Source organism: Pinus tabuliformis, chromosome 9 (assembly GCF_031772625.1).
Source record: "Pinus tabuliformis cultivar Carrire ecotype Pingquan chromosome 9, CPIR1, whole genome shotgun sequence".
NCBI classification, from domain to species: domain Eukaryota; kingdom Viridiplantae; phylum Streptophyta; class Pinopsida; order Pinales; family Pinaceae; genus Pinus; species Pinus tabuliformis.
The window spans coordinates 1,970,341,692-1,970,485,870 of record NC_142307.1 but is presented as its reverse complement, the minus strand read 5'-3'; positions in this window follow the sequence as shown (position 1 = coordinate 1,970,485,870).

Genomic DNA, 144,179 nt, shown 5'->3' with positions numbered 1-144,179 from the left:
TTTCTGCATAACTAAATGAATCAAGATTAAAGGGTGGAAATCATTGGTGTTTCAGTGTTCTGCCTTGGGGTTTATTTAGTTTTAAATGTTTTTTGTTGTTTGAAGAGGACTCATGAAACTTGCATGCCATCTCCAACTCCTCACCAGTCTTTAGATTCACCATCACATTCATTTCGAAGTGCTAAAACACTTGCCTACCTCACCCCACAGAAACCTCTGCAAATCTGAGTTGATTTCTCAGACCCAAAGCTGCGTCCCTCATCTGATCCAACAATCAACCATTTAAATCAATCAAATTCCTCTGAGCATATACCTAGCCTAAAATTAATATTCATACCAGTCATCTCAAGCTTTACTTTCCATATTTTCTTTGAGATTGACAAGGAGAGAGCCCTCTCCCGACCTGATAGGGCTAGCTACCAGGTTAAGCGTGGTTTAATGTTACCCTAGACCTGCCTTTCTCAGCCTGAGGTAGATTTAGGCTATAACACCTTCCACCAGCTGGTTCATCTAGGTAGCTCACACTTCCAACAACTTTTCAAGGCACCACCTGGGGCCTCACTTGTAGAAATTATCCGCATTACTGGGCTCTTCCCTCGGTTTGTTGACCCTGATGCTATTGAAGACCTTACCAAGCCTGTATCTATAAGGGAACTAGAAAGTACACTTAAATGGTTCAAGAAGGATAAAAGTCTGGGACCTAATGGATGCTCAGTTGAATTCTATCTTTCCTTTTTTGAGACTTTAGGCATGTACCTACTTAAGGTTTTGGAGGAATGTCGACTTTCGGGTCGCATGTATGAGGCAGTAAATTCCACTTTCATTGCACTTGTTCCTAAGGTTGTTTCACCTCAATCTTTCAATGATTTCTGACCCATATCCCTCTGCAATTGTTTATACAAAATCGTTTCCAAAATCATTGCCAATTGTATCAAGCCTATCCTCTCAGCCAACATCTCATATGAAAAATTTGCTTTCCTCCACAACCGAAAGATTCATGAGGCCATTGGTACTACACAGGAAGCACTCCACTCCATCAAATTGAAACATCTCAAAGGAGCCATACTCAAAATCGACCTTTCCAAGGCTTTTGATCGGGTTAGCTAGCTCTATCTAAGAATGCTTCTCACTTATGTAGGTTTCCCTATCACATTCACACAATGGATCATGTGTTGTATCTCCTCTGTCTCTTTCAGTGTTCCTATCAATGGGTCAGCCTCCAATTCCTTCCATGCAGAGAGGGGCCTCAGACAAGGATGCCCACTATATCCTGTACTCTTTCTGCTTGTTATGGAAGGCCTAAGTAGGATCATCCTGCATGAAATAAGAGAAGGGCATCTATAGGATCTTAATATCATTGATTAGTGTACAATATATCATCTTCTCTTTATAGATGATGTGCTTATCTTCCTCAGTGGTGGCATCTAAGATTTCTGTACTTTCTATGATATAATGCTACTTTTTAGTACTGCTACTGGGATGTAAATAAAAACATCTAAGCCTACGATAACTTTCTCAAACTTCTCTCCACAAGAAATCCAACTTTTTTTATCATAAGTTTCCATTTCAAAGACACCAATTCAAAGATTGTCTTATACCTAGGGTTCCGCACAAAATCCCATGGGTACAAAATAGCAGATTGGATTTGGCTGGTGTCTAAGGTGGAAAAAAGACTATTGAATTAGAATAATTGTTTCTTATCCAGAGCAGGGAGGTTGGTGCTTATCAAATCTGTATTGGAAGCCACTCTGGTACCTGGATGTCCTTAGCATGGATTCCTCAAGGTATCCTTTCGAGAATCCAAAAATTATGCTGCAAATTTCTATGGAATGGGCAGAAGGAGGGGAATCCGTTCGCCTGGTTGCGATGGAATCGTATTGCATTTCCAACGAAATGGGGGGGATGGGGCCTCAAAGATAATCCTGCCTTTCCACATGCACTGGCTACCAAATTAGGATGGCTTCTACTAAAATCCAGAAGCCTATGGAGGAGGTAATAATAAATAAATACATTTGGCCACTCCAACTGATGGAATGGATTCGACTCCCTAATTGGCACAATCATGGTATATCAGTATTCTAGAGGGTTGTTCTACAAGCTCTACCTACCATCAGAAATGGCCTCACTTGGCACATCAAAGTTGGTACATCTGTTCACATCGGATTAGATCCATGGACTGGCTGTGCCAATATGTATTGCCTCCCACTAGACCTCATTGAACACCTAAATGACAGGGGTATGTTGATGGTGATGGACCCACCAACATGTCAGGGGATCTCCCCAATAAGAAGTCCTAACTAGACCTCAGACCGTTTGGCGTAGGAGCCCCAACAGCAGGTCGTATGGTATTGCCTTGACCACAGTTGCGAGCAAAGGCAAGTAAGATATCCCTGTTGGTAGCAAGGGTGTGACATATGAAGCAAGTCAAGGAAGGTGCATGAATGGTTCTAACACATGGAGGGTGAGGTGAGTGTGCCCCTTGGAAACCTGTGAAAGAACGTGGCTAAGAAGGGAACACGTGATCAAAGATGCATCAAAAACTCGAAAGAAAGTAAACTAGCAATCCAAAGTGATGGTTAAATCAACAACATATTTCAGTAATATTCATACATACTTATACAGAAAAGTCCATACATGCATGCGTAAGCAAACAGATACATATATCATTAGAGTAAACAAGTTAGCTGAAATACAATAACAACATATGCATGAAACATGTTGGCTCTATTATATTAAGAAGTGAAATTTCCAATCATATAGTACAACCATGACCAACCGCTAGTCTCGACAGTGGAACGTTATAGTCACTGTCGCCTGCTCCTCCAAAGAGATATACTAGCTTTGCACTGTGAAGAAGCCAAGGCTCATTACAATTCTCTCCAAGCTTTCTCTAAGATACTCCTATTGGAAGTTTGGCTGACCAAAGGCCTCTACAATGAGTTATGAGGGACTATTTATAGGAAAGGGTGGGGTGACCCTTGACATTCCCCTTTGTGACCATTCATCTACCCTCATGACTCTTCAACTACTCTATGAATGTTACATTCAAATATCAACACTTGAACTTCCACTTGACAAGACGTTACATACAATCTGCACATGTGCCCTTGTGAGACAAAATGGCTTGAGAAAGCCATGCAAGACATAACTAACACTTAGACCGTTGTGGTAAGACCAGCTCTTCGACATCCTTGAGATGATCGTCAGTGATGAACTAATGCCAATATTACTCGTCCATGATGGTGTCCGCACGCTCAATGGTGACATCCTTCTGTGAGCAAACTCTTGTCTTCGTTGCATCCAGGTACACTGATATGGCTCCTCTGTCTAACTCATATGATAACATGTGCATCATCGTATTGAGTGTAGCTGGACCAAAAACATACTGATGCATAGTGTCTGTGTTGATATCTAAGTGTGTGTTGGTGACCATGCACATCAACTTGTCAAAATACATGTTCAGCTACAGTCGGACTTGCTTCTTGTCTTCGCCTCGGTGAGTGTGCCGAATGGGTGGGATCGCATGTGTGTTCACAATGACATCCATGCTCCTAAACACCTTTGCATGCGATCGACAGCACTACTCACCCTGTCTGATCCATGCCCGTTGTTGTATGGATCCATAACCTATATGGGCGCAATTTCATCAATATGTGGATGTTGCGCCTTCCGCTATACCTGTTCCTGCTGCAACTCCTTCTCTTGTATGTGAAGCTCCTATTTTTCCTTGAGTTGATGCTTCAAAACCTACAACCCCTTCTTTGTTTCTCTCTCTGCCTTCGCGTGATCCTCTTGTTGCGTCGTTGCCTCATAGCCTCAATATCCTAAGATCTTTTCATCACAAGTGGATCTACTTGAGCTTGCAACTTTGTTCTGCCTTTGCGCTGTCAACAACCCTCCTCTTACATTTGTCGCATGTAGGTGTGCTACCTTTTTTTGCTGTTGATGGTGCTGCTCCCTGTGATGCCATTTCCATTTAATATTGATATCCTTGTCCATGAACAACTTGATGTCTTCATAGAGAAGCAAGTTCATAGACACTTGATCGACTGCACCCGTAGTTGTGGCTCTGAACAGTGTCTTCGACTCTGCTCTCCTAGAAGCCATTGTACCTCTGCGGTTGAGAGGCAGGTGAACACCTGTGATACCTATAGACATAGAAACACTCATGAAAAGAAATTAGTCAGTCGAAAACCAAAACAAATTGGAGGACTAACATGCAACATACTTGTGTGATTGTATGTGAAGATTGTGCAATTTTCACCAAGAGGACGAGAGACTAACTGCCAAAACTGCACAAGGCACAGTCCAGGCTATCGAGAGGCTCACTAATTGCTAGAACTACACAATGCACAGTCAAAAATGGCCTGCTAAGGACTGAAACTATGTAATGCAAAATTTCAGTCAATAATGACATGCAAACTAGCAAACTGCACTACACAGTTTCTGGGGCCAGCAAGGCACTACCTCCCATAATTGCACAATGCAAGCCTGGAGGCCAGTGTTGGGCTAATCTTGCGCAATTTCTGGAGGGAAGGTAGAGCCTTCACTTCCAGAAATGTGCAATGCTAGCCGACCAAGGTACGGTTCGGGCTAAGGCAGCCCAGACCCGCCGACGGGCGACTGCAAACATGAGAAGTATGAATTCATGGTGACACTAAGTGTAAACAAGAGTGAATGATCATGCATGGAAATAGTAAGTGCAGGATTTAGAAAACGAGAAAGCATGCATGTGCGTGAAGCGAGTTACGTAACGACGACCGTCGGTGCAAAAACAATGTCATGCATGCGACAACAGTGAGATGCGAACGAAAGTTGAAACAATGCTTTTACAAGCTAACATACATCAAAACAACATCAAGCGCTCATTGAAATCAAGCTGAAACACAAAAAGTGACAGAAACGTAGCACAAGACATGCAAAGTGGGCTTACCCCGAAACAACTGAGTTGAATGTGCAGATGACTCCTAGATGTAATGTGGGATGTTACAGCTGCAAGATCGATGTGAGGAATGAGATCTGTAGTGTCTGGTTCATAATTTTTTATGAAATCGAGGTTATGACATGCTTGCCACAAATTTAGGAAAAGAAACACTTGGCGGGAGGTTTCTAAAATCAGCGTTGCATGTAACCTCTAGTTGCTAAATATAGATCCCTAAATCTAGGGATGCCTTTGCATTCTACCTTGGGAAAAGCAATCCATGCATGCAAATCAGTTTTTCTTGGTCCTAGAGGGAAATGGTCAACCTGAAGGCACATGCATCAGTCTATGAGCCTGGGATGAAAATTTGCGCAGTTCCTAGGCTGAGCTGGGCTAGCTGTCCTAGAGAGATTAAGAGATTTCTGGGGTCAGCAGGTGACTGTCTCCCAAAATTGCGCAATTTCTGGGCTGAGTAGCAATGTTGGGTCAGATTGCATGGTTTTCTGGAGGAAGACTTCCTGAATGCTCTGCGTAATTCTGGAGCCCAGCAGGCTGGCAGGCTGATTTGCACTATTTCTAGAGGGAAGGTTGGTTCCCCTCCAAAATTGTGCAATTTTCTGAGGGAATCCTGACAACCTAATTTGCGCAATTCTTGAGCTCAGCAGGCTGGCCAACTGATTTGCCCAATTTCTGGAAGAAGGTTGGTTCCCCTCTAGAATTGCGCAATTTTCTGGGGGAGTTGATTGTTCAGCACATGGTCTAACTCTAGAAAGACAACATGTGAGGGGAGTGAATCAAACTGAGATGCACAGGCTGACAAGACACTAAGAAACAACTGAAGCCTGTATGCTTGACGGTGCAAGACATGCTACTGAGGATGATTGGTGGGGAGGCCCCAAAACAAAGCTAAGGACAAATTTTGGAGGGTGTTTGTAGCCGCTACAATGTTGTATTATCTTGATAGCACAAATTGCATATCTGGAGAATTCCACTATTTTCATGCACGCTTGGAAATCAGCTAACACACTTGATATCCTAGATCAGTGGACTCAGGAATGGAGGGGTTACATTAATGCATTGACTGAATCACATGTCCGCATAACCATTGATGAAGATGAGCTCATATGGGCACCTGCAGCTCATGGTCTATACTCCCCTAAGGAAGGATACCCCATCATTCATGCTGCACACAAACCACCTATTCTGGAAGGGTGGTGGAGAACCCTTTGGAAGCTTAAGGCACTCCCATGAAACTGTCTCTTTATGTGGAATGTCATTATGAACAAAACACCTATTGGCATAAACTTGATAAAGCAAGCCCATTTTGGTCCGACTTGGTGCATCGTCTATCAACAGGCTGAGGAATCGAATGAGCATTTAATCTTGTTTTGTACAATCATCAAACACATCTGGGATCAAGCTCTCTCCTCCATAGAAATAACACAACAATGGGAAGGGCGTAATATCATGGAGGCTTGGAACAATTGGGGGACAACTTCCACTAATACAAAGAACTGTAATCTCCCTCTGGTTATATGTTGGAATATTTGGTTAAGCCGGAACCATATCATCTTCAATGACTTCCATATTCGATGGCCTCTAGTTATTGCTTGGATCATCAATAACTATAATGAGCTACCTAATGATGACAACCCCCCACCTTTCCACACTATAACACCTGAAGTAATCAACCATCATCAACCTTAGGCCTATTTTGATGGTTCTGCACAAGACCAGGGATGGGGGGGGCGCGAGGGGGTGCATATTATTTCATCTATCATACTACCATTCTTTCTGTATTCACATAGGGTTGGGTGCTGGCATAAACAACTTCGCAAAACTCGTCTCACTCAGACACTTATTATATTTTTCTTTGGAACAAAACTATAGACAACCTCAAATCTTTAGGGACTCCAAAATCATCTTTTTTGGTTCAATTTCACATTTGCATGTCATGTACATTCTCTCAAGAACATTTTAGATGATGCCTTGCAATTAAAAACACATTTTGAACATATTTCTTGTCTCCACATTTATAAGGAGCGCAACCAAATTGAAAATCAGCTTTCCAAGAAGGCCACCAACCAACCCAGAGGTTAATGGTTGATACAAGAACAGAGGGAGGCAGGGTTATTTTAGTATTATCATAGGCCCTACATCGATCAGCTACAACAAAGGACCGATAGGCCCTAATTTTATAGTTATTTTTTGAATAGTACATATCAACTATCCATGCTATATAATTGTCACACCCCAAGTTGCATAAACAATTACTGTGGTTACTAAGTTTTATTTTACCTTTTACTACATTACTTTTCTTACTTTATATTGTTAAAGTGATAAATGACTAAGGCTGGAAGGCCTGGAGATTTTTTGTTACCTAACTAATGGATAATTAGCAGTTAAGGTATTTTTACAAAAAATGTTTGAAACAATTAAAAAGAAATAGTTACTCATCTACTCTTGGGGGCAGGGAATATAGATGGGGAAGAAGTCCAGACAGGGTACTTCATTGAGATGGGTGAAATAGACTAGTGGGAAAATTTCTCAAGAACAATCTCTGAGGTGCCAGACTTGAGGCTAGACAGTGAGTCCTGAGGCCCAAGGTACCTGACCATAGCTAGACTTATTTCAACTGTGACGAGAAGAAAGTGCTCGAGGAAGAGTCTGGACGTAATCGCCAGACTCGCGGTTGGGTGGCGAGACTTTCCAGACAGGAACATAGTTGCATGATGACAAGTATTTTAACATATAAGTAATTCAAGTCTATATCTAGAAATTATTGGTTGAGTATAAAGAAATACTAATTAAATTGATAGAAATAATTTAAGAGGAAAAATTGCATGAAAGTGCATATAGGTTAAAGAACGGAATTGAAATGTTTACATTCAACAGAACAAATAGTAAACAATTACAAATAAGTATTGCATGGTCTAGTATGTTACTGCTTTATGTAGATACACGAACCCTTGGAATTCTTAAGAACAAACTTTTATGGCAGCAGGTACAAAATCTTGAATTGATAGAAGAAATGAGTTGCAAAAGGCAATTATTTTTTCGCTTAACTATAAATCACTACCTAATCATTCTACTATTACTTTTAAAAAGGAAAATAGAAAGAACCTTTACTAGTCATTACGACAACAAGGAGAAATAGTAAGAAAAATACCATTACATGAAAGTGCTTTCTTTATACAAAACGAAGGATTGAGCTTGAATAAAGTTCTTCAAGTTAAACAGAGGAATGTAATTTCTAAAGACTTAAATCAATCGATAAGAGACAGTATTGGCTATTCGGCCATGTCATGATCATAAAAAACCAAACTCTCGAATCATTTATATATAATTATCCACTGATTGTCTTTCAAAGAAAACATCTGGTAACCTACAATCGAAACTAAAAAACAAGTGGTTCAAATATACATGTAGTGTCGTGTGCCAAAACCAACACAACCAATATACATAAATACTTAAACGAAGGTCTGGCTCACCAAGATTCAGCGTAACACCTCAGCTTGGCAAATATTTCTTACACAATACATTTACCACATGCCTATTAACCATCTAATGAACCAGAAGGGAATTCCGAACATGTAAACAGAAAGGAAAGTCCATAAGCTCTTAAAAGAGATACAATTAACACTGTTGTGACCACTCGATTAGCACACCAGTCGTAGTGTGATGCATAGGGTACCTACAAACAAGAACAACAGTCTCAGAACCCTATCCGAGTCAAAATTTGTTAATTACCAAAGGCTCAAGAGATGCCAAGAAAGCAGGGTTCATACTTGAGACTGGAGAACTCCGGTAGATAATGATCCATGTGCGTTTCCTGCAAGAGGCATTAGTTAGCAAACCCTGGAATAAAATCCGCTAGTAAACATTAGAAGTAAGTTAATAAAGAAAATTGAGAGAATAGCCTGCTCACCTTCCAGAAATCAACCTCGGTTCTGGCTACCGACCATCGAATCCGAAAGCAAAGAAGCCATCCCTAAATGGTGGGAGTAACCTATTAGACACCAAACCACTTTAAACTCTGGAGCAAAAATACAACCGCAAAAACTTAGCAAACTGGAGTCAAATAGGGTCGAGGGGTTTAAGCTACCTGATGGTGAGAATATGCCAAAGCCTCCATTACACACAATAGAAAAGGGTATGAATCGACCTGAAGCCGCCAAGGGCTAATGGATTTGCAGAGTTGCAACAATGAGAAGCCCAAATGAAACCACAGTCGACTAGACGCGGGAGTTTTGGATAGATGGTAACACCCGAAATCTTCCCCACGAAATCAACGGGAGGAGATCAGGCCAAGTGTTGCAAGTAAACCCTTTCCTCTGATGGACACATGCAGCAAGACATGTCAAGCTAATGTCACGTGGAACCGAGAGTAGGAAGCAATTAAAACAGGTCCGGTCAAGGACATCAAAACCTTTTGGATGCCATGTGAAGAGTAAATGCGACCCGACGTGAACCTTAATCCCCGTATCGTATTAAATATAATCAAATCACAGCAATAAATTACCAGGGCACCATTAACGATAACATAACCGTGACCATGTTCATATATATTAAACTGATATTTTATTTTATATATATTATTTCTGTAAAATGTTTTGTAGTGTTACATATGGTATTAGAGCTCAGGTTCATACACTAAGACTCTTTGGGAATTACGTATATATGAATAAATGTGACATTAATCAAAATAACTAAGTAAGTGTGCATGTGAACACAGAGACCCGCATCAACACAAAAGGGGTCAGAATGCAGAGGAGCCCAAGACCACCAAACCTGCCAGAGACAACGTATGTGAATGCCAACCCTGACATTTGGATATAGCTAGGAGAGGAATCTCATCAAGCTAATGTTGTTCTACTTGAAACCGTTCAACAACTGTGTGCTGAGATGACAAATTTAAGAACAGACAATGAATGACTACGACTAGAATAGGAGAGAATTCTTAGAAGTCTATCCAATCGACAGAACCAACGAGATCCAGACCCTAGTGTTGAAGATAGAGAGAAAACCCCAATAGCTCAGCATGGAGAAGAGAATGTTGAGTCAGCTGAAAAACATGGGGAAGACGAAGAAGGGTATTCAGACAATGTCTCCGACCAGCGAAAGACAAAAAGACATAAATCTGAGTTACAAGGAGAATTCAAAAAGATTAAATCGTCACTCTTTGAAGGGGAATCTGAAGAGGCAGTGGAAGCTTGGTTAATTGACATGAACAAATACTTTCAGATTTATGATTACACTGATAAATTGAAAGCACGTTTGGCAGTTTATCAGTTACGAGGTAAGGCTACCCTTTGGTGATAAGAAATCAAAACGGTGAGAAAAATCGATGAAGAACAAGTTACATGGAAATAATTTCAAGGATAAGTATCTAACCGAACATTATTATGATTAAAAAGCAAAGTAATTTCATGACTTAAGATTGGGAACCTTAACCATGGACGAGTATGTGAAACAATTCACCTCCTTACTGTGCTATGCGCCTTATATGCAAGAAGAAAAGGCCAAAATTCAATGTTTCATTAGTAGCCTACCCAATTTCATGAAGGAGAAGCTCGGGTTTGATTACCCAAGAACCATGGATGATGCGGTACGAAAAGCCCGCATCTTATACCAGCAAATGAGACAAAAAAATGAGGGACCTAAAGGGGGATTTAATAGGAAGGGAAGGAACCTGATCCCAAATAGACAAACAAAATTTACTAATGGCAGAAATATACAACAAAAACCTCTCAGTAGATTTCCAGCAAGGAACCAAACCAAAGCTGCATATTCTGAAAATAGACAGTCAGAAGGAGTTAATAAATTTGTTAACGACCAGCAGTCAAAACCACCTCTGCAATGTTGGGGATGTGGAGAACCCCACTATTACAAAAACTGTCTGCATAAAGCAAGGACAGAACAACTATCAAACATGCAAGAAGCTTCCACGGTTGGAGAAGTGGCGAAGAGCATGCCCAGAATTAATACTACTCTTGATGACCATCAAGCATAATACCAGCCCACCATGATTGAATGTGAAGGTATGATTGCTAACCAACCTGTCTCTATTTTGTTTGATCCCGGTGCGAGCCTAAGCTATGTTAATCCTAAGGTTGTAGAAATTTTTCGACTGTAGAACAATAAGTTTCCAAAGCCATGGTTAGTTTAACTATCCACTGGGACAAAAAGAAGGGTAATTGAAGAAATAGAACATTTTCCTATAACAATTTCAAGACAGCCCATTTATGTTGACCTTAATATACTCCCTTTGGGTTCATACAACATTTTAATAGGGATGGATTGGTTGGAAAAATGTTGGTCCCTAGTTGATTTCAAGCAGAAGACTATCAATTTTATCACTGAGTCGGGCCAAAGGAAGGAACTTCAAGGAATCAAGACAAATACCAAGTTGAGTACCATTAATGTTAGTCATATAGGAAAATGTATTAGGAAAGGTTGTCAGATATATGATATCCAGGTGGGATTTACGAACTCCAAAAATAAAATGACCTCCTTGGAAAATATTCCTATTATTCAGGAATTAGCTGATATATTTCTTGAATCCATTCCTAGATTACAACCCAAGCGTGATATTGATTTCACCATTGAACTAATTCCGGGTGCGGCCCCTATATCTAGGGCCCCTTATCGCATGAGCATACCTGAGTTAACAGAACTTAAAATGTGGCTCCAAGAACTCCTGGACAAGAAGTACATCTGCCCTAGTGTGTCCCCTTGGGGATCCCTCGTACTGTATATACGGAAGAAAGACGAAACTTTGAGATTATGCATCGATTATTGTCAGTTAAATAAACTGACCATCAAAAATAAATATCCCTTGCCACGTATTTACGATCTATTTGATCAGGTGCGAGAAGCCAAAGTATTCTGAAAGTTCGATTTAAGGTCCAGCTACCACCAAATAAGGATAAAGGAGGAAGAAATTTTCAAAACTGCATTTTGACTCATTATGGTCATTATGAATTCATGGTGTTGCCATTTGGCCTTTCAAATGCCCCAGCCACTTGTATGAGTTTGATGCATGGTATTTTCCAGCCCTATCTTGATAAATTTGTACTGATTTTTATTAATGACATTTTAATATACTCTAAGAATCAGGAGGGGCATGAACATCATCTGAGGATAGTATTGCAAACTCAGCATGAAAATCAGTTATATGCTAAATATAGCAAGTGTGACTATTTCAAAAGTCAGATTCAGTACTTGGGTCATGTTATATCAGCAGAGGGAATAGCAGTGGACCTGAAAAATATCAAAACCATTACGGAATGGACCTTCCCAAATAATGTTGCAGATATCAGGTCATTCCTGGGTTTGGTCAGGTACTACCATCAGTTCATCGAAGGATTTTCAAAAATCGCTTTTCCAATGAATTCATTGCAGAAAAAGGGACGCATTTTTCGATGGGCAGCTGAATGTCAGCAAAGCTTTGAAAGACTAAAAGACCTACTTACCACTGCACTTGTGTTAAAGGTAACATATCCATAAATGTCTTTCGTGGTTTGCACGGATGCTAGTAAAGAAGGTGTTGGTGGAGTACTGACACAAGAATGAAAAATTATTGCTTACAAATCATGGAAATTGAAGGAATACAAGCAACGATATTCTGCTTACGACCTTGAATTAACAACAGTAACGCATGTACTTAAAATGTGGCAACACTACCTGTTGGGGAAGAAATTTCTGCTATTAACAGATCATAACAACCTTACACATTTATTTAACCGACCTAGCTTAAATGCTTGGCAGGGTATATGGACAACATTTTTGAGTGAATTCGATTTTGAAATGAAACATCTAAAAAGGAAGGAAAATCGAGTGGCTGACACATTGAGCAAGAAATTACATTGTATTTATGAGGTCCAAATTAGTCAGGTATGCTCAAACATCCCTGAAATCATAAAGGAAGCCTCCCTCAAGGACCCATAGTACACTTTCCTTTGGAAACAGGCAAAGGAAGCTCAGTTGAAAAGGGAAATATTAGATTTTGAAATAAATTCAGATCAACTCCTCACCTTCAAAAACAAAATATATGTTCCTAACCAAAATTTTGTTAAACAATTGATATTGGATGAGTTCCACAGGAAACCATGTCCTTGCCACCCAGGGTACCAAAAGTTGTTTTCAGCCTTTAAGAAAGGTTATTTTTGGCTCTGCTTAAGGAAATATGTCACTGAGTATTTCTCCAAATGTTTGGAATGTCAGTTGGTGAAGGTGGAACATCAACATCCCGCTAGTTTGTTGCAACCATTGCCCATCCCAGAGCGGAAATGGGAGACCACATCTCTGGACTTCATTACCGGCTTACCTCGCACCAAGAAGCAACACGACTCAATTATGGTGGTGGTGGACAAATTGAGCAAAACCGCTCACTTTATACCTGTGAAATCCACTTGCAAAACTATGGAAATTGCAGACATATTTATGAGGGAAATTCTTCATCTGCTCGGAATACCCAGGGTGGTAATTTATGATAGGGATGCAAAATTTACATCCACATTCTGGAAAACCCTCTTTTCAAGATTGGGTACCCATATCCACTTTAGTACGGCTTACCATCCTCAAACAGATGGAAAAACCGAACGAGTGAATCAAGTACTGGAGGACATGTTATGTATGTTTGTGATGCAACAACCACATAAGTGGGAAGACTATCTCCACCTAGTGGAATTTGCTTATAATAATGGACATCATGAGTCATTGGGCATGAGCCCCTTCGAGGTGTTATATGGGAGAAGGTGCAGGGTGCCCATAGATTGGAATAGTCCAGTCAATAAACTAGCTTTGGGTCCTAACATGCTTGCAAAAATGGAAGAGACGGTTAAGAAGGTTTGACAAAATATAAAGGCAGCCCAAGACAGGCAGAATATGTACGCAGATAAAAGGAGGACATATAGATAATTTCGGCTAGGGGATCATGTATACCTAAGAGTAAAGCCCCAGAAAAGTTCCTTACAATGGAGGGGTTGTACCAAGTTAGCACCCCAGTACTATGGACCCTTTCAATTCTTGGAATGGATTGGACTTGTAGCGTACAAGCTCGCATTACCAAGCCATATCTAGGTCCACAATATTTTCCATGTTTCCTTGCTAAAAAAATATGTGTACAAACCTCAACAAATAATTAGCTGGGAAAATATTTAGGTCGAACCGGAAGGATACTTTTTGGTAGAACCTCTTCGTATTCTCAATCGGAGAGAAACCACCTTGCGGAAGTGAGCCATCACCAAGGTTAAAGTGCAGTGGAAGCACTTTGGCCTAGATGAGGCCACCTGGGAAGAAGAGAGATTTATGTGGGAAGCCTATTCAGCGTTATTTTCTTAAATTAGAAAGAAAACCAGGGATGGTGTTCCTCATATGGGGGGGGAGATGTAACACCCCAAGCTGCATAAACAATTACTGTGGTTACTAAGTTTTATTTTACCTTCTACTGCATTAATTTTCTTACTTTATATTGTTAAAGTGATAAATGATTGAGGCTGCAAGGCCTAGATATTTTTTTTTACCTAACTAATGGATAATTAGGAGTTAAGGTATTTTTACAAAAATTGTTTGAAACAGTTAAAAGAAACCGTTAAAAAGAAACAGTTACTCATCTGCTCCTAGGGGAAGGGAATATGGATGGGGAGGAAGTCCAGACAGGGCACTTCCTTGAGCTGGGTGAAAGACTAGTGGGAAAAATGCTCAAGAAAAGTCTGTGAGGTACAAGAATTGAGGCTGGATAGTGAGTCCTGAGGCCCAAGCTACCCAACCGTAGTTGGACTTATTTCAACTATGACGAGAAGAAAGTTCTTGGGGAAGAGTCTGGACGTAATCCCGAGACTCATGGTTGGTGGCAAGACTTTCCAGACAGGAACAAAGTTTCATGATTACAAGTCTTTTAACGGATAAGTAATTCAAGTCTATATCTAGAAATTGCTGGCTGAATATAAAGAAATACTAATAAAATTGATAGAATTAATTTAAGTGGAAAAATTGCATGAAACTGCATATAGGTTAGAGAACAGAATTGAAATGTTTACATTCTAGTAGAATAGATAGTAAAGGATTACAGATAAGTATTGCATGGTCTAGTATGTTACTGCTTTACGTAGATACACAAACCCTTGAAATTCTTAAGAACAGACTGTTATGACAGCAGGTATAAAATCCTAAATCCATAGAAGAAATGAGTTGCAGAAGGCAATTACTTTTCCGCTTAACTAGAAATCACTACCTAATCATTCTACTATTACTTTTAAAAAGGAAAATAGAAATAACCTTTACCAATCATTATGACGACAAGGAGAAATAGTAAGAAAAATACCATTACATGAAATTGCTTTCTTTATACAAAATGAAGGACTGAGCTTGAATAAAGTTCTTCAAGTTAAACAAAGGACTGTAATTTCTAAAGACTTAAATCAATCCATAAGTGACAGTATTGGCTCCTTGGCCTGAAGATGTCATGATCATAAAATAACCAAACTCTCAAATCATTTATATATGATTACCCACTGATTGTCTTTCAAAGAAAACATCCGGTAACCCGCAATTGAAACTCAAAAACAAGCGGTTGAAATATACATGTAGTGCCATGCGTCAAAACCAACACAACATATATACATAAATACTCAAATGAAGGTCTCGCTCAACAAGATTCAGTGTAAGGCCTCGACCTCGAAAACATTTCTTACATAGTACATTTACCACATGAATATTAACCATCTGATGAACCAGAAGGGAATTCCCAACTTGTAAACAGAAACAGAAGTCCATAAGCTCTTATAAGAGATACGATTAACACTGTTGTGACCACCTGATTAGCAAACCAGCCGCATTGTGATGTGTAGGATACTTGCAAACAAGAACAATAGTCTCAGAACCCTATCCAAGTCAAAATCTGCTAATTATCAAAGGCTCAAGAGATGCAGAGAAGGAAAGGTTCATACCTGATACTGGAGAACTCCATTAGATGACGACCCACCTTCGCTTCCTGCAATAGGCATTAGTTAGCAAACCCTGGAACAATATCCGCTAGTAAACATTAGAAGTAAGTTAATAAAAAAAACTGAGAGAATAGCCGTCATACCTTCCAGAAGTCGACCTGGGTTCTGGCTTTCGGCCATGGAATCCGAAAGCATTGAAGCCATCCCTGGACGGTGGGAGTAATTGGTTAGACACTAAGCCGCTTGAAACTCTAGAGCAAAAATACAAGCGCAACAACATAGCAAGCTAGAGTTGAATAGGGCCGAGAGATTTAAGCTACCTGATGGTGAGAATATGCCAAAAACATCCATTACGTGCAATAGAAAAGGGTATGAATCGACCTGAAGCCGCCAAGGGCCAATGAAGTTACATTCAAATATTGACACTTGAACTTCCGCTTGACAAGATGTTACATACAATCTGCAAATGTGCCCATGTGAAACAAAATGGCTTGAGCAAGCCATGCAAGACATCACTAACACTCAGACCGTTTTGGTAAGACCAACTCTTTGACATCCTTGCGATGATCGATAGTGGCGAATTGACACCAAGAATGGTCGCCCGTGATGGTGTCCGCGCGCTCAATGGTGACATCCTACTGTAAGCAAACTCTTGCCTTCGTTGCGTTTGGGTACACTGATATGGATCCTCTGTCCAACTCGTCTGATAACATGTGCATCATCGTCTTGAGTGCAGTTGGACCAACAACATACTGATACGTAATGTCTGTGTTGATCTCCAAGTGTGTGTTTGTGACCATGCACATCAACTTGTGAAAATACATGTTCAGCTCCAGTGTGATTTGCTTCTTATCTTCGCCTCGGTGAGTGTCCCAAATGGGTGGGATCGCATGCATGTGCATAATGACATCCATGCTCCTAAACACCTTTGCATGTGATCAACAACACTGCTCACCCTGTCTACTCCATGCCAACGGTTGTATGGATCCATAACCTGTATGGGTGCAATTTCATCGATCTGCGGATGTTGTGCCTCCTACTGTACCTATTCTTGCTACAACTCCTTCTCTTGTCTGTGCAGCTCCTGTTTCTCCTTGAGTTGTTGCTTCAACACCTATAACCCATTCTCTGTTTCTCTCTCTGCCTTTACGTGATCCTCTTGTTGCGTTGTTGCCTCATAACCTCAATCTCCAAAGTTGATTTCATCACAAGTGGATCTGCTTGAGGTTACAACTTTGTTCCGCCTCTGCATTGTCAACAACCCTCCTCGTACATTTGTCACATGCAGGTGTGCTACCTCCTGTTACTGCTGATGGTTTTAATTGTTGTGATGTCATTTCCATTTCATCTTGATATACTTGTCCATAAACAACTTGATGTCTTCATAGATAGGCAAGTTCATAGACACTTGATCGACTGCACCCACAGTTGTGCTCTGAACGGTGTCTTCGACTCTGCTCTCCTGGAAGCCATTATACCTGTGCTGTTGAGAGGCAAGTGAACACCTATGATACCTAGAGAAATAGAAACACTTATGATAAGAAATATGTTAGTCGAAAACCAAAACCAACTAGAGGACTGACATGCAACATACCTGTGTGACTATATGTGAAAATTTGCAATTTTCACTGGGAGGCTGGGAGAATGACTGCCAAAACTGCGCAAGGTACATTCCAGGCTGTCAGGAGACTGAATGACTGCTAGAACTGTGCAATACACAGTCCAGCCTAGCCTGCTAAGGACTAAAACTGAAACTGCGCAATGCACAATTTCAGTCAACAATCACATGCAAACCAGCAAACTGCATTGCACAGTTTTTGGGGCCAACAAGGCATTGCCTCCCATAACTACGCAATGCAAGCCTAGAGTTCAGCGTTGGGATAGGCTTGCACAATTGTTGGAGGGAAGGCAAAACCTTCACTTCCAGAAATGCGCAATGCTAGCCAGCGAAGGAAAGGTCCGGGCCAAGGCAAGGTCTAGGCCAAGGCCACCCAGACCCGTCGACATACGACTAAAAACATGAGAAGTCTGAATGCATGGTGATATTGAGTTTAAACAAGAGCGAATAATCATGCATGAAAAGAGTAAGTGCAAGATTCAGAAAATGGGAAAGCATGCATGTGTGTGAAGCGAGTCGCCGCAACGATGACCTTCGGTGCAAAAACATTGTCATGCATGCGACAACAATGAGATGCGAACGAAAACTGAAATGATGCTTCTACAAGCTAACATACATAAAAATGACAACAAACACTCATTTAAATCAAACAAACAACACTTACACAAGCCAAAACATAAAAATCAACAGAAACGCGACGCAAGACATGCAAAGCGGGCTTACCCCGAAACAACTGAGCTGAATGTGCTGACGAATCCTAGATGAAATGTGGGATGTTAGAGATGTAATATCGATGTGAGGAATGATCGTTGTAGTTTTTGGTTCAAAAGTTTTGCTAAAATCAACATTATGACGCACATGCCACAAATCTGGGAAAAGCAACTCTTGGCGGGAGGTTTCTAAAATAAGTCTTGCATGTAACCTCCAAATACTAAATATAGATCCCTAAATCTAGGGATGCCTTTGCATGTTTCCTTGGGAAAAGCAGTCCATGCATGCAAATCAGTTTTGCTCGGTCTCGAAGGGAACCTGTCAACCTGAAGGCACATGCATTGGTTTGCGAGCTTGGGATGAAAATTTTCACAGTTCTTGGGCTGAGTTGGGCTAGTTGTCCCAAAGAGATTGCGCAATTTCTGGGGTCAGCAGGTGACTGCCTCCTAGAATTGCGCAATTTCTGGGATGAGCATCAGTGCTGGGTCAGGTTGCAGAGTTTTTTGGAGGAAGACTGCTGAATGCTCTATGCAATTCTGGAGCCCAGTAGGCTGCCAGGATGATTTGCGTAATTTCTGGAGGGAAGGTTGGTTCCCCTCCAGAATTGCACAATTTTTTGAGGGAAGCCTAATAGCCTGATTTGCGCAATTCTTAAGCTCAGGAGGCTGGCCAACTGATTTGCACAATTTATGGATGGAAGGTTGGTTCCCATCCAGAATTGTGCAATTTTTTGGGGGAGTTGATTGTTCAGCACATGGTCTAAGTTCGGAAAGACAGCCTGTGAGGGGAGTGAATAAAACTGACATGCACAAGTTAACAAGACACTGAGAAACAAATGAAGCCTATATGCTTGACGGTGCAAGACATGCTGCTGAGGATGGTTGGTAGGGAGGCTCCAAAATGAAGCTAAGGCAAAATTTTGGAGGGTGTTTGTAGCCGCTACAACAGGGTATTATCTCGATAGCACAAATTGTGTATGTAGAGAATTCCACTATTTTCATGCAGGCTTGGAAATCAGCTGACACACTTGATATCCCAGATTAGTGGACTCAGGAATGGAGGGGTTACATTAATGCATTGACTAAATCACATGTCCTCATAACCATTGATGAAGATGAGCTCATATGGGCAACTGCAGCTCATAGTGTATACTCCCCTAAGGAAGGAAGCCCCATCATTCATGCTGCACACAAACCACCTATTCTGAAAGGGTGGTGGAGATCCCTTTGGAAGCTTAAGGCACTCCCATGAACCCGTCCCTTTATGTGGAATGTCATTATGAAAAAAACACCTACTGGCATAAACTTGATGAAGAGAGCTCATTTTGGTCCGACTTGGTGCGTCCTCTGTCAAGAGGCTGAGGAATCGAATGAGCACCTATTCCTCTTTTGCACAACTGTCTAACACATCTGGGATCAAGCTCTCTCCTCCTTGGAAATAACACAGCAATGGGATGGGCACAATATCATAAAGGCTTGGAACAATTGGGGGGTGACTTCCGCTAATATAAAGAATCGTAATCTCCCTCTAGTTATATGTTGGAATATTTGGTTAAGCTGGAACCACGTCATCTTTAATGACTTACATATTCTATGGCCTTTAGTTATTGCTCGGATCATCAATAACTATAATGAGTTGCTTGATGATGACAACCCCCCACCTTTCTGCACTATAACACCTGAAGTCAACAACCATAATCAACCTTGGGTCTATTTTGATGGTCTCGACAATACCAGGGATGTGGTGGGGGCATATTATTTCATCTATCAGACTACCATTCTTTTTGTATTTGAATGGGGTTGGGTGCTAGAACAAACAACTTCGTAGAACTCATCTCACTCAAACACTTATTATATTTTGCCTTGGCACAAGACTGTAGACAACTTTACATCTCTGGGGACTCCAAAATCATCATAAATTGGTTCAATTTCACATCTGCATGTCATGTACATTCTCTCAGGAACATTTTAGATGATGCCTTGCAATTAAAAACACATTTTGAACATATTTCTTGTCTCCACATTTATAGGGAGTGCATCCAGATTGCAAATCAGCTTTCCAAGGAGGCCACCAACCAACCTAGAGGTTAATGGTTGATACAAGAATAGAGGGAGGTAGAGTTCTTTCAATATTATCGCAGGCCCTACATCGATCAACTACAGCAAAGGGCCAATAGGCCCTAATTTTACAGTTATTTTTTGAATAGTACATATCAGTTATCCATGCTATATAATATTTTGTATTTTTGTATAAGCATTTACAGAACTAGACTGTATACCCTTAGGGGGTAATTATGTAGATACCTATATAGTTTGAAGGCTATGGCCACTACATATAAAAATAATAAAAATAATAAATAAATAATATAATATTAAAATATAAGAAAATAAATGATAAACAATAAAGAAAATATAATAAAGAAAATAATATAATAATAAATAAATAAAATAGTAAATAACAATACTAGAGTTCTAAATAAATATAAATAAATAAAAACTATAAAAATAGTAAAAATAAGTAAAGTTATCAAAAAGTAAAAGGGATTAAAATAAGAAAGAATTATATGAAGACAATTACTAAATTAAGTTAAACTTAAAATAAAGAAATAAAAGTTGCATGTTGACAGATGGAATGTGTGCATGCGGTTCCCCTTCCAATGTTTGTTCTATTTAATAGACGATTAGGAAGATGAGAGATCATTCCATGATTCCATCGTCCATTCTCTTGGGAGAAAAGTGTTTCTAGACAAAGGATTCCCTGGCAGTAGTATGTTGATTGAGGGCTGGGGGGTGGCCAGTTGTAGCAAGATTTTGTGTAATTGAGCCTATAGTTGGGTGGAGAATCGTCCCCAAAACTTTGTGGCAGTTAGTAGGATTCAAATAGCGTCAACTCCGAAATCACAAGTAAGGAATATCATCACCACATGTAAGTTGTCTCTGCTCATATTTACGAAATTCAATGTTAAATAGTTGATAAATTGTGTATTGATTATAAATCGCATGATTAATCTAATTAGTTGCATATTTTAATTTCGGGGTTGTTACAATATGCCACTATCATTTACAACATATAATTTTCTATATTAATAGAAAATTATGATTTTTTCCCGAGAAAAAGTAATAATAATAATAAAAAAAAGGTAAAATAAAAAAATAAAAAATAAAATAAATAAAATAAATAAAAATAAATAAATAAATAAAAAATTAAAAAAAATAATAAAATAAATAATAATAATAATAAAATAAATAAATAAGTTTATTTGAATTTCTAGCTCAAATATTTTTGAAAAGTATAAGATTTAAACATACAATTCACAACTTACACATCTCCACATAACCATACTCGCTCGAGAATGAGCCTCTCAGCTCAATAATAAGATATGCTATTTTATTTATTTATTTTTCCTATAAATATTTTTCAATGAGTAAAAACAAATTAAAGGAAATTTTAATTAATAAAATTAATAAATTTTTTATATAATAAATTTATATTCATTTTTAAATTTTAAATTTTATATTAAGTATTTAATATGTAATTATTATTTTAAAATATTTTTGAGCTACAAAAATTTGAATTTTGAATTTTGAATTTCATAATTTATATAATACTTTATAACACAATTTAATTCAACTATATTAATAAACTTATTATTTTAAATACATATTATATATTATTTTTTATATTAAATAATTAAAAAATTAATCATTTATATTTATTTAAAATAAAATTATGTTATATAGTGATTAAAAATATATATTTTTCATTTAAAAAAAATACCCTTTAAATCTTAAAAAACTAAACGATATGCATCTTGATAAATCTAAACATTTAAATCATTACATAAAAATAAATTTATTTTATAAATAAAAATATAGCAAACATCAATTTAATATCTCCCTGTGGTAACTTTAAAATTTATTTATTATTATTATTATATATTTTAAAATATTATTATTTTATTTATTTTAAAATTTTTAAGATATTCTAAAGAAAACATCAATTTATTATCTCTTTTCAGGGTAATTTTAAAATTAATTTATTATTATTATTTATTTTAAAATATAGTTATTTTTATTATTATTTTATTTATTTTAAAATTTTGAAGATATTCTAATGTACTGTGTAAAAACAATTAATTAAACTCAATGTTATTAACAACTCATTAAACTCAATATTATCAATAATATTATTATATATTTTAAAATATTATTATTTTATTTATTTTAAAATTTCTAAGATATTCTAACGTACTGAACTGTGAAAATAACTAATTAAACTCAATGTTATCAACTCATTAAACTCAATGTTAGTAACAACTCATTAAACTCAATGTTACTAGCCAACATCAATTTAATATCTCTCTTTGGTAAATTTAAAATTAATATATTATTATTATTTATTTTAAAATATAATTATTTTTATTATTATTTATTTATTTTAAAATTTCGAAGATATTCTATTGTACTGAACTGTGAAAACAATTAATTAAACTCAATGTTACCAACAACTCATTAAACTCAATATTATTAGTAATATAAGGTAAAAACAACCGATTAAACTCAATATTACTAACACCGAATAAACTCAATGTTACTAGTAATAAAATATTTTAATAAGATATATTATCATTACACACAACTCATTAAACTCAATGTTACTAGTAATATAACCTACACGCAACTCATTAAACTCAATGTTACTAGTAATATAACCTACACGCAACTCATTAAACTCAATGTTACTAGTAATATAACCATTTTAGTAAAGATATATCCTCATTACAAACACTGCAAAGGAGAAAAATAGAAGCACACAAAAAGAAATGGCTCATGACGTTAGGGGAAAGCTCAGTGAATGTAATTTTATTTTTATTTTTCACTTTTTTCTTCACGAAAACAAAGACGTGATAATCTATACCATTTCACTCCACATTGAAGACGACCACGTCGGTTAGTTTAACTCCACATTGCTTTCTCCATTTACAATCCTTTCTAAATTTGTGGTCTTTTCTAACTCTAAAGTAATAAAATCATCTTACACTGTTTTAAAAATTTTAACTCACTTATGTTAAGTCATCTTTAAATTTTTAAACGAATTAAATATCGAGAGAGATTTTTGTTTTTTTAATCCTATAAATAAAGTCATCTACCATGCAGAACGGATTAAAGTATCTTTCGTAAAGTCATCTACCATGCAGAACGGATTAAAGTATCTTTCGCTTTCGCTTTTGTGGGAGAGTAGAGTTGGTTTCTAAAATGAGCCTAACCTCCCACTACTAAATATAGATTTTAAAATCTAAAGATGCCTTTGCAAAAGCATGGAAGCCGTCCATGCATGCAAATCCATCTTATGTTAACCTGTCTTTAAATTTTACTATAAAATAAAATCCCTGTGTCATTGTCATCTAGAACGGATTAAAATATCTTTTCATCGTGGAGCGCATACGCAATAAATTAACCTGTCTTTAAATTTTACTATAAAATAAAATCCCTGTGTCATTGTCATCTAGAACGGATTAAAATATCTTTTCATCGTGGAGCGCATACGCAATAAATTTCTTGGGGGAGTGTAGACTTGTAAAATTGTTCAGGGATTGTAGAGTGGCATGTCAGAGATGCGGCAAGTCTTCCTGCAAAGCCCGGAATAGTGATGAGATTAATGGAATGTCCACGGGATGTGTTGGAGCGGGTGATTTCTTTTCTCCCTGTGCCCGACATGTTCAGGCTCACAACGGTCTGCAAAGAATGGAATGAAATCATCACAACCCGGGCCTTCCGAGAAAACGGGCAGCTCAGGTTTAATAAGTTGCAGTTATTAGCGGTCTGTAATTCCGACTCGAGCAGCAAGAACCGTGAATTCAAAGCTTACGATGTGGACGCCCAGAAATGGCGTTCGTTCGATCTTTCTTTCCTGCCCGGTGACGGACCATTCAGGCTTGTCGATTTTGCAGGTTGCCTGGCCTGCGTGATGCATGAGAGGCGCATGGAAAGGGTGGTTCTGTATGTGTGCAACCCACTTACTAAGAGCTTGGCTGGGCTGCCATCACCTCCATCCAGCTTTGATCCTGCTGCTTCTCCTAATTTAATGGTGAGAATGTACTACTGCAGGAAGACTGGGCACTACAAAGTTGGTTTCAGGGCTCTGTCCGAATAGATCAGGGCTCTTTACCCGCCTGGCTGTTGAAGAATTCGATTCTTGTTCGTGGACATGGGCTGTGCACTCGCAAATTTGCCAGCCCTTCAACTGGCGGGAGACGATGGAAGCGGGCGTTCTTCCCCCCAACAGCGAGAATGGTGCGTCTTTATTTATTTTGCTGTACCAAACCCACGGCCGCAACCCCAACAGACGCCAACTATTTGCGCTGCTTTTTGATGACGAGAAAGGGGATTTAGGGTTTGTGAAGATTGAGGCTGAATTGCCAAGTAATTTATTGAATCCAAGGCTGGTGTGCTGTGAGCGAAACCCTCGCCCTCTGCTTGTGTCTGCTGCTGCAAATCCAAACGGAGCTAGAGGAGTGAGGATATGGGAGTTGGACAATAAATTAAAGGAGTGGAGAATGTTGGAAACCATGCCCTATGCTTTATTTATATATTTGAGAAGTCTGAGTAGCAAGGGAGTAGTTGAAAGGGATCAAGGAAATGGGGGATGGATGGTTGTGATGCTAGGACCGCCACCATGTTCCATTTTAGGGTTTTTTCCTGCAAACGTTGTTGCTGTAGCATATAAGCATCTGCTATATATACGCCCCCAGAATGTGATGTCGTGGAGTATTGCTTTTGATACGCGTACGCGCTTCTGGCATTTGCTGTCTACAAAGCTGCTGCCTCCACATTTCCCCAGTGATCACTGTATCAAGTTGCGTAAGGGAGTGTGGTTTTGAGCCGTCTCTGGAGAATGTAGTACATGGACCACACCAGGTCTTCCACAGTTCCACAAGGACGTGCTTATTATCATAAATCTGTATCTTTTATATACTACTGTTCAGTCTTTTAAATACTGGTCTTTCAGTTGAGAGAGGATCATCCCCTGGGTGCTAAGAGAATAGGAATATAGACTAAACATGTTAGAGAAGACGAATCCTACTGGTATAAAACCAATTTCTAAATGTCAATGGATTAATATTAAAAATATTTTATTTTTCTTTCTATGTTCGTAGGTTAGAATTGAACACGCTGAAGCTTTTTATTATTATTTTGAACTTCGTGAATTCTGAAATGTTCCCTTAACCTTTATTAGTGACATTACACAGGTTACAGGGATGAAGAATAAGAAAAAGGAGATTTTATCCTTGTAAAAACAATTCTAAAATCTTACAAAATACCAATACAGTTATATAGTTTTTATGTTTTTACATCATAATATTTTTATGAAACATTATTAATTCATTAAGAAATAATGCAATAAGTGTGTGAGGTGACGCATTGTATTTCTAACTTCTTATATGTATTGGTATTTAAATTTAAAAAAATGTTAGCATTAAGCGTTGGACATCAATTTATTGTTAATAAGTATATTGAATTTGATTTAATATAAGTAAGTATTAATTATATAGGTGACTCATTGTTTGTAAACATATTATACATTTTGTGTAAGAAAATGTTAGCATTAAGTGTTGGGCACTAATTAAGGTTATTGTTAATAAGTAAATTGAATTTGATTTAATATAAATAAGTATTAATTATATAGGTCATTCATTGTTTGTAAGTATATCATACAGTTTGTCTAAGAATGCTAGACCTTTCAATTTGAAAATTAAGGAAGAATAAATATGATCTTCATGTCTACTTCGCATCCTTGTTGATCATCACAATTGTTGGACGGTTTTAGCTCCACAGAAGCCTACTTCCCACACTCTACCACAAATGACCACCAGAAATTACACATACTAATTTATTTTAACGCACCTTCTCTAATTTAATAAGAAAACAAATAACACAAATAATTCTCTCATCACTATCACAAATATCCCAAATGACCACCACAAATTACACACACTAATTTATTTAACACACCTTCTCTAATTTAATCACAAAACAAATAACACAAACAATTCTCTCATCACTATCACAAATATCAAGGCCCTCCCTTAAGGAAGTTAACCCAGAGGCTCTAATACCAATTTGAAATTTAAGGAAGAAGAAATATGAAATAAATTGTCAGCTCCAGGTGAGGCTAGCTCACCATGAGAGTGTGGGGCACTTCTTGTATTCATAAACACGAAATCTCATACATTTATCTATTGACGAGTAAAAACAACTTCCTCATAAATAGGATCTACATACTAAATAAACCCCACAACTTGAAAGAGACACCACAATCACAACACACATCTAAAAATAAATTTTAAAATTTTCATAAATATATAATTAAATATTTATATTATTGCTTGAAAATAAAAATGATATAATATCAAAACTATATAAAAAAAAATATAGTTTTATCATTATACAAAACCAAATCTAATAGTTAAGTCATAAACAACTATTTAATATCAAAATTCAAAACAAAAGGAATCCATTTTTATAGCTCCACACAACATCAACATCGTCTTATATGTTTTTCATCAACATAAATTTTATGTGTTTTTCATCAACATCATCATTGTCAACAACATCGGAGATTCAAATATGAATTCCAATCACATATGTGGAGTGGGCCCCATTTGAAGGGGAGTCAAAATTTGAAGTTCGATTTTAGGGTATTAATTTGCCGTTATCGCTGATGACATTCACGCTCGAGTTAAAGTATAATTTTAAGAGACATAGACTCCTGAATTAGTGGACTATCTAGAATGGAACTACATCCAAGTTGAAAGAGATATGAAGTTAAATTTAAGAGACATAGACTCCTGAATTAGTGGACTATCTAGAATGGAATTACATCCAAGTTGAAAGAGATATGAAGTTAAATTTAAGAGACATAGACCCCTGAATTAGTGGACTATCTAGAATGGAATTACATCCAAGTTGAAAGAGATATGAGCTTCACTAAACATTCATCCTCGTGACCTTCTGGATTAGTTGACCTGAGATACAAGCATGACATGGGAAAGAGATCTGAGCCTTGAAAGAATCTAGGCCTTAAAGAAGCATTGTAACCTTGTGACCCTACAAATTTCTTGATCCTAGGTTTTTGTGCAACACATAACTTCATAGAGTTTTACGATAGAATGGTTGTTTTTTTTTTTGCTACAGGTTTAGGTAGTGTCAAGTTGGGCGAGATCACACATTATTGCATCCAATCTAGATTAATGGGTAATTGTCACACACCTCCTTGACCCATTATCAAAAGCCACCTACAAATGCTCCAATCACTACATCTAACTTTGATTTCTTTTGTATATACAGTAATTGTCACATGCATGAGTATTCAATCATTTTACACACCAAGATATCACTTTGAAATTATACCCATAAGCTTAAAGATTCGACAACATAAAGAGTAAGGAGCCACATACAGAACATCCCATGCAATTGAATCAAACCAAATTAGCTGAAAGAACCGTCAATTGGAAAATCGAGCGTCATCACCCAACCTAGAACTAACTTCCTCCAATTCACCCTTGAGCCGAGAGTTCTCGCCATGGATCAACTGCCCCTTGTTGATCTCAATAACAGATATTTAATTCCCTCTTTCATGATATGGTTTCTTTTAGCGGCGTCCCGCTTTTATGGATCTTTTTATCCATTTGCCTAGGCTTTTCCAAGAAAATCTTGCCTTTCTCTCCCGTGAGACTTTTCCTCATAAAAACTTTCCTTTCTCTCCTGCAATAATTTTATGTTTTTCTTTAACTTAGCATCTTTCTCCAACTAAGTAACTTAATGGATATTTATCTCCTAATCCATTAAGCCTATCTAGATTTGGATTTAGAAGTCTTATCATGAAAGAGTTATCCATTCCCATTCACCAATGGGATTTCATTTGGAAAGAATCTCATCTCTTGGTGTCTCGTTTTCCAAGTGATTACATTATCTTTATTATTTATTTAATAATAAAGTATTTACTTTCATTTTTATACCTTAGACCTAGCTTTTCTTAGCTTAGGTCAACAGAATGTTACATAGAATGGAGGGGTGTTACATGCTCCCCCCTTAAATTTATACTGTCCTCGATGTATTACTGCATCTTACAATTGATTTTCTTGTTCACAGGTAACTGTTTCTAAATTTTCAGGTTTCCATGGCCTTGCCACTTGAAATAGATCTTCTAATATATAGGTTACAAAGGAGTTCTACCGCAATTCTCCTTCAATTGCTACCTGTAACATTTGATCAATCAATTCTGCGAGAGACTTTAGATGCCATAAAAACAAAACTCAATTTTGTTTACCACAATTAATGTCATAACTTGATATAACCGTACTACTATTTGAGTAAATACGGGTTAATGTTTCCCACCATTTAACTATGATTCCTCATTTTCATTGAATTATAATAGGAAGAAATGCATGCACTTCCAATGCATTTGTGTTCTTGTCGAACCCTTTCTTCCTAAAATCTCCCTGCATTAGTCACAATAAGTCAAAATAGCACATTTGACCAATCAACATGTATAACAATATCACATTTGGTTAGCTTCAAACATAACCACTAAAACCATAAATCATATGTAACCATCAGTGATAGATCACATGTAATCATCAATCATAGATCACATGTAATCATCATAGACCAAAATCATAAATCTCATGCATACTAAAACTGAAATAAAATATGGATACTTTTCCTTTAATCAATCCTTAACTTCCACTTATGTCTTTATTCTGCATGCACCATGGATTGTTTGCCACATCAGAAAACCAACCAGTGCCTTCTCCTCAACCATGTGCACATACATATAGTATGCCTCACACACATACATCTATGCACGTCATCCAACCTCATGCAATACCTTCATCCACACCAGTACCATATGTACCACATGTTCACAATACCAAATGTCCATAGCATTACATGCACGACATGTACCTTGTCCACATGTTTTCAAACAATGTTAGTATAATTAACATAACATCAAGTCCACGCCATAATTTCCTTTATTTATTCCCACTACCTTTAGGCAAGTCCAATCAAACCATGCTCAGTTTGTTGATTGGAGAATAAGGAATTCATGGACCTGTTCAGCTTCTGCAACTAGAGCATAACTAAATAATTTTATGTCAAAGTATTCAAGTGCTTTTATTTAGCTAATCCTTTTCATGTATCTTGTGGTTGCCGAAAAATTTCAGCAAAATGATAACATAGAGGTAATCATGTAGAGTACCACTTTACAATACCAATAACTTTGAGTTTTGGGATTGAATTTGTCACTTAGACAAGGTTTTAATAACAATGGAATATGACCTCCACCCAATCATACAACATGCTATTGACTATGATATTTAATCTAGTATGGACTTCAATGTTATATTGAAGTTTAATAACAATATTAACCTTTTCTTTAACCAAGAAAATATTTGTTTAGTACTCAAAAGTACTCCACACGTAATCTAGTTATCCCTTCTGATTTCCTGTTTGCTTTTTTTGCCACTACTCCCAACACCTTGTTGGCCATGAATAATTCAGTGTATATTCAAAATCAATCGAACAACCAATATGTAACTACATATACTACCTATACATGAGTCATAAGTGAAGGTTACCATGTTCTCAATTCCACACCAACTAAGTTTTTAGGCACTATGGGTATTGTTAGCACTCCAGGAAACTCTCCTAGGTTGTAACTTAGAAATGCCTAGTAACATATAAATCTTCAATATCGTTCTCTGAACTATTGGAATGGATTGGGGTTTGGATCAAGTTAGATGACTGTTTCAACTCTGTTTTCACTCAAGACATGCATGAACACCCTCAGCTTGATAATGCTTTCGACCACTAATTCTCAATGGTTTATAGATTCAATATATAGATGGAGAATCTTGACTATACCAACAGATACATACTTAAACATATATGAATGGCTAGCTACAGAAAGTAAATGAAGCTTGCAAATCTAATTTATCAACGTAGAGATAAGATGACAGTTATCTGGCATTTGACACAGAAGAAAACATGAATAACCTATTCAAGTGCAAGCTTAGAACAGAGGAGAATATGACGATTGAACATGTAACAACAAAAGAAGCTTGTATTACTAGAATGAAGATGAGGAACTGGGAGGAATAGAGTATCCATAGTCTCCAAATGTTGAACCCCTCTTCCTTGCAACTTTCAGCCATTTATAGGCTTTTTACAATACTCATGAACTCTCTGAGGCTCGAGATGTCTTAATCTATCCCCTTTGTCCTCTAACTACTTGATGCCGTGACTAGACAACATGAGCTCAGAGAGCTCTGTTTCTAACAAACTCGATAATCAAATGCTGGTAATTTTGTCGCGCTGTCTGGTGGTTCACTCATGCCAACGCGTTCCATGATCAATTTCGTTGGTTTGGTTGCATCGTACTATTGTTTTTTCCCCTTTCATCCATGTATTCTGTTATTTCAATTTAACTGTCCGACTATCAAAAACACTGCCAGAGCCAACAAATTTCCTCCCCAGGTGACTGGTGGGAAGTGGGGTACGGGGCCGTCGGATCGATATGATCAATGGACAGGATCATATCGCTAACCGCAGAGGTGAAGGGTTGGCGGACAGTGCGATGAAATTGTGATATGCCGATGGGCGATTAAGCAATGTGCGATAGCCGTTGGATCGTCGAATGAAATGGACGACAGAGATTGATCTTATCGGAGATCGGAGAAATGAGAGTGGACCTGCCGATTTTATGAGTGTGGGTGTATAATTTTTTAAGTTCGGCTTATGGCCAAAGTGGAGCAAGAGGAGGCGTGGCCGTCGGAGATAAAACAGGGGACATTTCTATTAAAAATAGTAACACTGCACCTTAGGGGCCTTTCCAGTAACAACCAAAACAAACTTATCTCCTAGTGTTCCATTTGGCATGGAGTTTATTTGCATAGAAAACAAAAACTAAAAAAACATATTACAATATTAAGGCCTTAAAGCCTCATATGAAGTAAAGTTTCAAAAATCGCCCATTGACTGGGCCATCAAAAATAACTTCCCCCTCCAAATTGTGCAGAATGAAAATATTGTTCATCTGAACTTGAGCAATGAAAAATGGTCTCATCCATAAGGCATCATATTTACCATGGTTGCCCTTCTTTTCCTTCAATGCATCCCATTTGAGAACCCAGTCACCAACCTGAAAACTGTCCATTTTTGCCTTTCTATCAAAGATTTCTTTGATCTTCTTCTGATGAAGTCTTGACTTCTCAACCAATTGTTCTCTGATCTGTTGTAATTCAACCAAGTTACTCATTCTCCTCGCCATGTCGTTCTCTTCATCCTATTCTTCTTGCAAGAATTTGGCCACAGGGAGAATCAGTGGATAGGAAAAACAACATCAGCGCCATAAACCAGCTTAAATGGAGAATTTCCTATGGACTTTTTGTTGGTAACTCTGTCAACCCATAGTACAAACTTCAACTTGGAATCCCAGTTCTTTTTTTTGTCCTCCAACGATTTTTTTATTATCCTTATAAGACTCTTGTTAGATGATTTTTCCAGGCCATTGCCTTGAGGATAATATGAGGTATAATGCACCAATTGAATGCCCGTGGATTCACACATGTCCACCAATTCTTCTACCCTGAAAATTGTTGCATTATCATTGACTAGTTTGGTTGGGCAACCAAATCTAGTGAAAATATTCTCATTCAAGAACTTTATGATAACCTGATGATTAGCTTAGTGGGTATAGCCTCAATCCATTTGGTGAAATAATCAGTGGCTACCAAGATCCATTTGTGATGGCCACTGGAATGTGGATTGATCTCACCTATGAAGTCCAAGCCCCACTGCTGGAAGGGACCACTGGCGTGTACTGGCTTTAAGGGAAGATATTTTAGTTGTTGTCTTCCTGCAAACCTCTGACATTTGTCACAAGATTTCACAAAAGAAAACACATCAGAGAACAGAGTAGGCCAATAATACCCACCTCTCAGGATCTTATGGGTTGTGGTTTTCCAATAATGATGCCCTCCATAGATGCTAAAATGGAATTGGTGCATGACTTCCACAGATTGTCCTTTGTCTAGACATCTCAAGAGGATCCCTGATGGGTCTTTCTAATAACGCAGGTTTCTATTAATGCATAATTTGGCTAATTTGATCTTAATGGCCCGGGCTTGACTTGAGCTATGCCTTGGAGGGACTTATAGCTTCTGAAAAACATGAAATACACTGGAATACCATTCGCAGGTGGCTAGATTTTCAGCTAAAGACTGATTCTACTCTTGCTCTTCTGCTGCTTCATCTATCCGCTCACCACCTAAATTTGAACCTATCCTATTGATGTCTAATAAGCTGCATATTTCCTCGGCCATAAGCTTAGCCAAGCCCTGGCCTTTGACAAGCTTGGTGGGCTTCACCTCTATGTTGAACTCTATGAATTTTGCAATCCATTTAGCTCTCTTTCCATCAATATCTAGCTGAGTTGGGACATCTTTTACTGAGGTTGAAGGTACATACGCAATCACTTTGGAATGCAGAATATAAATTTTGAATGCCTTTAAAGATTTTATGAGAGCATAAGCTTGTTTTTCAATAAGGTCATACCTTAGTTCAGCATCCCTTAGAGTTTTGTTGAAAAAGGCCACAGGGGGCTCTACACCTTCATCATTTTTCTGCAATAGAACCGCTGCAAGTGTATCATAAGAGGCAAAAGAGAAGATATAAAATTCCTTGGTATAATCTAGATTGATTAGAGTGGGTGCTTCCATGATATCTTTTTTGATGGCTTCAAAAGAGCTTCTTGCACCATCTATCCATTTTATTTTTTATCCTTTCTTCACCATGGAAGTGATGTGCTTCACTAGCTCTGCAAAGTTTGGAGTAAACCTCCTGACAAAGTTAATCTTACCCAGGAAAGATTGAATGTCCCTTTTTGACCTTGGGATGGACAATGTCTGAATTGCTTGAACTCTTGCTGGATTGATCTTCACACCTTCAGCAAAAACAATAAGTCCCAGAATTTTGCCTTCATCAAGGTAAATAAGGACAAACTTGTCCTTCTCTCCCACAAAGGCTATGTCCATGGCCCTCTGAAAAGTAGCCCCAACATTCATCAGTCCAAAAGGCATCTTGGAGTACATGAAAGTGCCCCAAGGAATAGTGAAGGCGGTCTTTTCTTGATCTTCTAGATGTATAGCAATCTGATTGTAACCTGAAAATCCATCTAAGAAAGACATGACTCTAGCACCTGAAACTTTTTGCAGCAAGTGTTCCATCTTAGGCAGGGGGTATTTGTCCTTTTTAGAGCATTTGTTCAAATTCCTGAAGTCAAAACAAAGCCTGATTTCTCCATTCTTCTTTCTTACTACCACAAGGTTAGCTATCCACTTTGAATACCTTAGGGGAACTATGATCTTGGCATCCAACAGCTTCTTGATTCTTTTTCAATCAAAGGAAATAAGAGAGGGTTGATAGGTCTTAATTTCTACTTAAAAGGGATGGTGTTCTTCTCCAATGGAATCTTATGTTAAATGATGTTGGTGTCATAGGTATTAATATCATTGTACTCCCAAGCAAAAATATCAGCAAATTGTTTCAACAGGGTGCAATACTCGAAACTTTGGGCAGAAGACAAGTGAGTGGATAGATTTATGTACTTTGGATGGGCTAGACTCCCTACATTATGTTTATGAACTGCAGACTCATTTTATTTTTTGGCAGGCTTATAAGGTACATAATTATGATCAAACAGCTTCTCTAAGGGCACCAATCCTCTGGGTATATGGTTACTAGGCAGCTGAACAATGCTATCCCGACCAATCTCGTCCTTTAGCTTAGACTGGTTGTATTCTTCAATGGTTTCGTTTTGTTGGTCAATGTGCATTTCAAAAAATTCATTAATGACTTGTAAAAACCTATTAATTTCATCATCATCTTCAAAAACTTTCCAGTATTTGACATTGTCAGGCAGAGATGGTCTATATTTCACGTGAACTTCATAAGTCAATTTAGGAGGCAAAGGAGGAATAAACGTGCTAGCAGACACAACAAGGGAATCAGCAAGATGGTTCTTCATTCTAGGGATGTAAGAAATATTGAAACTATTAAAAGAACCCTTGAGCTTCCATACGTCATTTCTATATGCTTTCAGCCTTAGATGCTTTGCTTGGAAAGTTTTGTTGACCTGCTGAATGATAAGGTCTACATCACCAAACACCTTCAGACCTTTGATGCCCATTCCTTTACCAGCGTTTAAGCCCAATATCAAGGCTTCATACTCTACTATGTTATTTGTGACCTGAAAAGTTAACTTGAAAGATAAATGAATGCATTCTTGTGTGGGGGACACAAGGACTACATCTGCCCCTGCAGCTTCCTTAGAGAAAGCTCCATCAAAGAACATGTCCCAAATTTGTGGGCCTTCTTCCTTTGTGATCTGGCAAACTGGTTTCTTAAGCTTCATGGAGGCCAACTAGGATTCTTCAATATGAAGAATACAGGCTACAAAGTCAATGTCGACAGCATAGATGGGATGATTAATGGGGTTCCTTTCATCACTGATGATATAAGCCAACTGAGGTTCTCTGTATAATCTCCTACTCTCACCTCCAAAAAGTAGGACAGTAGCATAGGACAAATCATTTTTCAATGTTCCACCTAATCTCTTGATCCAACCTCTGGAAAGAAACATGCCAAACTTGGGGTGTACATCTGCTACCACAATATCCATCATCATGCTTTTCATGGGCAGCTGAGACAAGGTGATGGCTAGGTCTTTGATTAATCCCAAAAATTTCACTTTTCTGGAGTCAAAATAAAACGGGTCATGATAAGACTTGATAATGTCAAGACCCAACTCATCCATGACAGCCTGGGGCATTAGATTATGGCTGGCTCCTATGTCCAAAAGGTATTTGTGAAGGATTTTGTCACGAATAGTCAAAGAGACATAGAATGATGGGGAGTTTTCATCACAATTTTCAATCATTGGGCTGAGAACAACAGTTGGTTTGTCGTCTTGCAGATTTACATAGTCAGTGGAGGCTTGGATGGCTTTAGGCTCAAGGGCCTCGAGGATATATCTCTTGAATGACTCATTCTTCACTAGTTCAATCAGAGGTATAGGTATGCTTAGCTTCTGAATTTCTGATTCAAAACTGAAAGGAGAAGGAGACTTGTCAAGGCCTCTTACCTCATGAGCTGGAGCTTTGAGGATGATGGGATCAACTGCTGGTTGTTTCTGCTTTTTAGCTTGTTGTATTGCAGGGACAGTAGCTCTCTAAACAGAAGTTTCCTTGGAATTATTCATCTTCGACTTCAGATCATATCTGTGTTGATCATTAGTTTGCAGAACAGCTCCACCATCCCACTCTTGGCTGATTTGGTCATTGAATAATGAATTTTCATAGGTAGCTGAGGTCAAAACAGAGGCACTACCTTTGTCTTCCAGACAATGGATCTCATCATCTTCTTCAAACTGCTCTTCTTCCACGACTTCATTCTGGAAAGGGGTCTTCACCCTTTGGTCTTCATTGGCATCTTTGCCTCTTCGCGGAATCTACAACTGCTCATTAGTTCTTCTATATGGATTTGGATTTCTAGGAGCAAAGGTATTAGGAACTCTTCCTTTCCCAAGGTGCTGCTCAACCTTTAATTTCGATATTTCAAAGACTAATGATTCTATCATCTTGGTCATTTTATCTATCCTGGGATCTGAAGATGATGAAGATTTGCCCCTGTCTCCTTCTATCAACATTCCCCTTGAGCTTCTCTGTAGCCATGATGTTTGATTCTACTTCCAAGGCTGCATCCTGCATATTAGCCAAGGTAGCACATTGTCTCTCCCTCAACAGTAGACAGAAGTCAGAATCAAAGGCACTGGCATAGGTGAGTTTAGCAGAAGTAGTGGCGAGTTTTACTTCAGCTGGTATCTTGTTGTACATGTGGTTAAACCTCTTATTAAAATCAGACAACAACTCACCATTTTCCCTCTTTAAGTTCCCAAACTCGGTGTGGTAGTAGAGTAGATTCTTCTTATCCCCCCAATGCTTTAGGAATGCATCATATAAAGCCTCAATATCTACTATAGACCTTGGGGTATGTTCTCTTAACCATTTTCTAGCCTCTCCATCTAGAATTTGGACAAAGGCTCTCATCCATACATCATCTTCACTAATGTCCAGGTTATCAGCATAGCTATAGAATGATTCAAGATGTTCCTCAGTTGTAACACCTTCAGTCCCGGTGAACTTAGGCATATACTTCTGATATTCTCCAGTAGGCATGGCATTCAAAGGAGTGGGCAGTACTAGAGGTCCACACCTAGCAGCTATGATTTTTTCCATCTTGGTAGGTGCTTGTGGACCTGCCATAGCTGTGGTGGCTATAAGGGTATTGGAAGTCTGAATGACAGAGGGTTGAGGAGTGACTGATAGGAGTAAAGGAGTATGATGGATAGGAGGAGAAGCTTCCATTGGGCTTAGAACGAAAGGAGAACCTAAAGAATAAGGAGCTCTACGAATCTCTAAGATTTTTTCTTCACTGTTAGTATTAGATGCTATACTCTCAACATGTATTTGTTCTATTACAAGATTTTCTTGAAGAGATATAGAATATTGTTTAGAGCTACCTGAACCTGATGCTCTTTTTTGTAACACCTTTCTTACTTTGATGATCTTTTCGGGGTCAAGGACTGGGTCAGCTCATGGCTTCTGAGGATTTCTCTAAGTATGCCTCACAAAATGAGCCAGAACTATGGAGTGGAGTCGCCAAGAGGTTCGTCCTCCAGTAGAGTCGCCATATCGATGACTACAACCCAAATAGTGTCCAGGGTTTGTCTATCATCAAAGCTAGATCTGTGTCGTCCCCCAGGAAAGCTGAGCTTCAGCCTCCTCTCCCCGGCTACTTCAGGAAACTCTCCTAGGTTGTAGCTTGGAGATGCCTGGTAACAGGTATCAGGGTGTGAACCTAGGTCATTAACATGTTGATACCCCACTTTACACTAGATCATCACCTGATAGAATATCATCCATCAATTGTTAAATTCCTTAAAATAAATTTTTTATGCAATAATTGATATGTTTTCATATTCAAAACCAGACAACATTATCCATGTAATTTGACAGATAGACTTCCCAATATTGCTTGATAGGAAATAGTGGTACAAAATATGCATCTCAGATTGTACAATTGTCAATTTATTTGAATAGATTGCTAGATATCATTTTATCGAAACCAATTATCTTTGTACACAACAATCTCGCTTACCAGTACCACTTAGCCATCCAATATGGTTAAAGCATCCTATTGATTTAACAATGAGTTGTTGCATGGTTTATTATTCTCTCTCTTCTAGAACCTTTTATATGTCACACCTTACTTGGTGCATGTATTATTTTACTTCTATCATAAGATCCTTAGATCATCATAAGCTGTATTAATACGAAACCTTTTGGGTTTATCAAGAATTTGTTTATTAATTTGGACAATCATGTTCTAAATCTAGTGTACAATTCTTGTTATTCATTAGGCTGCTTTGAATTTCTACCATATCTAATATGTTTGTCATTTATGTTTTTCGTAAAGCATGTATACTTTGTTTATATATAGTAGAAGCATATAAATTATTTCAATCTTATCTGTTTCCCCAGAAAGTACATTCTTAAGATCTACCATCATTCTACTAGAAGCATCTTTTCCTTGTTATAGATTTGAAAGGTTCCTATTTGTGAGATATTATTAATGGAACCCATCTATGCACATCAAGGTTGTGGAGTTTGAGGTTGCATACTGTGTGTTAGCGCTCAAATCTGCCTCAGGCTGAGGAAGGCAAAACTCGAGGCCACATCAAACCACGCTCAGCCTCGTAGCTAACCCTACGAGGACAGGAGAGGGCTCTCTCCGGTCAATCTCGGCAAAAGGTAATCAAAGGGGCTGAGATGACCAATAAGGAATACTGATCTTAGGCTAGATATTAAGTGTAGAGGTTTAAAGGCGATTTTTTGGGGATTTTTGTTGAATCAAAGGGAAAAGCAATTTTGGTTGCGGGGATGAGACACAGTTTCTGCAGAGGTCTGATTGGAGCAAGGTAGGCAATTGTTTTGATGCTTTTAAAGTGATGAGGTGAATAGATCAGACAGGTGAGGAGCTAAGGAGAGCAAGCAAACGCAGAGGTTCTCCTTAAACTGAAGAAAACATGGAAAATTAAAGAAATTTAAAGGCAGAGCATAACAAATTTATGGATTCTACCTTAACACTTCATTTGTTCAATTGCAGAAGATGAGAGAGGGAAAATGATACACATAACAAACTTACAAGTACTAAAAGAAGCACACCATCAAGACATAAAGCCACAAGAATTCCAAATAGTGCTGCAAATCCCTGGTCTTCCCGTTGCCAAAATGCTGAAGTAAAATGTACAATAAAGTCTCAAAGCCTCTTCCCAAAGAGTCCAACCATGAAAATGACTAAGAAAATACATAATATAGGCAAGCTAATACATTCCCTTGCCTCTAGGGGTCTATCTCATCATCCTAGGAGCTTTTTCAACCAATTCTAAACAAAGCACTACAATCTAGGCAGTCAAAACAACTTGCCTCTATAAGCTAGGAAACCAATTCATTCATTAAATGTTTGCTATTTTATGAATGAATAATCTAGAATAGGTAAATAAGTGTCAAGTCAACATAAAATTACATTAATTACATCAAGGAGGGTGAAAAATCCCATCACAAGTCAAAACTGGGCGAATTCCTGAGCTGGAAGGTGCAAAATATGCAAAAAATCCTGATGCGTAATGCGCCTGAGCCCTACGCATAGCGCGCCTTTACACATACTTTTGAGGCACTTCCCGGAATCCAAATTGAGCTCAGATTGTCTTGTTGGAAATCCCTGGATGTCTACTTTCCAACCCAAGTGGAATTTTCAAATTTGATGTTCATTTGCCCCTCCAAAAGTGCATTCTCCCAAGGCTGCTACCTGTGTGTCCAAAAAGGGGCAGTGAGGTCATTGTTTGCATGTTTTTTGACCTTTTGGGGACCCAAACCTTGATGAAATGTCTTGGCAGTGGCTGAGTAGGTGTATTTCATCATGAAAAATCCAAAAATGCAAAACTTTCATGATTTGGACCTCCCAATTCTAAGGGTAGCGCGCGGTGCGCTACGCGTTGAGGCCAAAAACCTGTTTTTCACACAAAAATTTCAAAATTGACAAAATTTTCCCCAAATTTCTTGAAATTTGGGCTGGGGGTCCCCAATCAAGTACCATGCTCAGTCAAAGAGGCTTCGGCCAAAATTTGGAGTGGATCGGGCCTTTTCCGCCGTTTTAGTGCCTTGCTCAATTGCCTCTTAAGGATCTTCATTTTCGCTTTACAAACATGCATGCGGGCCCAGTAATGATTCTTCATATGCCGAAGCAGGTCTTTGTCTCTATTGGCCTTCGCCAACAACCCCTCCAAGTGTCGGTTGACCTTCTCAAGCACAAATTGTCGCGCGACAGGTGTCAAATCACCCAGTCTTTTACGGGCCAACCTACGGTCTTCACGGATTCGTTGCAACTCTATAAGTGTGTGCTCGTCCTCTAACTATTTATTGCGCCGCTCTAGATACCTGATGTATGAAGCTGTCTCATCATGACTAGTAACAAAACCTGATGGCTCACCTGAAGGCCTCTCCTCATGCTTGGGCTTCTTGCCCTTATCCTGTACCTGCGGTGCTGCTGTCAAAAGCGAGGCCCCTTCCACACGAGGTGGAGATAACACTCGTTGTGCTGATGAAGTCAACGATACCCCTTCCACCCCGAGTGGAGATAGTACTCGTCGTGCAGATGCAAATAAGGCCGTGTGTCCTCGCTGATATGTCACACATGCTGGAGCGCTGACATGCTCTATCTCAGGAATGTCAAACTGATGTGAAGGCCCTCCCTCATCATGAACAATCTCAGGAGGTGGCTATGGCACTGTGAAAAGGTCACGAGAAATAAAATCCTCCCAAGTAATGCCCTGTTGTGCAAACTGATGCATCACTATGATTTTTATCAATGCATAATGATAGATGCTTTTATGCTGATGTGTTGGGCTCTTCCTTTGTACTAAAGGCACCATTCTCTCTATGTTGCAACACATGAAAAATGGAATATTCATCATACGTACCCTTGTGAAATGCATCAACAAACGGACATGGTACGCATAGAGACATGAGAATCTGCCCTCGCAACTGAAATATCGAATGATGAGTTTCATCAATGGCGCATACTCATCCCTTAGGAATCTGAAAGGAAAAACTGAGTCAAGTGTCTCACACATCCGGGCTTAATATATGGCTCATAGTAATATCTGTCTAACTGCTGGCATTTACTCCATTCCTCCCCCACATTTGGTATCCCAGTGGCCTGAGCAATAGTCTTGGGTGACAAGGTGAAATTCACTCTGGCAAGGTTTACAAGACCATCCTGCAAATGTAGAACAAATAAACGGACTAGTTCCCGATGATGCTGGATTTGCGAGATCCGCTCACAGTATGCAAAACATGATTGATACCGAAAACAGTCCATTGCAAGTGGACAAGCTTGCAATTGAGCCAAAGAGGTAGGCTCCTCCCTGACATGCCGACCACCTTTGCCACCTTTGTGATACCTTCTTGGCTCTGGTGTAGAATCACTATCATAATCCTTCTCATAAGCTGACTCGGTCTCTGACATGTTTTTTAAAACCAAGGTAGCTGGAATATATATGCTGATATACAACTGTGTGCAAAATTGACTGTGGACTTTTTCTTTTTCTCAAAATGTTGTGACCAAGGGGACACAAATATATAAGGGAAATGTTAGGAAAGGGGAAACATTAGGGAAATAGGGGCAATGAGAATAAAACAATGAATTTAGGGAAGGGAAAGGGCATAAAAATTCTGATATTTTAGGGTTTGGGGTGAAGTAGGGAATATTATGGTTGTAATAGAAGGGAGGGGTTAGAATTTTGTAGGGGGATAGTGTAGGGTTTTATGAAGAATTTTTTTGAGGAAAATGTTGGTGAATATGGGAGGGGTAGGAAACACAAAAGTGGGAAAACCTTGGCAGCATGTAATTTTGAAACCCTAGCAAACTAGGCCTTTGAATCCACACAGCAACTTTAGGGTTTTTACATTTAATTTTCATGGCACATCTATCATAATTTTTTCTCATTAATCTTGCAAAACCAAGAACCAGCCATGGAAATGAAGCCTACCTGTGGTTTGCTTGAGTTAGGAGAGGAGTTGAATACTTGCTGGCGAATTTCTGGGCAGAATTCCCAACGCGTAGCGCGCCTCACCCAACGCGTAGCGCGCCCCTGGTGCGTAGCGCACGAGTAAATTTACACTGAGAAAAGTATGCTGATGCGTAGCGCGCCCCTGGTGCGTAGCGCGCCCAAGCTGATGCGTAGCGTGCCCTGGAAACGACCCGATTTGCCCACAAATTTGTAAAATCGCCTTAAAACACTGTTCTTTGCTCTTGGGATGTAGAATGGTTTGGTTATGAGGAGAAATGTCTTTATATAGACTCCCCTTTGATTTTTGCTTGACCAAAACCCCTTTTCTAATGTTTGGTTTTTTGACACTTTTTCAGATTAATAGGCTCTGACTTTTTGGTTTTCTCTTTAAAAAAAATGGTTGAAATAATGATTTTCTCTGATAATTTTTTGCAGGGATAGCTCTGATATGCTCTGGCAAAGGAGACCAAGGCTGCGCTTGAACATTTGGAGAACTTGAAAATTTTGACAATTTTTTACAAAAATGAGATGGTGACTTATCTTCAAAACAGAGTTTTGAAGAGAAGTCCTTATTCAGCTGTACAATGACGAAAATTATTGAAGTGATGATCTATCAAAGACATCCCTCTGGCCTGCTGGTCTTCTAAGACTTTTCAAGACAAAATTGACTCAACCCTAGACCTAAGACCTCAAAATTTAAAACATGATTGTAAATGACCTTTGAAGACTTATTTTAATAAACAGGCCTGAACCAGCAGTGCCAAGCACGAGGGGAATAAGTGACACAACCCACTCCATCAGAGTTATGGCATGCCTAACAAAATGCAACTGATCAAAACTGGTGGGACACCTAATCATGAAATGCAAAAGATCTTTGATCTCTGATGGAGGGATAACTAGACCGACTCTAACATTGGCTCCAATGGGGATGGTAGCTCCTTGGAGATGCCAAGAACCGCAGATCTCTGTAAGAGCTAGATAGTGCCTTCATCCATTGGGTGATGGATTCATTATTTTCGACACAAAAACTTTGACACATTTATTGACTGAAACTTGATTCAAACCGACTCAATTATGAAACCTACATGATTGAAAACTGACTCACAAATGACTCATGACTGACTTAACTAAAACAAGAACTTACAAAGCTTATTGAAGGGCAACAATCCATCAAGATTTGAAATCATGATGACAACCACCTGTGTTTCTTACAAGACAATATACCATCAAACTATATCAAAATGCCAATGCAACCAATCAAGAAGATGGCTTCTTGACTGATTCTTCTTATCAGATCTTCTGGTCAACATTACAAACCTATCACTGGGCATCCAAAAACATAGTTGACCATGGCTGCAACAAAACACTGTAATAAACACTTTCACTGCTGGTTGCAACAAACTTGCTAGAGGATCGTAAAAAACATGAAGATTTTCCATTGCCACCTCCTGCTGAAAGATCAAGGTGTCCTTTGTTTCAATTCCTGATCTGCCTTCATCATGTGCTTCGGTACAAGTATGCTCATGGGCTTCAAAAAACTCTAAACAAATGGATGGGCAGATCTCTTCTTGGAAAAGCATTTCAGCACATGAAACATATGAAGAGGAATCTGAATGGAAATCCTGAATGTTTTGTTCTTCTGTGGTGTGAATGTGTTGTAGGTCATTTGTATATGATATGACGGCCAGGTTTTCATGTTCCTTATTACATTCTTCGATCATAAGGAAAGCAACTTCAGATTATCCTTGAAGCACAATATTATCATTTATGTTGTCTACCACAAATTCATTCAGAGAAACTTTTTCACTTGCTTGAGCAAAGATCTCACCTTGTTGTTCATGAGCTGACTGAATGACCTCCTCATGAAGACTAGGTTCTAATGACAGACTGGCAGCACGACTGAGAACATTTGAATCCATACCGCTATCTATGATCTCAACAACAAAATTCTCCTTTTCAGGATTCAACACAAGGTATTCTTGGTCATCATGATCTGAATGTTGATCTGAAATAACTGACTTGACTGCATCACATTCTGAAATTGAATCTTGAATACCCTGCACGATGTCTTCTTCTGTGGGCAAATCTGAAACGACACTTTCTCTTTCATTATTTTCAGCCATATGACCATCTTCAGCCTGCTAATCTTGATTCTGCTGCAAAATGTCCTGATCATCTGGACAAGTATCCTCTAAGTTTTCTTTATGCTGCTGAAACGGATTTTCGTACAGGGCCTCCATGATTTCATCATCCATAAAATTATCATCTTCATAAAACTTCTCAAGGCTTTCAATAAAACTATAAGCATGCTTGCAACAGTCTTGAACTAAATTTAATGATGGATAAGAGTCCATATATCTTTCAATGAACATAGCATGAAAATCCCTTAAACAGTAAATACAAGCAGGCGGCAAACTTTCATACCAAGATTGGGCTTTACCTTCCAGAGTGGTCAAGAATATCTTCATCAAGCAATCTTCAGGAAAATCAACCTTGAACTTGCGAATATGCATGTGAAATCTAACCAGATGTAGAGCAGCGTCCTTCCTACCATCATCTTTAAATGTAGGCAAACTCCTTGACCAATCTACCTTCGGAATTTTATTTGGAAAACCAGGGATGTGATCTCGGCTCATAGGAGTGTATCTTCTTGCAACCCGATCCATCTTGAAAATCTCAAAGCTACTAATCTTCCTGCAGTGAAGTCACCATGAAGCATTGATCTCTGGATTTTTCAGTGAATGAAGTCGCTAGGTGAATGATTTCAGCCTTGCCAGTGTCTGATCGTTGTCCACCATCAACAATCAGATCTGAACTTGATACATGTACTGGGGCAATTAACAAGTTAGATGTCATGGTTACAAGCTAGACCGGAGATTGACTGAAGCAGCGCTTATCTACTTCCGCTAATGCAAAGCAAAAGCGTTTCGAAGGCTACCTGGCATAACTTCAGGCTCCGTCTGTAGCTTATAAAACACACGACATCAACCAGCAAACCATTTGTTCTTCCTCAGTATGTTCGCCACTATGTTAGCGCTCAAATCTGCCTCAGGCTGAGGAAGGCGAAACTCGAGGCCACATCAAACCACGCTCAGCCTCGTAGCTAGCCCTACGAGGACAGGAGAGGGCTCTCTCCGGTCAATCTCGGCAAAAGGTAATCAAAGGGGCTAAGATGACCAATAAGGAAACTGATCTTAGGCTAGATATTAAGTGCAGAGGTTTAAAGGCGATTTTTTTGGGATTTTTGTTGAATCAAAGGGAAAAGCAATTTTGGGTGCGGGGATGAGACACAGTTTTTGCAGAGGTCTGATTGGAGCAAGGTAGGCAATTGTTTTGATGCTTTTAAAGTGATGAGGTGAATATATCAGACAGGTGAGGAGCTAAGGAGAGCAAGCAAACGTAGGGGTTCTCCTTAAACTGAAGAAAACATGGAAAATTAAAGAAATTTAAAGGCAGAGCATAACAAATTTATGGATTCTACCTTAACACTTCATTTGTTCAATTGCAGAAGATGAGAGAGGGAAAATGATACACATAACAAACTTACAAGTACTGAAAGAAGCACACCATCAAGACATAAAGCCACAAGAATTCCAAATAGTGCTGCAAATCCCTGGTCTTCCCTTTGCCAAAATGCTGAAGTAAAATGTACAATAAAGTCTCAAAGCCTCTTCCCAAAGAGTCCAACCATGAAAATGACTAAGAAAATACATAATATAGGCAAGCTAACACATCCCCTTGCCTCTAGGGGTCAAGCTCATCATCCTAGGAGTTGTTTCAACCAATTCTAGACAAAGCAATACAATCTAGGCAGTCAAAACAACTTGCCTCTATAAGCTAGGAAACCAATTCATTCATTAAATGTTTGCTATTTTATGAATGAATCATCTAGAATAGGTAAATAAGTGTCAAGTCAACATAAAATTACATTAATTACATCAAGGAGGGTGAAAAATCCCATCACAAGTCAAAACTGGTCAAAACTGGGCGAATTCCTGAGCTGGAAGGTGAAAAATGTGCAAAACATCCTGATGCGTAACGCGCCTGAGCCCTACATGTAGCGCGCCTTTCCACCTACTTTTGAGGCACTTCTCGGCATCCAAATTGAGCTCAGGTTGGCTTGTTGGAAAGCCCTAGATATCTACTTTCCAACCCAAGTGGAATTTTCCAATTTGATGTTCATTTGCCCCTCCAAAAGTGCATTCTCCCAAGGCTGCTACCTTTGTGTCCAAAAAGGGGCAGTGAGGTCATTTTTTGCATGTTTTTTGACCTTTTGGGGACCCAAACCTTGATGAAATGTCTTGGCAGTGGCTGAGCAGGTGTATTTCATCATGACAAATCCAAAAATGCAAACCTTTCGTGATTTGGACCTCCCAATTCTAAGGGTAGCGCGCGGCGCGCTACGCGTTGAGGCCAAAAACCTGTTTTTCACACAAAAATTTCAAAATTGACAAAATTTTCCCCAAATTTCTTGAAATTTGGGCTGGGGGTCCCCAATCAAGTACCATGCTCAGTCAAAGAGGCTTCGGCCAAAATTTGGAGTGGATCGGGCCTTTTCCACCGTTTTAGTGCCTTGCTCAATCGCCTCTTAAGGATCTTCATTTTCGCTTTACAAACATGCATGCGGGCCCAGTAATGATTCTTCATATGCCGAAGCAAGTCTTTGTCTCTATTGGCCTTCGCCAACAACCCCTCCAAGTGTCGATTGACCTTCTCAAGCATAAATTGTTGCGCGACAGGTGTCAAATCACCCGGTCTTTTACGGGCCAACCTACGGTCTTCACAGATTCGTTGCAGCTCTATAAGTGTGTGCTCGTCCTCTAACTGTTTATTGCGCTGCTCTAGATACCTGATGTACGAAGTTGTCTCATCATGACTAGTAACAAAACCTGATGGCTCACCTGAAGGCCTCTCCTCATGCTTGAGCTTCTTGCCCTTATCTTGTACCTGCAGTGCTGCTGTCGAAAGCGAGGCCCCTTCCACACGAGGTGGAGATAACACTCGTTGTGCTGATGAAGTCAACGAGACCCCTTCCACCCCAGGTGGAGATAGTACTCATCGTGCAGATGCAAATAAGGCCCTGTGTCCTCGCTGATATGTCACACATGCTGGAGCGCTGACATGCTCTATCTCAGGAATGTCAAACTGATGTGAAGGCCCTCCCTCATCATGAACAATCTCAGGAGGTGGTTGTGGCGCTGTGAAAAGGTCACGAGAAATAAAATCCTCCCAAGTAATGCCCTGTTGTGCCAACTGATGCATCACTATGATTTTGATCAATGCATAATGATAGATGCTTTTATGTTGATGTGCTGGGCTCTTCCTTTGTACTAAAGGCGCCATTCTCTCTATGTTGCGACACATGAAAAATGGAATATTCATCATACGTACCCTTGTGAAATGCATCAACAAATGGACATGGTTGATCCAAGTGGATATTGCTGGCCACCCGCTAATTCCACTTGGATCCCCTCTAGTGATTCTTACAGTTTTTTCAGTTTCCTTAATTATAGCATAGTTTACTATTTTTATAAGTTTTTCGGGTCCTAAACTTCCGGAGCCGTTTTGAGGCCCTAAACGACGTTTTTTGGGAAATCCACCGCCAGCGATTTTTCTGATAAAAATCATCTTTTCTGTCGTATTCCTCAGAGAGATCTTTCGAACAGGCTATCATGCACATCAAACGGAAATAGTACGACCAATTCGCGACCCCAGGAAGTTGATGTACCAACTTGCCCAAAAACGGGGCCCACAATTTGGCGTTTCATCTTCTAGGGTTAGGTTTTGGAATGTGAAGGGTTTTCCATTGTTTCTCAACAATAAATAGTTCTTCGAGCCTCATTGTAAGACAGTTCAGAGGTATGTAGCCACCACATCTCTTCTCAGAGATAAGCTACCATCGCCCTAGCTGGTTTATTTCCATTTCTGTTTGTAAGCATATTTCAGTATTTTACAGTAATGAATTGAGGTATTATTTCCACTGCATATCTATCTTTATGGTTATCTCTGTATTTTATTGCGTTCCTGTTTAAATACAGATCAATGGTACGCGTAGAGACGTGAGAATCTGCCCTCGCAACTGAAATATCGAATGATGAGTTTCATCAATGGCGCATACTCATCCCTTAGGAATCTGAAAGGAAAAACTGCAGTCAAGTGTCTCACACATCTGGGCTTAATATATGGCTCATAATAATATCTGTCTAACTGCTGGCGTTTACTCCATTCCTCCCCCACATTTGGTATCCCAGTGGCCTGAGCAATAGTCTCGGGTGACAAGGTGAAATTCACTCCGGCAAGGTTTACAAGACCATCCTGCAAATGTAGAACAAATAAACGGACTAGTTCTCGATGATGCTGGATTTGTGAGATCCGCTCACAATATGCAAAACATGATTGATACCGAAAACAGTCCATTGCAAGTGGACAAGCTTGCAATTGAGCCAAAGAGGTAGGCTCCTCCCTGACATGCCGACCACCTTTGCCACCTTTGTGATACCTTCTTGGCTCTGGTGTAGAATCACTATCATCATCCTGCTCATAATCTGACTCGGTCTCTGACATGTTTTTTAAAACCAAGGTAGCTGGAATATATATGCTGATATACAACTGTGTGCAAAATTGACTGTGGACTTTTTCTTTTTCTCAAAATGTTGTGACCAAGGGGACACAAATATATAAGGAAATGTTAGGAAAGGGGAAACATTAGGGAAATAGGGGCAGTGAGAATAAAAAAAGGAATTTAGGGAAGGGAAAGGGCATAGAAATTCTGATATTTTAGGGTTTGGGGTGAAGTAGGGAATATTATGGTTGTAATAGAAGGGAGGGGTTAGAATTTTGTAGGGGGATAGTGTAGGGTTTTATGAATAATTTTTTTGAGGAAAATGTTGGTGAATATGGGAGGGGTAGGAAACGAAAAGTGGGAAAACCTTGGCAGCATGTAATTTTGAAACCCTAGCAAACTAGACCTTTGAATCCACACAGCAACTTTAGGGTTTTTACATTTAATTTTCATGGCACATCTATCATAATTTTTTCTCATTAATCTTGCAAAACCAAGAACCAGCCATGGAAATGAAGCCTACTTGTGGTTTGCTTGAGTTTGGAGAGGAGTTGAATACTTGCTGGCGAATTTCTGGGCAGAATTCCCAACGTGTAGCGTGCCTCACCCAACGCATAGCACGCCCCTGGTGCGTAGTGCACGAGTAAATTTACACTGAGAAAAGTATGCTGATGCGTAGCGCGCCCTGGAAACGACCCGATTTGCCCACAAATTTGTAAAATCGCCTTAAAACACTGTTCTTTGCTCTTGGGATGTAGAATGGTTTGGTTATGAGGAGAAATGTCTTTATATAGACTCCCCTTTGATTTTTGCTTGACCAAAACCCCTTTTCTAATGTTTGGTTTTTTGACACTTTTTCAGATTAATAGGCTCTGACTTTTTGGTTTTCTCTTTAAAAAAAAAGGTTGAAATAATGATTTTCTCTGATAATTTTTTGCAGGGATAGCTCTGATATGCTCTGGAAAAGGAGACCAAGGCTGCACTTGAACATTTGGAGAACTTGAAAATTTTGACAATTTTTTACAAAAATGAGATGGTGACTTATCTTCAAAACAGAGTTTTGAAGAGAAGTCCTTATTCAGATGTACAATGACGAAAATTATTGAAGGCTGAGGAAGATTTGAGCGCTAACACTGTGAATTATAATAATTGACACATTAGAATTGGAGTGAAATTGAGAATGTGCTCTTGAGCTTGTATTTAATATCGTGTTACTACTATTAATAGAGAAGCACTAGATGTTGCTTTCACACTCCCATCATGTATTTACTCTAAATTTACTTTTGGGTGCCAGTCCCATTGACCTAATTATGAAGGTCATAAAATTATTAATGTATGATGTCTTCTTCCACATGTATATAGTAAATTGTATTACATGTGTATCACAATTCTGACCCTAGTTCAGTCTATATTGGAAATATAACTTATGCCTCTTGCATATCTCAGTTACAATTATTAGAATATTGCTTTATTCAAATAGAAACTTGTAGGTTCCAAACTATGCATATCTAATTACATATGCATGTTACTACTGAATATCAGAATAATGACCTGGTAAAGTTTAGTTCCCTTCAATGGTGTATATTTGGAGTATTTTCTCGATAAGGGTGAATTAAATGGTTCAACCAATGGAAAAGCCACATCCAAAAATGAACTACATCCTTAGATGTAGATGCACCAATCAACACACAAATATTAAATTGAAAGACAATTTTAAAAATACACAGTCTCATACCATATATAGAGACCTGTCTTTTAGGAACTTAATGATGTTTCATGGGAAACTTCATGAATAGATACTGTCAAGCTGGGAGGTAACTCCTCAAAAAATGAGATTGTATTATTCATTTAGGTTGTTCAATATTATATACAAGAGGGAGAGACTGTTCAATTTCATCTCCTGATGACTCTCCATTTCCTCTATTATTTATTTACACTAATTACAGTTGTTCACCCAATCCCTTTGATTAGATGTCAACATTCCCCCCTTAATCTGAAGGGATGTTGGTCAGTCTAAGCATCGTTCTGAATCTTTCAAGCTTTTCTCTTGCAAGCGCTTTGGTGAAGATGTCTGCAATATTCTCATTAGTGGAACAATGGCGAAAATGGATTGTTTTGGCCTCAACATGATGTCGAATCAGGTGATATTTTGTATTGATGTGCTTCGTTCGATCATGGAACTTTGGGTTATTGGCCAACTTTATTTCCGAGGTATTTTCAATCATGAGTGGAGTTGATTGTACTTGTTTTACCTGCAAATCTTCCAGAATTTTACTGAGCCACACAATTTCTTTTGTTACCTCAGCTGTTGCCACATATTCTGCCTCTGTTGTGGAATCTGTTGGAACTGATTTTTTGCGTGATCTCCAGGAGACAACTCCTGATCCAAGACTCATAGCATAACTTGAAGTAGATACCCCAGTTTCTTTGTCTCCATCGAAGTCTGAATTAGAGCATCCAATCAAGCTGAAGTCGCCCACCCGTGTATACTTGAGTCCAAAGTCTTGAGTTCCATTCAAGTACTTTAGAACTCTTTTTGCAGCAGACCAATGTCCCTCACAAGGCTTTTACATAAACCTGGAGAGGATTCAAAGAGCAAATGAAATGTCTGGTCTGGTAGTAGTCAAGTAGTTGAGACTTCCTACAAGCTGTCTATACTTTGTTGGAGTAGTCAAAGGATTACATTCAGTCATGCCAAACCTGTTCAACAACTCTCCAATGTACTTTTTTTGAGAAAGGAATATGGAATTCGGATGTTGAGTTACTTCAATACCAATATAGTAATGAACATAGCCCAAATCAGTCATTTCAAAACCTTTCCTCAATTCCTTCTTTAGCTCCCATTGTTCCTTGTCATCAAAATATTATCTATGTATACCACAAGCTATACAACTATTTTCCCAACCTTCTTAACAAACAAAGTTGCATCATCAAGATCGTAATGTTTGAAATTGAGTTTCAGAAGATGCTCAGTTAGTTTTTCCTACCAAGCTCGCGGTGCTTGTTTGAGGCCATACAAGGATTTCACAAGTTTTCATACTTTACGTTCATGTCCTTTCATAGGAAATCCTTCAGGCTGGGACATAAAAACATTCTCTTTTATATTTCCATTCAAGAAAGTAGTTTTTACATCCATTTGATGGACTTTCCAACCATTCTGAGCTGCCAGGGCAAAGAGTGTCCAGATGGTAGCCCATTTTGCTGTGGGGGAAAAAGTCTCCTCATAATCGACCCCTTCCTTCTATGAAAAACCTTTTGCCACGAGCCTGCCTTTGTGCTTATCAAGTGAGCCATTAGCTTTATACTTGTTCTTGTAGACCCACTTGTAGCCAATTGTTTTGGTTCCCAATGGAGGATCAACCAGCTTCCAATTTCCATTCTTTATCAAGGCATCATACTCCTTTTGCATTACTTCTTTCCATTCATTATGAGAAGCAGCTTCTTTGAGAGAAGTTGGTTCAAAATCTGTAGAAAAATTCAATTCACAATCATAAGAAACATCCATATCAACAGGTGAATCAGACTCATCTACATCACCTCCATTTTGTAAGGTTGAATTTCTAGTTCCTGTCTTTCCAACCTCATCAATATGAACACTTTCAAGTGTCTTTGTCAGCCACTTTGGGGGACCTTTCTGAGATGGTCCAGGCTGCTCCGTTGATTGAGTTGAGATTGAATCAAGATTGAGTCTCCCAATTCTATCAATCACATCACTCAAAGTATCATCTGTTATTGGAGTTTCATGCGGGGGAGAGATTACTTCAAAAGAAGATTCCACAAGTTGATCTAGTATAGGAATCCCCCCTTCAAGATGTGGAATCTAATTAGAAATTTTTTTAAATGATTTTGCATTTGTGAATCTATCCAAGCGATCATTTTTTCGCTCAACAACATTGTTAGTTTTGGATGATTAGAGAAAGATTACATCTCTAGATACAACAAACTTTTATTGACTTCATCATAGAGACGGTATGCTTTGGAGGTGTTTGAATACCCCAGGAAGATACACTTACAACTTCTTGCACCAAGTTTGTTTCTATGTACCTTTGGTATCAAGGCATAACATGTGGAACCAAATACCATGAGATGATTTACCGAAGGAATGTGCCCATACCACATTTCATAAGGATTCTTGTTTCTAATAGCATTAGATGGACATCTATTCTTTACATATACAACACATAGAACTGCATCAACCTAAAACATCAATTTTACATTTTTGAAAAACATCATGGAGCGCACCATATTTAAGATTGTCCTATTCATTCTTATAGCTACTCCATTGTAACGAATAAAATATATATAAATAATGTAAAATAATATAAATGATAATAAGGATAAATATAATATGAATGATAATAAGCATAAATAATTATTAGTTAAGTAGTAATTAGGTTGAAGAGGCATGTCTAATTGAGACATGACTCTTCATGAAGAGACACTTGCCTGATATATAAGCAAGTCTCTCGTTCTCTCTGTCATTATTTTTACCTTTGGGTTGGTTTCTTTCCTGCTCAATTTTATCCCAAGGAAACTTGCATGTGGATGCATCATGTGATCCATCTCTTTTGTAGCGTATGCAGTGCAAATATGACTTTTCTCCTTGAGAGTGTTAGTCCCCCCTCCCTCTAAAATTTCTTCCTCTTCCTCTTCAACCACCTCTTCCTCTGGAAGAATCTTGAGAAAGATTCTTCTCTCTATGTGCAAGACACACAACCTCTTTAGAAGGCTGAGGAGTTGTCTTCTTCCCAAAATCTTTCTCTCTTTCAATAAATTTTTTCACAAGGGAGTCATCTTTGAGGTTTCCATTTGCTTGCAATGACTAAAGATAATTTGAGTAGGTGGGATAAAATGCCTTGAGAAAAGCTATTAGAGGAATGTCTAGTTCAACATTAGTGACTTTGGTATCATGCCTAATAGATTTTACTTCTGTTGTAAGAGCAAGTGGATCATCATTTTGTAATTCAAGGGTGAACAATTTAATCATGAGTTGAACAAATTCAAGTGCAGAGTGTGAGTCATAGAGTTCCTTCAATTTTTTTAAGCCTTTGAAAGCATTTGAAAATGGAAAAATATGGCTACTAACCTCTTAATTTACTGATGCTGCAATCAATGCATAAGTCTTGCTGGTCTTATTTTCCCAAGTGACGAATTCCTTGTATGAGGTAGGTTGTTCTAGTTCTTTGTCTCTGTCTCCAACACACACTCCTCTCCACAACTCATTAAAAATGAGAGTGTGTTTGATTTTCCACAACCATTCTGGATATTTCTCCTTTCCAGTGAGAACCACTCCCATGATAGATATCAATGAATACATTTTTTTTTTTAAATCTGTGTACTGTAAAAATACATTTCTGCTGCCAAAAAATAGGACTTCCAATGGTAGTTTTATAAAAAAATTACAATTATGATATAAATATATATCATAGGTTCTTATTACAATGCGTTATGGAGAGTGTTTATGAAAAAGGAGAGGCTTTATGCAAAGTTCCACTGTTATGTAGTGTGGGATTGACATAGAAACATTGTTTTAAATTGCATACCATGTATGTATGGGAGGTGCTATGGTATGGGAGGTGTTGGCTGCGAATTAGAGTTGGCTGCGTATATGAGCTAGCTAAGTATATGAGCAAGGAGCAGCGTGTATTGAGAGGAGGCTGTTTATACCAAGAGATGGCTACGTATTAGAGCAAGGAGAAGCATATATGGAGTTAACACAGAGCGTATTTATTGGAGCAGAGATGGTTAACGCAGAGTCGAGACAACATTTGTATGGGCCATAATTTGTATGGTTAACGCAGAGCCGAGACAACATTTGTATGGGCCAGCATTTGTATGGTTAACACAGAGCCAAGACGCTAGAAAGCGGATTTAAAAAAACTGAGAGCGGATTGAGATTTAATACACAAGACCAGGAGGACAAAGACAATGTTTGTTGCTTTTGGGCATTGGAGAGGTATTAAATGTGCCTAACACATACACTAGGTAACAATCTATAATAACGCATTACAATAACATTCACCATGTTTTTTTTAAACATTCCAGATATACCAGACCACATACTAACACTTGAAATTGTTGTGTCAAGGTAAGGTGTTGAAACTTGCCACACCAACCACATCATCTCTCAGAAAATGCCACATTGTTTCATTCCTTTCAGACCAAAGGTAGCAAACTCAATCTCCACACCGATCTTAAAATACACCATCCCAGACCTAATGGTCATGTGCACCAGGGAGACATGGAGTGAGAATCACTCCAATCTTGAAGATGACAAGAATCTGGCAGATTGCAGAAAATGACAGAAGGGAGTTACAAGGGAAGGAAAACTAAAAATGGAGCTGGCTCTCATACCATGTCAGGCCAGGAGGTAACTCCTCAAAAATGAGATTGTATTATTCATTTACGTTGTTCATTATTATATACAAGAGGGAGAGATTGTTCAGTTTCATCTCCCAATGACTCTCCATTTCCTCTATTATTTATTTACACTAATTACAATTGTTCACCCAATCCCTATGATTAGGTGTCAACATATACAATCTAAATAAAACCTTCAGAATATGTTCTAGGATGGAAACCAATTAATTAACCATCAATTTCTGCTAATATTGATAGAATGTCATGAACTTCTTTCGTATGATCTATATAGATTCCATCTATATACTTTTATTTTTGATTTTTCCTCATGTTGGCCATGATCTATGGAAAGAATGCTTGTCATTTTATTTATTTTTGTTTTCCAATTACCTCATAAGAGTTCAAAATTTATTCCTTTTATGTTTCATCCTTTCCTAAGATCTTTATAAGTATAAAATTCATTCCCTTAATCTATGTCCTTGGATGGACTATCTTTACTGACATTAGTTTGTATTTTATTCAGCTATGTCCTTGCATCACAATCATACAATTCATAATTTAATTTTAATATGACCAAAGTAATTTGATGACAATATGGAAGGAGAGATCGATTAACAAGCATTAATCATAGAATTCAAACGTTCCTTATCCACCATTACTCCCTTCAACCCTTGCATTCATATTTACAAGCGATGATGACCACACCACGGGAGAAGGGTGAGCTCCTTTGCCGCGTATGACTCCCTGGTTGTCGCGTTGGAGGCTGATCCGGTCCAGTATGGGTTCTATCTTGGTTACATGATCAACCTCTATGCAAAGGGATGTCACCTAATAGATATCTCTTTGCATAGCCTTATAACTCCCGACTCTCATAATCACTGCTCTGATCCACATGATTATCATACTATCCCTTGACCTCTGCGATGAAACCTAGTATATGAAAGGCTCCAGATCTAATGCTTTTATGTAACAAATGTATAAGAAATGGCATGATTAATTTACCATTGATGGAGTCTTTACAATAATTCTCGCTTCTACGAATCCTTCCTTTTGTAATAAAATAATAACCTTTTAACAATGCAAAAAACTACCTTTTTAATCAACTAAAAAACCTACAAGGTAGGGTGATACAGAACACCATCAAAGATTGAAATGCTAGTTAGGGTGAGAGTAAATCCCATCGAAGTTCCATGCATGAAACTTTAATACCACTGTAAGATCCCAAACAACGAAATAATAACTAGATCTGTCACATTTAGGCATTCTCATAAAAATACTTCAACAAGACATTGAACACAAAGGGATTTGGAAATATGCAATTGTTATTTCAATTAATAAATGAGACATGCCCCAATACAAGAAAAATAATGGAACCCCTGCCTCAACATACATGGTTGCTCAATGCACAAGAAAAAAAGACACTGAAGCACAAACGTGAATCGTGGATGGATCCACCAGTAGATTACACCCACGGGGTTTTTGTCCCTAGGGTCAAACTAGAATTGGCCTCGCCAAGTTCTCAACAAATACAAAATAGATAGACAACTCAGGATGCTCCCACTGTCAGGGTCATATCCCCTTTTATAGGATTGATGGACTCTCGAGAAACTTTATTTTATTGTTTTCCCTCAAAAAACGAAGGCAAATATTATGGGAAGATCCCATGGGAAAATACCATGGGTAAATTCCGTCCATTTTGACCACATCAAGAAAAGGGAATATTACACGTTATGTAAAGTAAATAAATTGAAATTTGAACAAATTGTTAGCAAACTAATAAAATGAATTATAAACATATTTTGATGATGATACTTTGTCATCCATAAGACCACACATGTACGTCTTGAAATCTGACATAAACCAATTGACAATTTTAACTACTGATGTTGGAAAAATATGCTCATAAGAGTTAACAGCATAAAGTGAATTTTTTTGGAGAAATATTTTAGAAAAATATGGGTTTTCATATACTGATTTTATTAATAAAAATATGAGTACATATCACTATTTTGGTTTATTCTTGTTAATATCTAGCCTAGAAATCAATTCTCAAATGTGTAGGATGCAAAATGACTCATACATAAACACTCAAAATGCCAAAAATTAAGTAAGACAAAGTGTTGAGTAACTTTGAATCTTTCCATAAGATTGGATCAACAATTCTTTTTGCAAAAAGTGCATCGATGATGCAGGAGCATTCAGCTCAACAATAACATTGTATTTTAGTAGACATGGGGGTCTTGTGATTCCAAGGAAGTTGGTTTCCTATGTTTTGAATTAATGTAATTGTTAAGGTTTTGAGTGATTTTAATGAGAGAAGCTAGAATAGGGATTTAATTAAGTATAGTGAGGCATATTTGTAAATGTTCTTGAATGTAGGAGAACATGAGAGAATGAAGATAGTTGAGAAATTGAGAGATTTGAGAATTAATTGTAAAACTTAGATTAGGAGTTAGTTGATGATTTTGTGGATTAAAGAGGATCCTTAGAGATAAGAGATTTTAGCATTTTGTTCAGAAGGTTATGGATCTAAAACAAAAATTGGTTGTAGAATCCTTTTGTATAAATGTAAGCCTAAAAGGCATAGTTAGGGGTTAGCTAGTTATTTAGTCAAATTGAGAGTTAGATAGGTTTGATTGTAGGCCTACAATAGGTAGGAAAACAGAGGCCACTGATTAGAAAATCAGGCAAGAGAGACAAAGAGTCTCATTATGTAATCATTTGTTTATATACATACATATAGATATTCAATTCATAAATTGTGTAAGTGTGTGGTTTGAGTAATTGAATGATAAATTGTGTGTGAATTAGAGGTTCTACATAGTATATGTATGCAGGTGGAGTTCAAGCAGAACACAGAGAAGAAGTGAGGATGAAGGATCGTGCCGGATCGTTGAATCCAATTGAAGGATCAATGTGAAGTTCAGGAGTGATAGTGTTTAAGAGTACGTGGAGTTAAATCAAGAGGGAGTTGTGTTACAGAACAATCAAAGACCAAAAACCCTGGAGGAACCCGAAACCATAGAGAACTTTGAGAAACCACGTAAAGGCAAAGAAAGTAAAGGTACAAAGGAAGAAAGTAAACGTGCACAAGAATCGTCAAATCGTTTAGATCGACGGATACTAATGGCGGAAGAAGAATGACGAAGGAGAAAAATGATAGATGCCCATGATACCATCAGTCCTTATCAAGATCTTGTGTCTATTACCAAACACCCATTTCACCCGCATTTAGAACCATAGCATCACCTTCATAAAGCTTTGCCATGTAATAGACCTTTTTCTTTGTAAATTGATTGGTATCTCTATACCATGTACATATGTCCTTACCCTTCAGATATTTGTATTTGATGATGGCTTGCTAGATCTCTTGTCTAGTCAAAGCTCTCCAAGTAGATTTGATCAATAATGACCTACCCAAAATCTTTGAATCCAAAAAACCCCATCCTCCATAGTCCTTTGGAATGGTTAGCGCCTCCCATTTGCATAGCTGGAATTTTGAGTCCCCGTCCAATCTAGACCAGGACAAACTTATTATTATAGCTTTGATCTTAGATTGTATAGCAAAAATAAATATACCTAATAAATAGTTATGTGTTGAAGAACAACTTGATTAAGAATGTATCAACCACCAATGTCCATAAATTGAGCCTCTTCTTATATTTATCAATATTCCAATTCCAATTTAAATTCTTGTAATTATTTAGCTTTAATTTAAAACCCAAATAAAGCAAACCTTCGTATAAATATTACATAGGAATAATATGATATAAATTCTAAACATAAACCTTAACAAGTCATGATATTCCCTAATCTCAAATGTTAAAAGATTATGTCACCAAATAGTGGATAAAGATGTTTATAATACTCACCATTAATAATGAAAGTAGACCTTGTAAAATATTCATATAAAAAAAGTTATATGTCACCAAATAGTAGAGAAGGATGTCTATAATACTTACCATTAATAAGCAATAAGGAATACGTAAACATGGTAAGATATTCATATAAAAACAAGTAATTCTTAATTTTATTTTTATTTTGAGCATGTTACAAATACCAATATATATAAGACAATGTTTAGGCTCACCTTGCATGTATTGTATCATTGTATCTTTTATAGGACATGAATATTATTATATAAAAACCATTGCTATCTTGTAAGATTTCAGGATTATTTTTATTGAGCCAAAATCTCCTTTTTCTCATTCTCTCATCTCTGACCCTTTGTAATGTTAACGACAACAAATACAAAGGCAAAGAGAACATTACAGTATTCACTGAATTTAAGAGATACTTATATACTATAACAGCAAGAAAATCATAGTTTGTCAACTTAAACAAACATTAGTTTATAAAAGATAAAAGAGTTTTATGAAAATAAGCACCTAATTGTGGAACCTGGAAGGCCTAGTTTGGTTGGTTCAGAGACCACATTCTCCATAGACGGCTCAAAAGCACACTCCCTTACGCAACTTGATACATTGATCACTGGGGAAATCCTGGTTCTAGTTATTTGTGGAGGCAGCAAATGCCAGTAGTGCGTACGCGTATCAAATACAATTGTCCACGCCACCACGTCCTGGGGGTGAATATATATGAGATGCTTATATGCTACACCAACCACGAGTTCGGGGAAAAGGCGTAAGGAATATAGTGGCAGGTGTTCCAGCCCCACAACCGTCATTCCCCCAATTAATCGCTTCCTAACTTGTTCCTTGAGCCTTCTCAAATATTTAAAAAAATCACCCGGCATCACTGCCAGCGTTCTCCACTCGCTTAATTTATTGTCCAACTCCCATATCCCAACTCCTCTACCTCCATTGACATCTCTGACCGCAGACACAAGCAGAGGGCAAGAACTTCGCTCACAGAACACCAGCCTTGGACTCAATAAATTATCTGGCAACGCGGCCTCAATCTTCACAAACCCTAAATCCCCTTTCTCTTCATCGAAACGCAGCGCAAATAGTTGCCCTCTGTGGAGGTTGTGGCCGAAGGATTTGTACAGCAAAATGAATAAAGACGCACCATTCTCGTTCTCGTTGTTGCAGGGAAGAACACCTGCTCCCATCATGTCCCACCACATGAACGGCTTCCAAATCTGGTAGTGCAATGCCCATGTCCACGAACAAGAATCGAACTCTTCAACAACCAGGCGGTCAAACACCGATGATCCAACCAGGTCGGGATTCACACAGAGCCCCGAAACCACGAAAACTTTGTAGTGCCCCGTCTTCCTGCAGTAGTACATTCTCACTATTACACTTTCAGAAGAATAAGCGGATTGCAGACATAGAGGTGATGGCAGCCGAGCCAAACTCTTAGTGAGTGGATTGCAGACATACAGAAGCCTTTGCGTGTGGCTCTTATGCATCACGCAGGCGAGGCCGCCTGCGAAATCGAGAACCCGCAATGATCCGTCACCAGGCAGAAAAGACAGATCGAACGAACGCCATTTCTGGGCGTCCACATCGTAAGCTTTGAATTCAGGCTTATCGCTGCCTGCAGAGTCGGAATTACAGACCGCTAATAACTGCAACTTATTAAACCTGAGCTGCCCCTTTTCTTTGAAGGCCCGGGTTGTGATGATTTCGTACCATTCTTTGCAGACCGTTCTGAGTCTGAAGATATCGGGCACAGGAAGAAAAGAAATTACCCGCTCCAACACATCCCGTGGACATTGCATTAACGTCATTACTTTTCCGACGTTTGCAGGAAGACTTGCAGCCATCTGCAATATGCTACTTCCTTTTCCTCAACAAATTTACTACTCAACTCTCCACCAACAAATTTATTTTAATCTGGATAGATGACTTTATTCATAGAAAATTTTAAAAACCCTCGGTATTTAATTCGTTTCGTTCTATGATTGCATGACTTTACTAAAGATAAGTTAGTTATTTAATAACTAACAAGGAGTTGTCTTCATCAGTGTTTTCAATGAAATGGTATAGATTATATGGCATTTGCCATGCCAGGTATAGAGTGAATAAATTATATTACTAGCTGTATTCAGTTTAATTAGTTGTTCTAGAGTTTACTAGGATAAAATATATAAAAAAAAAATTCAAATATATAAATATTAATTATAATTTAATTTTAAAATTATAGTTAACTTGTGTTATTTTAAATTTATAATCTAATTTCTTTTTTATTTAAATCTCCTATTTAAAAAAAACACATATTATATATATATTATATTTTAAAATTATTTAAAATAAAAAATTAATATATAACATATCATTAAAATAATATATAATATATCATTAAAATAATGCATTTAATATAAATTTAAAATAAATTAAGTTTATACAAAAGCCCTAAATTTATTAATTAAAAAATTAATTTAATTTGTTCCATAAATATATGTCTCTATTTATAAAAAAATTACATAAAAATAATATATTATCATTTTACCTAAATTGAAGAACGGGTGTTAACACGTCCTTTCAATGAGAGCATGGAATAGCTATGACTACGATATCGTAGCGCAGGGAAGCAAAAATAGGGAGGAGTCCACTTTAAGTTTTAAGAGAAGTCTACTTTAAGTTTCAATAAATTTAATAATAAATTTAAAAAAAAAAAAATTAGACATGGTGAAGATATAGTTCTATCAAGTTTATATGTATGTATATGTATATATCATTTTATTTTTCAACATTAAACATTATAAGTTATATTGATCAATGCTAAATAATAATAGTCAATCCGAAAATTTATTGCTAGAGTTTTGCCTTGACAGTGACTAATAATGATTTTGTAAACATATTTAAAGTTAATTAATAAACACATAACAACTTAATACTTACAACATAACAAGATATTTAACCAAAAATATTCATCGCTCCCACTTTGTGATGGATATTATTAACTTGTAAATAGGCTTTGTTACAATACCATGGCTTATCAATACCACATGCTCAAAAAAGAAAACCCATTTCACAATCAAAATATTGTATAAATATTTTATTTTAATTTTATTTTATAATATTTTTTTAATTAATTCTAAAATAAAAAAGTTATACTTTTGAAATATATCTAAACCCTCTACGCTCACTACCAATAAAAATATTTTGTGAATCTTCAGTAGAGATCAAATCAAGTTTTTAATAAAATGGAAAATGAGAATTTTTTTTATATATAGAGATGTGAAATTTATAAAGTACTTACAATAAACTTACAATATAACAAGATACTTAACCATAGATATTCACCCCTACTTTACCATGGATATTATTAGTTTATAAATAGGCTTTCTAAACCCTCTACCTTCACTATTACTAAAAATATTAGTGGATATTCCATAGTGATTTAAATCAACCCCACCCTAGAAGATCAAAAGTATCTCTCTATTTTAACTAGCTCAAAGAAGAAAATTAATATAGCCAAGATTAGAACGAACTCTAATGAGCTCCATAGTGAAACGGGTCATTGGGCAGTTCCTAAAACACCATGGATGGAAAGGGTTGGGCAGTTCCTAAAACACCATGGATGGAAAGGATTTGCCATCTCCGTGAGAGCTCCATAGTGAAACGGGTCATTGGGCAGTTCCTAAAACACCATGGATGGAAAGGGTTGGGCAGTTCCTAAAACACCATGGATGGAAAGGATTTGCCATCTCCGTGAGAATATGAACATCGAGGATGAAAATCACTTCCTCTTAGAGTGCCTCGGGTACAACCACATTAGATCTCAGCTTCATAATCTTTCTTGCAATACTGACATTCCTAGCCTATTATGATGTCAAAATACCTCTTAGGATGTCAAAATTATAATGAGCTCGAGAGGCTTCTCTCCAAGCTTTTTGAGCATAGGAATAAAGTCTTAAATCAAACTAAATAATTTGTTTCTTTAGGTCCAATACACCAAAGTTTGGTCTCAAGACATTAACCATCATCATCATCATAAATAAAATGGAAAATGAGAATACTTTTATATATAGAGATGTAGAATTTATATAATACAAGACTAGATCCATTTTAACTCCTAATTTACCAAGCACTCAGAGGGATCAAATCTCTTTTCACTCCAACAAAAAATTTCACTTCAAGAGATTTGATCCCCTTAAGTTCAATTGTGAAATAAAAGTTTAACATTTCAATAAATTTAATAATAAATATTCAAAAAATACATTCTAGATTAAAACAAATAAACCATCAAAATTTTAAAAATTAGTTTTAATTATGAATAATTTTTTTTTAATTAGCCAATAAAACTATCACTATATTTTTGAACTTAAAATTAGAAAGATGCAAGTTGGACCAAGAATTCTTACCCTTTATTAATCTATTAGATCTATGTAAAATCAAAATTAGAGAGAAAGTTGGAAAGAAGATTAATCTATTTAGATCTATGTAAAATCAAATCAAAATTGGAGAGAGAAAATTGAAAAAAAGAGAGTCCATGTTTTTTTTTTTGTAAGCTTCGGTAGGACCCACTCATTTTTACACTTCACAACTTCTCATTTTCCACTTTTTTACAACCTCGCAGGATTCGAACTTGGGTGGGGGGTGTGAAAGCCATTTCCACTTTTTTACAACCTCGCAGGATTCGAACTTGGGTGGGGGATGTGAAAGCCATCCGCCCCAGCCATTACATCATGCACGTCATGTGCAAAAGAGAGTCCATGTTACTATTCTCTATACTAGGAAAATATGCTACAAACATATTCATATTTTAGTGAAGGGTTTACATAAAAGTGAAATTAACATATTATGAAATTTAGCATATCATGTAAATATGGTAAAAACACTCTAAAAAGTAAATAAGAATACAAAAAAGCCAACTAATTAAAGTGAAATTAACATATTATGAAATTTGGCATATCTTATAAATATGGTAAAAACAGTCGAAAAAGTAAATAAGAATACAAAAAAAGCCAACTAATTAATAAAATATTTAATTTTATATTTATGAAATTTTTAAAATTTATTTATAGATGTTTGCTGTGATTGTGGTGTCTCATTCAAGTTGTGGGGTTTATTTAGGATGTAGACCCTATTTATGAGGAAGTTGTTCCAATTCCTCCATAGATTTGTAATCCTTTAAATGTATGAGATTTCTTGTTGATGAATACAAGAAGTGCCCTATGCACGGACTCTCATGGTGAGCTAGCCTTACCCGGAGGTGACCATTTCTTTCATATTTCTTCTTCCTTAATTTTCAAATTGGTATTAGAGCCATTGGCTCTGGGTTAACTCCCTTAAGGGAGAGCCCTCATATTTGTGATAGTGATGAGAGATTTATTTGTGTTATTTGTTTTCTGATTAAATTAAAGAAAGTGTGTTAAAATAAATTAGTGTGCGTGATTTATAGTGGTCACTTGAGATGAAGTGTGGGAGGTAGACCTGTGTGGAGCTACAGCGGTCCAACAATGATGATGATCAACAAGGATGTGAAGTAGACATGAAAATCATATTTGTTCTTTCTTAATTTTCGAAGCGAAAAGTTTAACATGAGACAAAATGTTTAATATGTTTACAAACAATGAGTCACCTATATAATTAATACTTATTTATATTAAATCAAATTCAATTTACTTATTAACAATAAGTTGATGTATTTATAGTTAAATTTAAAGACAAGTTAACATAAGATGGATTTGCATGCTTAGACAGCTTTTCCCAAAGAAACATGCAAAAGCATTTCTAAATTTAAGGATCTATATTTAGTAATTGGAGGTTACAATGTAATGCTTATTTTAGAAACCAACTTTACTCTCCCACAGAAAATTTATCATGCAAGCTAAAAAATACCTTAATCCGTTCTGCGTCATAGATGACTTTTTATTTATAAGATTTAACATAAGTGAGTTAAAATTTTTAAAACAGTGTAAGATGATTTTATTACTTTAGTCTTAGAAAAGATCACAAATTTAGAAAGGATTGTAAATGGAGAAAGCAATGTGGAGTTAAACTAACCGACGTGGTCGTCTTTGTAATGAGGATCTATCTTTACTAAAATGGTTATATTACTAGTAATCAAATTCAATTTACTTATTAACAATAAGTTGATGTATTTATAGTAAAATTTAAAGACAGGTTAACATAAGATGGATGTGGAGTTAAACTAACCGACGTGGTCGTCTTCAATGTGGAGTGAAATGGTATAGATTATCACGTGTTTGTTTTCATGAAGTAAAAAGTGAAAATAAAAATAAAATAGCTTTTCCCGTAACGTCATGAGTCATTCCATTTTGTGTGCAATGAGAATATATCTTATTAAAATGATTTTATTACTAGTAACACTGAGTTTAATCCGTTGTTTTTACTTTATATTACTAGTAACGTTGAGTTTAATGAGTTGTTTTTACAGTTCAGTACGTTAGAATATTTTAAAATTTTTAAAATAAATAAAATAATTATATTTTAAAATAAATAATAATAAAAAATTAATTTATATTTTAAAATAAATAATAATAATAAATTAATTTTAAAGTTACTATGAAGGGAGATATTAAATTGAGGTTTATTATATTTTTATTTACAAAATAAATTTATTTTATGTAATGATTTAAATGTTTAAATTTATCGAGATGTATATATTTTATTTTTATTTTTTTAAGGTTTAAAAAGTTATTTTTTAAATGAAAAACATATATTTTTAATTACTATATAACTTAATTTCAATTTAAATAAATATGAATGATTAATTATTTAATATAAAAAAATAATATATAATATATATTTAAAATAATAAATTTATAATTGTCGTTCAATTAAATTGTGTTATAAAGTATTATATAAATTATGAAATTCAAAACTCAAATTTTTATGTGTGAAAAATATTTTAAAATAATAACTACATATTAAATACTTAATATATAATTTAAAATTTAAAATGAATATAAATTTATTATATAAACAATTTATTAATTTTATTAATTAAAAAATATTATTAATTAAAATTACTTTAATTCGTTTTTATTCATTGAAAAATATTTATAGGAAAAATAAATTAAAAAATAGCATATTATTATCTTATTATTGAGCCGGGAGGCTCATTCTAGAGTTGAGTATGAGTATGAGGATATGTGTAAGTTGTGAATCTTATGTATAAATCTTATATTCTTCAAAAATAGTTGAGCTAGAAATTAAAATAAATTTATTTTTTCTCCGGAAAAATTGTAATTTTCTATTAATATGGAAAATTACTTGTTGTAAATGCCAGTGGCATATGCTATATGTAGTGGCCATAGCCTTCAAAGTATATAGGTATGTACATAATTACCCCCTAAGGGTATACAGTCTAGTTTTATAAATGCTTATACAAAATACAAAATATTATATAGCATGGATAGCTGGTATGTATTGTTCAAAAAATAACTTTAAAATTAGGGCCTATCAGCCCTCTGCTGCAGCTGATCGATTTAGGGCTTGTGATAATACTGAAATAACTCTACCTCCCTTTATTCTTGTATCAACCATTGACCTCTAGGTTGGTTGGTGACCTCCTTGGAAAGTTGATTTGCAATCTGGTTGTGCTCCCTATAAATGTGGAGACAAGAAATATATTCAAAATGTGTTTTTAATTGCAAGGCATCATCTAAAATGTTCCTAAGAGAATGTACATGACATTCAAATGTGAAATTGAACCAATTTATGATGATTTTGGAGTCACCAAAGATCTAAAGTTGTCTACAGTCTTGTGCCAAGGAAAAATATAATAAGTGTCTGAGCGAGATGAGTTCTGCGAAGTTGTTTGTGCCAGCACCCAACCCCATGCAAATACAGAAAGAATGGTAGTCTAATAAATTAAATAATATGCCCCCCTTCCCCCCACCCCCACATCCCTGCTATTGTGCAGAACCATCAAAACAGGCCCAAGGTTGATTATGGTTGATGACTTTAGGTGTTATAGTGCGGAGAGGTGGGGGGTTATCATCATCAGGTAGCTCATTATAGTTATTGATGATCTGACCAATAACTAAAGGCCACTAAATATGTAAGTCATTGAAGATGATGTGGTTCTGACTTAACCAAATATTCCAACTTATAACCAGAGGGAGATTACAGTTCTTTGTACTAGCGGAAGTCACCCCCAATTGTTCCAAGCCTCCGTGATATTATGCCCATCCTATTGTTGTGTTATTTCGAGGGAGGATAGAGCTTGATCCCAGATGTGTCAAACGGTTGTGCAAAACAGGAATAGATGCTCATTAAATTCCTCAGCCTGTTGACAGAGGACGCACCAAGTCACACCAAAATGGGCTCTCTTCATCAAGTTTATGCGAGTAGGTGTTTTGTTCATAATGACATTCCACATATAGAGACGGGTTCGTGGGAGCACCTTAAGCTTCCAAAGGGATCTCCACCACCCTTCCAAAACAGGTGGTTTGTGTGCATCATGAATGATGGGGTATCCTTCCCTAGGGGAGTCTACACTATGAGCTACAAGTGCCCATATGAGCTCATCTTCATCAATGGTTATGCGAACATGTGATTCAGTCAATGCATTAATGTAACCCCTCCATTCCTAAGTCCACTGATCTAGGATATCAAGTGTGTCAACTGACTTTCAAGCCTGCATGAAAATAGTGGAATTGTCCAGATATATAATTTGTGCTATTGAGATAATACCCTATTGTATCGACTACAAACACCCTCCAAAATTTTTCCTTAGCTTCATTTTGGAGCCTCCCTACCAACTATCCTCAGCAACATGTCTTGCACCGTCAAGCATATAGGCTTCAGCCTATGCATGTGAGTTTGATTCACTCCCCTCATAGGTTGTCTTTCCGGACTTAGACCATGTGTTGAAGAAACAGCTCCCCCAAAAAATTGCACAATTCTGGAGGGGAACCAACCTTCCCTCCATAAATTTCTCAAATCAGTTGACCAGCCTCCTGAGCTCAAGAATTGCGCAAATGAGTCTGTCAGGCTTCCCTCAGAAAATTGCGCAATTCTGGAGCGGACCAGCCTTCCCTCTAGAAATTGTGCAAATGAGCCTGGAAACTTGTTGGGCTCCAGAATTGCGCAGAGAATTCACGCAGTCTTCCTCCAGAAAACTGTGCAATCTGACCCAGCACTGTTGCTTAGCTCAGAAATTGTGCAATTATGGGAGGCAGCCACCTGCTAACCCCAAAAATTGTGTAATCTCTCTGGGACAGCTACCCCAGCTTAGCCAAGGAACTGCGCAAATTTTCATCCTAGGCTCGCAAACTGATGCATGTGCCTTCATGTTGAGTGATTCCCTCCAGGACCAACCAAAACTGATTTGCATGCATGGACGTATTTTCCCAAGGCAACATGCAAAGGCATCCCTAGATTTAGGGATCTATATTTAGTAGCTGGAAGTTACATGTAAGGCTCATTTTAGAAACCTCCCGCTAAGGGTCGCTTTTCCTAGATTTGTAGCATATGCATCATAACCTCGATTTTATCAAAACTTATGAACCAGACACTATAGAGATCATTCCTCACATTGATCTTGAAACTCTAACATCCCACATTGCATCGAGGAGTCGTCGGCACCTTCAGCTCAGTTGTTTCAAGGTAAGCGCACTTTACATGTCTTGCATTGTGTTTCTATCACTTTTTGTGTTTTGGCTTGTGTAAGTGTTGTCTACTTGATTTCAATGAGCGCTTGATGTTGTTTTGATGTATGTTAGCTTGTAGAAGCATCGTTTCAGTTTTTGTTCGCATCTCACTATTGTCGCATGCATGACATTGTTTTTGCACTAACGATCACCATTGCAGCAACTTGCTTCACACACATGCATGCTTTCCCATTTTCTGAATCTTGTACTTACTATTTTCATGCATGATTATTCACTCTTGTTTACACTCAGTATCACCATGCATTCAGACTTCTCATGTTTTCAGTCGCCTGTTGGTGGGTCTGGGTTGCCTTGGCCAAGACCTTGCCTTGGTCGGCTAAGATTGTGCATTTCTAGAAGTGAAGACTCTGCCTTCCCTCCAAAAATTGTGCAATCCTAGCCCAACACTGAACTCCAGGCTTGCATTGCGCAGTTATGGGAGGGAGTGCCTTGCTAGCCCCAGAAACTACACAATGCAGTTTGTTGGTTTGCATGTCATTGTTGACTGAAATTGTGCATTGCGCAGTGTCAGTCCTTAGCAGGCCAGTCTGGACTATGCATTATGTATTTCTAGTAGTCAGTCAGCCTCCCGACATCCTGGACTATGCCTTGCACAGTTTTTACAGTCAAGCTCCCAACCTCCCAATGAAAATTGTGCAATTGTCACAGACAGTCACACAGGTATGTTGCATATCAGTCCTCCAGTTTGTTTTGGTTTTTGACTGATAGATTTCTTGTCATGAGTGTTCTATGTCTCTAGGTATCAAAGGTGTTCACCTACCTCTCAACACCACAGGTACAATGGCTTCCAGGAGAGTAGAGTCGAAGACAACATTCAAAGCACAACTAGGGGTGCAGTTGATCAAGTGTCTATGAACTTGCCTATCTATGAAGACATCAAGTTGTTCATGGAAAATTATATCAAGATGAAATGGCAAAGGCATCACATCGATCAACACCATCAGCAGTAGCAAAATCTAGCACACCTGCATGCGACAAATGCAAGAGTAGGGTTGTTGACAGCGCAGAGGTGAAACAAAGTCTCAACCTCAAGCAGATCCACTTGTGATGAAAGCGGCTTTAGAGATTGAGGCTATGAGGCAATGACGAAACAAGAGGATCGTGTGAAGGTAGAGAGAGAAACAGAGAAGGGGTTGCAGGTGTTGAAGCAACAACTCAAGGGAAAAAAGGAGTTGCACAGACAAGAGAAGGAGTTATAGTAGGAGACTTAGTGTTAGTGATGTCTTGCATGGCTTGCTCAAGCCATTTTGTCTCACATGGGAAAATGTGCAGATTGTATGTAACGTCTTGTCAAGTGGAAGTTCAAGTGTCGATATTTGAATGTAACAGTCATAGAGTAGTTAAAGAGTCATGAGGGTACATGAATGGTCACAAAGGGGAATGTCAAGGGTCACCCCACCCTTTCCTATAAATAGTCCCTCATAACTCATTGTAGTGGCTTTTGGTCAGCCAAGCTTCTGATAGAAGTATCTTAGAGAAAGCTTGGAGAATATGGTAACGAGCCTTGGCTTCTCCACAGTGCAGAGCTAGTATATCTTTTTGGAGGAGCATGTGGAAATGACTGTAAAGTTCTGCTGTCGGGACTAGTGGTTGGTCATGGTTATATTGTATGATTGGAACTTTCACTTCTTAATAAAACAGAGCGAGCATGTTTCATGCATATGTTGTTATTGTATTTCAGTTGACTTGTTTACTCTAATGATATATGTATATGTTTGCTTACGCGTGCACGTATGGACTTTTCTCTATAAATATGTATGAATCTTACTGAAATGTGTTGTTGGTTTAACCATCATTTTGGATTGCTAGCTTACATGTTTCCAGTTTGTGATGTATCTTTGCTCGTGTGTTCCCTTCTTAGCCACGTGCTTTCATAGGTTTCCAAGAGGCACACTCACCTCACCCTCCATGTGTTAGAATAATTCATGAACCACTACAAGAAAAAAGGTCATTAGTGAGGGTCATGCGTGTGACAGACCTTTAGGGTCTGTCACCAATGTCGCATATGGTGACGAAATTTAAAAAAACGTTGTTGTAAGTGTATATAATGATGGTCCTTTAAGGTTTGACACCAAAGTCATTTTCAATGACACTTTTGGTGAGGGTTGTTAAAGGCCCGTCATTAATTCTCTCTTTGGTGACACTTTTGGTGAGGGTCGTTAAAGGCCCATCACTAATTCTCTCTTTGGTGACACTTCTAGTGATGATATTTTATTGACCATCACCAACGATATTTTTGGTTACTTTTGGTGACGGTCAATAAATGTTCGTCATCATTGATCATTCCACTGAGTTTTTCATGACACTTTGTGCCTATGATGGACCTTAGTCATCATTGATCATTCCAATGATTGTTTTCATGACGCTTCATGCCTTTGATGGACCTTTAAGGTCCGTCACCAATGTCACATATTGTGACGGTATTTAAAAAATAGTTTTTGTAAGTGTATATAGTGATGGTCCTTTAAGGTTTGTCACCAAATCCATTTTCAATGACACTTTTGGTGAGGGTTGTGAAAGGCCCATCACTAAGTTTTTCTTTGGTGACACTTTTGGTGAGGGTCGTTAAAGTCGCATCACTAATTCTCTCTTTGGTCACACTTCTAGTGACGATCTTTTATTGACCCTCACCAATGCTCTTTTTGGTTACTTTTGGTGGTGGTCAAAAAATGTTCGTCTTCATTGATCATTCCAATGAGTTTTTGATGACGCTATGTACCTGTTAATATATTTTTTGTCAAAAGATAACAATTTAAGACCATTTTTGTGGAGTCTTTTTCATTATGTGTCCAAGGTCATAGTGGTTATAATAGTCAATCAATTTGTTAAGAAGTAATTAATGTGTATCATTTCCCTCAAGTCATAAGAATATAGTTTTCTTATGAGTCAACACATGATTCATCTCTGTTTGGTTTATTATCTAGCAAATTTCCTTTAAATAAAGTTCCACTAGTGTGTGTAGTGTGTGTAGGAACTATATTATTTAATACATAATCAAGCTCTGCCAATTCCATTAATGAGAGAGACTATCACTCCTCAACGCTCATTGTACACCTTAACATGCTTTGGAATAGTACACTAACATTCCTTGGCACCTCGCATGTCTTGGAACATCTTTGTACCTGGAACATCTTTATACCTAGAACATATTTCCATGAGTAGGACGCCCAAGCACATGTTGGCATGCCCTAGCATAGCATAGCACTCCCTTGTCATGTGTTGGCATGCCTTGTAATCCCTGGCATGCCTTGGAACACCTTAGCATAATATTGCATTGACAAACATTAGCAATTGGCACAGATTGACACTTGGCATGTATTGGAACATACTATTAGTGTGCCTAGCATGCCCCTTTTGAAAAATATAATGTCCTGACTTATTAACCCTCTTATGTGTTCATTTCCTTGCATTTTAGCTTGGTTATTCCTTTTGTTGCCTTGAAACTCCTTGATGCATATTGGCATACTTTGGCACCCTGCATATCCTAGCATGTGTTAGTACCTAGCATGCCTTGTCACTATTTGGCACATGTTAGCACACCCTGAAACTACCTAGCACACTCTAGCACTTGTTGACATTCCCTGATATTCCCTGGCATGCCTTACCAGTGCTTAGCATACCTTGTCACTCCCTCCTTGGCATGAGAGCTAGCACTCATTGACACTCCCCGACACACCCTCATATTCATTCACTTCTGTGAATTTTGACCTAGTGCTCCCTTGTATTGTCCTAGTACTCCATAACACTCCTCAGAATGCATTGGCACTCCCTAGCACACCATAGCACTCCTCGATATGCTCTGCCACTTCATATCATGCATCACACTCCTTGACGCACATTGGCACTTGGCACGTGCTGACACTTGGCAAGTCTTAGCATGTTTGGCATGCATTGAGATGACTTGGTATGCTTTGGCATGGTTTAATATTAAAGTTATTTGAGATCAATTATTGGAAACTAGATGAGAAGAAACAGAGGAAGATTTGACACTTAGAATGCATTGACACTTAGCACTTGGCACCTAGTGTTGGCGTGCCTTGCATGCCCCTCATGGAAAAGGTAAATTGATGACTTATTAACCCTATTATGTTCTCATTTCCTTGTAGTTTAACTTGTTCGCCCCTTTTGTTGCCTTGACAATCCCTGTCATGCATTGTCACACCCCTGTACATCTTGGCATGCCTTAGCACTTTGCACATCTTAGCTTGTTTGACATGCCTTCGTACTATCTAGCACATATTATCATGCCCTAGCATTGCATAACACACCTTGGTAGCCATGACCTCACAACTAGCATTACATTTTTCCATGACTTGGGAACCTTACATTCACTAGAACACCTTGGCACTCCCTAGTTGGCATGCCCTCCGTTATCCTCCAAAATGTCCCAAGCTGATGAGGAGATCGTCGAAGGTAACCACAGACCAAGATTTTAGTTTGGTAGCTAGCCCTACCAAACTAGAGAGGGCTCTCTCTATGAAATCATAGCCAAGAGATGACTGGAATGAAAAGGATTTTATGAATGGTATGTTTAAATCTTATACTTTTCAAAAATATTTGAGCTAGAGATTCAAACAAATTTATTTATTTTTCGGGGAAAAATCGTAATTTTGTATTAATATGGAAAACTAAATGTTGTAAATTCTAGTGGCATATGCTATATGTAGTGACCATAGCCTTCAAAGTATACATGTATGTACATAATTACCCCCTAAGGGTATACAATCTAGTTTTGTAAATGCTTATACAAAAATACAAAATATTATATAGCATGGATAGCTGATATGTACTATTCAAAAAATAACTTTAAAATTAGGACCCATCAACCCTCTGTTGTAGCTGATCAATGTAGGGCATGTGATAATACGGAAAGGACTCTACGTCCCTCTATTATTATATCAACCATTGACCTCTAGGTTGGTTGGTGGCCTCCTTGGAAATATGATTTGCAATCTGGTTGCGCACCCTATAAATGTGGAGACAATAAATATGTTCAAAATGTGTTTTTAATTGCAAGGCATCATCTAAAATGTTCGTGAGAGAATGTACATAACATGCAGATGTGCAATTGAACCAATTTATGACGATTTTGGAGTCCCCGAAGATCTAAAGTTGTCTACAGTCTTGTGCCAAGGCAAAATATAATAAGTGTATGAACGAGATGAGTTTTGCGAAGTTGTTTGTGCCATCACCCAACCCCATGAAAATACAGAAAGAGTGGTAGTCTGATAGATGAAATAATATGCCCCCCACATCCCTGGTATTGTGCAGAACCATCAAAATAAGCCCAAGGTTGATTATGGTTGATGACTTTAGGTGTTATAGTGCGGAAGGTGGGGGGTTGTCATCATCAAGTAGCTCATTATAGTTATTGATGATTCAAGCAATAACTAAAGGCCACTGAATATGTAAGTCATTGAAGATGATGAGGTTCTGGCTTAACCAAATAATCCAACATATAACCAAAGGGAGATTACGGTTCTTTGTATTAGTGGAAGTCGCCCCACAATTGTTCCAAGCCTCCATGATATTACGACCATCCCATTGTTGTGTTATTTCCAGGGAGGAGAGAGCTTGATCCCAGATGTGTCAAACAGTTGTGCAAAATAGGAATAGATGCTCATTCGATTCCTCAGCCTATTGATAGAGGACACACCAGGTCGGACCAAAATGGCTTCTCTTCATCAAGTTTATGCCAGTAGGTGTTTTGTTCATAATGGAATTCCACACAAAGAGATGAGTTCGTGGGAGCGCCTTAAGCTTCCAAAGGGATCTCCACCACCCTTCCAGAACAGGTGGTTTGTGCACAACATGAATGATGGGGTATCCTTCCTTAGGGGAGTATACACCGTGAGCTGCAGGTGCCCATATGAGCTCATCTTCATCAATGGTTATGCGTACATGTGATTCAATCAATGCGTTAATGTAACCCCTCCATTCTTGAGTCCACTGATCTAGGATATCAAGTGTGTTGGCTAATTTCAAGCCTACATACGAATAGTGGAATTCTTTAAATACGCAATTTGTGCTATCCAGATAATATCCTATTGTAGCATCTAGAAACACCCTCCAAAATTTTGCCTTAGCTTCATTTTGGAGCCTTCCTACTAACCATCCTCAGCAGCATGTCTTGCATCGTCAAGCATATAGGCTTCAGTTATTTCTCAGTGTCTTGTCAGCCTATGCATGTCAGTTTGATTCACTCCCCTCATAGGTTGTCTTTCCAAACTTTGACCATGTGATGAACAATCATCTCCCCCAAAAAAATGCGCAATTCTAGAGGGGAACCAATCTTCCCTCCATAAATTACGCAAATCAGTTGGTCAGCCTGCTGAGCTCAAGAATTGCGCAAATCGGTCTGTCAAGCTTCCCTCGGAAAAATGCGCAATTCTGGAGGGGAACCAACCTTCCCTCCAGAAATTGCACAAATTAGCTTGGCAGCCTACTGGGCTCTAGAATTGCGCAAAGCATTTAGGCAGTCTTCCTCCAGAAAACTGCACTACCGCTCAGCCCAGAAATTGCACAATTATGGGAGGCAGTCACCTGCTGACCCCAAAAATTACGCAATCTCTTTGGGACAGTTAGCCCAGCTCAGCCTAAGAACTATGCAAATTTTCATCCCAGGCTCGCAGACCGATGCGTGTGCCTTCAGGTTGATCAGTTCCCTCCGGGACCGAGTAAAACAAATTTGCATGCATGGACTGCTTTTTTGAAAGCAGCATGCAAAGGCATCCCTAGATGTAGGGATCTATATTTAGCAGTTGAAGGTTACATGCAAGGCTCATTTTAGAAACCTCCCGCCAAGTGTCGCTTTTTCTAGATTTGTGGCATGCGCGTCATAACCTCGATTTTATCAAAACTTATGAACCGGACATTACAGAGATCATTCCTCACATCGATCTTGCATCTCTAACATCCCATGTTGCATCTAGGAGTCGTTAGCACATTCAACTCAGTTTTTTCGAGGTAAGCCCGCTTTGCATATCTTGCACTGCGTTTTTGTCTCTTTTTGGGTTTCGGCTTGTGTAAGTGCTTTCTGCTTGATTTCAATGAGCGCTTGTGGTTGTTTTCATGTATGTTATCTTGTAGAAGCACTGGTTCAGTTTTCATTTGCACCTCACGGTTGTCGCATGCATGACACTCTTTTTGCACCGACGGTCGCCATTACGACGACTCGTTTCACACACATGCATGCTTTCCTGTTTTCTAAATCCTGCACTTACTATTTGCATGCATGATCATTCACTCTTGTTTACACTCAGTATCACCATGCATTCAGACTTCTCATGTTTTCAGTCACCCGTCGGCGGGTCTGGGCTGCCTTGGCTCTAACCTTGCCTTGGTCGGCTAGCATTGTGCATTTTAGGAAGTGAAAGCTCTACCTTCCCTCCAGAAACTACGCAATGCAGTTTACTGGTTTGTATGTCATTGTTGACTGAAATTTCTCATTGCGTAGTTTCATTCCTCAGCAGGCCAAGCTGGACTATGCATTGCATAGTTCCAGCAGTCATTCAATCTCCCGATAACCTAGACTATGCCTTTCACAATTTTGGTAGCTTCCTCGTGAAAATTGTGCAATCTTCACAAACAGTCACACAGATATGTTACATGTCATTCCTCTAGTTTGTTTTGGTTTTCGACTGACAAATTTCTTATCATGAGTGTTCTATGTCTCTAGGTATCACGGGTGTTCACCTGCCTCTCAACAACACATGTATAATGGCTTCCAGGAGAGCAGAGTCGAAGACACCATTCATAGTACAACTGGGGGTGCAATCAATCAAGTGTCTATGAACTTGCCTATATATGAAGACATCAAGTTGTTCATGGACAAGGATATCAAGATGAAATGGCAATGACATCACAGTGAGCAGCATCATCAACAACAGCAGAAGGTAGCACACCTGTATGCGACAAATGCAAGAGGAGGGTTATTGACAGCGCAGAGGTAGAACAAAGTTGCAAGCTCAAGCAAATCCACTTGTGATGAAAGCGGCTTTAGAGACTGAGGCTATGAGGAAACAGCGTGACAAGAGGATCGCTTGAAGGTAGAGAGAGAAATAGTGAAGGGGTTGCAGGTGTTGAAGCAACAACTCAAGGAAAAGCAGAAGCTACACAAATAAGAGAAGGAGTTGCAGCAGGAACAGGTACAGCAGGAGGTATAACATCCACAGATTGATGAAACTATGCCCATACAGGTTATGGATCCATAAAGCAGTTGGCATGGAGTAGACAAGGTGAGCAATGTTGTCGATCACATGCAAAGGTTTTTAGGAGCATGGATGTCATTGTGCGAACGCACACGATCCCACCCATTTGACACACTCACCGAGGCAAAGACAAGAAGCAAGTCCGACTGGAGCTGAACATGTATTTTGACAAGTTAATGTGCATGGTCACCAGCACACACTTGGAGATCAACACAGACACTATGCATCCGTATGTTGTTGGTCCATCTGCACTCAAGGCGATGATGTGCATGTTATCAGACGAGTTAGATAGAGGAGCCATATCAGTGTACCCGGACGCAATAGAGGAAAGAGTTTGGTTACAGCATGATGTCACCATTGACCGCGCGGACACCATCACAGACGACCAATCTTGGCATCAGTTCGCCACCATTGCTCATTACAAGGATGTCAAAGAGTTGGTCTTACCACAATGGTCTGAGTGTTAGTGATGTCTTATATGGCTTGCTCAATCCATTTTGTCTCACATGGGCACATGTGCAAATTGTATGTAACGTCTTGTCAAGTGGAAGTTCAAGTGTCGATATTCTAATGTAACAATCATAGAGTAGTTAAAGAGTCATGAGGGTAGATGAACGGTCACAAAGGGGAATGCTAAGGGTCACCCCACCCTTTCCTATAAATAGTCCCCTATAACTCATTGTAGAGGCTTTTGGTCAGCCAAGATTCCGATAGGAGTATCTTAGAGAAAGCTTGGAGAGTATTGTAACGAGCCTTGACTTCTCCACAGTGCATAGCTAGTATATCCCTTTAGAGGAGCAAGTGGCAGTGACTGTAACATTACACTATTGGGACTAGTGGTTGGTCATGGTTGTACTGTATGATTGGAGCTTTCACTTCTTAATATAATAGAGCCAACATGTTTCATGCATATGTTGTTATTGTATTTCAGCTAACTTGTTTACTCTAATTATATATGTATATGTTTGCTTACACATGCACGTATGGACTTTTCTGTATAAGTATGTATGAATCTTACTTAAATGTTTTATTGGTTTAACCATCACTTTGGATATCTATCTTACTTACTTTCCAGTTTGTGAAGCATCTTTGCTTGTGTGTTTCCTTCTTAGCCATGTGCTTTCACAGGTTTCCAAGGGGTGCACTCACCTCACCCTCTGTGTGTTAGAACCGTTCATGCACCTTACTTGACTTGCTTCATATGTCACACCCTTGCTACCAACAGGGATATCTTACTTGCCTCTGCGCGCAACCGCGGTCAGGGCGATACCGTACGACCTCCTGTTGGGACTCCTACACCAAACGGTCTGAGGTCTAGTTGGGACTTCTTACTAGGGAGATTCCATGACATGTTGGCAGGTCCACCACTGTCAACATACCCCTATCATTTAGGTGTTCAATGAGGTCTAGTGGGAGATAATACATATTTCCACAACCAGTACATGGATCTAATCTGATGTGAACATATGTACCAGCTTTGATGCACTAGGTGAGGCCATTCTCAATGGTAGGTAGAGTTTGTAGAACAACCCTCTAGATTACTGATATACCACGATTGTGCCAAGTAGGGAGTTGAACCCATTCCATTAGTTGGAGCGACCAAATGTATTTATTTATTATCACCTATGTCCATAGGCTTCTAGATTTTAGTAGAAGCCATCCTAATTTGGAGCCAGTGCATGTGGGAAGGCAGGAAGATCTTTGAGGCCCAATCCCCCCCATTTATTGGGAAATGCAATACGAATCCATCGCACCCAGGCAAACGACTTACCCTCCTTGTGCCCATTCCATAGAAATTTGCAGTGTAATTTTTGGATTCTCGAAAGGATACCGTGAGTAATCCATGCTAAGGACATCCAGTAAACCGGAGTGGCTTCCAATATAGATTTGATAAGCACCAACCTCCCTGTTCTGGATAATAAATGGTGATTCCAATTCAATAGTATTTTTTCCACCTTAGGCACCAGCCAAATCCAATCTACTACTTTGTATGCATGGGATTTTATGCAGAACCCTAGGTATTTAAGATCGCCTTCCAATTGGTGTCTTTGAAATGGAAACTTATGATAAGAAAGTCAGATTTCCTGTGGAGAGAAGATTAAGAAAGTGATAGTAGACTTAAGTCTGTTTATTTCCATCCCAGTAGCAGTACTGAAAAGTAGCATGATATCATAGAAAGTAGACTCAAAGTCTCAGATGCCACCACTGAGGAAGATAAGCACATCACCACCAAGAGAATATGAGATATTGTACACTAATCAGTGATCTTAAGACCCTGTAGATGCCCTTCTCTTATTTCATGCATGATCATCCTACTTAGGCCTTCCATAACTAGTAGAAAGAGTAAAGGAGATAGTGGGCATCCTTGTCTGAGGCCCCTCTCTGCATGGAAGAAACTGGAGGCAGACCCATTGATAGGAACACTGAAAGAGACAGAGGAGATACAACACATGATCCATTGTATGAATGTGATAGGGAAACCTAGATAAGTGAGAAGCATTCTTAGATAGAGCCAGCTGACTCGATCAAAAGCCTTGGAAAGGTCGATTTTGAGTATGGCTCCTTTGAGATGTTTCAATTTGATGGAGTGGAGTGCTTCATGTGCAATACCAATGGCCTCGTGAATCTTTCGATTGTGGAGGAAAGAAAATTTTTCATATGAGATGTTGGCTAATAGGATAGGCTTGATACAATTGGCAATGATTTTGTATAAACAATTACAAAGGGATATGGGCCGGAAATCATTGAAATATTGAGGTGAATCAACCTTAGGAATAAGTGCAATGAAAGTGGAGTTGATTGCCTCATACATGCAACCCCAAAGTCGGCATTCAGGAAGTAGGTCCATGCCTAAAGTCTCAAAAAATGCAAGATAGAATTCAACTAACCATCCATCAGGTCCTGGACTTTTATCCTTATTGAACCATTTAAGTGTACTTTCCAGTTCCCATTAGATACAGGCTTCGTAAGGTCTTCAATAGCGTTAGGGTCAACAAACTGAGGGAAGAGCCCAGCAATGCAGATAATTTCTACAAGTGAGGTCCCGGGTGGTGCCTTGAAAAGTTGTTGGAAGTGTTAGCTACCCAAATGAGCTTGCTAGTGGAAGGTATGTGCAAACTGACCAGGATCTGTAGGCATCTTCCACATAGTATTACAAGCCCTTCTCCCTTTGGCAAAGTTATGGAATAATTTAGTGTTGTCATCCCCTTCCTTCAGCCAAATGGCTCTTCTTCTAAGTCTCCATGTCCCCTCTCATTCCCGAAGGATTTTGGACCTTTGTGCCTCGAGCTCGATGATGGTAGATTTAGCTTCAACAGATATGAACCCCCGACCCTACTCATCCACTAGGTAAACAAGCTGGTTCTCAATAGAATAGAGTGTCATATCATCCTGAGCACATTTATTTTTTTCCCATTGAATGGAGAGGCTTTTAATTTCAATGAGGTTTCAACAAAAACCTTCTGCCAAAGTCTTCCCCTGGGAAGGTGGGTGCACTCTCCAGTATTCAATGATTAACTTATGATAATCAGGATCCAACAACTAGGTTGAGTTGAATTTGAATGGTGCTTTGGATTTTTAAAAGGGGCCAACTAATTCCAGATAGATAGGGGAGTGGTCAGAGATACCCCCAGAGCGAACCCATTGTCGATAACTTGTCACGGAGCCAAGCAGATCCTGCTTGATGAGATAATGATCCAATCCTTGTCCCAGTGCAACATCCCCAATCCTTTTATTATGCCATGTCAGTTTCCTTTTGTTCATGGGACCATCAATCATATGATGAAGCTCAAGAAGTTGTTCCATATAGTCAGATAGGGGATCCAGCTGAGCATACTCTACATTGTTATCAATGAAGAATACTATAGAGAAAACCCTGAATCACAAGAAATTGGGCAAGAAAGAAACAACTCTCAAGACAAGCAGGGAGAAAGCCCTGCCCAACAACAAAAAATTGAACTCGACAACCCCTCAAGCATCAACAGTTATGAGGATTTGAATACCGCACAAAATAAATCTTCATTTACCAACAAAGAAAATCTCCTAGACCAAACTTCTTCTCCGACTATCTTCAAAAGGGCGTACACAATAGATCGCGAAGCTAAGACACCAATGTCCCAAGAACCAGAAGAGATGAAGGAGATGCAAGATAAAGGAAGCTGGAAGACCGTAGACAAAAAAAAAGCTACAACACCAATCTCGCCAAGAAAGACAAGGAGCCAGACAATTAAAAACTAAGAAAAGTATAGGTCCAATAGATCAATTTGGTCTCAATAGACATTAACCACTATCATTATCATTTTTTTATCATAAAAATATTATGATGTAAAAACATAAAAATTATATAACTGTATTGGTATTTTGTAAGATTTTAAAACTGCTTTTACAAGGATAAAATCTCCTTTTTCTTATTCTTCATCACTGTAACTTGTGTAATGTCACTAATAAAGGTTAAGAGAACATTTCAGTATTCATGAAGTTCAAAATAATAATAACAAGCTTCAGCGTGTTCAATTCTAACTAACGAACATAGAAAGAAAAATAAAATACTTTTAATATTAATCCATTGACATTTAGAAATTGGTTTTATACCAGTAGCATTCGTCTTCTCTACCATGTTTATTCTATATTCCTATCCTCTTAGCACCCAGGGGATGATCCTCTCTCAAGTGAAAGACCAGTATATAAAAGACTGAATAGTATATAAAAGATACAAATTTATGATAATAAGCATGTCCTTGTGGAACTGTGGAAGACCTAGTTTGGTGCATGTACTACATTCTCTAGAGATGGCTCAAAAGCACACTCCCTTACGGAACTTGATACCCTGATCAGTGGGAAAATGTTGAGTATACCAATTTCATGTGGAGGCAGCACCTTTGTAGACAGCAAATGCCAGGAGCGCGTACGCTTATCAAATTCAATACTCCACGACACCGCATTTTGGGGGCGTATATATAGTAGATGCTTATATGCTACAGCAACAACTTTTGCAAGAAAAAACCCTAAAATGGAAGATGGTGGTGGTCTTAGCATCACAACCATCCTTCCCCCAATTACTTCCTCCCTTTCAACTACTCCCTTGCTACTCAAATTTCTCAAATATATAAATAAATCATAGGGCACGGATTCCAACATTCTCCACTCCCTTAATTTATTGTGCAACTCCCATATCCCCACTCCTCTAGCTCCGTTTGGATTTCCAACATATTATTATTTTATTTATGATGATGATGATGATGGTTAACAGCCACTGAGACCAAACATTGGTCTATCAAACCTAAAGAAACAAATTATTTAGTTTGATCAAGATTTTATTCCTATGCTCAAAAATCTTGGAGAGAAGCCTCCCGAGTTCACTATAATCTTGGCATCGTAAAAGGCTAGGAAGGTTAGTATTGCAACAAATATTATGAAACTGAGATCTAATGTGGTTATACACGGGCACTCTAAGAGGAAGTGATTTTCATCCTCGATGTTCATATTCTCATAGAGATGGCAGATCCTTTCCATCCATGGTGTTTTAGGAACTACCAACGACCCGTTTCACTATGGAGCTCATGAGAGTTCGTTCTAATCTTGGCTATATTAATTTTCTTCTTTGAGCTAGTTAAAACAGAGAGATACTTCTGATCTTCTAGGATGGGGTTGATGACCTCCTTATAATATCTTAATTTTCTTTTAGCTGCTAAATCTTTCTCAGACCACATTTTTTCTTTGAACTTAGAAGTAACAATATTTTTAATGTTATTAATGTTTTGCAATGCAACATTCTCATCGATCTCCCAATGGTTTAACCAGGCCTTGGTGTCTTTATACCAATATCGTTTGAGCCTTAGGTGGTTTTAGCTAGAATTTAAAGCTATCTTAGGAAGTCTATGGTCTCCTATGTTATTGAGTTTGTGCTTGTATAATAGAAGCCTAGTCATAGCTAGGCTCTCCATAAGGGAAAGACCCACTTCTATAAGGAGAATAGGATAGGGTGTGTTGCTTTTAATTTTGAGGTTATACGTTATAAAACGCTTCTGGATTTGCTCAATCTTTCTCCAAGATTCTCTAGAGATGCTACAACCCCAAACCTCACATCCATATAAGATAACCGGAGTGACTAAAGTTTCAAAGAGGAACTTCTTTCTATCCCACATTATGAGGTTTGCCATTTTACAATTATTTTCAAGACAAAAATAAGCTTTCCATCCCCCATTAATCCTTTTCTCAATGCTATAGTTCCAATTGAGCTTGTGATGAATATCAATTCCTAGGTACTTGTAGGAAGACATTTCCTCCAAGTTACTATTGTCATACATAAAATTAGCATAAGTGTCCTTCTTGGATTTGATAATCATAACTTTTGTTTTGTCAATGTTAACAACCATACCCATGGTAGAGCAAAAATCCTTAAGAAGTATAAGTTTTTTATCAAGATCAGATGGGCACCTTGCAAGAAGAACAATATCGTCAGCATAGAGAAGAAGGATGATGACTATCCCAGTTAAGATCGTGCCAGCACATCTTGCTTCCTCTAAACAACCTTCTAGCTTGTAGATGTAAATGCCAATTAGGGTAGGGGAGAGGGGGCAACCTTGTTTAACTCTGATATTACATTTAATATCTTTCGACCACCCCTCATTTCTCTTTAACTTGGCAATTACATTCTCCTATAACCTTATAGCAGCAGCTCTCAACTCAAAAGGAACCTTTAGCTCTTCTAATCTATTCCAAAGATTGTTTCTAGGAATAGTATCGAAAGCCTTTCTAAAGTCCACAAAGCAACAAAAGAGATTGGATTTATCATTGCGGAATTACTCCACAATGATCCTAAGCATAACGAGGTGGTCTGTTTTTTAGTGTTGCTTTCTAACTCACTTGGCCTTTAGCCCGCTTACCTTCACTTTCAAGCCATATGCTCAACTTCCTTTTCAAAATAATACCATATAACTTGGCTAGGAGAGGGATGATCATAATTGTCCGATAATTATAGGGGTTATTTGTATCCCCACTTTTAAAAATAGGGATAATGAGGCTTTGAGTCCATGATTTAGGGAACCCTTGCTTGACTACTTGATTGAAAAGCTTGTGAATGTGGGGGATGAGGACAAGACCTCCAATTTTTAAGATTTCCACCTGGTAACCTTCAATGTCCTTAGCTTTCCCATTAGCCAAGCGATTAACCCCAAAATGAATGTGTTCTAACGAGAAAACTTCTTTCGTTGTGACCAAGGTTTCAAAGTTATCCATGACATTTGGAGTTTCATAAAGCTTTTTAAGATAGGAATTATAGTCGTGTAAAGCAATTTTATTATTATCTTTAGTTGTCCTAGTTAGAATCTGCCTCCAAAATTTCTTAGGAGCTACCTTAGAGAGGTGTAAGAGATTCTCTTGTATTTTACGAATATACTGCCTTTTTTTCCTTTTAGTTAGGGCTTTGTATATTTTTATCTTGCCAATTTTAAGAGATTCATCAACAACTTCCTTAATTGCTCTCCTTGCACTTTTACAATCTTTGTCATACCATGGGTTGGTTTTGCTATTTCTTTTATTACTTGAAACTTCAATTGAGAACTTGTTAATAGAATATGAGAGGGTTGTAGTAAAATTATGATAGAGATCTTTTATGTTGTCTATACTAAATAAAGGAAGCAAATTAGTTTTTAATTCATTTAGAAAGAGATATTTTTTATTTCTATCAAAGATTAAATTCTTTTGGACATAAGGATTATCTTTTATGGGATCTCTATGCATGACAAAATTGAGAGTTATAAGTAAAGGCCTATGATCAGAGTCAGGCTCGTGGTCGTTTAAGATGTCAAAATTTGTTATTTCATTGTATAGAGGGAGATCGGAGATAACATAGTCTACCATGCTACTACCAAGCCCATGGATGCAGGTCATCTGGCTAGAATTGGGCCACTTCTTTAGACCATTGCAAATTATGAGATCCTGAGCACTACAGAGCTTGACTAGCTCCGACCCAAACAAATTCTCCCCGAGGTCTTCAGAGCTCCTTTTGTACCAACTAGCCAGAGGAAGGTCTTCGTTTAACCAAAGAGGATTAGGGTTGGAATGATTGCTTAGAAGAATAGCTTGGTTGCTTGAAGTTCGAGCATTAAAGTCACCCATTAAAAGGATATTGCCTTCATTCCTTAGGCTAGAAATATCATTCTCTAAACCATTGTAAGGGCTATTTTTATCTAAGTGCAGTTGAATTGAATTGTGTTATAAAGTATTATATAAATTATGAAACTCAAAATTCAAAATTAAAATTTTTGTAGGTCAAAAACATTTTAAAATAATAATTACATATTAAATAAGTAATATAAAATTTAAAATTTAAAATCAATATAAATTTATTATATAAACAATTTATTAATTTTATTAATTAAAAAAAATATTAATTAAAATTACTTTAATTCATTTTTACTCATTGAAAAATATTTATAGGAAAAATAAATAAAAAATAGCATATTATTATCTTATTATTGAGCCGAGAGGCTCATTCTTGAGTATAAGGAGATGTGTAAGTTGTGAATCATTTGTTTAAATCTTATACTTGTTAAAAATGAGTCTCATTGAGACGACAGGCTCATTCTAGAGCCGAGTATGAGTATGAGGAGATGTGTAAGTTGTGAATCATATGTTTAAATCTTATACTTTTCAAAAACATTTCAGCTAGAGATTCAAATGAACTTTTTTTCCCCGGGGAAAAATCCTAATTTTCTATTAATATGGAAAACTACATGTTGTAAATGCTAGTGGCATATGATGTATGTAGTGGCCATAGCCTTCAAAGTATATAGGTCTGTACATAATTACCCCGTAAGGGTATACAATCTAGTTCTGTAAATGTTTATACAAAAATACAAAATATTATATAGAATGGATAACTAATATGTACTATTCAAAAAATAACTGTAAAACTAGGGCCTATCGGCCCTATGCTGTAGCTGATCGATGTAGGGCCTGTGATAATACTAAAAGAACTTTGCCTCCCTCTGTTCTTGTATCAACCATTGACCTCTAGGTTGGTTGGTGGCCTCCTTGGAAAGCTGATTTGCAATCTGGTTGCACTCCCTATAAATGTGGAGACAAGATATATGTTCAAAATGTGTTTTTAATTGCAAGGCATCATCTAAAATGTTCCTGAGAGAATGTACATGACATGCAGATGTGCAATTGAACCAATTTATAATGATTTTGGAGTCCCCAAAGATGTAAAGTTATCTACAGTCTTTTGCCAAGGCAAAATATAATAAGTGTCTGAGCTAGATGAGTTATACGAAGTTGTTTGTGCTTGGACCCAACCCCATGCGAATACAGAAAGAATGGTAGTTTGATAGATGAAATAATACCCCCCCCCCCCACCATCCCTAGTATTGTGGAGAACCATCAAAATATGCCCAAGGTTGATTATGGTTGATGACTTCAAGTGTTATAATGCGGAAAGGTGGCAGGTTGTCATCATCAGGCAGCTCATTATAGTTATTGATGATCTGAGCAATAACTAAAGGCCACAGAATATGTAAGTCATTGAAGATGATGTGGTTCTGGATTAACCAAATATTCCAACATATAACCAGAGGGAGATTACGGTTCTTTGTATTAGTGGAAGTCGCCCCCCAATTGTTCCAAGCCTCCATGATATTACGCCCATCCCATTGTTGTGTTATTTCCAAGGAGGAGAGAGCTTCATCCCAGATGTGTTAGATAGTTGTGCAAAACAAGAATAGATGCTCATTTGATTCCTTGGCCTATTGACAGAGGATGCACCAGGTCGGACCAAAATGAGCTCTCTTCATCAAGTTTATGCCAGTAGGTGTTTTTTTCATAATGACATTCCACATAGAGAGACAGGTTCGTGGCAGCACCTTAAGCTATATGTAGTGGCCATTAATATGGAAAAATTGTAATTTTCTATTAATATGGAAATTTACATGTTGTAAATGTCAATGGCATATGCTATATGTAGTGGCCATAGCCTTCAAAGTATATAGGTATGTACATAATTACCCCCTAAGGGTATAGAGTCTTGTGGCATAAATGCTTATACAAAAATACAAAATATTATATAGCATGGATCGCTGATATGTACTATTCAAAAAGTGACTTTAAAATTAGGGCCTAATGACCCTTTGTTGTATCTCATTGATGTAGGGCCTGTGATAATACTGAAATAACTCTACTTCCCTCTATTCTTGTATCAACCATTGACCTCTAGGTTGGTTGGTGGCCTCCTTGGAAAGTTGATTTGTAATCTAGTTGCGCTCCCTATAAATGTGGAGACAAGAAATATATTCAAAATGTGTTTTTAATTGCAAGGCATCATCTAAAATTTTCCTGAGAGAATGTATATGACATGCAGATGTGAAATTGAACCAATTTATGATGATTTTGGAGTCCCCGAAGATCTAAAGTTGTCTACAGTCTTGTGCCAAGGAAAAATATAATAAGTGTCTGAGCGAGATGAATTCTGCAAAGTTTTTTGTGCCAGAACCCAACCCCATGCGAATACGGAAAGAATGGTAGTCTAATAAATGAAATAATATGTCACCCCCCCCACCCCACCACAACATCCTTGGTATTGTGGAGGACCATCAAAATAGGACCAAGGTTGATTATGGTTGATGACTTCAGGTGTTATAGTGCGGAAAAGTGGGGGGTTGTCATCATCAGGCAGCTCATTATAGTTATTTATGATCCGAGCAATAACTAAAGGCCATAGAATATGTAAGTCATTAAAGATGATGTGGTTCTAGCTTAACCAAATATTCCAACATATAACCAAAGGGAGATTGTGGTTCTTTGTATTAGTGGAAGTTGCCCCCCAATTGTTCCAAGCCTCTATGATATTACGCCCATCCCATTGCTATGTTATTTCCAAGGAGGAGAGAGCTTGATCCCAGATGTGTTAGACGGTTGTGCAAAACAAGAATAGACGCTCATTCGATTCCTCAGCCTATTGACATAGGACGCACCACGTTGGACCAAAATGAGCTCTCTTCATCAAGTTTATGCCAATAGGTGTTTTGTTCATAGTGACATTCCACATAAAGAGATGGGTTCGTGGGAGTGCCTTAAGCTTCCAAAGGGATCTCCACCACCCTTCCAGAATAGGTGGTTTGTGTGCAGCATGAATGATGGAGTTTCCTTCCTTAGGGGAGTATAAACTATGAGCTACAGATGCCCATATGAGCTCATCTTCATCAATGGTTATGAGGACATGTGATTTAGTCAATGCATTAATGTAACCCCTCCATTCCTGAGTCCATTGATCTAGCATATCAAGTGTGTCAGCTGATTTCCAAGCCTACATGAAAATAGTGGAATTCTCTAGATACCCAATTTGTGCTATCGAGATAATACCCTGTTGTAGCGGCTACAAACACTCTCCAAAATTTTGCCTTAGCTTCGTTTTGGAGCCTCCCTACCAACCATCCTCAGTAGCATGTCTTGCACCATCAAGCATATAGGCTTCAGTTGTTTCTCAATGTCTTGTCAACTTGTCCATGTTAGTTTTATTCACTCCCCTCACAGGTTGTCTTTTCGGACTTAGACCATGTGCTGAACAATCAACTCCCCCCAAAAATTGCACAATTTTGGAGGGGAACCAACCTTCCCTCCATAAATTGCACAAATCAGTTGGCCAACCTCCTGAGCTCAAGAATTGTGCAAATCAGGCTATCAGGCTTCCCTCAGAAAATTGCGCAATTCTGGAGGGGAACCAACCTTCCCTCCAGAAATTACGCAAATTAGCCTGACAGCCTGCTGGGCTCCAGAATTGCGTAGAGAATTCAGCAATCTTCCTCCAAAAACTGTGTAATCTGACCCAGCACTGTTGTTCATCCCAGAAATTACGCAGTTCTGGGAGGCAGTCACCTGCTGACCCTAGAAATTGTGCAATCTCTCTGGGACAACTAACCCAACTCAACTCAAGAACTGTGAAAATTTTCATTACAGGCTCGCAAACCGATGCATGTGCCTTCAGGTTGACTAATTCCCTCCGGGTCCGAGTAAAATTGATTTGCATGTATGGATTGATTTTCCCAAGGAAACATGCAAAGGCATCCCTAGATTTAGGGATCTATATTTAGTAGTTGGAGGTTACATGTAAGGCTCATTTTAGAAACCAACTGTACTCTCCCACAATAAATTTATTGCGTAAGCGAAAGATACTTTAATCCGTCCCGCATGATAGATGACTTTATTTATAGGATTTTTTTAAAATAGCATAAGATAATTTCACTCACGATATTTAATAAGTTTAAAAATTTAAGGATCAATTAAGATAAGTTAGTTAAAATTTTAAAAACAATATAAGATTATTTTATTACTTTAGAGTTAGAAAAGATCACAAATTTAGAAAGGATTGTAAATGGAGAAAGCAATGTGGAGTTAAACTAACCGACGTGGTCTTCTTCAATGTGGAGTGAAATAGTATAGATTATCACATGTTTGTTTTCATGAAGAAAAAAGTGAAAATAAAAATAAAATACATTCATTGAGCTTTCCCATAACGTCATGAGTCATTCCTTTTTGTGTGCTTCTATTTTTCTCCATTACAGTGTTTGTTGTGTACTAACCTTGAGTTTAATGAGTTGTTTGCCATGAGAACACTGAATTTAATCTAGAGTTGAGTATGAGTATAAGGAGATGTGTAAGTTGTGAATCATATGTTTAAATCTTATACTTTTAAAAAAAAAGTCTCATTAAGCCAAGAGGCTCATTCTAGAGCCAAGTATGAGTATGAGGATATGTGTAAGTTGTGAATCGTATGTTCAAATCTTATACTTTTCAAAAATATTTGAGCTAGAGATTCATATAAATTTATTTTTTCATGGGAAAAATTATAATTTTCTATTAATATGGAAAATTAAATGTTGTAAATGCTAGTGGCATATGTTATATGTAGTGGCCATAACCTTCAAACTATATAGGTATCTACATAATTACCCCCTAAGGGTATACAGTCTAGTTATGTAAATGCTTATACAAAAATAAAAAATATTATATAGCATGGATAGCTGATATGTACTATTCAAAAAATAACTTTAAAATTAGGGCCTATCGGCCCTCTACTGTAGCTGATCGATGTAGGGCCTATGATAATATTGAAATAACTCTACCTCCCTCTATTCTTGTATCAACCATTGACCTCTAGGTTGGTTTGTGGCCTCCTTGGAAAGTTGATTTGCAATCTCGTTCTGCTCCCTATAAATGTGGAGACAAGAAATATATTCAAAATGTGTTTTTAATTGCAAGGCATCATCTAAAATGTTCCTAAGAGAATGTACATGACATGCAGATGTGAAATTGAACCAATTTATGATGATTTTGGAGTCCCCGAAGATCTAAAGTTGTCTACAGTCTTGTGTCAAGGAAAAATATAATAAGTATCTGAGCGAGATGAGTTTTGCGAAGTTTTTTGTACTAGCACCCAACCCCATGCGAATACGGAAAGAATGGTAGTCTAATAAATGAAATAATATGCCCCCCTTCCCCCCACCCCCACATCCCTGCTATTGTGGGCCCAAGGTTGATTATGGTTGATGACTTTAGGTGTTATAGTGCGGAGAGGTGGGGGGTTGTCATCATCAGGTAGCTCATTATAGTTATTGATGATCTGACCAATAACTAAAGGCCACTAAATATGTAAGTCATTGAAGATGATGTGGTTCTGGCTTAACCAAATATTCCAACATATAACCAAAGGGAGATTATGGTTCTTTGTACTAATGGAAGTCACCCCCAATTGTTCCAAGCCTCCGTGATATTATGCCCATCCCATTGTTGTGTTATTTCCAGGGAGGAGAGAGCTTGATCCCAGATGTGTCAAACGGTTGTGCAAAACAAGAATAGATGCTCATTCGATTCCTCATCCTATTGATAGAGGAAGCACCAATTTAGACGAAAATGGGCTCTCTTAATCAAGTTTATGCCAGTAGGTGTTTTGTTCATAATGACATTCCACATAGAGAGACGGGTTCGTGGGAGCACCTTAAGCTTCCAAAGGGATCTCCACCACCCCTCCAAAACAGGTGGTTTGTGTGCGTCATGAATGATGGGGTATCCTTCCCTAGGGGAGTCTACACTATGAGCTACAGGTACCCATATGAGCTCATCTTCATCAATGGTTATGTGGACATGTGATTCAGTCAATGCATTAATGTAACCCCTCCATTCCTAAGTCCACTGATCTAGGATATCAAGTGTGTCAACTGATTTCCAAGCCTGCATGAAAATAGTGGAATTCTCCAGATATGCAATTTGTGCTATCGAGATAATACCCTGTTTTATCGGCTACAAACACCCTCCAAAATTTTGCCTTAGCTTCGTTTTGGAGCCTCCCTACCAACTATCCTCAGCAGCATGTCTTGCACCATCAAGCATATAGGCTTAAGCCTGTGCATGTGAGTTTGATTCACTCCCCTCACAGGCTGTCTTTCTGGACTTAGACCATGTGTTGAACAATCAGCTCCCCTAAAAAAATGCACAATTCTGGAGGGGAACCAACCTTCCCTCCATAAATTGCTCAAATCAATTGGCCAGCCTCCTGAGCTCAAGAATTGCGCAAATGAGTTTGTCAGGCTTCCCTAAGAAAATTGCGCAATTCTGGAAGGGACTAGCCTTCCCTCCAGAAATTGCGCAAATGAGCCTGGAAACCTGTTGGGCTCCAAAATTGCGCAGATCATTCACGCAATCTTCCTCTAGAAAACTGCGCAATCTGACCCAGTAGTGTTGCTTAGCCCAGAAATTGCGCAATTATGGGAGGTAGCCACCTGCTAACCCCAAAAATTGTGTAATCTCTGTGGGACAGCTAGCCCAGCTTAGCCCAAGAACTACACAAATTTTCATCCTAGGCTCGCAAACCGATGCATGTGCCTTCATGTTGACCGATTCCTTCCGAGACCAATAAAAACTAATTTGCATGCATGGACTGATTTTCCCAAGGTAACATGCAAAGGCATCCCTCGATTTAGGGATCTATATTTAGTAGCTAGAGGTTACATGTAAGGCTCATTTTAGAAACCTCCCGCCAAGGGTCGCTTTTCCTAGATTTGTGGCATACGCGTCATAACCCCGATTTTATCAAAACTTATGAACCAGACACTATAGAGATCATTCCTCACATCAATCTTACAGCTCTAACATCCCACATTGCATCTAGGAGTCGTCGGCACATTCAGCTCAGTTGTTTCAAGGCAAGTGCGCTTTACATTGTCTTTATGTCGCTTGTTGTGTTTTGGCTTGTGTAAGTGTTGTCTTCTTGATTTCAATGAGCACTTGATGTCATTTTGATGTATGTTAGCTTGTAGAAGCATCGTTTCAGTTTTCATTCGCTTCTCACTATTGTCGCATGCATGACACTATTTTTGCACCGACGGTTGTCGTTGTGGCGACTTGCTTCACACACATGCATGCCTTCCAGTTTTCTAAATATTGTACTTACTATTATCATGCATGATTATTCACTCTTGTTTACACTCAATATCACCATGCATTTAGACTTCTCATGTTTTCAGTCGCTTATCGGCGGGTTTGGGTTGCCTTGGCCCAGACCTTGCCTTGGTCGGCTAACATTGCGCATTTCTAGAAGTGAAGGCTCTACCTTCCCTCCAAAAATTGTGCAATCCTACGCCAACACTAAGCTCTAGGCTTGCATTGCGCAATTATGGGAGGCAGTGCCTTACTGGCCCCAGAAACTACACGACGTAGTTTGCTGGTTTGCATGTCATTGTTGACTGAAATTGTGCATTGCGCAGTTTTAGACCTTAGCAGGCCAATCTGGACTATGCATTGCACATTTCTAGTAGTCAGTCAGCCTCTCGACATCCTGGACTATGCCTTGCATAGTTTTTGCTGTCAAGCTCCCAACCTCCCGGTGAAAATTGCGCAATTTTCACAGATAGTCACACAGGTATGTTGCATGTCAGTCCTCTAGTTTGTTTTGGTTTTCGACTGATAGATTTCTTTTCATGAGTGTTCTGTGTATCTAGGTATTACAGGTGTTCACCTGCCTCTCAACACCATAGGTATAATGGCTTCCAGGAGAGCAGAGTCGAAGACACCATTCAAAGCACAACTGGGGGTGCAGTCGATTAAGTGTCTATGAACTTTCCTATCTATGAAGACATCAAGTTGTTCATGGAAAATTATATCAAGATGAAATGGCAATGGCATCACATCGATCAACACCATCAGCAGCAGCAAAAGGTAGCACACCTGCATGCGACAAATGCAAGAGGATGGTTTTTGACAGTGCAGAGGCGAAACAAAGTCGCAACCTCAAGTAGATCCACTTAGGATGAAAGTGGCTTTAGAGATTGAGGCTATGAGGCAACGACGAAACAAGAGGATCGCGTGAAGGTAGAGAAAGAAACAGAGAAGGGGTTGCAGGTGTTGAAACAACAACTCAAGGAAAAAAAGGAGTTGCACAGACAAGAGAAGGAGTTACAGTAGGAGGCTTAGTGTTAGTGATGTCTTGCATGGCTTGCTCAAGCCATTTTGTCTCACATGGGAAAATGTGCGGATTGTATGTAACGTCTTGTCAAGTGGAAGTTCAAGTGTCGATATTTGAATTTAACAATCATAGAGTAGTTGAAGAGTCATGAGGGTAGATGAATGGTCACAAAGGGGAATGTCAAGGGTCACCCCACCCTTTCCTATAAATAGTCCCTCATAACTCATTATAGAGGCTTTTGGTTAGCCAAGCTTCCGATAGAAGTATCTTAGAGAAAGCTTGGAGAGTATGGTAACGAGCCTTGGCTTCTCCACAATGCAGAGCTAGTATATCTTTTTGGAGGAGCAGGTGGAAATGACTGTAATGTTCTGCTGTCGGGACTAGTGGTTGGTCATGGTTGTACTGTATGATTGGAACTTTCACTTCTTAATAAAACAGAGCAAGCATGTTTCATGCATATGTTGTTATTGTATTTCAGCTGACTTGTTTACTCTAATGATATATGTATATGTTTTCTTATGCATGCACGTATGGACTTTTCTCTATAAATATGTATGAATCTTACTTAAATGTGTTGTTGGTTTAACCATCACTTTGGATTGCTAAATTACTTTCTTTCCAGTTTGTGATGCATCTTTGCTCGTGTGTTCCCTTCTTAGCCACGTGCTTTCATAGGTTTCCAAGGGGCGCACTCACCTCACCCTCCATGTTTTAGAATCATGCATGCACCACTACAAGAAAAAAGGTCATTGGTGAGGGTCATGCCTATGACGGACCTTTAAGGTATGTCACCAATGTCGCATATGGTGATGGACTTTAAAAAAACGTTGTTGTAAGTGTATATAGTGATGGTCCTTTAAGGTTTGACACCAAAGTTGTTTTCAATGACACTTTTGGTGAGAGTCATTAAAGGCTTGTCATTAATTCTCTCTTTGGTGACACTTTTGGTGAGGGTCGTTAAATTCCCATCACTAATTCTCTCTTTGGTGACACTTCTAGTGACGATATTTTATTGACCATAACCAATGATATTTTTGGTTACTTTTGGTGACGGTCAATAACTGTTCATCATCATTTATCATTCCAATGAATTTTGCATGACGCTTCGTGCCTGTGATGGACCTTAGTCATCATTGATCATTCCAATGAGTTTTTTCATGATGTTTCATGCCTTTGATAGACCTTTAAGGTATGTCACCAATGTCACATATTGTGACGGTATTTAAAAAATAGTTGTTGTAAGTGTATATAGTGATGGTCCTTTAAGGTTTGTCACCAAATCCATTTTCAATGACACTTTTGGTGAGGGTCGTGAAAGGCCCGTCACTAATTTTGTATTTGGTGACACTTTTGGTGAGGGTCGTTAAATTCGCATCACTAATCTCTCTTTGGTCACACTTCTAGTGACAATATTTTATTGACCCTCACCAATGCTCTTTTTGGTTACTTTTGGTGGTGGTCAAAAAAATTTCGTCATCATTGATCATTCCAATGATTTTTTGATGACGCTATGTACCTGTTACTATATTTTTTGTCAAAAGATAATGATTTAAGACCATTGTTGTGGAGTCTTTTTCATTATGTGTCCAAGGTCATAGTGGTTATAATAGTCAGTCAATTTTTTAAGAAGTAATTAATGTGTATCATTTCCCTCAAGTCATAAGAATATAGTTTTCTTATGATTCAACACATGATTCATCTCTGTTTGGTTTATTATCTAGCAAATTTCCTTTAAATAAAGTTCCACTAGTGTGTGTAGTGTGTGTAGGAACTATATTATTTAATACATAATCAAGCTCTGCCAATTATATTAATGAGAGGGACCTAGCACTCCTCAATGCTCATTGCACACCTTAACATGCTTTGGAACAGTACACTAACATTCCTTGGCACCTCACATGTCTTGGAACATCTTTGTACCTGGAATATCTTTATACCTAGAACATCTTTCCATGAGTAGGACGCCTAATCACATGTTGGCATGTCCTAGCATAGCATAGCACTCCCCTGTCATGTGTTGGCATGCCTTGTAATCCCTAGCATGCCTTGGAACACCTTGGCATAATATTGCATTGACAAACATTAGCACTTGGCACAAATTGACACTTGGCATGTAATGGAAAATATTATTAGTGTGCCTAGCATGCCCCTTCTGAAAAATATAATGTCCCGACTTATTAACCCTCTTATGTGTTCATTTCCTTGCATTTTAGCTTGGTTATTCCCTTTGTTGCCTTGAAACTCCTTGATTCATATTGGCATACTCTGGCACCCTGCATATCCTAGCATGTGTTAGCGCCCGGCATGCCTTGTCACTATTTGGCACATGTCAGCACACCCTGAAACTACCTAGCACACTCTAGCACTTCTTGAAATTCCCTGGTATTCCCTGGCATGCCTTACCCGTGCTTAGCATACCTTGTCACTCCCTCCTTGGCATGAGAGCTAGCACTCATTGACACTCCCCGACGCACCCTCATATTCATTCACTTCCATGAATTTTGACCTAGTGCTCCCTTGTATTGTCCTAGTACTCCATAACACTCCTCATCATGCATTGGCACTCTCTAGCACACCTTAGCACTCTTCGATATGCTCTGCCACTTCATATCATGCATCACACTCCTTGACGCACATTAGCACTTCGCAAGTCTTAGCATGTTTGGCATGCATTGAGATGACTTGGTATGCTTTGGCATGATTTAATATTAAAGTTATTTGAGATCAATTATTGGAAACTAGATGAGAAGAAACGGAGGAAGATTTGACACTTGGCACTTGGCACCTAGTCTTGGCATGCCTAGCATGCCCCTCGTGGAAAAGGTAAATTGATGACTTATTAACCCTATTATGTTCTCATTTCCTTGTAGTTTAACTTGTTCCCCCCTTTTGTTGCCTTGACAATCTTTGTCATGCACTGTCACACCCTTGTACATTTTGGCATGCCTTAGCACTTGGCACATCTTAGCTTGTTTGACATGTTTTCGTACTATCTAGCACATATTAGCATGCCCTAGCATTCCATAACACACCTTGGTAGCCATGACCTCACAACTAGCATTACATTTTTCCATGACTTGGGAACCTTACATTCACTAGAACACCTTGGCACTCCCTAGTTGGCATGCCCTATGTTATCCTCCAAAATGTCCCAAGCTGATGAGGAGATCGACAAAGGTAACCATAGACCAAGATTTTAGTTTGGTAGCTAGCCCTACCAAACCAGAGAGGGCTCTCTCTATGAAATCATAGCCAAGAGATGACTGGAATGTAAAGGATTTTAGGCTAGATAGCTAGGCTCATGTGGGTTTTGGAAAATTTAGGGTTTTGTTGCTGGATAAGGGAGAAAAACCAAGTAGCTAGGTCAAAGGATCAAAGGGTTACAAAAGATATAAAGGAGAAAGGTAGCATTACTTTTGTGATGGATATTAGGGTTTGTCGGTGTAGTGTAGTGTTTAGAAGAAGAGAAAGGTCTTAATGAGCATGAAACATGAATTCATTAAGCAAGAAAGAAAGTAAAACATAATGATTTTTCCATCAAAACAAAGCTTTATGCAAAAAATTTTGTTTATAAACTGTAAGGAAAACCATTGAAAAATTGATGAATGGAAAGACAAGATGAATATCTTTCATAAATCTATAACAGAGAAAAAATAGCATCACAAACTTACTGCACATGAATTCCTAGATAACAGCTACAAACTCTATCCTTTGATTTCCAGAAAATATCCAAGTACAAGCTACAATAGTTCTCTCCTCTAAAATCCAACCCGTTCTATCACTTAGAAACTGATACATAAAGACAAAAACAAAATATTCCCACTCTCAGGGGTTGAGTCAATGACTCTAGGAACTGTTCCATGAGGTGTTCTAACCAAACCTTAATGTCTAGGGAAAATAAAAACAACTTCTACAACTAACTTTGACTCCAACCTCTGTGAAAATTGAGGTCAAATTTACATCGAAATAGATTAAAAAGGCTAATTGTTAGCTTTGTTGTGCAAAGGCATCAAAAATGGATTCAAACACTCTCAAAGGTTGCAATTACACTTATAAATATGCCAAAGGATCCATGGTTGCTGTTCAAATTCTCAAATTATGGCTAAAAGTCTTCCACCGATCGAAAAAATTGCAAGGGGAAAGCCCTTTGGAGGGCAGAAATACACTATCGAGAGGCAGAAATACCCCAAAAACCATGTAAAAATCAAAGTTACAGGCTTAAGGATCCGCTTTAATCTCAGTCGTTGGATCTAGCCGATCAACGGTCCAGATGGCGTCGGCATATCGCAAGTCGGGAGGAGGCAGTGGCAGCGAAAAAGGAGACCTTTCCGATGACCGATCGCCGATATCGCATCGGCGTATCATATCAGCACTTTTAAAAAGAGGCAATGGAGATGGTGATCGGCGATTTTGTGAGGACCGTCGATCGCGTATCCGGATCAACGGCCGAGATCACGTCGGCATTTCGCTATCGGGGTTGCCAAAGGGATAGAGCCTTCACATATGATATGCTTCCGACCCGATAAGCCGAACCCGATGGCATTATAAGTTTTTTCTGATAGATTATCGGGTCCGCAGCGACTGGGGCACAAGACATCTCCGATGAGTGATCTTCGATATCGCATCGGCGAGTTTCAATGAAGGACTCACAAAAGGGGCTTTTATATTTCGCCGATGGGCGATCGTCGATATCGCATCGGCATTTTCGATGGAGCATGGCCTTTTGCATATATATGAGCGATCACCGATGGGCTGGACCCGACGGCGGTGTTAATTCCTTTTGATAAATTATCGGGTCAGCAGCGATCGCCGATATCGCATCGGCGTATCGCTATCGGCGATTTCAAAGGGGCAGGGATTTAACATAAGTTATGTGCCGATGTGATGGGCTGGACCCAATTGATGTACAACGCTCCATTTTATAACATTTCAAGCCCACGCCCGTCGCATTTTCAATGTTTTTTGTGTATTTTCAATGTATAAAGAAATTCAAGGGATGCTTGGTGGGTGCAATTGCGATGGGTTTTCGGATCCGAAAGGGTTTTGAAACGATATATATATATATATATATATATATATATATATATATATATATATATATGATTCAAGTCTGCCAAAGCCATTTTTTATGGTTTTGCGGCAGTTTTTCCTGTATTTGCAAATATTAAAAAACAAAGGATGAACCTGTTATAATATGAATTGTGACCCTAAAGGTGGACCCGATAGTTCGATGAACCATGCATGCACCTCTTAAAAGTCAAAGTTGAAGCAATGATGGGCGGGAATGAACAGTTTATGCAGTGTTTCACTGTTTTAAAGCAGCACAGTCATAATGGAGCCGCTTTTAATGATCAACAGCAGAAATTAATCAACAGTATGGCCGAGGAGGAAGCAGGACACCTATGGGGAGTTCAGAGCATTCAATGGTTATGGTTCCATTGGTATTTCACGCCACCTGCTCAAAGGAGGACTGCAGAGAACCAGAGAGGTCAAATCCATTTACAGCACAGCCAGATTTGTATCAGCAGCCCCATTTCTGAATGTAAATGTGGTTGGTGGCCATTTATGGGCTCCTCCACGCATAACTAACAGGGAGATTGTGTAATGAGACACCATATATACTGAAAAAACAGATGTAATGGGATTGATGAGTGTTTGATGAATGAAAGCTTTGTTGTTGCCTTTAACTTCTGGAGACTGTAAATACTATGAGACCTGCAGCTTCAAGTCTGGATTTTCAACTAATACAAGCTTCTTTTGTTGTCACCTGCTCACTTTCCACTTCTCTTTCTTGTTCCAGGTTGTGCCTGCTTGCATTTGTTTGATGTGCTGTGGATTTTAATATCAGAGGGGCTGTCATCCCATCTCTATGTTATAATTTAGTGGTCCATTGAAATTGATTGCAGATTGTTGTTGCTTTGACCTCAGGGAGTTGTCATCCTGCCTGTGTGTTAAACAATAGTTTCACAGATTTTATAACCGATTGCAGCTGGCCATCACAGGGTCCTGTGCATTTGCTGGTGCAATTAGTCTTTTCCATCATCACCTTTACCTTAAACTGTGAGTAGTTGGTAGTTGAAAGCCTTGTAGTTTGGTGGTCTTCACCCATGTCTGGGGATAGTCATAGTAGGAGTGGTTATTTGGCTTAAATGTGCAGCATATCTTCATTTATCCATCATCTTATCCGACCATAATTGTTGAATTTTTAATGTTCCTGAGCATCATTCATTTACAACCTAGGTGAGTTTCTTGGGTTGATTACACTAACCACCCATTATTTACATTTAATTTTACCCCTCACATTCATCTACTTCACCCTTTTGACTTTTACCAAAGTCAAACTAGGAATTACAAAAAATTACACAGTGAACATTTTAAAAAAAGCTCAGAAATTTCCAGGTGTGTAGCAAGCTATTGGAGGCTATTTTTGAGTGCCTTATGGAATTCAAAATCCAAATCGGAAGCCTTTTTTGGAAATATGGGAGAGCTTAGATGTCCTCAGAGTATTTTTGCACTCAAAATGACCCATTTGTGGCTGAGATATGGCCATTCTCCCAAGGTGTCACCAAGTACGCAACGAAATGGAAAAAGAGGGGCAGAAAGGTGACTTTGCCTCTGTTTTGCAAAATTCTAAAAACTTGAGCCCCAAAATAGGAAAGTAGGAAAATGGGTTTTGAGAGGGGCTCATAATCGTTCCGAAAAATTCCAAGTTTCCATCATTTTGAGCCCTGAGGAAGAAGTGAAGTGTGATCTCGCTGCACTCCTAGACAGAAAATTGCCAAAAAATGCAAGTTTGTACCAAAACACAATTTTTTCTCCAAATCCTCCCAAAATTTGTGTCGAGATGCCTAATGAGGTATGTTATCCAATCATGGAAGCATCAACAAGAAAATCTAACTTACCCTTCTCCTCTTGGCTGATTAGGGTTTCCTTGAGTTTTTCCTTCAACTGCTTGATTTTGATCTTGGCAACCTGATTCCTTGTGTAATAATGGATGGCCATTTTCTTTTGAAAATTGTTATCCCTGTTGTCCTTTTCAAGGAGCTTCTCAAGGTGGCAATTGAGTTTCTCAAGCCAAAACTCACTGTCCTCCTTTATTTCCATGGCAATCCTCTCTTCAAAGGTCAATTCTTCCATTGGTGGCTTTTGTTCTCTTTCCCTCAGAAGTGCCTTCCTAAGACCTATTGTCCTTGGTCTCTTCCTTGACACATGTCCTTCATGCTGCTTGGTGTCCTCATGGTCCACCACTGCCTTGCCTTTCATCTCTTGTTTCCTGGCTTTGAATTTCTCTTTCTCCATGACTAGTTGTTTTGCCTTATATATAAGTTGATAGTTTTCTTGCTCAAGGAATGAAATGATGAATTTGTCCCTTTCCAAATTGTCTGTGAGCTCCATGATCTGATAATCCTTCTCTTTGATGACTCGTTGTAGGGTTTGATGCTCATCAAGTGCCTCCAAGTCAACTAAGTCAAATTAATGCTCAATGGGCTCCTCATCATGCAAAGAAGCCTCATGATGTGATGGTGATCCATGTTCTGCTGATGTAGTAGGATTGGCCCCTTCCTCAATTTGAGGAGCAAACACAAGGCTTCTACCTCTTTGATATCTCTTGGTCACCTCAGGCCTAGGTTCCTTGGAAACCTCATCATGTTTTCTTGATGACCCCACCTCCGTGGGTTGTACTGACATGGTTTGGTGCTGGCTTGGTGAAGTGGTTATATGCATTTTCAAGGTTTCCTCAATGAAGGTGTCCCATGTCATGTCTTCTGTTTCAACTAATGGAGTACTATAACCTTTATCACGCTATGGTGAAAGAGGTTGGGATAATCCACTTTTCCTTTCAATTGCACCCTTTCAGACATTTTGGTTAGACTCCTATACAAGTAGTTGGACAAATTTATAGGTTTGGTAGCTGTAAAGTGCATGAGTAGTCTTATGTGGTATTGATGTAGCCTATAAAATCTACCCTCACATGTGAAGAACTTCATGAAAGCCTTCATCAATGGTGCATATCTCTCCAAAAATTATCTAAATGGGAAAACATGTGAGTAAGCTCCTTTGTATTGTGATTTCAAGTAGGGTTTGTACTCTTCTAGGTCTAGGTTCATGCCTTTGAACCAATTTTCACCATGGTTTGGTATGCCTATAGCTTGAGAGATGGCATCCACTGAAAACATGAAATCAGTCCCTGCAATGGTGATCTTGTCTTCCTTCAAGGTGAGGTCAAATATACCTGTGAGATGCTCATGGTAACCTACTTCCTACACTCTGTAGGTTTTAACCCTGTACAGAAATTACCTGCATACGAATTTTTAAACAAAGAAAATAAACAATGCGAGAGCATAACCCATAAAACACATATGCACAGAGATTTTTCCCTGGATCCAAAAACCGGGACTACCAGCTTGATTTTTCATTATTTTCCTTTCAATGTTACAATACATATTTATACATGCCGAAGCATCCAATACCATGGACCGAAAACCATCGCGTCCAATACCATGGACCGAAAACCATCGTGTCCAAAAAACATGTGCGAAAATCATGCACAAAACCATAGGTGGGTCCGCCCAACCTAACATATGGTCCAAAACCAAAATTTTCCGGGGCGCTGCCCCGGACCCCATAAAGTGGGGTTACGGGTGCCCTTCAAACCCCCTATTAACTACGTGGAAAGAATATAACACAACCCAACAATCTCCCACTTGTTGTTTTCTTTCCACATGGGGCCACAAGAGAGCTTAGTCAATTTTTTTCAGCCCTGAGATTCCCATTGCTTCTCTACACCAAGAGAACTTCTCAGAGCTCACCGATTTTGTCAATGCATCTGCAGTATTCTTCAAAGTGTCCACCTTTACCAGCAACACCTTTCTGTCTTCTATCATATCCCTCACAAAGTGATACTGAACATCAATGTGCTTTGTCTTTGAATGATAAGCAGGGTTCTTTGCCAAGAAAATTGCACTTTGGCTGTCACAGTCTATTCTTATAGCTCCCTGTACTAACCCCATACTTGAACACAATCTCTGCAACCAAACTGCTTCCTTGCTTGCATGAGTGGCTGCCATGTATTCTGCCTCTATAGTTGATAGTGCCACTACAGATTGTTTCTTACTCATCCAACTGACTGCACCTCCAAATAGGTTAAACACATACCCACTTGTAGATCTTCTCTGATCCAGATCTACAGCCCAGTCTGCATCAACAAAGCCATGAATATCCAACACTCTGTCCAATCCTGGTCTTCCTTGGTAGCACAAACAATAATCACTAGTGCCACGCAAATACCTGAAAACCCACTTCACTGCTATCCAGTGCTCCTTCCCAGGTTTTGACATAAACCTGCTCAGTACTCCCACTGCATGTGCAATGTCTAGTCTAGTACAGACCATTGCATACATCAGGCTACCCACTGCACTTGCATATGGAACACGAGACATGTCCTCTTCCTCTTCTTGTGTCTTGGGACACTGTTCAGCAGATAACCTCACACCTACAGGAATAGGAACCTTCACCGATTTACTATCTTGCATATTAAACCTCTGCATTATTGTCTCGACATACTTCCTCTGGTTTAACCAGAGCTTCCTCTTTGACCAATCCCTTTTAATTTCCATGCCCAAAATATAGTTTGTAGCACCAAGATCTTTCATGTTGAATTTGGAGGACAATTGGGTCTTCAAATCCTGGATAATTTCTTTGTCATTTCCAACCAACAACATATCATCCACATACAAGACCAGATAAATAACACGGTCACCAATTAATTTAAAATACACACAATGATCTGCTTTGCTTCTGGTGAAGCCAAGTCCCCGTATAAATGTATCAAATTTCTGATACCACATCCTTGGTGACTGTTTTAACCCATACAGAGACTTCTTTAACTTGCATACCAGTTCTTTCTTACCCTTCACCGCAAAGCCTTCAGGTTGCTTCATGTAGATTTCCTCTTCCAAATCCCCGTGAAGAAATGTTGTCTTCACATCCATCTGTTCTACCTCAAAATCAAAAGCAGCAGCAACAGATAAAAGTAATCTAATAGAAGTTACCTTGGCAACAGGATAAAAAATATCACCAAAATCAATTCCCGGCACCTGGGAATAACCTTTTGCTACCAACCGAGCTTTGTATTTCTCCACCTTTCCTTCTGCATTTGTCTTCTTCTTGAACACCCATTTGCTGCCAATGGGTTTCCTTCCAGCCGGAAACTCCACCAGATCCCAAGCCTCATTTTTGTGCAAAGATGCCATTTCATCAACCATGGCCTCCTTCCAGACTTTTCCATCCTCTGAATCCACTGCTTCCTTCACAGTTCTGGGATCATCATCAGTAACAGACAAAGCAAAAGCAGATGAACTATACCTTTCTGGTTGCCTTCTTTCTCGAACTGATCTTCTCACAGCCGGAGTTTGTGGCTCTTCATCTTCTGATTCCTCCTCTGCTGTAGAGTCTGATTCTTCCTCCTTTGGATCAAACTCTATCTTCTCAGGTTCCTTTGGTTGGACTTCATGTTGAATAACATCTTTTACCTCTCTAAACACCACATCTCGGTTGTACACAACCTTCCGTGTGACTGGGTTCCAAAGCCTATAACCCTTTAAACCATCCTTATACCCAATAAAGATGCACTTTTCAGATTTACTATCCAACTTGGTTCGTTTCTCCTTTGGAACATGTACATATGCATCACATCCAAATACCCTCAGATGTGAAAGAGAGGGTTTCTTACCAGTCCATACTTCTTGTGGAGTCTTATCCTCCAACGCTGATGAAGGTGACCTGTTGACCAGGTAACATGCAGTATCCACCGCCTCTACCCAGAATTCCTGTCCTAACCCAGCATCACTGAGCATGCTTCTTGCCCTTTCCATCAACGTCTTGTTCATTCTTTCTACGACTCCATTTTGCTGAGGTGTATATGGAGTAGTCTTCTGCCGTGCTATACCACACTTCTTACATAATTCTTCAAATTCCTTGCTGCAAAATTCTCCACCATTATCTGTCCTCAACACCTTTATCTTCTTCTCTGTCTGATTTTCCACCAGAGCCTTAAATTCTTTAAACCTGTCAAAGACTTCAGATTTCTTCTTAAGGAAATATATCCATGTATTCCTTGAGAAGTCATCTATGAATGATACATAGTACACAGACTTACCCAGTGATGGAACCTTCACAGGTCCAAACACAACACTGTGCACAAGCTCTAATATCTTTTTCGTCCTCTTACCACCAGAGGGGAAACTAACCCGATTCTGCTTCCCATATACACAATTTTCATAGAAATCAAAATCCACAGAGCTATTATTCATACCTTCTACCATACCTTTACCATGAAGTATTCGAAGGCCCTTCTCTCCAATATGTCCAAGCCTTTGATGCCACAACATGGTCTTCTCTCCAGAGACCACTAGATTCTCTACTCCATTTTCAATAACCATAGAACTATTGCACCCATCAACAACAGTGCTACCTTGCAGCTTGTACAGAGTTCCAATCCGAACTCCCCACATTAATATCAGTGCTCCTCAAACCATCTTGCAGGTATCTTTCTCGAACACCGTCTTTACACCTGCATCATCCAACTTGCTTACAGAAATCAGATTTCTGGCCAATGCAGGAATATGTAGAACACCCAGAAGTGTTCTACCCTTCCACCTTGCAACTTCAACTTTACTTTTCCCCGACCAATGATTCTAGCCTTCCTATCATCTCCTAATAAGACATCACCACCATCGTATTTCTCATACTCGCATAACCACTCTCTATGGGGAGTGAAGTGAAAGGATGCACCTGAGTCAATCAACCATGCCTCATGATCTACATGTGTACTTGAAGAAGCCAAGTACACATCCCCACCTTCATCTGAGGTGGTTTTTGCCTCTGCAGAAGGAGCATCATCAGATCCCTTTCCTTTATCAGGAGCTTTAGATTTACAATCCCTTCTGAAGTGCCCTTCCTTTCCGCATTTCCAACACACCACCTTTGTAGGTTTTCCTGGAGATTTAGATCTCCCTCTAGATTTAGATCTCCCACTCGATGACTTATTTTCATTTCTGTTCTGGGACCGTCCTCGTACAGACAAGGCATCACCATTCTGGTTGTCCATATTTTTCCGTCTCATCTCCTCCGTCAGCAAGGCTGAGACTATTTCATCAAACTGCAAAGCAGTTGCATTGCTACCTATTGCAATAACCATACTATCCCACGAATCTGGTAGAGAACACAACAGACTGATGCACTTATCTTCATCTGAAATTTTAATATCAACAGATAATAACTGACTTACCACAGTATTACACGCATTCAGATGCTCTGTCACCGAGTCTCCATCTTTCATCCTCAGGTTATACAGCTTTTTCCGCAGGAATAGTTTATTCACCAGAGACTTAGATTGGTACAAAGTCCCTAACTTGACCCACAAAGCCTTTGTCGTAGCTTCCCCTGATACATTCAGCAATACTGAATCTGAGACACACAATCGTATTGTGCTCTTTGCCTTCCGATCCAACTTCTTCCATTCTTCATCGGTCACTCTCGATGGTTTAGTACCCGGATCTACCGCGATCCACTGATCTTTATCCACCTACAGATCCTCCATCTTGAGTTTCCATAACTCAAAATTCTGACCATTGAACTTCTCAATCTCTATCTTTCCACTGCTCGCCATCTTCTTTCACCACCAGAATCGATCTCGCAGATCTCCCACTGAACAGGGTCTACCACAGGCCCGAGCGAAACCCCTCAGCAACAAAGGCGTCCCCTTGAAGCCAAAACAGCTCTGATACCAAATGTAGGTTTTAACCCTGTACAGAAATTACCTGCATACGAATTCTTAAACAAAGAAAATAAACAATGCGAGAGCATAACCCATAAAACACATATGCACAGAGATTTTTCCCTGGATCCCAAAACCGGGACTACCAGCTTGATTTTTCATTATTTTCCTTTCAATGTTACAATACATCTTTATACATGTCGAAGCATCCAATACCATGGACCGAAAACCATCGCGTCCAATACCATGGACTAAAAACCATCGCGTCCAAAAAACATGTGCGAAAATCATGCACAAAACCATAGGTGGGTCCGCCCAACCTAACATATGGTCCAAAACCAATATTTTCTGGGGCGCTGCCCCGGACCCCATAAAGTGGGGTTACGGGTGCCCTTCAAACCCCCTATTAACTACGTGGAAAGAATATAACACAACCCAACACACTCTTTGAAAAAACCCTAAACAAGTGACATCTTCAAAGCATTTCATGACAAATGGGGAGGAGGTGATTTCATTGCAATTAGAGGGCTCAAACCCTAGTATCTTTCCCAAGCATTTTGACCAAGTTCTCCCTTGTGTTCCCCTGACTGTCTCTAACACTCCTCACCATCCATTGACATTATTTGTCATGTGTTAGCACACCTTTTCATTCCTTGGCATGCCCTGGCATTCGTTAGCTATCATGACCTCACAACTACCCTTACTTTTTTTTAGACTTGGCCGAAACCCAATCAAGTCCTGCCCCGACTACAACAACTTAACCAAGTTATAGTTACTACAACTAGACTATGCCTTATTCACCTAAGAACTTCCTATAACACATCTTAGGTTACTCATGTCCAATCTGAACTCATCTGACTTAACAAGTTACCAATTCAAGGTTCACGTCCAACCATGGCCATAAAACAACTAAGTAACACGATTTACATCTTGACATGCCATAACACATGGCACATCTAACAATCTGTTAGCCCTATGTGGCGTGTGTTAGCATCCCCTACATTTCTTGGCATGGTTTGCACTCCCTAGCACACCCTAGCACTATTTGACATGCCCTGACACTCTAGCATGCCTTGGCACTGCCTAGCATATAACCTTGTCACTACCTCCTTAAAACACTTGTAACTCATTGAAACTACCTATCACACACTCTTATCTCCTCATTTCCATGCATTTTGAACTAGTTCTCCCTTGTGTTTTTGTGGCAGTCCCTAACATTCGCTAGCACGCATTGACACACCCTGGCACATGGCACATCTTGGTATGTGGCCTTCGCACTCTAGCATTCCTTGCACTACCTAACATATCTTGTCGCTTCCTCCTTCACACACCTATAACTCACTAACACTCCCTGTCACACACTCTTATTCATTCATTTCCATGTATTTGAAACTAGTTGTTTCCTTGGCACTCCATAACACTCCCTGGCATGCACTGGTACACCCTAGCACCTGCAACATCTTGGCATGTTTCCCTGGCCTCTAGCATGCCTTAACACTTCCTACCATACCTTGTTACGACCTCAACACACTTTTATCTCACTGACACTTCCTGTCACAAACTCTTATTTGTTCATTTGCATGCACTAATTTGACCTAGTGCTCCCTTGTGTTTCCCTGGCACTCCCTAACACGTCCTAGCGCATGTTGACACAACCTGGCATCTGGAACATCTTGGCTGCATGTCGCCCTAGCAATCTAGCATGACTTAGCACAACCTAGCATACCATGTCACTCTCTCCTTAGAACAGTTGGAACTCGCTGACACTCCCTTTCACACACTCTTATTCATTCATTTCCATGCATTTTGACCTAGTGCTCCCTTATGTTTCTCTGGCACTCTAACACTCCTTAGTACGCATTGGCACACCTTAGTGCTTGTCACATCTTGGTATGCTTCCCTAGCACTCCATCATGCCTTGGAAACAATGCATAGCATACCTTGTCACTCCCTCCTTAACACACCTGGAACTTGCTAACTGTAATGTTCCAAACTAGGAAAATTAGTGTTATGCAAAGCGAACAATAAAAATAACACGATAAAATTAAATCAAACCATCATACCACAAAATTATCTGGCATGTGTTAGCATGCCTTTTCATTACTTAGCACGCCCTGGCACTCCTTAGCTATCATGCCCTCACAACTACCCTTACATTTTTTGCAACATGGGAACCCAACAAAATCCTACCTCAACTATAACAACAACTTAACTATAACAACATCTGGACCAAGTTACAATTACTACAACTAAACTATGTCGTGCTCACCTAATAACTTCCTATAACTCATCTTAGGCTACTCATGTATAATTTCAACTTATCCAACTTAACAAGTTACAAAGACAAGGCTCACATCCAACTGTGGTCGTAAAACTAAACACCAAATTTTACATCTTGACATTCCATAACATCTGGCACACCTAATAATCCCTTGGCACTATGTAGCATGTGTTAGCATGCCCTGGAGCTATAACAATTTCCTGGCATGCTTCGGCACTCCCTAGCACTCCTTGACACTTATCACACCTTGTACTTGCTAGCTAACACTCTCTGTCACACTCTTATTCATTCATTTCCATGCATTTGAAACTATTCCTCCCTTGTGTTTCCCTGGAACTTGGCCCTAACACTCCCTAGCATGTGTTGGCGCCACACCCTGGCACCTGGAACTTCTTGGCATGCCTTAGCACTTCTTGGAACCCAACCAAGTCATTGAATGGTTTAACATCTTGATGATCCCTGTCCTATTGACCACAACTTTTGTATTCATTATTGCTTTCATCAAAACACCTCCAGTAGATATTGATGGTGTTCATGAGCCTATTTCTAGTTGTGATAAGGGGATTAGGAGCTCCCTTATCACAACCCATAACCCCTAGTGTGTTTAATCCCTTAGCCGGGGGGGCCAAGGGTGTAGTTATAGGGGCATTGGGACCAAATTTGGGGGTTCATAACATTAGTAAAAGTGGAATGGCATGACCAAAAAGGTTGTGGGGAGGTATGTTATGGTGTATTGAACGGGGCAAGGGGACACAAGGGTAGCATGGATGCTCGAAACTAGAGGTAAAAGCATGGTTTACTAAGATTTATAATCCTAGCATTAGACAATGAGAAGGGGGCTTAGGACTTAATTTCATAGGGTCTAGGGGACCTAGAGGGAAGGTAGCAAGAGAAATTGATAGGGGAACCCCCAATAGTGGTGATAAGAGGATTAGGAGTCCAATTATCACAAACATAAGTCCTTACGGGTGTTAACACATCTTTTCAATGAGTGCATGGAAGAGCAATGGCTATGATATGGTAGCGTAGTGAAGCAAGAATAGGGAGGAGTCGGATTTAAGTTTCAATAAATTTAACAACAAAGTTTAAAAAAATAATTAGATATGGTGAAGATATAGTTCTACCAAGCTTATATATATAATCTTATTTTTCAAAATTAAACATTATTAGTTGTATTGGTCAATGTTAAAGTAATAATGGTCAATCGGAAAACCTATTGCTAGAGTCCTGCCTTCACGGTGACTAATAATGATTTTGTAAACATATTTAAAGCTAATTAATAAACACATAACAACTTAATACTTACAAAAAACTTACAACATAACAAGATATTTGACCATAGATATTCATCACTCTCACTTTGTGATGGGTATTATTAACTTGTAAATAGGCTTTGTTACAATACCATGGCTTATCAATACCACATGCCCAAAAACGAAAAATCATTTCACAATCAAAATATTGTATAAATATTTTATTTTAATTTTATTTTATAACATTTTTTAATTAATTCTAAAATAAAAAAGGTATACTTTTGAAATATATCTAAACCCTCTTCCCTCACTACCAATAAAAATATTTTGTGAATATTCAATAGAGATCAAATCAAGTTTTTAATAAAATGGAGAATAAGAAAAAATTTATATATAGAGATGTGAAATTTATATAATACTTACAATATAACAAGATACTTAACCATAGATATTCACCCCTACTTTACCATGGATATTATTAGTTTATAAATAGGCTTTCTAAACCCTCTACCTTCACTATTACTAAAAATATTAGTGGATATTCCATAGTGATTTAAATCAACTCCACCCTAGAAGATCAAAAGTATCTCTCTCTTTTAACTAGCTCAAAGAATAAAATTAATATAGCCAAAATTAGAACGAACTTTCATGAGCTCCATAGTGAAAGGAGTCGTTGGGCAGTTCCTAAAACACGGGCAGTTCCTAAAACACCATGGATGGAAAGGATTTGCCATCTTTGTGAGAATATGAATATCGAGGATGAAAATAACTTCCTCTTAGAGTGCCTGTGTAAAACCACATTAGATCTCAGTTTCATAATCTTTGTTGCAATACTTACATTCCTAGCCTCTTACGATGTCAAAATTACAGTGAGCTAGAGAGGCTTCTCTCCAAGCTTTTTGAGCATAGGAACAAACTCTTAAATCAATTAAATAATTTGTTTCTTTAGGTCCTATACACCAAAGTTTAGATCTCATTTTCATATCTTTGTTGCAATACTGACATTCCTAGCCTCTTTCATATTTCTTCTTCCTTAATTTTCAAATTGGTATTAGAGCCATTGGCTCTGGGTTAACTCCCTTAAGGGAGAGCCCTCATATTTGTGATAGGGATGAAAGAAATATTTGTGTTCCTCTTTCATATTTCTTCTTCCTTAATTTTCAAATTGGTATTAGAGCCATTGGCTCTGGGTTAACTCCCTTAAGGGAGAGCCCTGTAAAAGATACAGATTTATGATAATAAGCACGTTCTTGTGGAACTGTGGAAGACCTAGTGTGGTCCATGTACTACATTCTCCAAAGACGGCTCAAAAGCACACTCCCTTACGCAACTTGATACCCTGATCAGTGGGCAAATGTTGAATATACCGATTTCATGTGGAGGCAGCAGCTTTGTAGATAGCAAATGCCAGGAGCGCGTATGCGTATCAAATGCAATACTCCACGACAACGCATTCTAGGGGCATATATATAGCAGATGCTTATATACTCCAGCAAAAACGTTTGCAGGAAAAAACCCTAAAATGGAAGATGGTGGCGGTCCTAGCATCACAACCACCCTTCCCCCAATTACTTCCTCCCTTTCAACTACTCCCTTGCTACTCAAACTTCTCAAATATATAAATAAAGCATAGGGCATGGTTTCCAACATTCTCCACTCCCTTAATTTATTGTCCAACTCCCATATCCTCACTCCTCTAGCTGTTGGGGATTTTTCTGGTAAAATACCAAAAACAAAATAAACTGAACACAGAGACAATGCTCTGTTTTTCTCCTGGATCTTTAACACGGGGAAGCTTAAAACATTTTTTAGCAGAGCATTACATACACCCACAATATCTTTGTATTCATTAAAACAAAATTCCTGATACAAGATTCATCCTCTTTCACTCCGAGGGATTCACCAAAACATTTTAACAAAGTTACTCTGTCTCCTTTATAAAAAAAAAATTACACAGTTGTGTGTAAATTTTGTTTACATTTACTGCTGTAAAAACCTTTTACATATACTGCTGTAAAAATAAAAATCACATTATGAACTTTGCATATTACAAAAAAAACTTCCAACACACAAGCCATTACATGCTCTATTCTATTTCATTTCATCTTTGCACTGTTGTGCGGATCTCCTCTCACAATACAAAGTCAACAACCAAAAAGGATTTTATCATGCTGCTACGTATTTCAAAATGTCTTCATTGAAAAACTAATCCCCACTTTGGTTTTGCAACCCTCGCTCTGGTTTCGCACTGCTGTGCGTATGTTTTTTGCAATACGATATGAAATTCAACTCATAACAAAAACATTTTTCATACGATACATATGCAATCAAAATAAAAACTTACATTCCTTTACTACCCCCATACTTCCGTAAGTAAAAAAAATATATTAAAATTAAAAAACTTTACCAGCCCAAATAAAGTGCATTAAATGTTTTACTGGGATGAACGGCAGTCAACCAAAATACTTTTACGGCACGTCAAAATTTATTTGTTGCAGGTCTGAGATGTCTTTCAACCGTTGATCTGCCCTCAAAAAATCGAACAGTCGAGGTGAATATCGGAAGGCCTTTATCTGTTGAACGTTACGTCCCAATGGAAAGGTTGTTTTGGAGAAGGTGCATTTTACGCGTGGCAAAATCTTATTGCATCGGGCGCATTTGTACGAAAACTGCTTGCTAACCAAAAGTGGTCCGATAAGCTCACGGCGGTTTTGCTGGATTAAACGTTGTTTGACTGAGCGGCAGTTGAAATTATATTTTCAACACTCCCCTTTAATTTCAACTGCTGGGTTATCAGTCATACCCAAACACTTCCTCAAAAATTCAAAGCTTTTCTGATCCAATGGCTTTGTCAGAATGTCTGCTACCTGTTCCTGAGTCCTGCAATGTTGTAAAATAATTTCTCCATTGCTTACCAATTCTCTGATGTAATGAAACCTTGTGTCAATGTGTTTCGTTCTCTTATGAAACACTAAATTCTTGGATAATGCAATAGTTGAGCTATTGTCACAAAAAATAATTGTTGCTTTTTCCTGCTCTTGGCCTAAGCTCCTTAACATCCTTCTCATCCAAACTGCTTGACATGCTGTTGTTGTAGTTGCCACATATTTAGCCTCTGTTGTAGACAATGCCACAATAGGTTGTTTCTTAGAAGCCCATTAAATGGCTCCTGAACCCGTGTGAAAAACATAACCGGATGTGTTTTTCGATCATCTACACTTCCAGCCCAATCACTATCAGTGTATCCAACTAAGTCTGAATGTTCTGAGACAGTATATAAAATGCCAAAACTTTTAGTACCTTTAACATACCTCAGAATTCTTTTTGTTGCCTGCCAATGTGCTTCTCTTGGCCTCTCCATGAATCTGGAAATTAAACTAACAACAAACATTATATCTGGCCTAGTTGCAGTTAAATACATAAGGCTGCCAACTATGCTCTTGTACAAGCTAGGATCAAAATCCTTGCTGCTGTCCTCTTCGCTGAGTTTTAATACCATTACTGTGGGAGTGATTGCTGCCTTGCACTCTTGCATATTAAATCTGTCCAACACTTCATTTACATATTTTGCCTGTGAGACAAAAATTCCATTTTCATTTTGATCTACTTCTATTCCTAAGAAGTATCTCAGCAAGCCCATGTCAGTCATTTCAAATTCCTCTTTCATGACTGATTTGAAATTTTCAATGAGATAAACATCATTGCCTGTGAAAATAACATCATCAACATACAACACAACAATTAAAATTTTACCATCTTTTTCTTTGATGTAGAGGGTGGGTTCTCCCTCACACTTTTCAAATTCTTTTTCCAGTAGATAGGAATCTATCCTATTGTACCATGCTCTTGGCGCTTGCTTCAGCCCATAAAAAGCTTTCTTCAATTTGCACACTTTTTGCTCTTCACCTTTCTTCTCATAGCCTAGAGGTTGCTCAATATAAACCTCTTCCATTAACACTCCATTCAGGAATGCTGAGTTCACGTCCATTTGGTAAACTTTCCACTTGTTTTGTGCTGCTATGGATAGCACTACTCTCATGGTTTCCATTCTTGAAACCGATGCGAAAGTTTCCTCATAGTCTCTCCCATACTGCTGCTTGTATCCCTTGACAACCAGTCTTGTGCCTTTCTATCTTGCCTTCAGCATTACTTTTGGCCTTGTAGACCCATTTGACTCCAATGACTTCTTTACCTTTTGGTAGCTCAACCAAATCCCATGTCTTGTTTCTCTCTATAGCATTCATCTCCTCATCCATAGCTTCTATCCATTTCTTATCTTTAATTGCATCTTCGAAATGAATAGGGTCATCAACATGACAATACAAAGCAAACAAGGAATTCATTCCTTCATCACAAATATCACTTAAATTTCTGAATTTCTTACCTCTTTCATTTGGTGTGCAAGTGCTTGAAGATGCACTTGAAGTTCATCCTTGTGGTGTGCTTGGAGAAGCACTCTCATTTCTCCTCAAGGGTGTCTCTTGCTGTCCTTGTGTTGGCGCTACTGTTTGGGGATGTATTTCAGCCATCTCCTCATCATCATCATCATGAGACAAACAGTTTTTAACATTCATTGTTTTCTCTATGCTTCCATCCCAAGCTTCCTCCTCGATGAATTGAACATCTCTACTCACAAAAAACTTCTTGGTAGATGGGATATACAACCTGTAAGCTTTAGATTCCTCACTGTATCCAATGAAAACACATTTCTCCCCTTTGTTGTCCAACTTCCTCCTTAGCTGATCTGGAATGTGTGCATAAGCCACACAACCAAAAACCTTCATGTGGGTGACTCCTTGCTTTCTCCCACTCCATGCTTCTTCTGGCACTTTGTTCATGACTGCTTTTGTAGGACACCTATTCAAAATATATACTGCACAGTGTACAGCTTCAGCCCAATAATCATTTGGCAAATGCTTTGCCTTCAGCATGCTCCTTGCCATATCCATGATGGTCCTATTCTTCCTCTCGGCAACTCCATTTTGTTGCGGAGTGTACCTTGCTGTAAATTGCTTATGAATTCCATTTTCTCTACAAAACCGTAGGAATTCCTTGGAGATATACTCACCTCCTCTATCAGTTCTCAAAACTTTGATGCGCAGCCCACTTTGATTTTCCACAAGTGCTTTGAAATTTCGAAATTTTTCAAACACTTCACTTTTGTTCTTCAAGAAATAGGCCCAAGTTTTTCTTGTAAAATCATCAATGAATGTTAGAAAATATTGGTTGCCTGCTAGTGATGGATTTTGCATTGGTCCACATAAATCTGAGTGGACAATCTCTAAGGGTGCTTTTGCCCTTATGATTTTCCCTGATGGAAAACTTTCTCTGTGTTTTTTCCCCAAGATACAACCTTCACAAAGGTTGTCTGGTTTCTCTATCAATGGTAATCCTCTTACCATTCCTTTTCTACTCAACAAATTAAGACCTCCAAAGTTGAGATGTCCAAATCTCAAATGCCACAACCAATTTTCATCCTTTGGCACACTTTGGAAAGCCTCTTGGGTAACTGCTGCAATTACTTCTTTGTTTTTCAAATTTTCCCTTATTCTAAGAGGGAACATCATGTTCCTTGTCATCTTTACTTCAGCAATACATCGTTTGTTGGGTGCTCTATCCATGATGGTGCATACATCATTCACAAAGAAAACATTGTAACCCTTTTGAACAAGTTGTCCAATACTCAAGAGGTTACATCTCATTCCAGGAACATAATAGACATCTGCTATGGTTTTCTTTTCACCTTTCTTTGTAAATATCTTAACTTCTCCTTTTCCCATAACAGAAATTTTGCTATCAGTTCCTAGTGTGACTTGTGACTTCACACTCTGATCTAACTTGGAAAACAAGGCTATGTTTCCTGTCATATGGTTACTACAACCGGAATCTAGAAACCATATATCATCAATGTTTGTTTCAGCCATATTACAAGCTAAAAGCACATTATCTTGGCTGATATTTTCCCTAGTGATATGTGCACTATATCTATTACTCATATCATGCTGCTTCTTCCTACATTCACTGGCATAATGCCCATATTTTTTACAATAATAACATTGGACATTGGATTTTTCATACCTTTGTCCTTGAGCATGATGTTGTCCACTTTTTTGGCTGTTGCCTTGGCTTTGGTTCTGATTTGGATTGCTACCTCTTCCTTGATCATTTGCTGGACTGTTCCTTCCACCTCTGTTTTGGCTTCTGCCTCTTCCTCTCTTGTTTCCTCTGCCTTGACCTCTTCCTCTTCCAAAGGACATATGGGTCTCGAAGGCTTGCTCTAGAGATGAGTTTTCATTTCTACTCAACCTCTGCTCATGTGTTATCAATGATGCATGAAGTTCATCAACTGAAAAGTTTGAGAGATCCTTTGTATCTTTTATGGTGGTGACAATCACATGGAACCTTGAGGGTAGGACTCTCAATATTTTCTCCACAATCCTCCTTTCTTCAAGAGTCTCTCCATGAGTCCTTATCTGTGTGACCAGACCAATTACATGTGTGAAGAATGAGTCAATATTGTCTGACTCCTTCATGCACAGATTCTCAAAATCTTTCCTCAGCAATTGTAGTTTTGTTGTCTTCACTTTCTCCATGCCTTGATAGGCTGTCTTGAGGGTTTTCCATGCTTCTTTGGATGTCTTAGCTGCTGCTATCCTTGGAAACACACTCTGGTCCACTGCTTGATACAAAAATACAAGGGCTTTTGAATCATTCTTCATATTGCTCTTCAATAGGTCTTTCTCTGCTTGAGTTAATCTATTAAATTCATTTTCATTTGTTGGTTCTTCAAAACCATCCTCAACTAATTCCCAGAAATCTTGTGAGGCAAACAAAGCTCTCATGGTTATTGACCAGTAGTCATAGTTTTTCCCATTAAACTGTGGGAGTTGAGTATTAAAAATACCCATACTAGTGGTGGTGCTGGCCATTCTTGCACTCTAAACTATCACTGTGTATTTAAAATAACTCACTGTTTCTTCAGCAGCAACACACTAAAAAAACTTTGATAAATACCTGGATCCTTTCTTGACTGAGAAGTTCACTGTGCTGGAGAAGTTGTTGCAGCAAAAAACTCCTTCCTTCAGCTTCTTTGACACCTTCAAAGAGCCTGGATCTGCTCTGATACCACTGTTGGGGATTTTTCTGGTAAAATCCCAAAAACAAAATAAATTGAACACAGATACAATGCTCTGTTTTTCTCCAGGATCTTTAACACAAGGAAGCTTAAAACATTTCTGAGCAAAGCATTACATACACCCACAATATCTTTGTATTCATTAAAACAAAATTCCTGATACAAGATTCATCCTCTTTCACTCAGAGGGATTCACCAAAACATTTTAACAAAATTACTCTGTCTCCTTTATAAAAAAAAATTTACACAGTTGTGTGTAAATTTTGTTTACATTTACTGCTGTAAAAACCTTTTACATATACTGCTGTAAAAATAAAAATCACATTATGCACTTTGCATATTACAAAAAGCTTCCAGCACACAAGCCATTACATGCTCTGTTCTATTTCATTTCATCTTCGCACAGTTGTGCGGATCTCCTCTCACAATACAAAGTCAACAACCAAAAAGGATTTTATCACACTGTTGCATATTTCAAAATGTCTTCATTGAAAAACTAATCCCCACTCTGGTTTTGCAACCCTCGCTCTGGTTTCACACTGTTGTGCGTATGTTTTTCGCAATACAATATGAAAGTCAACTCATAACAAAAACATTTTCCATACGATACATATGCAATCAAAATAAAAACTTACATGCCTTTACTACCCCCATACTTCCGTAAGTAAAAAAAAAAATATTAAAATAAAAAAACTTTACCAGTCCAAATAAAGTGCATTAAATGTTTTACTGGGATGAACGGCGGTCAACCAAAAAACTTTTACGGCACGTCAAAATTTATTTGCTGCAAGTCTGAGATGTCCGTCAACCGTTGATCTGCCCTCAAAAAATCGAACGGTCTAGGTGAATATCAGAAGGCCTTTATCTGTTGAACGTTATGTCCCAATGGAAAGGTTGTTTTGGAGAAGGTACATTTTACGCGTGGCAAAATCTTATTGCATCGGGCGCGTTTGTACGAAAACTGCTTGCTAACCAAAAGTGGTCTGATACGCTCACGGCAGTTTTGCTAGATTAAACGTTGTTTGACTGAGTGGCATTTGAAATTATATTTTCAACACTAGCTCCGTTTGGATTTCCAGCAGCAAACACAAGCAGAGGGCAAGGGTTTCACTCACAGCACACCAGCCTTGGATTCAATAAATTACTTGGCAATTCAGCCTCAATCTTCACAAACCCTAAATCCCCTTTCTCGTCATCAAAAAGCAGCGCAAATAGTTGGTGTCTGTTGGGGTTGCAGTCGTGGGTTTGGTACAGCAAAATAAATAAAGACGCACCATTCTCGTTGTTGGAGGGAAGAACGACCGCTCCCATCATCTCTCGCCAGTTGAAGGGCTGGCAAATTTGTGAGTGCACAGCCCATGTCCACGAACAAGAATTGAATTCTTCAACAACCAGGCGGGTAAAGAGCCCTGATATATTCGAACAGAGCCCTGAAACCACGAAAACTTTGTAGTGCCCAGTCTTCCTGCAGTAGTAAATTCTCACCATTACATTAGGAGAAGCAGCAGGATCAAAGCTGGATGGAGGTGATGGCAGCCCAGCCAAGCTCTTAATAAGTGGATTGCACACATAGAGAACCACCCTTTCCATGTGCCTCTTAGGCATCACGTAGGCGAGGTAACCTGCAAAATCGACAACCCTGAATGGTCCGTCACCGGGCAGGAAAGACAGATCGAACGAACGCCATTTCTGGGCATCCACATCGTAAGCTTTGAATTCACAGTTATTGCTGCTCGAGTCTGAATTACAGACCGCTAATAACTGTAACTTATTAAACCTTAGCTACCCCTTTTCTTGGAAGGCCCGGGTTGTGATGATTTCATTCCATTCTTTGCAAACAGTTGTGACCCTGAACATGTCGGGCACAGGGAGAAAAGAAATCACCCGCTCCAACACATCCCATGGACATTCCATTAATCTCATCACTTTTCCGGGCTTTGCAGCCATCTCCAATATGCAAGTCTACTCTCCCGCTAGAAATTTATTGCGTAAGCGCTCCACAATGGAAAGGTATTTTAATCCGTTCAACATGATAGATGACTTTATTTATAGAAATTTTTAAAAAATAGCATAATATAATTTCACTCTCGATATTTAATTCTTTTAAAAATTTAAAGATGACTTAAGATAAGTTAGTTAAAATTTTTAAAAATGTATAAGATTATTTTATTATTTTAGAGTCAAAAAAGACGAGAAAGCAATGTGGAGTTAACTAACCGACGTGGTCTTCTTCACTGCTGGAGTGAAATGGTAACACCACCGGGTTTCTCGTTGAGTGGGATTTCTTTATTTGCAATGAGGATATTTTTTTGTTTTCATGAAGAAAAAAAATAAATAAAAATAATTAAAATGAATCTAACTTTATTATATAAACAATTTATTAATTTTATTAATTAAAAAATTTATTAATTAAAATTATTTTAATTCGTTTTTATTCATTGAAAAATATTTATAAAAAAAATAAATTTAAAAATAGCATATTATTATCTTATTATTGAGCCGAGAGTTTCATTGAGCTGAGAGGCTCATTCTAGAGCCGAGTATGAGTATGAGGAGATATGTAAGTTGTGAATCATAGCTTTAAATCCTATACTTTTAAAAAATGAGTCTCATTGAGCCGAGAGGTTCATTCTAGAGCCAAATATGAGTATGAGGATATGTGTAAGTTGTGAATCCTATGTTTAAATCTTATACTTTTCAAAAATATTTGAGCTAGAGATTCAAATAAATTTATTTTTTCTCGGGAAAAATCCTAATTTTCTATTAATATGGAAAATTACATGTTGTAAATGCCAGTGGCATATGCTATATGTAGTGGCCATAGCATTCAAAGTATATACGTATGTACATAATTACCCCCTAGGGGTATAGAATCTAGTTTTGTAAATGCTTATACAAAAATACAAAATATTATATAGCATGGATAGTTGATATGTACTATTCAAAAAATAACTTTAAAAATAGGGCCTATCGGCCCTCTGTTGTAGTTGATCGATGTAGGGCCTGTGATAATACTTAAATAACTCTACCTCCCTCTATTCTTGTATCAACCATTGACCTCTAGGTTGGTTGGTGGCTTCCTTGGAAAGTTGATTTGCAATCTGGTTGCGCTCCCTATAAATGTGGAGACAAGAAATATATTCGAAATGTGTTTTTAATTGCAAGGCATCATCTAAAATGTTCCTGAGAGAATGTGTAGAAATTTTGAATAATTTAACACATATTCAATAGAGATTATCCTGATCATGTACTATTGCGGAATACATACACAATACATAAGATCCTCTACGTTGATCATCAATATAGCAGCATCAGTAACAATAAAACATCAAGAGCATTCACACATTAACACAGTATGTAACCCGGGGAAAGCATCTTGCTAAAAACCCCAACTATCTGTATATTAATGATTGAGAACATGTAACATTACAAAGTACAATGCTTATCACAAGCAATCCAGTACCAGCTCCACCTATTACACACAATACAGCTCAGATCTGATCTCTAAATCTATTCCACTGCTTGCTTGCCTCCACTGCTCAATACCTGCTCAAGAACTGATGAGAATGGCTTACCAAACTCGTATTTCACCTCAAAATAATCACTCACACTTTGTTGGACGTGAGCAAAGGCTACAATACTGGGCAAATACGTGAGCAAACTCATTGGCATACTCAATCCCTTGATTGTGCAAGATCTGGTGCACAACTATAGTCACAACTGATCGCAATCTGATTCTCTACCACCTATCTCTGTTGAACTGAACATGCACTGACATGCAACTGAGTTAAATAATGTATTCATTAGTTGCATCATGAGTTAATAATTATTTTAACAACTCATCATTAGTCTATTTTCAGTTAGACTAATTACAACTAGTTTAACTAAGTCAAACTGAACACAACTCCATCAACTCCACAATCAACTCCACCAAACTCAACTGATTGAGTTCTAACTGAAGTCATGCATGCAACAACTCAACTGACTCATAAGAAAAGCATACTTCCTTCTGACAGCTGCATGGGCCACATCTGTAGCTCAAACTGAAGTGTTCCAAGAGAATAAGATCAAGTTTATAGTCCAAATATTATTATGAGACAATAATATTTGACTTTTCTATTTTTGACAGCCAGTCTAAAAATAGACTTTGATCACCCACACTGTGATCACTCACATTGTGGTCACCCACACTGTGGTCACCCACACTGTGATCACTCACACTGTGATCACCCACACTGTGATCATCCACACTGTGATCAAAAATAGAACTTGCGCCATAATTTGCCTGCGGGCCCACTTAGTGAAGGCGACTCTTTTCACTAAGCTCCATCATCTTGTTGCAATCTCAACACTCCCTCTCGACAAGATATGGATTATCAGCAACCCCTATCCTGCCTCGATGGTACTCGAATTTGCTCCGGGTGAGAGCCTTCGTCAGAATATCAGCATCCTGATTCTCCGTAGGAATGTATGAAAGCAACATGATCCTCCGCTGCACACAATCTCTGATATGATGGTACCTGATGTCAATATGCTTAGATCTATCATGAAATACAGGATTAGCCGAGAGTTTAATGCAACTCTGTTTATCACAGTAAATCACAGTAGGATCCAAATGAGAACCGAACAAACCAACTAGAATCTTCCTCATCCATATAGCCTCGCATGCAACCAAACTTGCTGCCATATACTCGGCCTCCGCTGAACTGAGTGCCACGGATCTCTGCTTCCTGCTGTACCAAGAAACTGTTGTCGATCCAATACTGAAGACCCCTCCTGATGTGCTCTTTCTGTCCGTTGGGCTCCCTGCCCAATCTGCATCCGTGAAGCCACATAGCTTCACCTCATCCTCCTGTCTGTACCACAAACCATATCCCGATGTGCCTCTCAAGTAGCGCAATACATGCTTGCCCGCCTTCCAGAAGAGCTTGGTAGGCTTAACCATAGCTTGTGAAAGTTGGTTAACTGCATAGCATATATCAGGTCGTGTATTGACCAAATACATCAACGACCCCACCAACTGTCGATAAACAGTGGCATCCACTTCTTCTCCCGAAGTGGCATCCTCCTTCCTCCAACCTCCAGGAAGAGGAGTATCAATAGGCTTGCAGCCATGCATGTTGAACTTCTCCAGTATCTCCTGAGCATACTTGCCCTGAGAAACAAACAGTCCACCACTACGCTGCCATATTTCCAATCCTAGGAAATAGTGAAGGAGGCCCAAGTCCTTCATCTCAAACTCTGTAGCAAGATCCTTCTTGCATGACAGTATAAACAGCTCATCACCCGTTAGAATCAAATCATCAACATACAGTACAATGATAAGCAACTTACCCTCCACCACAATCTGGTATAGGTTAGGATCCGCCTCGCTCTTGGAGAATCCAAGTCCTGTGAAATAGCTGTCTATCCATGTGTACCAAGCACGTGGTGCTTGCTTCAACCCATACAGCGCTCTCTTGAGCCTGCACACATGCGACTCGCTGCTGAAGACCTCAAAGCCTTCGAGCTGCTCGATGTACACCTCCTCCTCAATGACTCCGTTGAGGAACACAGTCTTCACATCCATCTGATGAATGTGCCATATCATCTGCGCTGAGAGAGCAAGAATCGTCTGTATGGAAGAATACCTTGCGACAGGTGCAAAGGTCTCCTCATAATCGATCCCCTGAATCTGTGAAAAGCCTCGGGCAACAAATCTTGCCTTGTACTTCTCCACACTCTCGTCAGCTGCCTGCTTGACCTTTTAGATCCATCTCGAACCCACCACTGATTTCCCTTCCGGTCTAGGAACAATCTCCCATGCACTGTTTCTGACAATAGAATCATACTCTTCCACCATGGCGTCTACCCATGCGGGATCCTCCACAGCTTCCTCGAAAGAGGATGGCTCAGTCACAACACACTTGCTCATCATAGCCATGTATCCAGTGTACCGATCAGGTGATTGTCTCTGCCTGCGTTGGGCTGTAGGTGGTCCTACAACTTTCTCTGCATCTTGAGTCAGTCGCTCAGCTTCTGTCAAGCACTTTCGCCCTCTGATGGTTGGCGCTGCATGAGTGGTCTCTTCCACTCCATGAACCTCGTCTTGTGGCTGATCCACGTGCTGAAGCTCATCCTTAGGAACTAATAGCTCCTCATCTGCATGCAAGTGTAGATCCCTCTCAAGAAAACACTTCATGGCTTTCTCCTCCTGAAATTTTATATCCCGTCGCGCAACAGTTTTACCACTATCTGGCAAATACACACGATAGTTGTGGGGCGTATTAGTGTACCCCACAAATATCCCAACCTCTACGGTCGGCTCCAACTTCTTCCTGACATCCTTCGTCACATGCATGTAAACGTTAGCACCAAAAATCCTCAAATGAGAAAGATCAGGCTTCTTACCAGAATAAGTCTCCTCAGGTGTACTCATGCCAAGTATCCTATGAGGACAACGGTTCTGCACATAAACTGTTGTATTGCATGCTTCCTCCCACAAGTGAAGGGGTAGGCCCTGATCATGCAACATTGCCCGTGCAACACCCACAATCGTTATGTTCTTCCGCTCAGCTACCCCGTTCTGTTGTGGGTTATGGGGAGCTATGAGCTCTCTACGAATCCCTTCTGCCCTGTAGAAATCCTTGAACTCGTCCGAGATGTATTCACCACCATTATCGCTCCTAAGAGCCTACACCTTCTTCCCCGACTCCTTCTCGACCAGTGCTTTGAATTCACAGAACTTTGAATATGTCTCGCTCTTCTTCTGCATGAAGAAGATCCAGCACTTACGAGAGAAATCATCAACAAAAATCACATAATACCTGTGTTTTGCTGTCGAAGCAACTAAGAAAGGTCCACACACGTCTGTGTGAATTCTCTCAAGCATTGTCGTGGCGCGACTATCCTTCTCGTGAAAGGTGGATTTCACAAACTTCCCCAAAGTACACCCCTTGCACTGATCTGACTGCGCAAGTGTGCCTTTAGGAAGCCCTGTAGTGATCTGCTGCAGTATCTTCAAGGCTCCATGGTGAAGGTGACCCAATCTCCTGTGCCACAACTCGCCATCATCCCGGCTCACCAATCCTTCTGCCTTGCCCGCCATTGCTGCGCATCCATCTACATGCAACTGATAAAGGTTCCTCACTCGAACCCCTATCTTCCGGGTCTCATCAGTTGTCTTGCTGCGCAGGAAAGCCTTTCCCTCACTGAAAACAACATCATACCCCTTGTCTTCTAACATCGCCACTGAGATGAGATTCTTCTTCAATCCTGGAACATGCATGACTTCCTTCAATACAAAGGGTTTACCAGACTCCCTCTCAAAGGAAATGGTACCGATACCGATCGCACTGTATCTACCATCATCGCCCATCTCGATGTGCACTCCAAGATCTTTGTCCTCCAGATCAGAGAACAAATCTCTATCTCCCGTCATGTGAAAAGACGCACCACTATCCAAGAACCACACTGATCCCATCACACTTGAAACCAAGCATGCGATCAATGAAAAATCAAGCTCAAACTGTGAGGCTAGAGCCTCTCCTGCTGAAGATCCAGCAGCCTGCTTGTTCTTCTTCTTCTGCGGAAAATTAGTGGCATAGTGTCCGTGCTGGTGACAGTGAAAACACTTCACCTTGGACATGTCCTGCTTCTTGCCTTTCACACCGAAGTGAGAAGCTTTCTTTTTCTTCCCCTTCTTTGCTTTGGCAGCCAAAGCGCAATTCTCTTCATCAGATACCTTTGATGAAGATCCATTCTCACCTTTATTGTTTCTGAGTTTATCCTTGAGCGCCATGTCGCTCTTGCTTTGGAATAACATTTGCAATCCGTTGAAAGACATTTTCAACAACACTGTTGCAAATTCGAATTTCCACCAGCTCCAACTCATCCGCTTCTGATCTAGAATTCGTGAAAACACAATATTTCTCGTACAGATATTGACTGTATGGGCATTCACCAGATATCTCACCTTCCAAAGGAAGGATGAATCCAGAGGCTACCTGGCCCGATTACAGTCTCTGCCTGAAGAAATAGAATGTAAAAACTTCCTGAATAGTAGATCTGATGATCAACAACTTTGATACCATGTAGAAAGTTTTTCTACAATTATCTAGCTCGCTCTGATACCATGTAGAAATTTTGAATAATTTAACACATATTCAACAAAGATTATCCTGATCATGTACTATTGCGGAATACATACACAATACATAAGCTCCTCTACGTTGATCATCAATATAGCAGCATCAATAACAATAAAACATCAAGAGCATTCACACATTAACACAGTATGTAACCCGGGGAAAGCATCTCGCTAAAAAAACCCAACTATCTGTATATTAATGATTGAGAACATGTAACATTACAAAGTACAATGCTTATCACAAGCAATCCAGTACCAGCTCCACCTGTTACACACAATACAGCTCAGATCTGATCTCCAAATCTATTCCACTGCTTGCCTGCCTCCACTGCTCAATACCTGCTCAAGAACTGATGAGAATGGCTTACCAAACTCGTATTTCACCTCAAAATAATCACTCACACTTTGTTGGACGTGAACAAAGGCTACAATATTGGGCAAATACGTGAGAAAACTCATTGGCATACTCAATCCCTTGATTGTGCAAGATCTGGTGCACAACTATAGTCACAACTGATAGCAATCTGATTCTCTACCACCTGTCCCTGTTGAACTGAACATGCACTAACATGCAACTGAGTTAACTGATGTATTCATTAGTTGCATAATGAGTTAATAATTATTTTAACAACTCATCATTAGTCTATTTGCAGTTAGACTAATTACAACTAGTTTAACTAAGTCAAACTGAACACAACTCCATCAACTCCACAATCAACTCCACCAAACTCAACTGATTGAGTTCTAACTGAAGTCATGCATGCAACAACTCAACTGAGTCATAAGAAAAGCATACTTCCTTCTGACAGCTGCATGGGCCACATCTGTAGCTCAAACTGAAGTGCTCCAAGAGAATAAGATCAAGTTTATAGTCCAAATATTATTATGAGACAATAATATTTGACTTTTCTATTTTTGACAGCCAGTCTAAAAATAGACTTTGATCACCCACACTGTGATCACTCACACTGTGGTCACCCACACTGTGGTCACCCAAACTGTGATCACTCACACTGTGATCACCCACACTGTGATCACCCACACTGTGATCATCCACACTGTGATCAAAAATAGAACTTGCGCCATAATTTGCCTGCGGGCCCACTTAGTGAAGGCGACTCTTTTCACTAAGCTCCATCATCTTGTTGCAATCTCAACAGAATGTACATGACATGCAGATGTGAAATTGAACCAATTTATGATGATTTTGGAGTCCCGGAGATCTAAAGTTATCTACAGTCTTGTGCCAAGGAAAAATTTAATAAGTGTCTGAGCGAGATGAGTTCTGCGAAGTTTGTGCCAGCACCCAACCCCATGGGAATACGGAAAGAATGGTAGTCTAATAAATGAAATAATATGCCCCCTTGCCCCCCTGCCCCCACATCCCTGCTATTGTGCAGAACCATCAAAATAGGCCCAAGGTTGATTATGGTTGATGACTTTAGGTGTTATAGTGCGGAGAGGTGGGGGGTTGTCATCATCAGGTAACTCATTATAGTTATTGATGATCTGACCAATAACTAAAGGCCACTAAATATGTAAGTCATTGAAGATGATGTGGTTCTGGCTTAACCAAATATTCCAACATATAACCCGAGGGAGATTACAGTTCTTTGTACTAGCGGAAGTCACCCCCAATTGTTCCAAGCCTCCATGATATTATGCCATTGCAGCAACTCGCTTCACACACATGCATGCTTTCCTATTTTCTGAATCTTGTACTTACTATTTTCATGCATGATTATTCACTCTTGTTTATACTCAGTATCACCATGCATTCAGACTTCTCATGTTTTCAGTTGCCTGTCGGTGAGTCTGGGTTGCCTTGGCCCGGACCTTGCCTTAGTCAGCTAACATTGCGCATTTCTAGAAGTGAAGGCTCTGCCTTCCCTCCAGAAATTGCGCAATCCTAGCCCAACACTGAACTCCAGGCTTGCATTGCGCAATTATGGGAGGCAGTTCCTTGCTGGCCCCAGAAACTACGCAATGCAGTTTGTTGGTTTGCATGTCATTATTGACTGAAATTGTGCATTCCGCAGTTTCAGTCCTTAGCAGGCCAGTCTAGACAATGCATTGCGCATTTCGAGTAGTCAGTCAACCTCCCGACATCCTTGACTATGTCTTGCACAATTTTTGCAGTCAAGCTCCCAACCTCCCAGTGAAAATTGCGCAATTTTCACAGACAGTCGCACAGGTATGTTGCATGTCAGTCCTCTAGTTTGTTTTGGTTTTCAACTAATAGATTTCTTGTCATGAATGTTTTGTGTCTCTAGGTATCATAGGTGTTCACCTGCCTCTCAACACCACAAGTATAATGGCTTCCAGGAGAGCAGAGTCGAAGACACCGTTCAAAGCACAACTGGGGGTGGAGTCGATCAAGTGTCTATGAACTTGCCTATCTATGAAGACATCAAGTTGTTCATGGAAAATTATATCAAGATGAAATGGAAACGGCATCACATCGATCAACACCATCAGCAGCAGCAAAAGGTGGCACACCTGCATGCGATAAATGCAAGAGGAGGGTTGTTGACAGCCCAGAGGCGAAACAAAGTCGCAACCTCAAGCAAATCCACTTGTGATGAAAGTGGCTTTGGAGATTGAGGTTATGAGGCAACGACAAAACAAGAGGATCGTGCGAAGGCAAAGAGAGAAATAGAGAAGGGATTGCAGGTGTTGAAGCAACAACTCAAGGAAAAAAAGGAGTTGCACAGACAAGAGAAGGAGTTACAGCAGGGGGCACAACACCCACAGATCAATGAAACTGTGCCCATATAGGGTATGGATCCATAAAGCAGCTACCATAGAGCAGACAAGGTGAGCAGTGTTGTCGATCACATGAAAATGTGTTTAGGAGCATGGATGTCATTGTGCGCACGCATGCAATCCCACCCATTTGGCACACTCACTGAGGCGAAGACAAGAAGCAAGTCTAATTGGAGCTGAACATGTATTTTGACAAGTTGATGTGCATGGTCACAAACACACACCTAGAGATTATCACAGAAATTATGCATCAGTATTTTGTTGGTCCAGCTGCACCCAAGACGATGATGCGCATGTTATCAGACGATTTGGACAGAGGAGCCATATCAGTGTACCACCATTGAGCGCACAGACACCATCACAAATGACAAACATTGGCAACAGTTCGCCACTGTCGATCATCGCAAGGATGTCAAACAGTTGGTCTCACCAAAACGGTCTAAGTGTTAGTGATGTCTTGCATGGCTTACTCAAGCCATTTTGTCTCACATGGGAAAATGTGCATATTGTATGTAACGTCTGGTCAAGTGGAAGTTCAAGTGTCGATATTTGAATGTAACAGTCATAGAGTAGTTGAAGAGTCAAGAGGGTAGATGAATGGTCACAATGGGTAATGTCAAGGGTCACCCCACCCTTTCTTATAAATAGTCCCTCATAACTCATTGTAGAGGCTTTTGGTCAGCCAAGCTTCCGATAGAAGTATCTTATAGAAAGCTTGGAGAGTATGGTAACGAGCCTTGGCTTCTCCACAGTGCAGAGCTAGTATATCTTTTTGGAGGAGCAGGTGGAAATGACTGTAACGTTCCGCTGTCGAGACTAGTGGCTGGTCATGGTTGTACTGTATGATTGGAACTTTCACTTCTTAATAAAACATAGCCAGCATGTTTCATGCATATGTTGTTATTGCATTTCAGCTGACTTGTTTACTCTAATGATATATGTATATGTTTTCTTATGCATGCACGTATGGACTTTTCTCTATAAGTATGTATGAATCTTACTGAAATTTGTTGTTGGTTTAACCATCACTTTGGATTGCTAGCTTACTTGCTTTCTAGTTTGTGATTCATCTTTGCTCATGTGTTCCCTTCTTAGCCACGTGCTTTCACAGGTTTCCAAGGGGCGCACTCACCTCACCCTCCATGTGTTAGAATCGTTCGTGCACCACTACAAGAAAAAAGGTCATTGGTGAGGGTCATGCCTGTGACAGACCTTTAAGGTCCGTCACCAATGTCGCATATGGTGACAGTCTTTACAAAAATTGTTTTTTTAAGTGTATATAGTGATGGTCCTTTAAGGTTTGTCACCAAAGTCGTTTTTAATGACACTTTTGGTGAGGGTCGTTAAAGGCCCGTCATTAATTCTCTCTTTGGTGAAACTTTTGATGAGGGTCGTTAAAGGCCCATCACTAATTCTCTCTTTGGTGACACTTCTAGTGACGATATTTTATTGACCATCACCAATGATCTTTTTGGTTACTTTTGGTGATGGTCAATAAATGTTCATCCTCATTGATCATTCCAATGAGTTTTTCATGACGCTTCATGCTTGTGACAGACCTTTAAGGTCCATCACCAATGTCGCATTTGGTGACGGTATTTAAAAAATAGATGTTGTAAGTGTATATAGTGATGGTCCTTTAAGGTTTGTCACCAAATCCATTTTCAATGACACTTTTAGTGAGGATCATGAAAGGCCCGTCACTAATTTTGTCTTTGGTGACACTTTTGGTGAGGGTCATTAAACTCCCATCACTAATTCTCTCTTTGGTCACACTTCTAGTGACGATCTTTTATTGACCCTCACCAATCCTATTTTTGGTTACTTTTGGTGATGGTCAAAATATGTTCATCATCATTGATCATTCCAATGAGTTTTTGATGACGTTATGTACCTGTTACTATATTTTTGTCAAAAGATAATGATTTAAGACCATTTTTGTGGAGTCTTTTTCATTATGTGTCCAAGGTCATAGTGGTTATAATAGTCAGTCATTTTTTTAAGAATTAATTAATGTGTATAATTTCCCTCAAGTCATAAGCATATAGTTTTCTTATGAATCAACACATGATTCATCTCTGTTTGGTTTATTATCTAGCAAATTTCCTTTAAATAAAGTTCCACTAGTGTGTGTAGTGTGTGTAGGAACTATATTATTTAATACATAATCAAGCTCTGGAAATACTATTAATGAGAGAGACCTAGCACTCCTCAACGCTCATTACACAACTTAACATGCTTTGGAACAGTATACTAACATTCCTTGACACCTCGCATGTCTTGGAACATCTTTGTACCTGGAACATCTTTATACCTAGAACATCTTTCCATGAGTAGGACGCCCAAGCACATGTTGGCATGCCCTAGCATAGCATAGCACTCCCCTGTCATGTGTTGGCATGCCCTGTAATCCCTAGCATGCCTTGGAACACCTTGGCATAATATTGCATTGAGAAACATTAGCACTTGGCACAGATTGACACTCGGCATGTATTGGAACATATTATTAGTGTGCCTAGCATGCCCCTTTTGAAAAATATAATGTCCCGACTTATTAAACCTCTTATGTGTTCATTTCCTTTCATTTTAGCTTGGTTATTCCTTTTGTTGCCTTGAAACTCCTTGATGCATATTAGCATATTCTGGCACCCTGCATATCCTAGCATGTGTTAGTGCCTGGCATGCCTTGTCACTATTTGGCACATGTTAGCACACCCCGAAACTACCTAGCACACTCTAGCACTTCTTGACATTCCCTGATATTCCTTGGCATGCCTTACCTGTGCTTAGCATACCTTGTCACTCCCTCCTTAGCATGAGAGCTAGCACTCATTGACACTCCCTGACACACCTTCATAACCAATCACTTCCATGAATTTTGACCTAGTGCTCCCTTGTATTTCCCTAGTACTCCATAACACTCCTCAGCATGCATTGGCACTCTCTGGCACACCTTAGCAATCTTCGATATGCTCTGCCACTTCATATCATGCATCACCCTCCTTGAAGCACATTGGCACTTGGCACGTGTTGGCACTTGGCAAGTCTTAGTATGTTTTTAATGCATTGAGATGACTTGATATGCTTTGGCATGGTTTAATATTAAATTTATTTGAGATCAATTATTGGAAACTAGATGAGAAGAAACAGAGGAAGATTTGGCACTCAGAATGCATTGACACTTGGCACTTAGAACCTAGTGTTGGTGTGCCTAGCATGCCCCTCATGGAAAAGGTAAATTGATGACTTATTAACCCTATTATGTTCTCATTTCCTTGTAGTTTAACTTGTTCCCCCCTTTTGTTGATTGACAATCCCTGTCATGCATTATCACACCCTTGTACATCTTGGCATGCCTTAGCACTTGGCACATCTTAGCTTGTTTGACATGTCTTCGTACTATCTAGCACTAACATGCCCTAGCATTCCATAACACACCTTGGCAACCATGACCTCACAATTAGCATTACATATTTCCATGACTTTGGAACCTTACATTCACTAGAACACCTTGGCACTCCCTAGTTGGCATGCCCTCTGTTATCCTCCAGAATGTCCCAATCTGATGAGGAGATCGATGGAGGTAACCACAGACCAAGATTTTAGTTTGTAGCTAGCCCTACCAAACTAGAGAGAGTTCTCTCTTTGAAATCATAGCCAAGAGATGACTGGAATGTAAAGGATTTTAGGCTAGATAGCTAGGCTCAGGTGGGTTTTGGAAAGTTTAGGGTTTTATTGCTGGATAAGGGAGAAAAACCAGGTAGCTAGGTCAGAGGATCAAAGGTTTACAAAAGATATAAAGGAGCAAGGTAGCATTACTTTTGTGATGGATATTAGGGTTTTTCAGTGTAGTGTAGTGTTTAGAAGAAGCAAAAGGTCTTAATGAGCATGAAACATGAATTCATTAAGCAAGAAAGAAAGTAACACATAATGATTTTTCCATCAAAACAAAGCTTTATGCAAAGAATTTTGTTTATAAACTGTAAGGAAAACCATTGAAGAATTGATGAATGGAAAGAGAAGATGAATATCTTTCATATAAAGCTATAACAGAGAAAAAATAACATCACAAACTTACTACACATGAATTCCTAGATAATAGTTACAAACTGTGTCCTTTGATTTCCAGAAAATATCCAAGTAAGCTACAATAGTTCTCTCCTCTGAAATCCAACCCATTCTATCACTCAGAAACTGATAAATAAAGAACAAAACATCATCTCCTCACTCTCAGGGGTCGAATCCTTAACTCTAGGAACTGTTCCATGAGGTGTTCTAACCAAACCCTAATGTCTAAGGAAGTTAAAAACAACTTCTACAACTAACTTTGACTCCAACCTCTCTCATAATTGAGGTCAAATTTACATCAAAACAAATTAAAAAGGCTAACCACCCATTATTTACATTTAATTTTACCCCACACATTCATCTACTTCACCCTTTTGACTTTTACCAAAGTCAAACTAGGAATTACAAAAAATTACACGGTGAACATTTTACAAAAAGCTCAAAAATTTCTAGGTGTGTAGTGAAATGTTGGAGGCCATTTTTGAGTGCCTTACGGAAGTCAAAATCCATATCGGAAGCCTTTTCTGGAAATATGGGAGATCTTAGATGTCTTTAGAGTATTTTTGCACTCAAAATGACCCATTTGTGGCTGTGATATGGCCATTCTCGCAAGGTGTCACCAAGTACACAACGAAATGGAAAAAGAGGCGCAAAAAGGTGATTTTTGCCTCTGTTTTGCAAATTTCTCAAAAACTGAGCTCCAAAATAGGAAAGTGGGAAAATGTGTTTTGAGAAGGGGTCATAATCATTCCAAAAATTCCAAGTTTCCACCATTTGGAGCCCTGAGGAAGAAGCGAAGCGTGATCTCGTTGTGCTCCTAGACAGAAAATTGCCAAAAAATTGCAAGTCTAACACAAAACACAATTTTTTCTCCAAATCCTCCAAAAATTTGTCCAAATATGCTTGATGAGGTATGTTATCCAATCATGGAAGCATCAACAATAAAATCTAACTTACCCTTCTCCCCTTGGCTGATTAGGGTTTCCTTGAGTTTTTCCTTCAACCGCTTGATTTTGATCTTGGCAATCTGATTCCTTGTGTAATAATGGATGGCCATTTTCTTTTGAAAATTGTTATCCCTATTATCCTTGTCAAGGAGCTTCCTCAAGGTGGCAATTGAGTTTCTCAAGCCAAAACTTATTGTCCTCATTTATTTCCATGGCAATCCTCTCTTCAAAGGTCAATTCTTCCATTGGTGGCTTTTGTTCTCTTTCCCTCAGAAGTGCCTTCCTAAGACCTATTGTCCTTGGTCTCTTCCTTGACACATGTCCTTCATGTTGCTCAGTGTCCTCATGGTCCACCACTGCCTTGCGTTCCATGTCTTTTTTCCTCACTTTGGATTGCTCTTTCTCCATGACTAGTTGTTTTGCCTTATATATAAGTTGATTGTTTTCTTGCTCAAGGAATGAAGTGACGAATTTGTCCCTTTCGAAATTGTCCTTGAGCTCCATGATCTGATAATCCTTCTCTTTGATGACTTGTTTCAGGGTTTGATGCTCATCATGCACCTCCAAGTCAACTAGGTCAGAGTCATGCTCAACGGGCTCATCATGCAAAGAAGCCCCATGATGTGATGGTGATCCATGTTCTGTTGATGTAGTAGGATTGGCCCGTTCCTCAATTTGAGGAGCAAACACAAGGCTTCTACCTCTCTGATATGTCTTGGTCACCTCAGGCCTAGGTGCCTTGGAAACCTCATCATGTAAATTTCTTGATGACCCCACCTCCATGGGTTTTACTAACATGGTTTGGTGCTGGCTTGGTGAAGTGGTTATATGCATTTTCAAGGCTACCTCAATGAAGGTGTCCCATGTCATGTTCTTCTGTTTCAACTGATGGAATACTGTAACCTTTATCAAGCTATGGTGAAAGAGGCTGGGATAATCCACTTTTCCTTTCAATTTTCCTTTCAAACATTTTGGTAAGGCTCCTATACAAGTAGTTGGACAAATTTATAGACTTGGTAGCTGTAAAGTGCATGAGTAGTCTTATGTGGTATTGATATAGCCTATAAAATCTGCCCTCACATGTGAAGAACTTCATGAAAGCCTTCATCAATGGTGCATATCTCTCCAACAAGTATCTGAATGGGAAAATATGTGAGTAAGCTCCTTTGTATTGTGATTTCAAGTAGGGTTTGTACACTTCTAGGTCTAGGTTCATGCCTTTGAACCAATTTTCACCACAGTTTGGTATGCCTGTAGCTTGAGAGATGGCATCCACTGAAAACATGAAATCAGTCCCTGCAATGGTGATCTTGTCTTCCTTCAAGGTGAGGTCAAATATACCTGTGAGATGCTCATGGTAACCTACTCCTTGCACTCTTTGAAAAAAACCCTAAACAATTGACATCTTCAAAGCATTTCATGACAAATGGGGAGGAGGTGATTTCATTGCAATTAGAGGGCTCAAACCCAATGTCTTTCCCAAGCATTTTGACCTAGTTCATTTCCAAGCATTTTGATCTAGTTCTCCCTTGTGTTCCCCTGACTCTCTCTAACACTGCTCACCATCCATTGACATTATCTGTCATGTGTTAGCACACCTTTTCATTCCTTGGCATGCCCTGACACTCCTTAGCTATCATGCCCTCACAACTACCCTTACTTTTTTTTAGACTTGGCCAGAACCCAACCAAGTCCTGCCCCAACTACAACAACTTAACCAAGTTATAGTTACTACAACTAGACTATGCCTTATTCACCTAAGAACTTCCTATAACACATCTTAGGCTACTCATGTCCAATCTGAACTCATCCGACTTAACAAGTTACCAATTCAAGGCTCACGTCCAACCATGGCCATAAAACAACTAAGAAACACGATTTACATCTTGACATGCCATAACACATGGCATGTCTAACAATCCCTTAGCCCTATGTGGCGTGTGTTAGCATCCCCTACATTTCTTGGCATGGTTTGCACACCCTAGCACTATCTGACATGCCCTGGCACTCTAGCATGCCTTGGCACTGCCTAGCATATAACCTTGTCACTCCCTCCTTAAAACACTTGGAACTAGTTGAAACTACTTATCACACACTCTTATCTCTTCATTTCCATGCATTTTGAACTAGTTCTCCCTTGTGTTTTTGTGGCACTCCCTAGCATTCGCTGACACGCATTGACACACCCTGGCACATGGCACATCTTGGTATGTGGCCTTAACACTCTAGCATTCCTTGGCACTACCTAACATATCTTGTCTCTCCCTCCTTAACACACCTATAACTCACTAACACTCCCTGTCACACACTCTTATTCATTCATTTCCATGTATTTGAAACTAGTGATCCCTTTTATTTCCTTGGCGGTCCATAACACTCCCTGGTATGCATTGGTACACCCTAGCTACTGCAACATCTTGGCATGTTTCCCTGGCCTCTAGCATGCATTAACACTTCCTACCATACCTTGTTACGACCTCAACACACATGTATCTCACTGACACTTCCTGTCACAAACTCTTATTTGTTCATTTGCATGCACTAATTTGACGTAGTGCTCCCTTGTGTTTCCCTGGCACTCACTAACACGTCCTAGCACATGTTGACACAACCTGGTATCTGGAACATCTTGGTTGCATGTCGCCGTAGCAATATAGCATGACTTAGCACAACCTAGCATACCATGTCACTCTCTCCTTAGAACACTTGGAACTCGCTGACACTCCCTGTCACACACTCTTATTCATTCATTTCCATGCATTTTGACCTAGTGCTCCCTTATGTTTCTCTGGCACTGTCTAACACTCCTTAGTATGCATTGGCACACCTTGGCGCTTGTCACATCTTGGTATGCTTCCCTAGCACTCTATCATGCCTTGGAAACAATGCATATCATACCTTGTCACTCCCTCCTTAGCACACCTGGAACTCGCTAATTGTAATGTTCCAAACTAGGAAAATTAGTGTTATGCAAAGCGAACAATAAAAATAACACCATAAAATTAAATCAAGCCATCATACCAAAAATATTTCTGGCATGTGTTAGCATGCCTTTTCATTACATAGCACACCCTGGCACTCCTTAGCTATCATGCCCTCACAACTACCCTTACATTTTTTGTAACATGGGAACCCAACAAAATCCTACCTCAACTATACCAACAACTTAAATATAACAACATCTTGACCAAGTTACAATTACTACAACTAGACTATGCCTTGTTCACCTAAGAACTTCCTATAACTCATCTTAGGCTACTCATGTATAATTTCAACTTATCCAACTTAACAAGTTACGAAGACAAGGCTCACATCCAACCGTGGTCGTAAAATTAAACAACTAAACAACAAATTTTACATCTTGACATTCCATAACATCTGGCACACCTAATAATCCCTTGGCACTATGTAGCATGTGTTAGCACCCCCTGCATTTCTTGGCATGATTTGGCACTCCCTATCACTCCCTGACACTTATCACACCTCGTACTTGCTAGCTAACACTCTCTATCACACTCTTATTCATTCATTTCCATGCATTTGAAACTACTCCTCCCTTGTGTTTCCCTGGAACTTGGCCCTAACACTCCCTAGCATGTGTTGGCGCCACACCCTGGCACCTGGAACTTCTTGGCATGCCTTAGCACTTCTTGGAACCCAACCAAGTCATTGAATGGTTTAACATCTTGATGATCCCTGTCCTATTGACCACAACTTTTGTATTCATTATTGCTTTCATCGCAACACCTCCAATAGATATTGATGGTGTTCATGAGCCTATTTCTAGTTGTGATAAGGGGATTAGGGGCTCCCTTATCACAACCCATAACCCCTAATGTGTTTAATCCCTTAGCCAAGGGGGGCCAAGGGTGTAGTTGTAGGGGCATTGGGACCAAATTTGGGGGTTCATAACATTAGGAAAAGTGGAATGGCATGACCAAAAAGGTTGTGGGGAGGTATGTTATGGTGTATTGAATGGGGCAAGGGGACACAAGGGTAGCATGGATGCTAGAAATCAGAGGTAAAAGCATGGTTTACTAAGATCTATAATCCTAGCATTAGAGAATGAGAAGGGGGCTTAGGACTTAATTTCATAGGGTCTAGGGGACCTAGAGGGAAGGTAGCAAGAGAAATTGATAGGGGAACCCCCAATAGTGGTGATAAGGGGATTAGGAGTCCAATTATCACAAACATAAGTCCTTACCCTTTAGATATTTGTATTTGATGATGTCCTGCTAGACCTTGTCTAATCAAAGCTCTCCAAGTAGATTGGATCAATAATGACTTACCCAAAATCTTTGAATCCAAGAAACCCCACCCTCCATAGTCCTTTGGAATGGTTAGTGCCTCCCATTTGCATCGCTGGAATTTTGAGTCCCCGCCCAATCTAGACAAGAACAAACTTATTATTATAGCTTTGATCTTAGATTGTATAGCAGAAATAAATATGCCCAGTAAACAGTTATTTGTTGGAGAACAACTTGAATGAGAATGTGTCGACCACCTAATAGCAACCACCTATTTTCCATAAATTAAACTTCTTCTTGTATTTATCAATAATCCAATTCCAATCTAATTTCTTATAGTTATTTAGCTTTAATCTAAAGCCCAAATAAAACAAACCTTCATATAAATAATATAATATAAATTCTAAACATAAACCTTAACAAGTCAAGATATTCATTATTAATCTCAAATGTTAAACCATTATGACACCAAATACAAGTCAGGATATTCACTAATCTCAAATGTTAAACGATTATGTCACCAAATAATAGATAAGGATATTAAAAATAGGTAAGTAGACCTTGTAAAATATTCACACAAAAAAAATTATATGTCACCAAATAGTAGACAAGGATGTTTATAATACTCACCATTAATAAGGAATACGTGAGTAGACATGGTAAAATATTCATATAAAAACAAGTAATTTTTAATTTTATTTTTAAAGATGTTTGAGCATGTTACAAATACCAATACATATAAGACAATGTCTGGGCTCACTTTGCACATGCTGTATCATTCTCTAATCAATTAATAGTTTATTGATATAAATATTATTATGTAAATATCATACAAACATTACGCCACCATCATTATGCCACCATATTCCCCACCATCATTATGTAATCAATTATAAGTTTATTAATATAAATATTATTATATAAAAACCATTGCTATCTTTTAAGATTTCAAAATCATTTATAGTGAGACAAAATCTCCATTGTTGTCTTCATCAGTGTTTTGAATGAAATGGAATAGATTATATGGCATTTGCCATGCCATATATATAGTGAAATAATTATATTATTATCTGTATTCAGTTTAATTAGTTGTTTTAAAGTTTAATGGCATAAAATATATTAAAAAAATTCAAATATATAAATATTAATTATAATTTAATTTTAAAATTATAGTTAACTGAAATATTAAAGTGCTACATGAGTTTTGTTATTTTAAATTTTATAATCTAATTTCTTTTTTATTTAAATTTTCTAATTTTTTTGGAAAAACATAACCTATATATTAAAATTATTTAAAAAAAAATTAATACATAACATATCATTAAAATAATATATTTAATATAAATTTAAAATAAATTAAGTTTATACAAAATCCATAACTTTATTAACTAAGAAATTAATTTAATTTGTTCCATAAATATGTCTCTATTTATAAAAAATTACATAAAAATAATATATTATCATTTTACTATTTTATACCTAAATTGAAGAACGAGTGTTAACACGTCCTTTCAATGAGTGCATGGAAGAGCAATGGTTATGATACGGTAGTGCAATGAAGCAAGAATGGAAGGAGTCGGTTTTAAGTTTCAGTAAATTTAACAATAAAGTTTAAAAAATAATTAGACATAGTGAAGATATAGTTCTACCAAGCTTAAGAAGCAGGTTCGTGGTTGTTTTGAGGGGAGATATGCGAGTCTTTGAGGCAGGATTTACGAGTTTCTTTGGAGCAGAACATGAGAATTTTTGTGTCATATAATTTGAAAAGATGTTAATTCCTGAGGCTAATAGAATGTGAATTCCTGAAGTTAGAACCCTGTGAGGATATGCAATTAACTACAACTATCTTTGTGATGAATTTCATGCTCAAGAAGGACTGAAATGTATAGGAAGTGCGAACTATATTGACTGTAATATGCGAGTTAGAGAAATATATACATTATGCAGTGAACAAATCATAGATTGCACACAGGAGATGGCTCTGCAGCGCGAGGGTGAGTACGGTTAACCCATCATGTCTGCAGTACAGCGACGCAGATGGCAGTCCTTGGCAGCTACACGTAGACAGACTGTCAGGGGCATCAGTATTCTCCTTAACACGGGCATTAGCAAGCTCAGAAAGGTTTTACCATGCTGTTTTTACTTCTCAGCTCTGCGCCCCTCGCTTAGGTTCGGACCACCTACGACTGTTTCCTCCTGCAACTTCTTTGGCAGTTACTCACAGGCAGCTGGCGTTTACAAGCCCTCGACAGCTATGGACCTAGATCTTGTAGATTACTCGGAGGACCTACTGCCGGAGGCAACTATCTGGATGACTCTGCATTCACCAAAGGCAGACTGTGCTCCGTTTAGCTGTGCCCTAAACGAGACCTTTGCTGACCTACCTCCGTTTTTGAGGCCTTCATCTCACCCGGTGGTCCTGCTGGACGAACCCTCGACCTGGCCATCCCTCTCCTCCCCCCCACCGTCACCATCCTCAATAGGGTTTGCTTCCGGCTGCCTAAACCCTAACCCTCCGAAGTTTTGCACAGGACCATCCCACTTCCCTACACCCTCTGGTCATGCCCCCGTTTTACCTAGCTCTTCATTCCCAGTAGCATCGATACCGCCTTCCTAACTTCCTCCCCCCATCCCTCCCTCTGGAAGTTTTACTATTATACCACCCTTATCGGAACCCCTCCCATCTACTTCACTTCCCCAACCTGAGGACCCCCCCATCTCCGAAAGCAACCCTACACAAAGGGATGACTCATTTGAGGGAGCGAGACCTCAAAGAAAAAAAAGGTGCTTTAGATCTAAAGCAAACGACATCATATTGCGACTCGAAGAAGATATTCAACTAGCGAATACCATGGACATAGCAGACAGGGTTTTGGTCGGAAGGATCCGAGGGCGGAACTACTCTGCGGCTCGTCTCAAAGCATGGACATTAGAGGTCTGGGGGCATCACTTGGCAGACCTACCCACCGTTCAGACCTTTGTGAGGGGGTGGTTCACTTTCAGGTTTGCCAGGCCCGATCACACGAACTAGGTCTTATCATCTTTCTAGAATTTTGAACACGCGCCTGTCCTCCTGAAGCAATGGTCACCCCTTTTCAGCCCAGAATCAGAGCAGATAGGGGTTGGACCAATATGGATCAGATTACCAGGGCTTCCACCACATTTTTGGTCGGAGGACATTTTTCGGCGCATTGGAAATTCGCTTGGCATGTACATGGAGTTTGACAAGTCCTATCTCTCCACTGGGAAGATGGCTTATGTCAGAATTCTGGTACATATGGACACAACAGGGGGTCTGCAGGAGCATATTACAATACAATGGTAGAATTATACCAGGAAGCAACTGCTGAACTATGAAGGACTGCCCTACAGATGTCGCCGTTGTCACAAGGTTGGACACATGTTCAAGGATTGTCCGTTGAATAAAAAAGGAGGCTAGAAGACTCAAGATCATGGTACGAGCAGTGCAGCCCTGCAGGAACCACCCCAACATACAACAGAGGCCAGAGAGCAGACAAGGCAGGCACCTGTAGCAGAAGGATGGGAGATCGATCAAGGCGCTAAGAAGAAGCAACAGAAAGCTCCACTTCAACCACCCTCTCCACCACTGACGAGATCTTCGACGGCTTCAGGGGATGCTTTCACCACGAGTATGGAAAACCCTCCCCTTTCTTTTGCTTTCTCTACATCTGATATACATTTACCATCTTTTTCTCATTCAAATGATAGAGCTATTTGCCTCTCGAAAGTTCCCCTCTATCCCTCCCCCTCATCCCCGGCTCTTCCCCACCCTCTTGAACCCATTCAGTGGAACCTTATTAGTCAGGCCTGTACTTTTGTGCCTCCTCCACCCATCTTCACCCCTCCTAAGCCCTCCATCCTCGAAGCTCATCCACTCCAGCCCTCAGCTCAATCCATCTGCCCCGATCATTGATACCCTACTCGCTCAAAGTTCCATTCTCAGGGCCCCGATGTGGTAGGGTGTGCTATCGACTCCTTCCTATCCTTACCCAAGCCCTCTCGGGGCCGTCCCTCCTCTCTAACCAGAGCCAAAAACCAGGCAAGGGAGGAGATTGCCTCAGGGGATCAAAGCACAATTCCATGGGTTCTTAGAGTAGAGAAAACCCCTAAACCCCCCCCCCCCCGCCATGAAGATGCTCTCATTTAACTGCCGTGGGATGGCTAGTCCCGGGAAAAAACTAGCCTTGAAGCGTCTGATCTCATCTGAAGCTATCGACATCATTTTTTTACAAGAAACCCTTAGACCTTCCTGCTCAATATCCTCTATCCTTGAATCTTGGCTCCCGGGCTGGTCTTTCCATTCGCTTGATGCAACAGGCCGATCCAGAGGGGTAGCCCTAGGTGTATGTACCCGCTCTATCAAATTGACTAGTGTTTGGGGAGGCATTGGATATATGGGAGCAGACATCTTCTCATCATCCCTAGAAGCCAGTTTCAGAATCATCAATGTTTATGGTCCCTGCCGAGACAGGGCCGAATACTGGCAGAAGCTATTAAATTCATCTATCCTTCTACAAGACAACATCATTCTGGGAGGGGATCTGAACTTTTCCATAGGATATGCTGAATCATGGGGTCATCAAGCCTAGGTGGACACCCTATCAGTCTTTTTTGAGAATCTATTGGAGGAACACAATTTAATTGATATACCCTCTGCTAAAATTCAACCCACTTGGAGGAACAATCGACTAGGGGAGGCTAGCCTGGCTAGAAGGCTTGACAGATTCCTCATCAAAGAAGCACTGGCCAGCTGTGGGTCACACATCAGACAATGGGTAGGCACAGGCGGCCTATCAAACCATAGACCCATCTACTTGGAAATACAAGATGCCAGTCAAAATCCCAAGGCACCCTTTAAATTCAACTCCACCTGGCTAAAGGATGCGGATTATATAAGGATGGTGGGTGATTTCTGGAAGTCCCACCCAATTGGCATCGAAGAAAACATAGTAGAGGGGTTCACACACAACATGAAGGAACTAAAAACCCTCTCAAAATAATGGGCACGAAGGAAGCGAGAATAGGACGAGCAAGTACTAAGGGAAACATAGGAGGCAATCTCTACTCTGGAGGAGGGTACCAGAGGAATCATTAACTCATAGGAACAAAAGGACAAGATGGCCTCTTTCCTTCAAAGAAGGACTCAAATCCTGAAGGATAGAGAGGAGAGTTGGAGACTCCGAAGTCGAGCCATATGGCTAAAGGAGGGGGATGACAACACAAAATTTTACCATAAATATGCAAATGGGAGGAAGGCGATCAACACCATATGGGAACTAAAAAATGGGCAAGGAAACTTAATGCAAACCTTCCGTGAATTGGCAGCTCTGGCAAACTCTCACTTCAAAGACATCTATAAAGCCCCCCCCATAGCTACCCTGGCTGAAGTAATGCGTATTGCTCAGACCTTCCCCAGTTTTGTGGATCAGGAGGCTGCACAAGAACTTACCAAAGAAGTCTCCCTAGATGAGCTCGAAGCTACTCTTAAGTGGCTTAAGAAGGAAAAGAGCCCGGGACCTGATGGCTGGATAGTAGAGTTCTATATTGCCTTCTATGACATCTTAGGGTTGGATCTCCTAAGACTTATAGAAGAATGCCACAGAAAGGGAAGGATGTGGGAAGGCCTAAACTCCACGTTCATTGCTCTCATTCCTAAAGTTGACAAGCCCTCAACCTATGATGACTTTAGACCTATCTCACTTTGCAACTACATATACAAAACTATCGCAAAAATCATTGCAAACTATATTAAGCCTATCTTGTCGGCACACATCTCCCCTAAGCAATTTTCCTTTTTACAGAACAGACAGATTCACGAGGCAGTCAGTACTGCACAGGAGCTCCTCCATTCTGTCCAGACTAGGAAACTTAAAGGGATGATCTTGAAAATTGACCTCTCCAAAGCTTTTGATAGAGTTAACTGGCTTTACATCTGAATCATGTTAACCCACCTAGGCTTTCCCTTCCCCTTCATTAAATGGGTCATGAGTTGCATCTCCAATGTATCTTATAGTGTGCTTGTAAATGGTTCGGCCTCCCCTTTTTTCATGTAGAGCGAGGGTTGAGGCAGGGCTGCCCTCTCTCCCCCCTCATTTTCCTCCTTGTAATGGAAGGCCTCAGCAGATTACTCGGAGAAGAGCACAGACAAGGACGAGTCAGGGGAATCAAAATCACCAATGCATGCACACTGACCCACCTGCTGTTTGTGGACAATGTGCTTATCTTCCTTAATGGAGGTATAGGAGACCTCACATCCTTCCAACATGCTCTGGGGATTTTCTTAATAGCCACGGGAATGTTACTAAATGAGGCAAAATCTTCTATCACCTCTACTAGATGCTCCCAACTGGAACTTCAATTTGCACTCAGGCGGTTCGCCTTTACTAAACTACCACTCGAAGAAGGATTGAAGTATCTAGGCTACAGGTTAAAACCCCTTGGTTACAAAATTGCAGACTGGCTATGGCTTATAACCAAGGTAGAAAAGAGACTAAACATTTGGTATCACAAATATTTGTCCAGAGCAGGGAGATTGGTTTTAATAAAGGCAGTTCTGGAAGCAACGCCAGTATATTGGATGTCGTTGGCGTGGAAACCTTGAGGCATACTGACCCGTTTGCAAAACATCTACTGTCGTTTCCTGTGGAAAGGAAAGCATCCCGGGAGGACTTTTGCATGGACAAGCTGGGAATCTCTTGCTCTACCAAAGCGATGGGGAGGATGGGGGATCAAGAGGCTAGACTTGTTCTCCAAAGCCCTGGCAGCTAAGTTAGGATGGTAGTTACTCAACTCTCACAGCCTATGGACGAGGGTGGCCATCTCCAAGTACATATCCCCCTTCAATACCATCGATTGGATAAGACAGAGCCATAGGAACACTTCTAACATATCTGTCATCTGGAAGGTGGTACTAAACACAAAGGAGCTCATTCGAAATGGACTGACATGGAGAATCTGGTCTGGGGCACAGGTGCATTTAGGAGTGGACCCCTGGGTAGGATGTGGAAATGCCCACAGAATAACAGAGGAGTTGAGAGCCTATCTATCCGAGCAAGGCATTACACACATTTGTCATATTGCTAACAATGCTCAATCTTCTCTTTTTCAACAGGGTTGGAAATCAGGAACTTGGCTTAACATACCGTTATGGGGACAACAGGAATGGTGGGAATTCACAAAAGCATTAACCGAAGCCCATATAAGAATGACAGAGGAGGAAGATGAACTCATCTGGGCTTTCGCCAAACATGGTGTTTACACTCCCAAAATAGGATATCAGGTGTTGATGAAATCTCACAAGCCTCCCATTGTTGAGACATGGTGGAAACTTATATGGAAATTGAAGGCAGCCCCTAGAACAAGGCTACTCATGTGGTCCATTCTCCGCAACAAGGTCTCAACCGGCACTAACCTAATGAAACAATCTTTCTTTGGCCCCTTTCGGTGTCACCTTTGTAGGCACGGAACATCTCTTCCTAAGTTTCCCTTGTACTCAAGAGCTCTGGAATAGTACCCTTAGCTCGCTCCTAATTATGCACCGATGGCAGGGGAACAACATAGCAGGAGCTTGGAAACAATGGTGGACAGAAGCCTAAAAAAAAGAAAGGAACTTACCCCTGCTTATAAGCTGGGATATCTGGATAGCCAGGAATCGTATTATATTTCAGCAGAAAGCCCCAAATTGGCCCTCCATTTTGACCAGAATCTTAGCCGATTACCACTCTATTCCCAATGAAGGATCTCAGCCACCCCAAAGAAACATACATCCAGAATCCATCAACACTACCCAACCATGGGCTTATTTTGATGGCTCGGCGCAGGAGACTGGATGTGGAGGGGGTGTTGTACTACATTTATCTGAATCCCACTCTTACAAAATTCAAATGGGACTGGGCAGAGGGACAAATAATTTTGCTGAGCTATCAACAGCCAAAAACCTCATACACTTTGCATTGAA